Source organism: Rutidosis leptorrhynchoides, chromosome 3 (assembly GCF_046630445.1).
Source record: "Rutidosis leptorrhynchoides isolate AG116_Rl617_1_P2 chromosome 3, CSIRO_AGI_Rlap_v1, whole genome shotgun sequence".
Taxonomy (NCBI): Eukaryota; Viridiplantae; Streptophyta; class Magnoliopsida; order Asterales; family Asteraceae; genus Rutidosis; species Rutidosis leptorrhynchoides.
The window spans coordinates 272,550,794-272,694,972 of record NC_092335.1 but is presented as its reverse complement, the minus strand read 5'-3'; positions in this window follow the sequence as shown (position 1 = coordinate 272,694,972).

The window sequence follows — 144,179 nt, the reverse complement described above, 5'->3', positions numbered from 1 at the left end:
TCGTCGAGTAGATGAATTTTCATATAAAGCACGTCTCGTTTCGTTGAACGGTTGTCAAGTTATGGACAAAAGAAGTTTTGCAAATTTTGATGAAATGTCGAAACGGGAACTGAAATTCTCGCGGATCTGCGTTGTTTCATATATAAAAAAAAATACCACTGAATTCTTTGCTGTAAGGTCTAATAAACAACTCTAGCCGTTTGTCAATTCGAGTCTCGACGATTTTTCTAAAAATCATCAAAGTTGACAGTTTGGTCACATTTTAAAATTCTAAAAAGAGCTGAAACTTTTTTATTTAAAAATGTCAGTTTTGTATCAGTTGTCATGGTCGGCCTGATATGTGTTTACTCTTGCCAAAAATCATGTTATATATTTGTGGTAACGAGAATTTGCAGGCTTTGACCGTTTGTCAATACGAGTTTTGAGGAATTTTCTAAAAATCTCCAAAGCAGGCTACTCGGTCACTTTTGTAAATTTATTAAAGCTGAAAAATTAACTTTGAAACGCCGAAAACGCGTTGGCAACTACGAGTTGTCTAGGTTTAGTTTACTTCTGTAATATTTATGTTTAATTTTTTTGGTAATGTGTAACTTTTATCTTTGGCCGTTTATCAATCGGAGTTCCGATAATTTTTCTAAAAATAGCTGAAGTGGCCCGTTTAGTCATGTTTGACCGAAAATCATTTTTGTATAAGTTATTATATATTTGCATGCGACCTCATTTTTACTTTGACCTTTGACTTTTGACTTTAACCTTTGACTTTTGACTTTGAACTTTGACTTTTCCTCTTAACTTTTCAGTTAACTTTTTGTGTTGATTTTCTCTAAAAAAAAAAAAAAAAAAAAAAAAAAAACCTAAAATACTATTTTATGATTATGAAACCATTTGTGTTACGTTGTTTCACACGTCACCTTTTACTAGAATCTTAATTGAGCATGAGTAATATAACATGTTACTATACTGTAGAGTTAGACTCGAGCTATAGGATAGGATTACACTATGACCTGACCTAAATTGCTATACAAATATTGACCAACATATAAATATATATAATTAATATAGGTTCGTGAATCCGAGACCAACCTTGCACTTGTTCAATGACGTTATATGTATTTTTACTACGAAATACAGTATGGTGAGTTTCATTTGCCTTTTTACCCTTTATATTTTTGGGATGAGAATACATGCAGGTTTTATAAATGATTTACAAAATAGACACAAGTACGTGAAACTACATTCTATGGTTGAATTATCGAAATCGAATATGCCCCTTTTTATTAAGTCTGGTAATCTAAGAATTAGGGAACAGACACCCTAATTGACGCGAATCCTAAAGATAGATCTATCGGGCCTAACAAACCCCATCCAAAGTACCGGATGCTTTAGTACTTCGAAATTTATATCATGTCCGAAGGAGGATCCCGGAATGATAGGGGATATTCTTATATGCATATTGTTAATGTCGGTTACCAGGTGTTCACCATATGAATGATTATTTTTGTCTCTATGCATGGGACGTATATTTATGAGAAATGAAAATCTTGTGGTCTATTAAAATGATGGAAATAAATGATTATGATAAACTAATGAACTCACCAACCTTTTGGTTGACACTTTAAAGCATGTTTATTCTCAGGTGTTAAAGAAATCTTCCGCTGTGCATTTGCTCATTTTAAAGATATTACTTGGAGTCTTTCATAGCATATTTCGAAGAACGTTGCATTCGAGTCATTGAGTTCATCAAAGATTATTATTAAATCAATTTATAGTTGGATAGTGGATATTATGAAATGGTATGCATGCCTATCAATTTTCGATGTAAAGAAAGATTGTCTTTTAAAAACGAATGCAATGTTTGTAAAATGTATCATATAGAGGTCAAATACCGCAATGTAATCAACTATTGTGAATCGTTTATAATGTATATGAACGGGTCCTTTCACATAATATACAATACAAGTTGATTAAGTTATGGTTGGAATAGATTTGTTACCAATTTTCACGTAGCTAAAATGAAAAAAATTATCCAATCTTGTTTTACCCATAACTTCTTCATTTTAAATCCGTTTTGAGTGAATCAAATTGCTATGGTTTCATATTGAACTCTATTTTATGAATCTAAACAGAAAAGTATAGGTTTATAGTCGGAAAAATAAGTTACAAGTCATTTTTGTAAAGGTAGTCATTTCAGTCGAAAGAACGACGTCTAGATGACCATTTTAGAAAACATACTTCCACTTTGAGTTTAACCATAATTTTTGGATATAGTTTCATGTTCATAATAAAAATCATTTTCTCAGAATAATAACTTTTAAATCAAAGTTTATCATAGTTTTTAATTAACTAACCCAAAACAGCCCGCGGTGTTACTACGACGGCGTAAATCCGGTTTTACGGTGTTTTTCGTGTTTCCAGGTTTTAAATCATTAAGTTAGCATATCATATAGATATAGAACATGTGTTTAGTTGATTTTAAAAGTCAAGTTAGAAGGATTAACTTTTATTTGCGAACAAGTTTAGAATTAACTAAACTATGTTCTAGTGATTACAAGTTTAAACCTTCGAATAAGATAGCTTTATATGTATGAATCGAATGATGTTATGAACATCATTACTACCTCAAGTTTAGTAGGTAAACCTACTGGAAGTGACAAGAAATGATCTAGCTTCAAAGGATCTTGGATGGCTTGAAAGTTCTTGAAGTAGGATCATGACACAAAAACAAGTTCAAGTAAGATTTTTACTCGAATTAAGATAGTTTATAGTTATAGAAATTGAATCTAAGTTTGAATATGAATATTACCTTGAATAAGAAAGATAACCTACTGTATATAACAAAGGTTTCTTGATCTTAGATGATTACTTGGAATGGATTAGAAAGCTTGGAAGTAAATTAGTAAACTTGAAGGGATTTTTGAAGTGTTCTTGAAGTGTTCTTCCTATGATGATTATAGCTTGATTCTTGAAGTGATTTTTGATGAAGATGATGATTAACTACTGGAAAAATACGTTCATAATAGTGTGTGTGTGTTGAGAGAGAATTAGAAAGAGAATTGGAAGTGAAATGGAGTGAATGATGAGTGGTAATTGGTGAGTGGTGAGTGGGGTTAAAAGGAGTTCTAGTTAGTTGACTAGCTCATGGTAGAAGTTAAAATTGATTAGTCATACATGAAATAATCAAGAGTGGAATCCCATGCTAGTTCCTATTGGTATATACTCATAGTAAGTACGTTTTGAAGCTGTGTATAATACGGGTAAGAATACGACTAGAATTCTTGATGAAAGAAAAGAATAGAAAAGTAACTGTAACCATTTTCGTTAAGTATGAGTGTTTTGATATATGTCTTGAAGTCTTCCAAAAGTATTTTAATACATCTAAATACACTACATGTATATACATTTTAACTGAGTCGTTAAGTCATCGTTAGTAGTTACATGTAAGTGCTGTTTTGAAACCTTTAAGTTAACGATCTCAATTAATGTTGTTAACCCATTGTTTATTATATCTAATGAGATGTTAAATTATTATATTATCATGATATTATGATATATTAATATATCTTAATATGATATATATACATTTAAATGTCGTTACAACGATAATCGTTACATATATGTCTCGTTTCGAAATCCTTAAGTTAGTAGTTTTGTTTATATGTATATAACTCATTGTTAATATACTTATGGAGATACTTACTTATCATAATCTCATGTTAACCATATGTATATCCATATATATATTGTAGTGACCCGAACTTTTCCATGTTTATATATATTAATTGAGATTGATATTTACATGATTAAATGTTTCCAACATGTTAAGCAATCAAACTTGTTAAGACTTGATTAATTGAAATATGTTTCATATAGACAATTGACCACCCAAGTTGACCGGTGATTCACGAACGTTAAAACTTGTAAAAACTATATGATGACATATATAAGGATATATATATAGTTAACATGATACTATGATAAGTAAACATATCATTAAGTATATTAACAATGAACTACATATGTAAAAACAAGACTACTAACTTAATGATTTTTAAACGAGACATATATGTAACGATTATCGTTGTAAAGACGTTTAATGTATATATATCATATTAAGAGATATTCATACATGATAATATTATGATAATATAATAATTTAAAATCTCATTTGATATTATAAACATTGGGTTAACAACATTTAACAAGATCGTTAACCTAAAGGTTTCAAAACAACACTTACATGTAACGACTAACGATGACTTAACGAATCAGTTAAAATGTATATACATGTAGTGTTTTAATATGTATTTATACACTTTTGGAAGACTTCAATACACTTATCAAAATACTTCTACTTAACAAAAATGCTTACAATTACATCCTTGTTCAGTTTCATCAACAATTCTACTCGTATGCACCCGTATTCGTACTCGTACAATACACAGCTTTTAGATGTATGTACTATTGGTATATACACTCCAATGATCAGCTCTTAGCAGCCCATGTGAGTAACCTAACACATGTGGGAACCATCATTTGGCAACTAGCAAGAAATATCTCATAAAATTACAAAAATATGAGTAATCATTCATGACTTATTTACATGAAAACAAAATTACATATCCTTTATATCTAATCCATACACCAACGACCAAAAACACCTACAAACACTTTCATTCTTCAATTTTCTTCATCTAATTGATCTCTCTCAAGTTCTATCTTCAAGTTCTAAGTGTTCTTCATATATTCTACAAGTTCTAGTTACATAAAATCAAGAATACTTTCAAGTTTGCTAGCTCACTTACAAGGTAATAATCATATTCAAACTTTGGTTCAATTTCTATAACTATAACAATCTTATTTCAAGTGATGATCTTACTTGAACTTGTTTTCGTGTCATGATTCTGCTTCAAGAACTTCGAGCCATCCAAGGATTCATTGAAGCTAGATCAATTTTTCTCTTTTCCAGTAGGTTTATCCAAGGAACTTAAGGTAGTAATGATGTTCATAACATCATTCGATTCATACATATAAAGCTATCTTATTCGAAGGTTTAAACTTGTAATCACTAGAACATAGTTTAGTTAATTCTAAACTTGTTCGCAAACAAAAGTTAATCCTTCTAACTTGACTTTTAAAATCAACTAAACACATGTTCTATATCTATATGATATGCTAACTTAATGATTTAAAACCTGGAAACACGAAAAACACCGTAAAACCGGATTTACGCCGTCGTAGTAACACCGCGGGCTGTTTTGGGTTAGTTAATTAAAAACTATGATAAACTTTGATTTAAAAGTTGTTATTCTGAGAAAATGATTGTTATTATGAACATGAAACTATATCCAAAAATTATGGTTAAACTCAAAGTGGAAGTATGTTTTCTAAAATGGTCATCTAGACGTCGTTCTTTCGACTGAAATGACTACCTTTACAAAAACGACTTGTAACTTATTTTTCCGACTATAAACCTATACTTTTTCTGTTTTGATTCATAAAATAGAGTTCAATATGAAACCATAGCAATTTGATTCACTCAAAACGGATTTAAAATGAAGAAGTTATGGGTAAAACAAGATTGAATAATTTTTCTCATTTTAGCTACGTGAAAATTGGTAACAAATCTATTCCAACCATAACTTAATCAACTTGTATTGTATATTATGTAATCTTGAGATACCATAGACACGTATACAATATTTCGACCTATCATGTCGACACATCTATATATATTTCGGAACAACCATAGACACTCTATATGTGAATGTTGGAGTTAGCTATACAGGGTTGAGGTTGATTCCAAAATATATATAGTTTGAGTTGTGATCAATACTGAGATACGTATACACTGGGTCGTGGATTGATTCAAGATAATATTTATCGATTTATTTCTGTACATCTAACTGTGGACAACTAGTTGTAGGTTACTAACGAGGACAGCTGACTTAATAAACTTAAAACATCAAAATATATTAAAAGTGTTGTAAATATATTTTGAACATACTTTGATATATATGTATATATTGTTATAGGTTCGTGAATCAACCAGTGGCCAAGTCTTACTTCCCGACGAAGTAAAAATCTGTGAAAGTGAGTTATAGTCCCACTTTTAAAATCTAATATTTTTGGGATGAGAATACATGCAGGTTTTATAAATGATTTACAAAATAGACACAAGTACGTGAAACTACATTCTATGGTTGAATTATCGAAATCGAATATGCCCCTTTTTATTAAGTCTGGTAATCTAAGAATTAGGGAACAGACACCCTAATTGACGCGAATCCTAAAGATAGATCTATTGGGCCTAACAAACCCCATCCAAAGTACCGGATGCTTTAGTACTTCGAAATTTATATCATATCCGAAGGGTGTCCCGGAATGATGGGGATATTCTTATATATGCATCTTGTTATTGTCGGTTACCAGGTGTTCACCATATGAATGATTTTTATCTCTATGTATGGGATGTGTATTGAAATATGAAATCTTGTGGTCTATTGTTACGATTTGATATATATAGGTTAAACCTATAACTCACCAACATTTTTGTTGACGTTTTAAGCATGTTTATTCTCAGGTGATTATTAAGAGCTTCCGCTGTCGCATACTTAAATAAGGACAAGATTTGGAGTCCATGCTTGTATGATATTGTGTAAAAACTGCATTCAAGAAACTTATTTTGTTGTAACATATTTGTATTGTAAACCATTATGTAATGGTCGTGTGTAAACAGGATATTTTAGATTATCATTATTTAATAATCTACGTAAAGCTTTTTAAACCTTTATTGATGAAATAAAGGTTATGGTTTGTTTAAAAATGAATGCAGTCTTTGAAAAACGTCTCATATAGAGGTCAAAACCTCGCAACGAAATCAATTAATATGGAACGTTTTTAATCAATAAGAACGGGACATTTCAGTTGGTATCAGAGCGTTGGTCTTAGAGAACCAGAAAATTTGCATTAGTGTGTCTTATCGAGTTTGTTAGGATGCATTAGTGAGTCTGGACTTCGACCGTGTTTTCTTTGAAAATGATTGCTTAACATTTTTGTTGGAAACTATATATTTTTAACATATGAATATTATGTGATATATTAATCTCTTAACGTGTTTGATATTATGTGATAGATGTCTACCTCTAGAACAAGTCCCATTGACTCACCTAATAATAATGAAGAGTCAAATGTAAATTGGAATGATTTGTGGACTGATTCACAAGTTCCCGAAGAGGAACCGGAAGAAGAGTCGGAACCGGAAGAAGAATCGGAACCGGAAGAAGAATCGGAACCGGATGAAGAAATAGAACCGGTGGGGGAAATAATAAAACGGTTAAGTAAAAGAAAATCCTCAACCAACCGACCAAAGTTAATTATGGTCAATGGTGTTTCCGCCAAGGAAGCAAAATATTGGGAGGATTACCAATTCTCCGATGAATCGGATTCCGAAGAGAATTCCGATGATGTTATAGAAATTACCCCAACTGAATTTAAAAAGGCAAAAGAAAATAATAAGGGAAAGGGCATAAAAATAGAGAAATCTAATTCCAACCCCGATGAACTTTATATGTATCGTCAACCCCCGAAGTCCTTAAGTTGTAACAATGACCCGGGAACCTCTAAACCACCAGGTTTTTCTAAACCAATGTGGACAACGACGACTCGTATTAGGGGAACATCATATATCCCTAGAAACTTGGCAAAACGAACCAAAACCGAAGAAAAAGAAACGAGCGAGTCGGAATAAGATAGTTGTATTCGTGTGGTGTAATATATGGAATATAGTGTTCTTATGCTTTATGATATATGTAAAAATTGCTTGTATTAATAAGTATTTTTTTTATGAATCTAACTCTTGTCTATTTTACAGTTTAAAAACACAAAATGGATAGACAACCCAATATTTTAAGAGACCTACCCGGAGACATGATTGATGAAATCTTGTCTAGAGTGGGCCAGAATTCTTCGGCACAACTATTTAAGGCGAGATCAGTTTGTAAGAAATTCGAAGAACGTTCCAAGAATGTCTTGGTTTATAAGAGACTTTCGTTTGAAAGATGGGGGATATCACATTGGGAAACCCATAAGTTACGATGTGTTTACTTTGACACATATATTGCGGGGAACCCAAATGCTATTTTACGCAAAGGGTTAAGAAATTATTTTGACTCAATATATCCGAATATTGGACTTCGTGATTTAGAAAAAGCGGCTAACATGCAACATAAAGAAGCATGTTATGCTTACGGATTAGTAATGTTCGCTTCTCACCAAAGTGAGAACAAGAACATCGGGCTACAACTATTAAACAAAACGTTTCCACAAGTGACGGAGTCGGTAATTGGGGTAAGAAATGAGGTTTTTAGATTATTACGGGACTGTTGGACATTACGTAACCCTCGTCCCTTTGACGACGTTACAACACGCTGTCTTATCAACGGCCATAACGGTTATGTTGCACAAGACCAAGGATGAGAAGTAGTCCTAGTAAAACCAGAATGCATGACTTGTTTCTGGACGTATGAATTACGTGTCTTTATTGCCTTTGCTGAACGACTTGTGTACTAGCTAGAATTATCTTCACAACTATCTTGTATCAAAGTTATTGTGTGCTATATTTTATGCTTTATGTAAAATAAGCGGTATTGTAAGTTTGTAAAATATTGTATAAAAGTTTGAACGCGAAATATTATTATAATCAGTTTTTCATATAGAATTGTAGTAGTTGAATTGTATATTAGCTACTAAGTATGAACTTAACGGGTAGGTACTACCCGAATTTAAACTTATAAAACGCTAATATGAAGAAAAAGCTTTTATAAATGAGTTCATATTATGCTACGAAATACTATTAACTACTCTTAATATTCTGTATGATTAACTTGTTCCATTTAACTATTTTGAAGGAAATGGCACCGACTACTCGACACACCGTGAATATGAATGAAGAGGAATTCCGTACTTTTCTAGCTTCAAACATAGCCGCAGTACAGGCTGCGCTACATACCAAAAATAACCTTGGATCTAGCAGTACAGGAAATCGTGTAGGATGCACCTACAAAGAATTCACTGCCTGCAAACCTTTGGAATTTGATGGAACCGAAGGACCGATCGGATTGAAACGGTGGACCGAGAAGGTCGAATCGGTGTTTGCCATAAGTAAGTGTACTGAAGAGGACAAAGTAAAGTACGCTACGCATACCTTCACAGGTTCTGCGTTAACATGGTGGAATACCTATCTAGAGCAAGTGGGACAAGACGATGCGTACGCACTACCGTGGTCAGCATTCAAGCACTTGATGAACGAGAAGTACCGTCCCAGAACCGAGGTCAATAAGCTCAAGAAAGAACTTAGAGGGTTACGATCCCAAGGATTTGATATTACCACGTACGAAAGACGATTCACAAAATTGTGCCTATTGTGTCCGGGAGCATTCGAAGATGAGGAAGAGAAGATCGACGCGTTTGTGAAAGGATTACCGGAAAGAATCCAAGAAGATATAAGTTCACACGAGCCCGCCTCCATACAACAGGCATGTAGAATGGCTCACAAACTAGTGAACCAGATTGAAGAAAGAATTAAAGAACAGACTGCTGAAGAGGCCAATGTGAAGCAAGTCAAAAGAAAGTGGGAGGAAAACGGTGATAAGAATCACCAATACAACAACAACAGCAATTACAACAATAATCGCAACAATTATCCCAACAATCGCAACATCAATCGCAACTACAACAAACGGCCCAACAACAACAACAACAACAACAACAACAACAGCAACTACAACAATCATCCCAACAACAATAATAACCGCAACAACAACAACAATCAGAAGCAACTATGCCAAAGGTGTGAAAAGAATCACTCGGGGTTCTGCACCAAATTTTGCAACAAGTGTAAAAGAAATGGTCATAGCGCGGCGAAGTGTGAGGTCTACGGACCAGGGGTTAATAGAACGAAAGGAACAAATGGTGTCGGAACGAGTAATGGCGGAGCAAGTAGTGTCGGAGCAAGTTATGCCAATGTAGTTTGTTATAAATGTGGAAAACCAGGCCACATTATTAGAAATTGCCCGAACCAGGAGAACACGAATGGACAAGGCCGTGGAAGAGTTTTCAATATTAATGCGGTAGAGGCACAGGAAGACCCGGAGCTTGTTACGGGTACGTTTCTTATTGACAATAAATCTGCTTACGTTTTATTTGATTCGGGTGCGGATAGAAGCTATATGAGTAGAGATTTTTGTGCTAAATTAAGTTGTCCATTGACGCCTTTGGATAGTAAATTTTTACTCGAATTAGCAAATGGTAAATTAATTTCAGCAGATAATATATGTCGGAATCGAGAAATTAAACTGGTTAGCGAAACATTTAAGATTGATTTGATACCAGTAGAGTTAGGGAGTTTTGATGTGATAATCGGTATGGACTGGTTGAAAGAAGTGAAAGCGGAGATCGTTTGTTACAAAAATGCAATTCGCATTATACGAGAAAAAGGAAAACCCTTAATGGTGTACGGAGAAAAGGGCAACACGAAGCTACATCTTATTAGTAATTTGAAGGCACAAAAACTAATAAGAAAAGGTTGCTATGCTGTTCTAGCACACGTCGAGAAAGTACAAACTGAAGAAAAGAGCATCAATGATGTTCCCATTGCAAAAGAATTTCCCGATGTATTTCCGAAAGAATTACCGGGATTACCCCCACATCGATCCGTTGAATTTCAAATAGATCTTGTACCAGGAGCTGCACCAATAGCTCGTGCTCCTTACAGACTCGCACCCAGCGAGATGAAAGAACTGCAAAGCCAATTACAAGAACTTTTAGAGCGTGGTTTCATTCGACCAAGCACATCACCGTGGGGAGCTCCTGTTTTGTTTGTCAAGAAGAAAGATGGTACATTCAGGTTGTGTATCGACTACCGAGAGTTGAACAAACTTACCATCAAGAACCGCTACCCACTACCGAGAATCGACGACTTATTTGATCAACTACAAGGCTCGTCTGTTTATTCAAAGATTGACTTACGTTCCGGGTATCATCAAATGCGGGTGAAAGAAGATGATATTCCAAAGACTGCTTTCAGAACACGTTACAGTCATTACGAGTTTATGGTCATGCCGTTTGGTTTAACTAATGCACCAGCTGTGTTCATGGACCTTATGAACCGAGTGTGTGGACTATACCTTGACAAATTTGTCATTGTTTTAATTGATGACATACTTATTTACTCAAAGAATGACCAAGAACACGGTGAACATTTGAGAAAGGTGTTAGAAGTATTGAGGAAGGAAGAATTGTACGCTAAGTTTTCAAAGTGTGCATTTTGGTTGGAAGAAGTTCAATTCCTCGGTCACATAGTGAACAAAGAAGGTATTAAGGTGGATCGGGCAAAGATAGAAACTGTTGAAAAGTGGGAAACCCCGGAAACTCCGAAACACATACGCCAGTTTTTAGGACTAGCTGGTTACTATAGAAGGTTCATCCAAGACTTTTCCAGAATAGCAAAACCCTTGACTGCATTAACGCATAAAGGGAAGAAATTTGAATGGAATGATGAACAAGAGAAAGCGTTTCAGTTATTAAAGAAAAAGCTAACTACGGCACCTATATTGTCATTGCCTGAAGGGAATGATGATTTTGTGATTTATTGTGACGCATCAAAGCAAGGTCTCGATTGTGTATTAATGCAACGAATGAAGGTGATTGCTTATGCGTCTAGACAATTGAAGATTCACGAACAAAATTATATGACGCATGATTTGGAATTAGGCGCGGTTGTTTTTGCATTAAAGACTTGGAGGCACTACTTATATGGGGTCAAAAGTATTATATATACCGACCACAAAAGTCTTCAACACATATTTAATCAGAAACAACTGAATATGAGGCAGCGTAGGTGGATTGAATTGTTGAATGATTACGACTTTGAGATTCGTTACCACCCGGGGAAGGCAAATGTGGTAGCCGATGCCTTGAGCAGGAAGGATAGAGAACCCATTCGAGTAAAATCTATGAATATAATGATTCATAATAACATTACTACTCAAATAAAGGAGGCGCAACAAGGAGTTTTAAAAGAGGGAAATTTAAAGGATGAAATACCCAAAGGATCGGAGAAGCATCTTAATATTCGGGAAGACGGAACCCGGTATAGGGCTGAAAGGATTTGGGTACCAAAATTTGGAGATATGAGAGAAATGGTACTTAGAGAAGCTCATAAAACCAGATACTCAATACATCCTGGAACGGGGAAGATGTACAAGGATCTCAAGAAACATTTTTGGTGGCCGGGTATGAAAGCCGATGTTGCTAAATACGTAGGAGAATGTTTGACGTGTTCTAAGGTCAAAGCTGAGCATCAGAAACCATCAGGTCTACTTCAACAACCCGAAATCCCGGAATGGAAATGGGAAAACATTACCATGGATTTCATCACTAAATTGCCAAGGACTGCAAGTGGTTTTGATACTATTTGGGTAATAGTTGATCGTCTCACCAAATCAGCACACTTCCTACCAATAAGAGAAGATGACAAGATGGAGAAGTTAGCACGACTGTATTTGAAGGAAGTCGTCTCCAGACATGGAATACCAATCTCTATTATCTCTGATAGGGATGGCAGATTTATTTCAAGATTCTGGCAGACATTACAGCAAGCATTAGGAACTCGTCTAGACATGAGTACTGCCTATCATCCACAAACTGATGGGCAGAGCGAAAGGACGATACAAACGCTTGAAGACATGCTACGAGCATGTGTTATTGATTTCGGAAACAGTTGGGATCGACATCTACCGTTAGCAGAATTTTCCTACAACAATAGCTACCATTCAAGCATTGAGATGGCGCCGTTTGAAGCACTTTATGGTAGAAAGTGCAGGTCTCCAATTTGTTGGAGTGAGGTGGGGGATAGACAGATTACGGGTCCGGAGATTATACAAGAAACTACCGAGAAGATCATCCAAATTCAACAACGGTTGAAAACCGCCCAAAGTCGACAAAAGAGCTACGCTGACATTAAAAGAAAAGATATAGAATTTGAAATTGGAGAGATGGTCATGCTTAAAGTTTCACCTTGGAAAGGCGTTGTTCGATTTGGTAAACGAGGGAAATTAAATCCAAGGTATATTGGACCATTCAAGATTATTGATCGTGTCGGACCAGTAGCTTACCGACTTGAGTTACCTCAACAACTCGCGGCTGTACATAACACTTTCCACGTCTCGAATTTGAAGAAATGTTTTGCTAAAGAAGATCTCACTATTCCGTTAGATGAAATCCAAATCAACGAAAAACTCCAATTCATCGAAGAACCCGTCGAAATAATGGATCGTGAGGTTAAAAGACTTAAGCAAAACAAGATACCAATTGTTAAGGTTCGATGGAATGCTCGTAGAGGACCCGAGTTCACCTGGGAGCATGAAGATCAGATGAAGAAGAAATACCCGCATCTATTTCCAGAAGATTCGTCAACACCTTCAACAGCTTAAAATTTCGGGACGAAATTTATTTAACGGGTAGGTACTGTAGTGACCCGAACTTTTCCATGTTTATATATATTAATTGAGATTGATATTTACATGATTAAATGTTTCCAACATGTTAAGCAATCAAACTTGTTAAGACTTGATTAATTGAAATATGTTTCATATAGACAATTGACCACCCAAGTTGACCGGTGATTCACGAACGTTAAAACTTGTAAAAACTATATGATGACATATATAAGGATATATATATAGTTAACATGATACTATGATAAGTAAACATATCATTAAGTATATTAACAATGAACTACATATGTAAAAACAAGACTACTAACTTAATGATTTTTAAACGAGACATATATGTAACGATTATCGTTGTAAAGACGTTTAATGTATATATATCATATTAAGAGATATTCATACATGATAATATTATGATAATATAATAATTTAAAATCTCATTTGATATTATAAACATTGGGTTAACAACATTTAACAAGATCGTTAACCTAAAGGTTTCAAAACAACACTTACATGTAACGACTAACGATGACTTAACGAATCAGTTAAAATGTATATACATGTAGTGTTTTAATATGTATTTATACACTTTTGGAAGACTTCAATACACTTATCAAAATACTTCTACTTAACAAAAATGCTTAGAATTACATCCTCGTTCAGTTTCATCAACAATTCTACTCGTATGCACCCGTATTCGTACTCGTACAATACACAGCTTTTAGATGTATGTACTATTGGTATATACACTCCAATGATCAGCTCTTAGCAGCCCATGTGAGTCACCTAACACATGTGGGAACCATCATTTGGCAACTAGCAAGAAATATCTCATAAAATTACAAAAATATGAGTAATCATTCTTGACTTATTTACATGAAAACAAAATTACATATCCTTTATATCTAATCCATACACCAACGACCAAAAACACCTACAAACACTTTCATTCTTCAATTTTCTTCATCTAATTGATCTCTCTCAAGTTCTATCTTCAAGTTCTAAGTGTTCTTCATATATTCTACAAGTTCTAGTTACATAAAATCAAGAATACTTTCAAGTTTGCTAGCTCACTTCCAATCTTGTAAGGTGATCATCCAACCTCAAGAAATCTTTGTTTCTTACAGTAGGTTATCATTCTAATACAAGGTAATAATCATATTCAAACTTTGGTTCAATTTCTATAACTATAACAATCTTATTTCAAGTGATGATCTTACTTGAACTTGTTTTCGTGTCATGATTCTGCTTCAAGAACTTCGAGCCATCCAAGGATTCATTGAAGCTAGATCCATTTTTCTCTTTTCCAGTAGGTTTATCCAAGGAACTTAAGGTAGTAATGATGTTCATAACATCATTCGATTCATACATATAAAGCTATCTTATTCGAAGGTTTAAACTTGTAATCACTAGAACATAGTTTAGTTAATTCTAAACTTGTTCGCAAACAAAAGTTAATCCTTCTAACTTGACTTTTAAAATCAACTAAACACATGTTCTATATCTATATGATATGCTAACTTAATGATTTAAAACCTGGAAACACGAAAAACACCGTAAAACCGGATTTACGCCGTCGTAGTAACACCGCGGGCTGTTTTGGGTTAGTTAATTAAAAACTATGATAAACTTTGATTTAAAAGTTGTTATTCTGAGAAAATGATTGTTATTATGAACATGAAACTATATCCAAAAATTATGGTTAAACTCAAAGTGGAAGTATGTTTTCTAAAATGGTCATCTAGACGTCGTTCTTTCGACTGAAATGACTACCTTTACAAAAACGACTTGTAACTTATTTTTCCGACTATAAACCTATACTTTTTCTGTTTAGATTCATAAAATAGAGTTCAATATGAAACCATAGCAATTTGATTCACTCAAAACGGATTTAAAATGAAGAAGTTATGGGTAAAACAAGATTGGATAATTTTTCTCATTTTAGCTACGTGAAAATTGGTAACAAATCTATTCCAACCATAACTTAATCAACTTGTATTGTATATTATGTAATCTTGAGATACCATAGACACGTATACAATATTTCGACCTATCATGTCGACACATCTATATATATTTCGGAACAACCATAGACACTCTATATGTGAATGTTGGAGTTAGCTATACAGGGTTGAGGTTGATTCCAAAATATATATAGTTTGAGTTGTGATCAATACTGAGATACGTATACACTGGGTCGTGGATTGATTCAAGATAATATTTATCGATTTATTTCTGTACATCTAACTGTGGACAACTAGTTGTAGGTTACTAACGAGGACAGCTGACTTAATAAACTTAAAACATCAAAATATATTAAAAGTGTTGTAAATATATTTTGAACATACTTTGATATATATGTATATATTGTTATAGGTTCGTGAATCAACCAGTGGCCAAGTCTTACTTCCCGACGAAGTAAAAATCTGTGAAAGTGAGTTATAGTCCCACTTTTAAAATCTAATATTTTTGGGATGAGAATACATGCAGGTTTTATAAATGATTTACAAAATAGACACAAGTACGTGAAACTACATTCTATGGTTGAATTATCGAAATCGAATATGCCCCTTTTTATTAAGTCTGGTAATCTAAGAATTAGGGAACAGACACCCTAATTGACGCGAATCCTAAAGATAGATCTATTGGGCCTAACAAACCCCATCCAAAGTACCGGATGCTTTAGTACTTCGAAATTTATATCATATCCGAAGGGTGTCCCGGAATGATGGGGATATTCTTATATATGCATCTTGTTATTGTCGGTTACCAGGTGTTCACCATATGAATGATTTTTATCTCTATGTATGGGATGTGTATTGAAATATGAAATCTTGTGGTCTATTGTTACGATTTGATATATATAGGTTAAACCTATAACTCACCAACATTTTTGTTGACGTTTTAAGCATGTTTATTCTCAGGTGATTATTAAGAGCTTCCGCTGTCGCATACTTAAATAAGGACAAGATTTGGAGTCCATGCTTGTATGATATTGTGTAAAAACTGCATTCAAGAAACTTATTTTGTTGTAACATATTTGTATTGTAAACCATTATGTAATGGTCGTGTGTAAACAGGATATTTTAGATTATCATTATTTAATAATCTACGTAAAGCTTTTTAAACCTTTATTGATGAAATAAAGGTTATGGTTTGTTTAAAAATGAATGCAGTCTTTGAAAAACGTCTCATATAGAGGTCAAAACCTCGCAACGAAATCAATTAATATATAACGTTTTTAATCAATAAGAACGGGACATTTCATATATCGTCATGTCGTTTTTACAAGTTTTAACGTTCGTGAATCGCCGGTCAACTTGGGTGGTCAATTGTCTATATGAAACATATTTCAATTAATCAAGTCTTAACAAGTTTGATTGCTTAACATGTTGGAAACATTTAATCATGTAAATATCAATCTCAATTAATATATATAAACATGGAAAAGTTCGGGTCACTACATCTTCCTCACGGACCCGCATTTGGTGATAGCCGGACCGTAGGTCAATTTTAGAGAAGTACAAAGCGCCCTGAAGTTGGGCGAATAAATCGTCAATTCTAGGCAACGGATAACGATTTTTGATCGTCACTTTATTTAACTCCCGATATTCGATGCACATACGCATACTACCATCTTTCTTCTTCACGAACAAGACCGGAGCACCCCATGGCGAAGCACTCGGTCGAATAAAACCCTTCTCAAGTAACTCTTGAATTTGATTCAACAATTCTTGCATTTCCGTTGGTGCTAAATGATACGGAGTTTTAGCAATGGGAGTAGCTCCCGGAACCAACTCAATGCGAAATTCGACTTGTCTTTCCGCCGGAACACCCGGCAACTCATCCGGAAAAACATCTTTAAACTCACTTGCCACCGGAATTTCACGAATGGGTGGTGGCTCATCACGAGTATCAACAACATGGGCAAGAAAAGCCATGCCACCACTATCAAGGAAACGACGTGCCCGTGCAAAAGTGCATATCGGCACAAGTCTTCTACGCTTATCACCGTGAATAATTATCTCTCCCCCACTAGGGGTCTTCACACGAATAGATTTCTCATGGCACGTAATATCGGCTCTATTACGATCGAGCCAATCCATACCAACCACGATATCAAAATCACCCAACGTCATCGGAATGAGATCAATATTAAAGTTCTCGGAACCAAACACAACATTACAATTCTTACACACATCAACCACTAGTACCGTCTTGCCATCCGCTATTTTGACTTCTACCGGACGACTTAACTTAGCTAACGGTTTATTAAGTTTAGGCACAAATTTTGGAGACACAAACGATAAATTTGCACCGCTATCAAATAGAATCCTTGCCGGATTAGAGTTAAACATGAAAGTACCTGAAACGACTTCATTGGATTGCTTGGCTTCGTCATTAGTCATCAAATAATTACGTCCCCTAGCCGACCCCACCGCCTTCTCCATTCTTTTAACTTGATCATTTCGGAGTTCGGGACACTCCGACTTTTGGTGCCCTTCTTGTTGACAATTAAAACATGTGATCACATTAGTACGCAGTTTTGGGCAATCACGAGAGTAGTGACCTTTTTGCCCACAATTGCAACATGTGGTCACGTGAACACTAGAGGCACCTTTCTTTACACTACCAACACTTTCGGATGCTCCCCTACTCTTCTTGTTCGAAAAATTAGAAGCTTCAAACTTTCGTTTACTCGGCGCATAACTAACCGGACTCGGAGCTTGCGCTTCAAACCCTTTCGCCACCGCCAAAAGCTTAGCAAAAGTCTCAACTTGACCAATACTAATTTTGCCCTTCAAATTCTCTCTAAGGGTCGCATGAATGTCTTCCATTAACAATTGATCATTCCCCACATACTCGGGGCAAAAACGCGCGTTAGCGAGAAAGTTGGTTTTGAGAGTGTTTAGGTCCAAAGACCCTTGACGCATGTTCCTTAACTCGTTGCGCAATTTAGAAAGATCCGCTTGCGTACGATATTCAAGAAAAAACTCTTTCTTGAAATCCGCCCAAGATAACCCTACAAAAGCCGCATCACCCACCATATCAATTTTACCATCGAGCCAATCTTTAGCATGACCCCTCAACAAACTAGTAGCAAGTCTAGTCTTCTTCTCGGGTGGGCACTCGGTCGTGCGAAAACAACCTTCAACATCGGAAATCCATGCCGCACTCTTCATGGGGTCAGGATCCCCGTGAAAGTGAGGAGGCTTAGTCGCCAAGAAGTTCTTATAGCTAAACTCCAACTCTCCCACATTTTGAGGTCTAGGAAACCTCCTTTCAACTTCTTCTTTAACGGCATTAGTCATCCGTTCTTGAATCATATCAACAATTTGTTCCGAAACCGACTCTTCGAATATTTGTTTAACCCTTCGTGAGAAAACCGAAACATAGTTTTCTAAAGCGGTCTCGATCTTGGTAGTCATCTCATCTTCCTCTACATGAGAGGGACCACCATTGTCATTCGTATTCGTTCCCTTTCTCGTCTTCATTCTAAAGGTTAAAAATGGATTAGACATCGTCAACAATTTCATACACATATATATACCTTTGCATATGACCGCACGCACACCACATCTAGCTCGATACTTGTCGCACATCCTTGCTTGACTTGACTTGCAACCGTAATAGTGGTCGCGATTCACTATTACGCTCACATGCCATGCCATGCTCAAACGTATCACAACCATCTTGCTCGATGTTCAAAACAATATCACATGATTAGTAACATCATAATATAGCATAGTTAGTCCACCTATGCATCAAAGAACTAATCAAACCCCGCACTGACCCGTAGTCCTACAAGTCCCGCATAAAATTCTACAACACAAAAGTCTAAGTCTAGGCGCCTATCTCAAGTCACCTAAATCTCTCAGACCATGCTATGATACCACTTGTAACAACCCAACCCGCAATCCATACGATAAAATTTTTTTATACAACACAATTACACGCCAATTAAATATGTAACCCATTTCACGAGTTCTATTTAAAATGCACGGCAGTTAATTGTTTACAAAAGGCACGAGGGCCACGAATAAAGTGTAGTACAAGTTTGACCATCTACAATTGATAGTTTATAAACCAAACGACATTCCGAGCATGGTTTGGGACTAAACTACTCAAAACTAGGCCAACTTCCAAAAGCACCAACAAAGCATCATCACGGGACACCTAATGTCCGATAACCCCCTTGCCCTTAACTGCGCCTGCATCTAAAAAGGTAAACAACGAGAGGGTAAATGTGATGACCCGGGAATTTCCGACCAAATTTAAACATAATCTTATATGATTCGACTCGATAAGCAAAGTCTATTAAACCGAGTCTCATTATGTTTGAACTATTTCATGATAACATTTGACCTTTAACTATTTTCGACGATTCACGAACCTTTAATTGTAACTAAGAATGTAAATATAAATAATTATATATAAAACTAATTATATTAGTATTAATGAACTATTAAGTAATTTTGTTATTATAAAAGATAACATTTAATAACTAAAGATTTTCATTTTGAATATATATAGTATATTGTATATAAATGATTCAAACATATTTTACCAACGTTATCAAAATATTAAATGTACAATGTTATACTTTGTATTTAATTGTTTAATATACATAATTAATCATCTACTCAACATTTAAAACATGATTTTATATATATGGTAGTATACATATATACATAAATATAACTATATATATATATATATATATGATTTTATACATAATTATTATATTATGTATATGTAGAAATTTATAATATATCTATGATGAAATAATGTACTATTTTAATAAATATATATAATACTTACATATATAAAAAATTTATATTTTTCATAATTACATACATAAGTATAATATAATTAGTATGTAAATAAATATTATAATATATTTATATTAAAATGCATAAATATATAATATTCAGTATATGTTACAATACATATTACATAATTATTAAATATTACATAATAATAGATGATATTAATAAATTAAATTTAAATACAAATATAGTTGTTGTAGTAATGTTATTTGTATCGTCAAATATCAATATTTGTATTCATAATATCACTTTATATCATATAAAGATGAAATTGGATGTATAAATTAGATTATTATTACTAATATTATTATTATTGATAAAATATTAATATTATCATAATTAGTATGGTATTATTATTATTATTATTATTATTATTATCATTTTTACAATTATTATTATCATTAATATTATATTTATCATTATTATTAATTTTATTAATATTATTAGATATTAATAGTATTGTTATTATATATTATTATTATTAATTAAAAAAAACAGTAGGGATCTATATTATACGCGTGACCTCTGTATCCTTTATCTCTATTATTATTATTTTTTTTGTTTCTTTCCTGATCCCAACTCGTCAACCTGTGTTGACATTTTCTCCATTTTTTATCAACCGATCTCTATTATTACAACATGATTATGTATAATTGCAAATCAAATAAAAAGGAAATCCAATGGGATTAAAGAGCACAGCGATATTTTTTTTTTCTTCTTCTCTGCACGCTCCAATTTTTTTTTCTCTTAATTCAATTTCGAATAAAGTTTCAAAATCTAAAAATGCAGAAAGGTTAGAAATCTTTCTTTGAATCTATCTGCAAAATCTCAACTCTCAAATCTTTATATCGATCTTGAATTTTGAAGTCAAAGTTTAGTTTAAAAGAAGTCAACAATTGTTCTTGAGACAAATTCGCGTTCGTGTATATATTTCTGATCAAATTGACGATTCCAGTAGTTTTTATACATGTTTAGAAAACTATTTCGTGTTATAAACATTATATATAATGTTATCTATTACGAAATCAATTTTTTTTTGTTTTGTTCCAAGAACCGACGCTGCAGTAGGCCTTTAGTATTTTTTTTTTTTTTTTTTTAGAACCCAAATTATTTTTTTTTCTGTAATGTTTTGAAGCTTTAAAGGGAACCCCGATTTTTTTTTTTTTTTTTTGGTTATTGATGTTTTGTTGAATCCATGAGACTTGTGGAGAAGAAGAGGAATAGAAGAAAAACATTTTATATATAAAATTTAAATTCGATATTAGTACAAAGAATCAGAATTGGTGGGATGGTCGAGAGTGTTTGCGTGTGAGCATGTGGTCACGAGATCGAGTCCAGAGGACGGTAGTTTCTTTTTTTTTTTTGAAACTCTTTTCATGTGAGGTAGTTTTCTTTTCTAATTTTATTATTGTTATTATATATTAATTATTATTAGTATTATTATTATTATTGTGATTGTTTTGATTGTTATTGTTATTGTTATTATTAGTATCATACTTGTTATCATATTTGAAAGTATTATAGACATTACTATTATTATTATGATAGGTATTAATAATATTATTATTAGTAATAAACTTATCATTTTAGTATTTTATCATCATTAGGATTATGATTATGATTATCATTATTATTATTATGAAGGAAATAAAAATATATTATTATCATCAATATTAGAATTTGTACCGGTTTATAAATAATAGTATCATCAGTACATTTACAATTAATAATATCATATTTATCAGTATCATCATTAATATTTACTAGTATTATTATGATTATCATTTATCATTTTATAAATATTAGAACCCTTATTATTAACATAAGTATGGTATTAGTATTAATATTATTTTAGAGTTATTATTATTAGTATCATTAACAGTTATCATTTTCATTTTTTTTACTATTAGTATTATCATTATTAATAAAATTATTATTATTATTAGTAAATCATTATTATCTAAATTATTATTTTAACAAATAAATCTTTTGTACACTATATATATACTTATGGTATATACTAGGATTGTATTAATAATTCACATAACAAACTAATAAAATTTCATAAATACAATACTAACCACAAATATATGTATATAAATATATTAATGTCACTATTTATATAAACGTAAATCATTATAGATATATATACATAAAATAGATATATATATATATATATATATATAAAATATAACTTAAAATATAATATAAGTATACGTTTTAAAATAAAGGTTAGAATAAATTCTACAAAACTATAATATAAAAATAATACATATTAATAAATGAAATTTTGTAACTTACATTATACGTATTAATATATACACAATTGATATAGGTTCGTGAATCCGAGGCCAACCCTGCATTGTTCAATGACGTCATATGTATTTTTACTACAAAATACAGTATCGTGAGTTTCATTTGCCTTTTTACCCTTTATATTTTTGGGCTGAGAATACATGCGCAACTTTTATAACTGTTTTACGAAATTGACACAAGTACGTGAAACTACATTCTATGGTTGGGTCATCGAAGTCGAATATGCCCCTTTTTATTAAGTCTGGTAATCTAAGAATTAGGGAACAGACACCCTAATTGACGCGAATCCTAAAGATAGATCTATCAGGCCCAACAAGCCCCATCCAAAGTACCGGATGTTTTAGTACTTCGAAATTTATATCATGTCCGAAGGAGGATCCCGGAATGATGGGGATATTCTTATATATGCATATTGTTAATGTCGGTTACCAGGTGTTCAATCCATATGAATGATATTTTTGTCTCTATGCATGGGACGTATGTTTATGAGAAATGGAAATCTGAAATCTTGTGGTCTATTAAAATGATGGAAACGATTGTTTAAGTTAAACTAATGAACTCACCAACCTTTTGGTTGACACTTTAAAGCATGTTTATTCTCAGGTACGAAAGAAATCTTCCGCTGTGTATTTGCTCATTTTATAGATATTACTTGGAGTCATTCATGGCATATTTCAAAAGACGTTGCATTCGAGTCGTCGAGTTCATCAAGATTATTATCAAGTCAATTATAGTTGAATATATTATGAAATGGTATGCATGCCTGTCAACTTTCGATGTGATGAAAGTTTATCTTTTCAAAAACGAATGCAATGTTTGTAAAATGTATCATATAGAGGTCAAGTACCTCGCGATGTAATCAACTGTTGTGAATCGTTTATAATCGATATGGACTTCGTCCGGATGGATTAGGACGGGTCTTCACAGTTGGTATCAGAGCGGTGGTCTTAGCGAACCAGGTCTTGCATTAGTGAGTCTAACTGATAGTCGTTAGAATGCATTAATGAGTCTGGACTTCGACCGTGTTTGCATGTCAAAAGTTTTGCTTATCATTTAGTATCGAAAAATTATTTGCTTATCATCCTTAAAGTCTAAGACACGTCTTACTGCCTTTATTGCATAGACAGTGTATAGTTAAATTCATATCTTAGCGTATCTGTTATTGTTACCTTTGCCTGACAGCTTCTGTAGATTCCTCCGTAGCTTATGGGATTTTAGTATTATATATGCATATGTAAATTATGTATTGCAGGGTACTAATCTACATCCTATAATCTATTTCTTATTGAAAATCCTTCATCTGATCGTACGAGATGAATCCCTCAACCAGTTCGAGTCCATCAGATTTCGATAGCTATTTCGATAGTTATTCCGACAGCTATTTCGATATGGATTTCCACTCGAGCTCCGAAAGCAGAGTAACCGGAATGAATCGATCAATTAGCCATCATCTATTCTGAATGAATTGGAGATGGGTTCGTAGTCGACTTAATCAATGGAAACGCGAAGAAGGCGATCATTTCCACTAACCAAATTCACCTCTTGACAATGAACCTAAAACGTTTACCGGCGAACCTGTTCGAGACACCATTTTCTCTCTCATTTCCAAAGTATCTCATCACGATCATATACTATCTCAGGTTCTAAACCTCATTCATCCGCTCGTACGAACCGACAATCATCCCGGTGTAATAGAAGAAGTTAACGAACTTCGCGCATAAGTTGTAGTCTTGAAAAATATGGTGCAAAACGTACCAGCTTCATCCAAATCACCGGCACTAACAGTACCACCAACAACCCAAATTTCAATATCACATGCCTCAACATCTCAATCTATAACTCGAGTATAATCATCATTCTACATGACATTCTACATCAGTTATCTTCGTTCGACATGGTGATTATGTAATCTCTAATGTTTTAGAGATTATTTATTCTAGTTCCAACTGAAAACTAAATGAGTTTAATATCATGTTAACTCATTAAATTCATGATTACATTTGAAGAAAATATATATGTATATATGTTTTCATAAAGATTGTAATTAAAAATTCTTTTGTACAAACTGTTAATAATAAAAATATTTTAACGGGTAGGTAATACCCGAGGAATATTTAAATTTCACATTAATAAGTTACACTGTATATTCTTCGAATCTGATTCAACAGTTATTCACTATCCTATTTACAACCACCGGGATACTTATCCATTCACCAAAGAATAACTATTTTCATTCAAATTCAATTTCATATTTGAATTTTGACCTATCAGAATCCAACAAGTGGCATAATGAAGAAATAATGGACACAATAAAAATTGATTAGAAACAGACTAATTAACAATATTAAATTTTATTAAGAAACCACGCTAACAAAATCCTAGCTAACTGTTCCTAGCTAACTGTTAATTCCGTATTACATTTTATTTATCGCAATTTATATTCTCGCAATTTTATTTATTGTCATTTAATTTCTGTTATTTACTTTACGCACTTTATTTATCGTCATTTAATTTCTGTTATTTATTTTACGCACTTTAAATATCGGGACACGTATACAAGGTTTTGACATATCATATCGACACATCTATATATATTATTTGGAATCACCATAGACACTCTATATGCAGTAATGATCGAGTTCTCTATACAGGGTTGAGGTTGATTCTATAATAATATATATACTTTGAGTTGTGATCGAGTCTGAGACATGTACACGGGTCACGATACGTATTAATTAATTCAAATATTATATATTAAACTATATATGAATGATTGCACTGTCAACTGTGGACTATCGACTGTGGACTAATAACATTGGACAATTAAAATGAATTAAAATATTGAATATAACATATGAAACTAAACAATTCTTCAAGTTTGCCACTTGATTTCGTCTTAAACCTCATTTGTATCTTCACGATTACATTCTGCGTTCAAACCTTTCATGATTCTTAAAAACACCTCAATCGATAGGATGAATCAACCGCACTTCATCTACGGAAGGAAAGATTTATGCATATAGTTATGCACCTGAGAAACTCTCGGCAATTGAGTAAAAGTTCAACACGTAGCGGCGTCAGATCCTTTGGCATTTATTAACAAAAACAACTTTGCGATCCCTTTTCAAAATTAGCCAATTTTGTCACAGCTCCAACAAGTCAACTTCGACTTTTCGTACGAAACAACCTTATTATAACGTTTATATATACGCGTGCTCTTTTATTGTTACCAGGTAACCTTTCATATTCCATCATATTACCATCAGCGTTTAATCATCTAAAAACACAATTCTCCTGAAACCACCTCGGATTAATAACCGATGATTCAGATATCATAGCATTAAATGCAGAGGAAACAGAAAAATGGTAGATGGTCTAAACGGACAAAAGTTTGATGATAAAGAAAGGAGTGTTAGGAACGCTCGATAGAAAATTGGGTATTGAAAAACAGATTGAATTACCCATGAAGGAGACCAAGGACAAATACAAGGACCAAATCCTATATTCAAAGGATTCAGGTAATTCTGGATCCGTTGAAATCTTTAGAGAATATCTTGCTCCGAAGTCATGTTAAAATCTTGCGGAAAATCTTTCTCCATCAACCGTCGAACTTAGAAATTCCAAAATATCATCATCAATATCTTTGATATTTCTGAGGATATTTTCATAAATATTCTCGTCCGAAATTATATACCTCTTCGTGCTTCCTGTGTATCAATATATTGGAAACATTCAATAGAAAATATAGTACCGAAAAGCAGATTATGCGAAACTATGAAGAAAGCCGTGGATAAATCACAAAGAATAAGTTTGACTTCAAAGAATCCAAATAATTCAATGTCTGCTAAAGTCTATAGTGAATAACTTGCTCCTTACTCTAAACCCTTGCAGACAATAGTTTCTATCATCCTCTGATCTTAGATATTCTGAGATATTATCGTACCTTTCATTATAAATATCCTCCATATTTCTGGAGATATTTTTATAACTATTCTTATCTGAAATCATTAATCTTTTCGTGCTATCAGTATTACATCATATAGAAACTGTTAGTTTCTATATTCTGTAAATTTTCAAGCTTAAAATATGAATGTTATTGTAGTAATGATGGGAACTGATGCATGAGTTAGTATAATATAATGACACTTGATCAACGTGATTATATTACAGTAAGTCATGCTGAGTTTCTAAATGAAACGTGATGATTCACAGATCATAACGTCATCATGTGCCATGTTACATAACTCTTTCATCCTACTTAACTCCGTAACAAATCAAGAAAATGTATTCTTGATGGTTCTATCTTCCGTGATGTTGATAAATTTGAAAATCAAATCGTGCTATCACGTTCCTTCATGCTTAGAACATTATAATCATTCGAAACTCTATATCTATAAATTCTGGACCATTATTCGCTTGACTTGAAGTCGAGAAGAGAAAACAAAAGCATAGAGCTTTGAAATATAAGGGAGAATATAAAGTCCGATAACAACACATAAATTACAAACCGTGTATATCAATGTTTATCGCAACATAAAGACACGGGAGAACTAAAAACATTATAATCCCGAGGGCGAAGTAGAAGAAAGCAGATTCCTCTGGTGGAAGTTGGAAAAGGAGAATGATTGTTGCGATAGTAAGGATGAGGACAAGGATCAGAACTGGATTAATCATTTTCAGAATCTTTTGGATGTATGAACTAAGAAAGAAAGTATAAGAATGGTGAGAATAATGGAAAGGAAGAGCTTAATTTATACTGGAAATATCAGACGTAGTAATCGGGGCAGATCACCGTATTTAATTAAAGAGATCTTAATTTCCATAAATCTCGAAGAATCAGATTTTATAGATCTTCAAGATTTTCTTTAAATCCCTTAAATTCCGGAATTCAACCAAGGCAATGTCAAAAGTTAAGACGCGCCTTATTTTCTAAATTCAAACCTGGCTACGTCAAAAGTTAAAAACAAATCTTTGTTTCTCATTTCATCCTTTTGTGAATAGCTTCATTCGCACTCTTCGAATAATCGAATTATTTTTATCCATATTACTCAATGATGATAAAACTCAAGTTATCAACTCATATTCGTCAGGAAAACATATTTATTGTTAGCTATGACGACCTCACTCAAATTTCAGGATGAAATTTCTTTAACGGGTAGGTACTGTGATGACCCGGGAATTTCCGACCAAATTTAAACATAATCTTATATGATTCGACTCGATAAGCAAAGTCTATTAAACCGAGTCTCATTATGTTTGAACTATTTCATGATAACATTTGACCTTTAACTATTTCCGACGATTCACGAACCTTTAATTGTAACTAAGAATGTAAATATAAATAATTATATATAAAACTAATTATATTAGTATTAATGAACTATTAAGTAATTTTGTTATTATAAAAGATAACATTTAATAACTAAAGATTTTCATTTTGAATATATATAGTATATTGTATATAAATGATTCAAACATATTTTACCAACGTTATCAAAATATTAAATGTACAATGTTATACTTTGTAGTTAATTGTTTAATATACATAATTAATCATCTACTCAACATTTAAAACATGATTTTATATATATGGTAGTATACATATATACATAAATATAACTATATATATATATATATATATATATATGATTTTATACATAATTATTATATTATGTATATGTAGAAATTTATAATATATCTATGATGAAATAATGTACTATTTTAATAAATATATATAATACTTACATATATAAAAAATTTATATTTTTCATAATTACATACATAAGTATAATATAATTAGTATGTAAATAAATATTATAATATATTTATATTAAAATGCATAAATATATAATATTCAGAATATGTTACAATACATATTACATAATTATTAAATATTACATAATAATAGATGATATTAATAAATTAAATTTAAATACAAATATAGTTGTTGTAGTAATGTTATTTGTATCGTCAAATATCAATATTTGTATTCATAATATCACTTTATATCATATAAAGATGAAATTGGATGTATAAATTAGATTATTATTACTAATATTATTATTATCGATAAAATATTAATATTATCATAATTAGTATGGTATTATTATTATTATTATTATTATTATTATCATTTTTACAATTATTATTATCATTAATATTATATTTATCATTATTATTAATTTTATTAATATTATTAGATATTAATAGTATTGTTATTATATATTATTATTATTAATTAAAAAAAACAGTAGGGATCTATATTATACGCGTGACCTCTGTATCCTTTATCTCTATTATTATTATTTTTTTTGTTTCTTTCCTGATCCCAACTCGTGAACCTGTGTTGACATTTTCTCCATTTTTTATCAACCGATCTCTATTATTACAACATGATTATGTATAATTGCAAATCAAATAAAAAGGAAATCCAATGGGATTAAAGAGCACAGCGATATTTTTTTTTTTCTTCTTCTCTGCACGCTCCAATTTTTTTTTCTCTTAATTCAATTTCGAATAAAGTTTCAAAATCTAAAAATGCAGAAAGGTTAGAAATCTTTCTTTGAATCTATCTGCAAAATCTCAACTCTCAAATCTTTATATCGATCTTGAATTTTGAAGTCAAAGTTTAGTTTAAAAAAAGTCAACAATTGTTCTTGAGACAAATTCGCGTTCGTGTATATGTTTCTGATCAAATTGACGATTCCAGTAGTTTTTATACATGTTTAGAAAACTATTTCGTGTTATAAACATTATATATAATGTTATCTATTACGAAATCAATTTTTTTTTGTTTTGTTCCAAGAACCGACGCTGCAGTAGGCCTTTAGTATTTTTTTTTTTTTTTTAGAACCCAAATTATTTTTTTTTCTGTAATGTTTTGAAGCTTTAAAGGGAACCCCGATTTTTTTTTTTTTTTTTTTTTTTTTGGTTATTGATGTTTTGTTGAATCCATGAGACTTGTGGAGAAGAAGAGGAATAGAAGAAAAACAGTTTATATATAAAATTTAAATTCGATATTAGTACAAAGAATCAGAATTGGTGGGATGGTCGAGAGTGTTTGCGTGTGAGCATGTGGTCACGAGATCGAGTCCAGAGGACGGTAGTTTCTTTTTTTTTTTTTGAAACTCTTTTCATGTGAGGTAGTTTTCTTTTCTAATTTTATTATTGTTATTATATATTAATTATTATTAGTATTATTATTATTATTGTGATTGTTTTGATTGTTATTGTTATTGTTATTATTAGTATCATACTTGTTATCATATTTGAAAGTATTATAGACATTACTATTATTATTATGATAGGTATTAATAATATTATTATTAGTAATAAACTTATCATTTTAGTATTTTATCATCATTAGGATTATGATTATGATTATCATTATTATTATTATGAAGGAAATAAAAATATATTATTATCATCAATATTAGAATTTGTACCGGTTTATAAATAATAGTATCATCAGTACATTTACAATTAATAATATCATATTTATCAGTATCATCATTAATATTTACTAGTATTATTATGATTATCATTTATCATTTTATAAATATTAGAACCCTTATTATTAACATAAGTATGGTATTAGTATTAATATTATTTTAGAGTTATTATTATTAGTATCATTAACAGTTATCATTTTCATTTTTTTTACTATTAGTATTATCATTATTAATAAAATTATTATTATTATTAGTAAATCATTATTATCTAAATTATTATTTTAACAAATAAATCTTTTGTACACTATATATATACTTATGGTATATACTAGGATTGTATTAATAATTCACATAACAAACTAATAAAATTTCATAAATACAATACTAACCACAAATATATGTATATAAATATATTAATGTCACTATTTATATAAACGTAAATCATTATAGATATATATACATAAAATAGATATATATATATATATATATATATATAAAAAATATAACTTAAAATATAATATAAGTATACGTTTTAAAATAAAGGTTAGAATAAATTCTACAAAACTATAATATATAAATAATACATATTAATAAATGAAATTTTGTAACTTACATTATACGTATTAATATATACACAATTGATATAGGTTCGTGAATCCGAGGCCAACCCTGCATTGTTCAATGACGTCATATGTATTTTTACTACAAAATACAGTATCGTGAGTTTCATTTGCCTTTTTACCCTTTATATTTTTGGGCTGAGAATACATGCGCAACTTTTATAACTGTTTTACGAAATTGACACAAGTACGTGAAACTACATTCTATGGTTGGGTCATCGAAGTCGAATATGCCCCTTTTTATTAAGTCTGGTAATCTAAGAATTAGGGAACAGACACCCTAATTGACGCGAATCCTAAAGATAGATCTATCGGGCCCAACAAGCCCCATCCAAAGTACCGGATGTTTTAGTACTTCGAAATTTATATCATGTCCGAAGGAGGATCCCGGAATGATGGGGATATTCTTATATATGCATATTGTTAATGTCAGTTACCAGGTGTTCAATCCATATGAATGATATTTTTGTCTCTATGCATGGGACGTATGTTTATGAGAAATGGAAATTTGAAATCTTGTGGTCTATTAAAATGATGGAAACGATTGTTTAAGTTAAACTAATGAACTCACCAACCTTTTAGTTGACACTTTAAAGCATGTTTATTCTCAGGTACGAAAGAAATCTTCCGCTGTGTATTTGCTCATTTTATAGATATTACTTGGAGTCATTCATGGCATATTTCAAAAGACGTTGCATTCGAGTCGTCGAGTTCATCAAGATTATTATCAAGTCAATTATAGTTGGATATATTATGAAATGGTATGCATGCCTGTCAACTTTCGATGTGATGAAAGTTTGTCTTTTCAAAAACGAATGCAATGTTTGTAAAATGTATCATATAGAGGTCAAGTACCTCGCGATGTAATCAACTGTTGTGAATCGTTTATAATCGATATGGACTTCGTCCGGATGGATTAGGACGGGTCTTCACAGTTGGTATCAGAGCGGTGGTCTTAGCGAACCAGGTCTTGCATTAGTGAGTCTAACTGATAGTCGTTAGAATGCATTAATGAGTCTGGACTTCGACCGTGTTTGCATGTCAAAAGTTTTGCTTATCATTTAGTATCGAAAAATTATTTGCTTATCATCCTTAAAGTCTAAGACACGTCTTACTGCCTTTATTGCATAGACAGTGTATAGTTAAATTCATATCTTAGCGTATCTGTTATTGTTACCTTTGCCTGACAGCTTCCGTAGATTCCTCCGTAGCTTATGGGATTTTAGTATTATATATGCATATGTAAATTATGTATTGCAGGGTACTAATCTACATCCTATAATCTATTTCTTATTGAAAATCCTTCATCTGATCGTACGAGATGAATCCCTCAACCAGTTCGAGTCCATCAGATTTCGATAGCTATTTCGATAGTTATTCCGACAGCTATTTCGATATGGATTTCCACTCGAGCTCCGAAAGCAGAGTAACCGGAATGAATCGATCAATTAGCCATCATCTATTCTGAATGAATTGGAGATGGGTTCGTAGTCGACTTAATCAATGGAAACGCGAAGAAGGCGATCATTTCCACTAACCAAATTCACCTCTTGACAATGAACCTAAAACGTTTACCGGCGAACCTGTTCGAGACACCATTTTCTCTCTCATTTCCAAAGTATCTCATCACGATCATATACTATCTCAGATTCTAAACCTCATTCATCCGCTCGTCCGAACCGACAATCATCCCGGTGTAATAGAAGAAGTTAACGAACTTCGCGCATAAGTTGTAGTCTTGAAAAATATGGTGCAAAACGTACCAGCTTCATCCAAATCACCGGCACTAACAGTACCACCAACAACCCAAATTTCAATATCACATGCCTCAACATCTCAATCTATACCTCGAGTATAATCATCATTCTACATGACATTCTACATCAGTTATCTTCGTTCGACATGGTGATTATGTAATCTCTAATGTTTTAGAGATTATTTATTCTAGTTCCAACTGAAAACTAAATGAGTTTAATATCATGTTAACTCATTAAATTCATGATTACATTTGAAGAAAATATATATGTATATATGTTTTCATAAAGATTGTAATTAAAAATTCTTTTGTACAAACTGTTAATAATAAAAATATTTTAACGGGTAGGTAATACCCGAGGAATATTTAAATTTCACATTAATAAGTTACACTGTATATTCTTCGAATCTGATTCAACAGTTATTCACTATCCTATTTACAACCACCGGGATACTTATCCATTCACCAAAGAATAACTATTTTCATTCAAATTCAATTTCATATTTGAATTTTGACCTATCAGAATCCAACAAGTGGCATAATGAAGAAATAATGGACACAATAAAAATTGATTAGAAACAGACTAATTAACAATATTAAATTTTATTAAGAAACTACGCTAACAAAATCCTAGCTAACTGTTCCTACCTAACTGTTAATTCCGTATTACATTTTATTTATCGCAATTTATATTCTCGCAATTTTATTTATTGTCATTTAATTTCTGTTATTTACTTTACGCACTTTATTTATCGTCATTTAATTTCTGTTATTTATTTTACGCACTTTAAATATCGGGACACGTATACAAGGTTTTGACATATCATATCGACACATCTATATATATTATTTGGAATCACCATAGACACTCTATATGCAGTAATGATCGAGTTCTCTATACAGGGTTGAGGTTGATTCTATAATAATATATATACTTTGAGTTGTGATCGAGTCTGAGACATGTACACGGGTCACGATACGTATTAATTAATTCAAATATTATATATTAAACTATATATGAATGATTGCACTGTCAACTGTGGACTATCGACTGTGGACTAATAACATTGGACAATTAAAATGAATTAAAATATTGAATATAACATATGAAACTAAACAATTCTTCAAGTTTGCCACTTGATTTCGTCTTAAACCTCATTTGTATCTTCACGATTACATTCTGCGTTCAAACCTTTCATGATTCTTAAAAACACCTCAATCGATAGGATGAATCAACCGCACTTCATCTACGGAAGGAAAGATTTATGCATATAGTTATGCACCTGAGAAACTCTCGGCAATTGAGTAAAAGTTCAACACGTAGCGGCGTCAGATCCTTTGGCATTTATTAACAAAAACAACTTTGCGATCCCTTTTCAAAATTAGCCAATTTTGTCACAGCTCCAACAAGTCAACTTCGACTTTTCGTACGAAACAACCTTATTATAACGTTTATATATACGCGTGCTCTTTTATTGTTACCAGGTAACCTTTCATATTCCATCATATTACCATCAGCGTTTAATCATCTAAAAACACAATTCTCCTGAAACCACCTCGGATTAATAACCGATGATTCAGATATCATAGCATTAAATGCAGAGGAAACAGAAAAATGGTAGATGGTCTAAACGGACAAAAGTTTGATGATAAAGAAAGGAGTGTTAGGAACGCTCGATAGAAAATTGGGTATTGAAAAACAGATTGAGTTACCCATGAAGGAGACCAAGGACAAATACAAGGACCAAATCCTATATTCAAAGGATTCGGGTAATTCTGGATCCGTTGAAATCTTTAGAGAATATCTTGCTCCGAAGTCATGTTAAAATCTTGCGGAAAATCTTTCTCCATCAACCGTCGAACTTAGAAATTCCAAAATATCATCATCAATATCTTTGATATTTCTGAGGATATTTTCATAAATATTCTCGTCCGAAATTATATACCTCTTCGTGCTTCCTGTGTATCAATATATTGGAAACATTCAATAGAAAATATAGTACCGAAAAGCAGATTATGCGAAACTATGAAGAAAGCCGTGGATAAATCACAAAGAATAAGTTTGACTTCAAAGAATCCAAATAATTCAATGTCTGCTAAAGTCTATAGTGAATAACTTGCTCCTTACTCTAAACCCTTGCAGACAATAGTTTCTATCATCCTCTGATCTTAGATATTCTGAGATATTATCGTACCTTTCATTATAAATATCCTCCATATTTCTGGAGATATTTTTATAACTATTCTTATCTGAAATCATTAATCTTTTCGTGCTATCAGTATTACATCATATAGAAACTGTTAGTTTCTATATTCTGTAAATTTTCAAGCTTAAAATATGAATGTTATTGTAGTAATGATGGGAACTGATGCATGAGTTAGTATAATATAATGACACTTGATCAACGTGATTATATTACAGTAAGTCATGCTGAGTTTCTAAATGAAACGTGATGATTCACAGATCATAACGTCATCATGTGCCATGTTACATAACTCTTTCATCCTACTTAACTCCGTAACAAATCAAGAAAATGTATTCTTGATGGTTCTATCTTCCGTGATGTTGATAAATTTGAAAATCAAATCGTGCTATCACGTTCCTTCATGCTTAGAACATTATAATCATTCGAAACTCTATATCTATAAATTCTGGACCATTATTCGCTTGACTTGAAGTCGGGAAGAGAAAACAAAAGCATAGAGCTTTGAAATATAAGGGAGAATATAAAGTCCGATAACAACACATAAATTACAAACCGTGTATATCAATGTTTATCGCAACATAAAGACACGGGAGAATTAAAAACATTATAATCCCGAGGGTGAAGTAGAAGAAAGCAGATTCCTCTGGTGGAAGTTGGAAAAGGAGAATGATTGTTGCGATAGTAAGGATGAGGACAAGGATCAGAACTGGATTAATCATTTTCAGAATCTTTTGGATGTATGAACTAAGAAAGAAAGTATAAGAATGGTGAGAATAATGGAAAGGAAGAGCTTAATTTATACTGGAAATATCAGACGTAGTAATCGGGGCAGATCACCGTATTTAATTAAAGAGATCTTAATTTCCATAAATCCCGAAGAATCAGATTTTATAGATCTTCAAGATTTTCTTTAAATCCCTTAAATTCCGGAATTCAACCAAGGCAATGTCAAAAGTTAAGACGCGCCTTATTTTCTAAATTCAAACCTGGCTACGTCAAAAGTTAAAAACAAATCTTTGTTTCTCATTTCATCCTTTTGTGAATAGCTTCATTCGCACTCTTCGAATAATCGAATTATTTTTATCCATATTACTCAATGATGATAAAACTCAAGTTATCAACTCATATTCGTCAGGAAAACATATTTATTGTTAGCTATGACGACCTCACTCAAATTTCAGGACGAAATTTCTTTAACGGGTAGGTACTGTGATGACCCGGGAATTTCCGACCAAATTTAAACATAATCTTATATGATTCGACTCGATAAGCAAAGTCTATTAAACCGAGTCTCATTATGTTTGAACTATTTCATGATAACATTTGACCTTTAACTATTTCCGACGATTCACGAACCTTTAATTGTAACTAAGAATGTAAATATAAATAATTATATATAAAACTAATTATATTAGTATTAATGAACTATTAAGTAATTTTGTTATTATAAAAGATAACATTTAATAACTAAAGATTTTCATTTTGAATATATATAGTATATTGTATATAAATGATTCAAACATATTTTACCAACGTTATCAAAATATTAAATGTACAATGTTATACTTTGTAGTTAATTGTTTAATATACATAATTAATCATCTACTCAACATTTAAAACATGATTTTATATATATGGTAGTATACATATATGCATAAATATAACTATATATATATATGATTTTATACATAATTATTATATTATGTATATGTAGAAATTTATAATATATCTATGATGAAATAATGTACTATTTTAATAAATATATATAATACTTACATATATAAAAAATTTATATTTTTCATAATTACATACATAAGTATAATATGATTAGTATGTAAATAAATATTATAATATATTTATATTAAAATGCATAAATATATAATATTCAGTATATGTTACAATACATATTACATAATTATTAAATATTACATAATAATAGATGATATTAATAAATTAAATTTAAATACAAATATAGTTGTTGTAGTAATGTTATTTGTATCGTCAAATATCAATATTTGTATTCATAATATCACTTTATATCATATAAAGATGAAATTGGATGTATAAATTAGATTATTATTACTAATATTATTATTATCGATAAAATATTAATATTATCATAATTAGTATGGTATTATTATTATTATTATTATTATTATTATTATTATTATTATTATTATTATTATTATTATAATCATTTTTACAATTATTATTATCATTAATATTATATTTATCATTATTATTAATTTTATTAATATTATTAGATATTAATAGTATTGTTATTATATATTATTATTATTAATTAAAAAAAACAGTAGGGATCTATATTATACGCGTGACCTCTGTATCCTTTATCTCTATTATTATTATTTTTTTTGTTTCTTTCCTGCTCCCAACTCGTGAACCTGTGTTGACATTTTCTCCATTTTTTATCAACCGATCTCTATTATTATAACATGATTATGTATAATTGCAAATCAAATAAAAAGGAAATCCAATGGGATTAAAGAGCACAGGGATATTTTTTTTTTCTTCTTCTCTGCACGCTCCAATTTTTTTTTTCTCTTAATTCAATTTCGAATAAAGTTTCAAAATCTAAAAATGCAGAAAGGTTAGAAATCTTTCTTTGAATCTATCTACAAAATCTCAACTCTCAAATCTTTATATCGATCTTGAATTTTGAAGTCAAAGTTTAGTTTAAAAAAAGTCAACAATTGTTCTTGAGACAAATTCGCGTTCGTGTATATGTTTCTGATCAAATTGACGATTCCAGTAGTTTTTATACATGTTTAGAAAACTATTTCGTGTTATAAACATTATCTATAATGTTATCTATTACGAAATCAATTTTTTTTTGTTTTGTTCCAAGAACCGACGCTGCAGTAGGCCTTTAGTATTTTTTTTTTATTTTAGAACCCAAATTATTTTTTTTTCTGTAATGTTTTGAAGCTTTAAAGGGAACCCCGATTTTTTTTTTTTTGGTTATTGATGTTTTGTTGAATCCATGAGACTTGTGGAGAAGAAGAGGAATAGAAGAAAAACAGTTTATATATAAAATTTAAATTCGATATTAGTACAGAGAATCAGAATTGGTGGGATGGTCGAGAGTGTTTGCGTGTGAGCATGTTGTAACGACCCGGAAATTTCCGACCAAATTTAAACCCTAATCTCTATATGTTTCCGACACAATAAGCAAAATATGTAATTTTGAGTCTAGAAGGTTTGAAATCTATGTTCGGATAATCAGTTACCCTTTGACCTAGCCTGACGATTCACGAACATTCATGTGTAAATACGATATATACTTATTAATTAAACACGTTAACAAACTATTATATATAATACCTTACATGATGGTATTTTGTTTCAAAACAAGTTTATTATAGATATCGACGAGATTAATATGATTGTTACTATTACGCTCTTTACATAATATATATACATATATATACATGTGAAAATATAAATACAAATATATATATACAAATATATAAAGACAATTATATATAACATGATATATATAGATACATTAGATGATATAAATAATAATAAATTTATTAATTAAATTAGGATAATTAATATTACTGTGTTATATTACAAAAATCAAGAATCAGATAACATTGGATTCTATTATTTTCTATTTATTTATTTTTTGTTTAAATGTCCTATTCAAATATTTGTCTGATTGAGAATTTTATACCACTTCTATTATTTAATCGATTCAGTGCAATGTTAAAAGGACAGCTCTAATAATCTGTGAACTAAATCTACAATTGAACACCATATCTATCTATCTCTTTCCTCCTTCTTCTTTTGACCATAGCATGAACCACCACCTCGAAACCACCCTAACCATCACCAAAACCCGTTACTATATCATCACCCCAAGGGTTACCACCCATAACCACCTCAACACTAACCCGCAACCCTACACCACCTTCTCTTTTCGGTTTATTCTATGTTGTTTCCTTTCGTGACACACCCTACAACCACCACACATCACCCCAAGATGTCCCAAACCGCCACCTTCATCGACACTCTAGACACCGAACCCATTTCAATGTTATTTTCTAACCACAACAAACCACACCACCATTTGATACCTATTATTTCTTCTCATTTGTTTCGGCCACAACAACCAACCATCCACGAGGACATCTTCCTCCTCATTCTCATCGATATGTCATCGTCAATCACCTTAACTGTCGGGACTCACCACTTTTCCTCTTTTGCGTTTCAATCACATACAAGTACCACCCCACAACTTCACTCACATCGACCACCTTTCTTTTTCTCTTCCACTCTCTCACTCTCACTACTCTCTCTCTACAATCATCCTCCTTGAATCATGTAAACCGCCACTACCTTCAACCCCACCGAAGCACCTTACTTTCAACAACCATTTCAAGTTATCTGTTTGCCGTTTCAATTAAGCTACGAATATCTGTTGTTGCCGTGACGTTATGTTTCTGTTATGAGTCGAACAAACAACCATGTACTCATTCAATCATTTTCATCTAACCACTAGATTATCATTATTATATCCTAATTTGAGGATGATATTGGCCGACAACTTTGGGGAAATTATTGGAGTTACTTATTATTTAAATGCCACGACTACTAATACTTTAAGATACCTGCGTTTTATATTAAAATCCCACTCAAAAAATTATGATATGTTGTGGAGTACTTGATTGTACATTAGGCCATCGGAAATTTGTCTTTGCATTGGGCCATCGAGTATATTTTACATAGTGGGCCGAGACTTAGTTTTTGGATGTTGGGCTTATTACTAAGCTACCGTATTTTTTTTTTTTTTGCAAGTTGGGCTTGTGAGGGTCTGCTCATGATGAGTGGGCTGTATAAGTATTATGTGGTTAGAACGAGGAGTTAGATTATGATGAAGATGAAAATAAGGATGCCGATTAAATAGGATGATTATGATAATGAGATTATGATCATAATAAGGGTAACGATGGTGATGGTTATTGAAAATAATAGTTGATAATAGTAACGGGTTATGTTGATGATTGACATAGGGGACGATGATTATGAATCATGAATCACGATATAAACGATTATTTTAGGATGTTAACGTGATGATACGAACGGGATAATCATGGTGATACAGTGAATGACGGTATTTTGATGTTGAAACAGAAATATGAATAAGTTAATAAAGATGAGAGAAGAGGTGATGAATTTATAAGGGAAATGATAACAATTTTATATATGTTAAACAAGTAAAAACGCGAATAACAACACGAATTCACGAGTGCTTCAATGGTTTATAAGCATGCTTGTGAGACGAGAGGTCGCGGGTTCGAAACCCGTCTTGAGCAGTTTATTTTCAACCTATTTTGAGGTAGTTATTATCATTATTACTATTATAATTATTATTATTATTATTATTATTATTATTATTATTATTATTATTATTATTATTATTATTATTATTATTATTATTATTATCATTCATATTAATAAAAAGTATTAAAAATATCATTTTTAATGAGATTGTCTTTATTATTAAAACTATCATTATTATTATCATTCTTATCATTATAAGTATTACCATTTTTTTACATTATTATTATAACAAATAAATATTTGTTTATAATGGTATACTTATTACATATACTAAATTAATACTACATATATTTTTTTTAATATTACTACCTATGATTTTATATATGATTAATTTACGTATAGTATCAAAATATATTTTAACATAATCATATATATATATATATATATATATATATATATATATATATATATATATATATATATATATATATATATATATTCTAATTAAAAATACTTTAATAAGAATTGGATATATAAATACTAAATTTGATCATAATAAATGATTACTATTATTATATGTGTTAATGTTACTTGATAAATAAATGATATAGGTTCGTGAATCCGAGGCCAACCCTATACTTGTCCAATGATGTTATATGTATTTTTACTACAAAATACAGTACGGTGAGTATATAGTCCCTTTTAAACTCTAAATATTTTGGGCTGAGAATACATGCACTGTTTTTATAAATTATTTACGTTATGGACACAAGTGATCAAAAATAAATTCTACGTTGAGTTGTACCATGGCATATTTCTTTATACTTGGTAGCTAATATTTACGTGAGGAGCGTAAACGCGAATCCTGTTGATAGATCTATCGGGCCTGACAACCCCAACCGGGCTGGACGACCAGTTTTTAACGGTTGCACAGTACTTCGTTTCGTTACTACACTTGGTACGGTGTAGGGTTTATTTAAGAATATGCTGCTGTGATTTAAATGTTAAGTATGGTTACCAAGTGCTCAACGACTTTTCATACACGAGGAGTGTATTATGTATAAACATGAAATCTTGTGGTCCATAGTTATAACGCTGCTAGCATCAAACCTATATATCTCACCAACTTTATGTTGATGTTTTAAAGCATGTTTATTCTCAGGAACGAATTAAGTCTTCCGCTGTGCATTTGCTCATATTAAGGACCTTACTTGGAGTCGATCATCGCAATGGAACCAGATGTTGAAGACTTCGTCCGGATGGATAAGGACGGGTCCTCACAAGTGGTATCAGAGCGTTGGTCTTAGCGAACCAGGCCTTGCATTAGTGTGTCTAACTGGTAGTTGTTAGGATACATTAGTGAGTCTGGACTTTGACCGTGTCTGCCTGCCAAAAAGTTTTGCTTATCATAACTAGTCGGAAACCATCTGCTTATCACTCTTAGGGAATTGCCTGCTTAAGTCTAGACACGTCTTATTGCATTTAAGTGCATCAATAGTGTATAGACAAAATTCATATTCTAGCGTATCTGTTACTATAGACATTGCCTGACGTATTTCAAAGATTCTCCGTAATTCACGGGATTTTGGTATTATATATACATATGTAAATTATGTATTGAAGAGTACCAAACCCAACTCCTATAATCTATTCCATACCAAAAATTCATTTCTCCGACCATACAAGATGGATTCTTCATCCAGTTCAAATTCCTCCGACTTCGATAACTTCACCGATATGGATTTCCATTCGAGCTCTGAGAACAGCGTCACCGGAATGGATCAACCAATTTCCCATCATCTATTCTGGATGAATTGGGGATGGATTCGTAATATACTAAATTTCTGGAGGCAAGAAGAAGGTGATCCATTCCATCCACCAAATTGTCCTCTTAACGATGAACCTGAAGCACTTACCGGCGAACCTATTCGAAACACCATTTTCTCGCTCATTTCTAGAGTATCTCGTCACGATTATATAATATCCCATATCACGAATCTTGTTCATTCGCTCGTTCCAACCTCCAATCATCCTGGTGTACTAGCAGAAGTTAATGAACTACACGCTAGTGTGACGGCTTTGGAGAACATGGTGCGAAGGTTACAAACACCAGCAGCAGCACCAGCGGCATAATTCGTACTACCATCGTCAACGTCGACAGTACTTTTATCCCCCAATCACAACCGCGCCTTAAATCTCAACATCACAATCTATATCTTGAATATCAACATCACACGACTTAATATCTGTACTTCGAGTATGATTTTCGTTCTATATATCGTTTTACATCGATTATCTTCGCTTTACGTATCGTATGACGATTATGTAATTTCTAAAGTCTTAGAGATTATGTAATTTAGAATTAATGATAAATCAAATGAGTTTAATATTTTATTGACTCATTAAATCCATGATTACATTCGATGAAAATATATATGCAAGTATATTTTCATAAAGATTGTAATTAAAAATTCTTTTGTACAAACTGTTAATGATGAAAATATTTTAACGGGAGGGTAGTACCCGAGGAATATTTAGAATTCACATTAATAAGTTACACTGTACATTCTTCGAATTTGATTCAACGATCATTTACTATCCTACTTACAATCACCGATAAAGGTATCCGTTCACCTCAGATTAACTGTTTTCATTTAAATTTCATATTTGGATTTTTACCTATCCGAATCCAACAAGTGGCATAATGAAGAAAACATTGGATATAATAAAATTTGTTAGAAACAAACGGATTAACTACTTGAAATATTGTTAAGATTCCACGCTAACTGTTCCTAGCTAACTGTTCCCGGCTAACATTTAATTTATTGCAATTTACATTCTCGCAATTTTATTTCTGCACTTTACATACCGTCGGGACACATGTACAACAATACGTCGGATTAATTCTGAGACAACACGTTGTATAATGGGTCATGATATATATTTATTTATTTTACGCATTTTAAATAACGGGACACGTATGCAAGGTTTCGACTTATCATATTGACCCATCTATATATATATTTTGGAACAACCATAGACACTCTATATGTGAAGGTGGGAGTTGGCTATACAGGGTCGGAGTTGATTCCAAAATATATATATACTTTGAGTTGTGATCGACACTGAGACCGGTACACGGGTCACGATACGTATTAATTATGTATATTAAATTATATATGAATATATTGAACTGTTGAACTATTGGACCATTGGACAATCGGACTAATAGACTGCTAACTATGGACAAGTAAAATGAATTAAAATATTGATTATAACATATGGAACTAAACTAATCTTCAAGTTTGCCACTTGATTCTATTTTAAACCTCACTCGTATCTTGACGATTACAATTCGCATTCACAACTTTTCATGATTCTTGAAAACACCTCGATCGGAAAGATGAACCAACCGCACTTCATGTACGGAAGAAAAGATTTATGCACCTGAAAAACTTTCGAATCCAAATTCATAGTTTAACACATATCGTGTTGAATCCTTTGCCATTTATTAGCAAAAACAACCCTACAATTTCTTTTCAGGAAGCTAATTTTGTCACAGCTCCACTTCGATTTTTCAGTGAGACTACTCCTATTATAATCTCGATATTTATACCTTGTCCCTTCGCCGTTGTTACCAGAGAACCTTTTATATTCCACGATATCATCATCAGATGTACCAGCAGTTCATCATCTTTTCGGCAGAATCCGCAATCAGTATTTTGAAAATCTTGCAGAACTTCTTCCGTCATACCTACAACGTCTATCCCTAAGAGTTTCATACTCCGAATGTGAAGTTTCTGAAAAACACCCTGAACTATGAAGTAGTTCTTAAAATGCTGATGAAGCAGCAAAAACTGTAAACGACTTTAACAAGTCAAAGGTTGACGATAAAGTACAGTAGGTTGGTAAAGCTCAGAAAAAGAGAAGGTTTGGAACTGGAAAACGGATTGAGCAAAGTATGAAGGAGGCCGTGAACAAATCGTGAAAACAGAACCTGTCTTCAAAGGATCCAAATAATCCAGTGTCTGCTGAAACCGTTAGTAAGAACTCTACTCCTTATTCTAAACTTTTCAAGATGATATTCTTCATCATCATCTTATCTTAGATATTATAAGATATCTTCATATCTTTCGTTATACATATTCTCCATATTTCTGGAGATATTCTCACAACTATTCCTATCTGCGATCATTCAACTCTTCGTAACATCTGCGTTACAATATAAAAGAAACTGTGTTAGTTTCTAAATTCTGAAATCTCCAAGTTTAAAATATGAATGTTTTGAAGTAGTGTTGGGAACTGATGCATTAATTAGTATAATATAATGAAACTTGATCAACTTCATTATATTACAGTAAGTCATGTTAAGTTTCTAATGGAATGTGATGATTCACAGTACCGTCATCATGTGCCATGTTACACGGCTCTTACATTCTGTCCAATTCCCAAACGTATTAGGAACATATCGTCTTGATAGTTCTATCTTTTCCAGGGTATTCTGGTAATTTAACAAATCAAAATTTGTGCCAATACCCTTTCTTTCTTAGAGCATTAGCTATGTTCATTTCAAATCTCCTACTTACGAATTCCGGACCATTACAAGAGACGCTTAAACGCAAGCAGAGGAAACGAAAGAATGAAGCTTCGAAGTAGAAATTGGGGTATAGATCGCAGCAAATGGGAGAAAGCATTAACTGTGGATGACAATGATTATAGAAGACAGAAGTTGGAACATCGAGATATAAGGAAAAATATAAAACCCAACAACCATCCAGAAATTACAAACCGTGTATATCAATACGTATTGCAACGTAAAGACACGGGAGAATTAGAAACATTATAATTCCAAGGAAATCATAAAAGTGAATAGATTCTTCTGGCGACAGATGAAGAAGAAGAATGAAAGATATGAAAGTTAGAAGTATAACAAAAATCAAAACGGGATGAAGCATTTTAAAGAATACCTTAAGGTATGAATTAGAGGAGGAGAAGTAGGAGATGTGGGATATGGAAATAAGGAAACGAAGGGGGTAGTTTTATAGTAAAATATCCGACAAAGAAATCAAAATCGATTTGCTGCATTAACTCAAAGAAGATCTTGATCGCCGAAGAACCAAATCTTATTACATAAGATTTTCTTTAGATCCCTTAAATTTCGGAAATTAATCCTAACCACGTCATCGGTTAAAACAATTCCATATTCACTCATTTCATTCTTTTGTGATAGCTTCACTCGTGTGCTTCACATAATCGAATCATTTTATCCGTATCTTCCAATAATGATAAAACTCTATTATTACCTCATATTCGTCATGAAAACATTCCTATTGTTATTTATGATAACCTCTACCAAATTTCGGGGACGAAATTTCTTTAACGGGTGGGTACTGTAACGACCCGGAAATTTCCGACCAAATTTAAACCCTAATCTCTATATGTTTCCGACACGATAAGCAAAATATGTAATTTTGAGTCTAGAAGGTTTGAAATCTATGTTCGGATAATCAGTTACCCTTTGACCTAGCCTGACGATTCACGAACATTCATGTGTAAATACGATATATACTTATTAATTAAAGACGTTAACAAACTATTATATATAATACCTTACATGATGGTATTTTGTTTCAAAACAAGTTTATTATAGATATCGACGAGATTAATATGATTGTTACTATTACGCTCTTTACATAATATATATACATATATATACATGTGAAAATATAAATACAAATACATATATACAAATATATATATACAAATATATAAAGACAATTATATATAACATGATATATATAGATACATTAGATGATATAAATAATAATAAATTTATTAATTAAATTAGGATAATTAATATTACTGTGTTATATTACAAAAATCAAGAATCAGATAACATTGGATTCTATTATTTTCTATTTATTTATTTTTTGTTTAAATGTCCTATTCAAATATTTGTCTGATTGAGAATTTTATACCACTTCTATTATTTAATCGATTCAGTGCAATGTTAAAAGGACAGCTCTAATAATCTGTGAACTAAATCTACAATTGAACACCATATCTATCTATCTCTTTCCTCCTTCTTCTTTTGACCATAGCATGAACCACCACCTCGAAACCACCCTAACCATCACCAAAACCCGTTACTATATCATCACCCCAAGGGTTACCACCCATAACCACCTCAACACTAACCCGCAACCCTACACCACCTTCTCTTTTCGGTTTATTCTATGTTGTTTCCTTTCGTGACACACCCTACAACCACCACACATCACCCCAAGATGTCCCAAACCGCCACCTTCATCGACACTCTAGACACCGAACCCATTTCAATGTTATTTTCTAACCACAACAAACCACACCACCATTTGATACCTATTATTTCTTCTCATTTGTTTCGGCCACAACAACCAACCATCCACGAGGACATCTTCCTCCTCATTATCATCGATATGTCATCGTCAATCACCTTAACTGTCGGGACTCACCACTTTTCCTCTTTTGCGTTTCAATCACATACAAGTACCACCCCACAACTTCACTCACATCGACCACCTTTCTTTTTCTCTTCCACTCTCTCACTCTCACTACTCTCTCTCTACAATCATCCTCCTTGAATCATGTAAACCGCCACTACCTTCAACCCCACCGAAGCACCTTACTTTCAACAACCATTTCAAGTTATCTGTTTGCCGTTTCAATTAAGCTACGAATATCTGTTGTTGCCGTGACGTTATGTTTCTGTTATGAGTCGAACAAACAACCATGTACTCATTCAATCATTTTCATCTAACCACTAGATTATCATTATTATATCCTAATTTGAGGATGATATTGGCCGACAACTTTGGGGAAATTATTGGAGTTACTTATTATTTAAATGCCACGACTACTAATACTTTAAGATACCTGCGTTTTATATTAAAATCCCACTCAAAAAATTATGATATGTTGTGGAGTACTTGATTGTACATTAGGCCATCGGAAATTTGTCTTTGCATTGGGCCATCGAGTATATTTTACATAGTGGGCCGAGACTTAGTTTTTGGATGTTGGGCTTATTACTAAGCTACCGTATTTTTTTTTTTTTTGCAAGTTGGGCTTGTGAGGGTCTGCTCATGATGAGTGGGCTGTATAAGTATTATGTGGTTAGAACGAGGAGTTAGATTATGATGAAGATGAAAATAAGGATGCCGATTAAATAGGATGATTATGATAATGAGATTATGATCATAATAAGGGTAACGATGGTGATGGTTATTGAAAATAATAGTTGATAATAGTAACGGGTTATGTTGATGATTGACATAGGGGACGATGATTATGAATCATGAATCACGATATAAACGATTATTTTAGGATGTTAACGTGATGATACGAACGGGATAATCATGGTGATACAGTGAATGACGGTATTTTGATGTTGAAACAGAAATATGAATAAGTTAATAAAGATGAGAGAAGAGGTGATGAATTTATAAGGGAAATGATAACAATTTTATATATGTTAAACAAGTAAAAACGCGAATAACAACACGAATTCACGAGTGCTTCAATGGTTTATAAGCATGCTTGTGAGACGAGAGGTCGCGGGTTCGAAACCCGTCTTGAGCAGTTTATTTTCAACCTATTTTGAGGTAGTTATTATCATTATTACTATTATAATTATTATTATTATTATTATTATTATTATTATTATTATTATTATTATTATTATTATTATTATTATTATTATTATCATTCATATTAATAAAAAGTATTAAAAATATCATTTTTAATGAGATTGTCTTTATTATTAAAACTATCATTATTATTATCATTCTTATCATTATAAGTATTACCATTTTTTTACATTATTATTATAACAAATAAATATTTGTTTATAATGGTATACTTATTACATATACTAAATTAATACTACATATATTTTTTTTAATATTACTACCTATGATTTTATATATGATTAATTTACGTATAGTATCAAAATATATTTTAACATAATCATATATATATATATATATATATATATATATATATATATATATATATATATATATATATATATTCTAATTAAAAATACTTTAATAAGAATTGGATATATAAATACTAAATTTGATCATAATAAATGATTACTATTATTATATGTGTTAATGTTACTTGATAAATAAATGATATAGGTTCGTGAATCCGAGGCCAACCCTATACTTGTCCAATGATGTTATATGTATTTTTACTACAAAATACAGTACGGTGAGTATATAGTCCCTTTTAAACTCTAAATATTTTGGGCTGAGAATACATGCACTGTTTTTATAAATGATTTACGTTATGGACACAAGTGATCAAAAATAAATTCTACGTTGAGTTGTACCATGGCATATTTCTTTATACTTGGTAGCTAATATTTACGTGAGGAGCGTAAACGCGAATCCTGTTGATAGATCTATCGGGCCTGACAACCCCAACCGGGCTGGACGACCAGTTTTTAACGGTTGCACAGTACTTCGTTTCGTTACTACACTTGGTACGGTGTAGGGTTTATTTAAGAATATGCTGCTGTGATTTAAATGTTAAGTATGGTTACCAAGTGCTCAACGACTTTTCATACACGAGGAGTGTATTATGTATAAACATGAAATCTTGTGGTCCATAGTTATAACGCTGCTAGCATCAAACCTATATATCTCACCAACTTTATGTTGATGTTTTAAAGCATGTTTATTCTCAGGAACGAATTAAGTCTTCCGCTGTGCATTTGCTCATATTAAGGACCTTACTTGGAGTCGATCATCGCAATGGAACCAGATGTTGAAGACTTCGTCCGGATGGATAAGGACGGGTCCTCACACATGTGGTCACGAGATCGAGTCCAGAGGACGGTAGTTTCTTTTTTTTTTTTGAAACTCTTTTCATGTGAGGTAGTTTTCTTTTCTAATTTTATTATTGTTATTATATATTAATTATTATTAGTATTATTATTATTATTGTGATTGTTTTGATTGTTATTGTTATTGTTATTATTAGTATCATACTTGTTATCATATTTGAAAGTATTATAGACATTACTATTATTATTATGATAGGTATTAATAATATTATTATTAGTAATAAACTTATCATTTTAGTATTTTATCATCATTAGGATTATGATTATGATTATCATTATTATTATTATGAAGGAAATAAAAATATATTATTTTCATCAATATTAGAATTTGTACCGGTTTATAAATAATAGTATCATCAGTACATTTACAATTAATAATATCATATTTATCAGTATCATCATTAATATTTACTAGTATTATTATGATTATCATTTATCATTTTATAAATATTAGAACCCTTATTATTAACATAAGTATGGTATTAGTATTAATATTATTTTAGAGTTATTATTATTAGTATCATTAACAGTTATCATTTTCATTTTTTTTACTATTAGTATTATCATTATTAATAAAATTATTATTATTATTAGTAAATCATTATTATCTAAATTATTATTTTAACAAATAAATCTTTTGTACACTATATATATACTTATGGTATATACTAGAATTGTATTAATAATTCACATAACAAACTAATAAAATTTCATAAATACAATACTAACCACAAATATATGTATATAAATATATTAATGTCACTATTTATATAAACGTAAATCATTATAGATATATATACATAAAATAGATATATATATATATATATATATATATATATATATATATATATATATATATATATATATATATATATATATATATATATATATATATAAAATATAACTTAAAATATAATATAAGTATACGTTTTAAAATAAAGGTTAGAATAAATTCTACAAAACTATAATATATAAATAATACATATTAATAAATGAAATTTTGTAACTTACATTATACGTATTAATATATACACAATTGATATAGGTTCGTGAATCCGAGGCCAACCCTGCATTGTTCAATGACGTCATATGTATTTTTACTACAAAATACAGTATCGTGAGTTTCATTTGCCTTTTTACCCTTTATATTTTTGGGCTGAGAATACATGCGCAACTTTTATAACTGTTTTACGAAATTGACACAAGTACGTGAAACTACATTCTATGGTTGGATTATCGAAGTCGAATATGCCCCTTTTTATTAAGTCTGGTAATCTAAGAATTAGGGAACAGACAACCTAATTGACGCGAATCCTAAAGATAGATCTATCGGGCCCAACAAGCCTCATCCAAAGTACCGGATGTTTTAGTACTTCGAAATTTATATCATGTCCGAAGGAGGATCCCGGAATGATGGGGATATTCTTATATATGCATATTGTTAATGTCGGTTACCAGGTGTTCAATCCATATGAATGATATTTTTGTCTCTATGCATGGGACGTATGTTTATGAGAAATGGAAATCTGAAATCTTGTGGTCTATTAAAATGATGGAAATGATTGTTTAAGTTAAACTAATGAACTCACCAACCTTTTGGCTGACACTTTAAAGCATGTTTATTCTCAGGTACGAAAGAAATCTTCCGCTGTGTATTTGCTCATTTTATAGATATTACTTGGAGTCATTCATGGCATATTTCAAAAGACGTTGCATTCGAGTCGTCGAGTTCATCAAGATTATTATCAAGTCAATTATAGGTGGATATATTATGAAATGGTATGCATGCCTGTCAACTTTCGATGTGATGAAAGTTTGTCTTTTCAAAAACGAATGCAATGTTTGTAAAATGTATCATATAGAGGTCAAGTACCTCGCGATGTAATCAACTGTTGTGAATCGTTTATAATCGATATGGACTTCGTCCGGATGGATTAGAACGGGTCTTCACAGTAAGCTAACGCTTAGTGAATGCAATAATTATACATATACATATATAATACACCTACTTGCAAGCACTTACACAAATAACTCATACACACAAGCAATTTACATGGCATACCATCGCAAGTATAACACTAAACCCTTCAAGATCACAAGCTAGCATCACAATAGCATATATATAACCCGAATGATATAATATACTACGATACAACCCGTAATTAAGGTTAACCAACATACAAGGGAATGGTACTTCGAATTTCCCATCGGTTTTCATAACAACCGTTAGTGTACAACGAAATATATCACTAACCCCTAGGCGACACGGACAATGAAATATCCGTTCAAGCAATCGTTAGTGTACAACGAAATATATCACTAACTCTTGGGCGATTTGGACAACGAAATATCCATAGTTAGTGTACAATGAAATATATCACTAACTCTTGGTGGTATAAACAACATTTACCCCGGCCCCTTCCCCGCCCTACAAATAGATACATTATATACACACATATATAATCATTCCATTCACCTCAAGTCTCTTGTGAAAGCTAACAGAGCTTGCAAACCTTCAATGTAACGTACCTATTACATTATGCATTTATTAACATACAAACTAGTTGAATTAAATGCCAACCACAACCCTTGAGCATTTAATGACCCGTTTGCATTAAATGACTCAACTACACCAAAACGCCCCTTAATGGCCATGCCCCGTCATAAATCACTAAAAGCTAGTGATTAGGGTTTAACAACATCAACTAACACAAACTTTGTGTATTTCGTAACCATTTCACCCGATTAGGTCAACTAGTGCTCTTTTGACTCTTTGACTTACAAATCAAGTCAACTTACACAATAACAACACTTTCATCACTTTAAAAGTGCATTAATGACTAACATCATCATTTAGCACTTACAATCTCAAATCACAAGACCAAACCCTAGATAATAGCTTTTTAGGGTTTCCTTTCAACAATCCAACCCAAAACCCACCCATTTAACCCTCAAATGGGTCACACTAGTTCCATATGAACCAAACCCTAGCTTAAATTAGATAAAACTCAAAACATAGAGTTAAGACTTACCAAGACTATGAACGTGTAGCTAGAGATACGATGAACAACTTTAATTCTCGCTTCTAGGATCGATTCACAAAACTTCACCTTCAAATCTCAAGATTAATCTTAGTGGGTTTTATGTTTTGGGAGGAAAAAGTGAAAGAAATTGGAAAAGAAAATAAGAAATGAAGATAAGTGGTGGATATTAAAGCTCCAACTAGATCTACATGTAAAAAGACCAATTTACCCCTAAACCCTATTAAATTTGAGCTGAATTCGGAGTCTGAACTGCAGACTTGCCGCGGCGCGGCAGCTTTGTCGCGGCGCGACATAAAGAATGAAAAAAAAACCCCTCTTAACTCAAGTTCTGAACTGGATTTGCTTTGTTTGTCGCGGCGCGGACCCGTTTGTCGCGGCGCGGCGTTCGCCTGTTCCTGGTCACTTCGACAACAAATCATAATACAAGGTTTCAAAAACAAACACAACAACTTCCACCCTTCCTATGCACGTCTAAACCTCAACTTTAAGTCTCACACGACTTGACGCCAATCACGACACATTCATATACACGTATACGCACGCATTCAAATATACCTATATATATATATATATATATATATATATATATATATATATATATATATATACACATATACATATATGCACTCACACCTAACTAACACTTTAGTTCATTAATCACATAACGAGTAAGTTATAAGCGTACTATTGACTAAGTACGTACCTTTAGACGTGTACAAGAAAACAGGGTGTTACATATCACGTCCAACTATTTCAATAATAATCCACAGAACTACTGTCTGCATAATAATTCATTCGAGGAATGTTTTGCTTGTGTCTATCTCGTCAAACATTTATAAAAGCATTTCATGTATTCTCAGTTCAAAATATATTTCAAAAGCATTTAATAAAGCAATTATAAAATCAGCGCATGTATTCTCAGTCCCAAAAATGTAAAGAGTAAAAGGAAATCAAATGAACTCACAATACGATATTTTGTAGTAAAATATGCATACGACTGAACGGAACAATGCAGGGTTGGCCTCGGATTCACGAACCTCAAAGAACTAGCCCTTAAAAAATGCCCAAGTCCGTATTTAAACCCGCGACGTCCCGCTAACCCAATAACAACCTAAACCATTCCTCCATTTCCTCTTTTCTTTTTAATTCACGGATTATATGACCTATATATATCTATCTATTTCTTCTTTTTCTTATTATTCTAAAAAGAAGTGCCATAGTCTAGGCTCGAACCTGAGACCTCTAGTTCCCTCCTAAGGTTCTAAACCATTACACTGCCCATTCTTTTCTGTAATTATACCGAAACTAATAAATATATTCTGTCCTTAAATCTGTTTCTCATCTTTTCCTTCTTCTTTAACAAACTCAGTCGATCACCCCTAAAGCCTGGCCCAATCCTTCGGCCTAATAGTTAAGCAACTACTCGGCCCAAATTAAAACAAATCACGGCCCAACTCAGATACTTGGATCTTGCGGCCCAACAGCAAATCAAGGCCCAAGTCAAATTTGTTCTAGTTTTTAATATATGCCACGTATATAATAAAATAGCTGGAGGTTTAATTCATGTGGGGTTGTAGAGTTTCGACAAAAGGAGAAACCGAAACTTTATCACTTTTCATCATCGACCTTTAATCATCATCAATTATTATCGACCTAGTTACACTGGTCCATCTTAATAATCGTTATTAACATATTTATCATCTTACATCGCGTAATATTGATAACAGAAACATACGAGCAACATATATAAATCATCATCATCATTATGTTATCTTGTCCTCACCATCATTCTTAAAACCTCGATCCACCAAAGGAATAAGAATACCACTAAAATTATTTGTGGTCCATAACATGATTTTGGCCGATACCCACTTTAATTATCTTAATTTAGTGCAACTACTTTTTCATTATTGAATTATAAAAAAAAAACGAATCCTATGGCTCAAGATTTAAGTGCTGTAATCAATTTTTAATTACCTCATTCCTTAATATATTTAAGTGGATTTATTTGGCCTAACAGCAATCTTATTCGACATTATATCCACCTGGTCCCTACAATTTAGCATCTAAAAGATTTCCTCCGTGCCACTTGCAAGTCGACAGGACCCAAGGGGTTCCACTTCTTTCTTTCTTTTTATACGCCCATGATTCAAATAACAACACACTCCTTCTTTGTTTTAATGTGTTGATTAAAAAAAGAAAGGAAAACAGCAAAAGGTGGAAGCAGGTACACGATGGATAATGAGGTGATGAGTTCGTGATTTCAATAGAGAACATGAATAGCAGTTGTGGCTGTTCGAATCAGGCATAAATAGAAAAGAAAATAGATGTGAGGTGAGAGATAGATGATGCGAGAGAGATAGAGAGAATGAGGTGGTTGTGAGGGTGATCGGTAGTGGCGTTTAATGGTGATTCTTGGACAATCAAAACAGATAGACTAAACATGTAAATAAGTGATAGTTCTTATCTGTAAATTATAAAGACAACAACAAAGGTGGTGAAATGGTTCGAACACTAGAAGAAAATAGTAGCAGTTATAAGTTAAATAGTAGTTGTAGTGGTTTGAGAATGGTGAGGTTATGATGGTCATGTTTTCGGCAATAAAAAGAAGAAACAGAAAATGAAGAAACAAAAGGAGTGGAAGTGGGTTTCATCGACATAGAAGTAGAAAAGAAAGCGAGCTACAGAAGGGTGTTTAGTGGTGCTCGAATAGGACTGTGAGGTACAAGAAGGTGATCATGTGTTGTGGTTTAATGTTATGATGAAGATGATAATATAGATGACAGTTTGATGGTCTTTTATTGTTGTTATGAATTGGTGATCAGAACAACGAAAAGATGGTCTAGTGGTTTTGTTTGGTTCATCCCTGGACAGTAACGATACAAGCAGATGGTGATTATGGTTAAGTGGTTATGTTGGTATTCAAACGAGAGACAGTTTAAGAAATACAGACAAGGAAAATTGAAAATGAAGAGATAAGGTGGTGGATGAAATGGGTTGTTCATATGTCTCTTATATCTCAAAATGCATATGTATATATTATATGTTTGTTAGTGGAGTGCACACAGATTTCATTAATTCACGGAGTATAATAATAATATAATAATAAATATCTTTGTTAATTGAATCCTAACATACAATCATAGCACAGTAAAAATCTCGTGACAAATTTTTAGATGTATATTACCGACAGTTTTCACGGACTGAAGTATCGTACCCAGTTGTTAAATTAGTGGCGGATAAAAGTGTTCAGAAAAATTCCATATTTTTAAATTAAGTATATTTATTTATTTTGGTCATTATGGTATAAAATTCGAGCATTAACTATTAAATAAAAATTACATTAATTATTCACTCCCAACCCCAAGTAAAATATAAAAAAAAAATTAAAACTCAATAAATAGTTCCTAAATATATTTTTAATAAGCCTATATTTTATATAACTTATTTTTGAATCACCGTTTATTTTAAAATCACATAAGTTCCTTTTTAACTCATTTATTATCAATCGAATTACAATTTAGCGTTACCGTCGTTTACTAAATAACTTTGAATTCACAAAATATATATTCTATATATTTTTTATTTATATGTATGTGTTTTAAATAATAATTTTCATAATATCATATTTTTATTTTATTTTACATAATTAATTTTAATATCAACAACATATAATATTTTAAATTATATTTCCAATTATTATTTATATCTATATATGTATATACACACACATATCTATTTACAATTAATTGTTCGTGAATCGTCGAGAGCAGTCGAAGGTCAATTGAATATATGAAACAGTTCAAACTATTTGAGACTCAACCTTACAGACTTTGCTTATCATGTCAAAATCAATTAAAGATCAAGTTTAAATTTGGTCAAAAATTCCCAGGTCGTCACAGTTAGCCAGGACCCTTTAAATCGGAAGCCTACAAATCGCCACTAACAAATCCAACTATTACTACGAACTAGAAAATTTGGATGTTTATCAATTTAATCGCTTAAAATAATTTTTCGTCTAAATTTTAAGAAGATAAAGAAAATTCTATGTCCTAAAAACTAGACCTTAGAAATGAGAAAGAAAAAGAAGCGCGTCGAAAAACGTCGAAAAATAAAAATAAGAAAGAAAAATGTCGAAACTTAAAAGTCTAAAAACTAAAAATTAAAACTTGTTTCTAAAGGTATTAAAGCTTAAAAGGAATTCTATATCCAAAATGGCAATAACTTAAAAAGGTACTAAAATTTATTTAAAACTAAAGCGATAAGCGACGTCGTAAAATTCTAAAGCGCCTAAATCTTGATCTAAAGAAAAAGCACTTAAGGAATTTTACAGTAAAACCTAAAATCTAGAAGTATAAAAATAACTACGGCAAAACTAAACTTAAAACTAAAATTACGAACGATACGATTAAAAACAATGAACTAAATAATAAAAATACAAATTGTAACTAAAATGATAAAAATACAAATTTTATAAAAATATTATTTTTATATTATCATTTTATAAAAGTATTACATAACTCATTTTCGGATCACCGTTTATTTTAAAATCATATAAGTTCGAATTAAAATTCTCTAATAATAATCGAAACGTTCAACGAGTATTACAATCATTTAATATTTATTTTTAATATACTTTATTTATATATAGTTATGTTTTAAATAATAATTATTATTATAATATCGTATTTTATTTTATTTTACATAATAAATTCTAATAACTGACTAATATAATATTTTAATTTATATTTCAAATTATATATATATATATATATATATATATATATATATATATATATATATATATATATATATATATATATATATATTTATATATTTATATATTTAAATATATGTGTATCTATTTACAAATAGTTGTTCGTGAATCGTCGAAAATGGTCGAAGGTCAATTGAATATGAAAGAGTTCAAAATTTTATACTCAACATTACAGACTTTGCTTATCGTGTCAAAATCAAATAAGAATTAAGTTTAAATTTGGTCAGAAATTTCTGGGTCGTCAAAGTTGATCACCGCTTTTCCTTTGTCTTTTGGTTTACGAGTATGAGAAGACACTGTAGACCCAGCAGATGAAGCTACATCTGCTTTGTCTGGTGATATTGGTTAACCAGATTGGATTTTCATAGCAGGCTGAGTAATTAAAGAAAGAGAACTTGGGGGATTAACCAGTTTAGATTTTATTTGGTTGTTTTTAGCAATCTTACTCTTAATCTTTCGTTCCTTTAGAGACATGTAGAAGATGCTGCATGGGTCAGTAATCTCATTATTTGAGGTAGTGGCTTCTCTAGCTTTAACTTCATTCTCTAATATCTCTTTCATGGACGTTGGTGGGGTCTCTATAGATCTATCAAACTTATTTGTCAAGACTTTTTTACCCTTAACTATCTTCGCAAAGGTGTTTGGCAAGACAGCTTCAAGATTATTTTCAAGACCAGGGTCCATGAATCCAACTTCTGCATGAGCATCATCAGCAGTATAGTCACCAGCAAAGAAAGTTTCTACTTGGGTAGGCACCTGCTCATTTACACACTTAACAGTGCGTTGAGCAGATGTACACCAAGAAGCTAATACTTTTTTGAGGTCATTAAACTGGTTCTTGACTTCCACTATTTCTAAGTGAAGAGATTGTAAAGCATAATTTTAATTTTCAAGTTTGAAAATTTCACCAATTAAGGTCTTGATTTCATTAGATTTACTTTTAAGTTTTTCATTTAAAGATTTAATTTCATTTATGAAACCTTCTTCACATTGCTGCCTCTGCCGAGATCAATTCTTAGATAGTCAAACATTTTAGCTTTTTCATCATCAATATAAGTTTAAAAATTATCAAACCTGATTCAACATTTCAGATTTCCATTGAGGTGATGATGTGTGCAGCGGTGTATACGAAATAGATTATATTTTATTACGAAATACTATTAAATATGATACATTTTACACAAGTTATTTATTTATTTATAGAATGGATATACCTAAACCTTGCTACAACACTTATAGGCAGTGTACCTAATCGTAGAGTAGTGTAGTTTTTAGTAAGTCCGGTTCGTTCCACAGGGAGCTAGCTGAGTTTAACGCTATATTTTTAAAAACTATATTTATATAAAATATATATAATTATATATAGTAATATTATTATAAAAGGGGGTTTTACCGTTTAATGACCGGTTTGTCGATTTTATATTATAAGCGAAAAGATAAATGATGATAATATAAATGACAGAATATAAATTGCGATAATGTAAATTGCAGTGATTAAAATGACAGTAAATAAAGGTACAATGAAATATGAAATAAAAGTATTATGCTTATTTAAACTTCCGTAATCATGATGTTTGACGTTTTGATTTTAATTAATTTTTACCCGGGTTAATTGTCCTTTGTCCTGGTTTATTTGATACCTATCTATTTTTTGTCCATAATAGTCCATCGGTCATAATTATAAAATGCTCGTCAAATAAACCTTATTCCCGAAGTCAAATATTCCTACTAATTCGGGATTTAGACTGTAACAAGGTTTTAATATTTTGTTAATAATTACACCAGGTTATCGACTGCGTGTAATTCAAGGTTTTAATACTTTGTTAACAATTACACCAATTATCCTTGTATGTAGTCCACCCCTGTTTTAATTAGTCCATGATACATTAATTTATTCACTTAGCCATAATGAATAATCAATTACCCAATCCAATTTATTAATTAAATGATTGTAAACGATGTCGTATGAACGGCTCTAAAAGGACATTCGTAATCATTTTAATAATTATTAGATTAACTAATTTGAAGATAGGTTCGACAGGTTCCAATGAGTTGTCGCTCAATTAGACAATACCCCACATCTATTAATAGTCATAGTCCAATGTCCACAAGTGTCGGTATTTTGTCCAAACCCGAATTATGGTACAAATTCCAATAACCCCATTTTAATATTTAGTCTAACATCACGATTACTTCGGCTCAATTAAGCAAAATAATAACTTAGTTACGAGACATTAATTTAAAAAGGAAGAACATAGCTTACACTGATTATTTATCGCGTAGCGTTACACGGACAGAGTTTCGACTTTAAAACCCGTAAAACATTTCTTACAATAACCCAATTAAACCCTAATTTATTATTAATCTTAATTATAATTCAAATTATAATTATAAATATATATATTACATAGAGAAAGAAAGATTGAAAAAGGTGTAGATAACTCGGCTGAATTCGATGCAATTTATAGGACTTGGCCTGCTACAGGGTGCCATGCGATCGCAGGAGTTTAGGCACCCTGGCCATGCGATCGCATGGCCAGCTGGATCAGCTCAAAATTCAACAAAAATGTGGGCGGCTGCTGATTATTTAATATATAATATAATATATAATTATATATAATTATATATATATTATATTATATTCTTGTGCATAGTAGACTTGTAATTTTAGGTCCGTTGACTCGCGCGTTGATGCTCGGTTTATGTCTCGGTTTCAGATTTTCGAACATCCTTTCGTACGTGTAGATATCTTGTACTTTGCGTTCCGCGACTTGTACACTTGTCATTTTTAGACATTTCTTATCAATAAATTGAACCACTTGGATTGTATCTTGTACATTTGAGCTTTTTGGTCATTGCGTCTTCAAATCGTCATTTTCTTCTTTTGTCTTCGCAATTATTTATTTAAACGAATATTACATAAAAATAGAACAATTGCAACTAAAAGCTTTACATATTGGAAGGATATTGATACTAAATATATGTTCATTTGGAGCACTATCAAATATCCCCACACTTGAACGCTGCTTGTCCTCAAGCAATACAGAACTTGAAATTAAATCACACTTTACTCGAATCACTTTTTTATTCTCACACTTTATACATCAGTGATTTTGATACAGCGGTATAAACAATGATAGTAATACTGTGGTTTACAGTCCCACATGACTATAAAAATTTAGATCCTTTAAGGAAATTGCATCTCTATGAGAACATTTGATCTTTTAAAAATTCAATCTAGCTTTTACCCTAAATAAGTTTTTCGAAATAACCCTTCACCGGTGTTTGCAAAATGTTTTTGTGAGTTTTATGGGTTTCAGATTTTAAAATTTTAGCTTAAAACTTGTGGTTTTGTGTCACCCACTTGCTAACCTTTGTATTAGGAAAGCACACGTCCAGTATACTTGCTCCGTATATTACCTTTCTGTAAACTACCGTTCGGTTGTAAAGGAAAGCGTTGAACAAGCAACTGTTAAGGCAATGTCTAATGACATGCAGATGTTCATGGCCCACAACGTGTCGGATGCAATTACTATCCTTTGTAGGAGAAATAGCAAAGATCACCCTATAATTTTTTGGTTTGGCACAAGGTCCTGTCTTTGACCATGCTATGCAACCACCGTTCTTACGGCTGACACCTGATTTGGTTCAGGTGACCTAATGAATTCCTGGTGAATTCTTAGGATTTTACATTCAATGGTAATGAACGCATTGAAAATAGGTTTTCAGTAAACAAATCGGTTTTAATTTGACCAAAATATTTTCTCGTTCAAGCTCGAGTTTAGATATCATTGAATTCCATGAGTTTGTAATTCTCAATCTTTAAAGTCAATCTCAAGGATTGAGAAATATCAGACTTAAAAGCTAATTTTTGATCTTTTAAGGAGATTATCCTTTCTGGGGGTCTGATTCATTAGTCTTATCAAGCTAATTTGCATGGCGCCCTCCTCATTTAACGAGACAGATCCTCTCATGGTTAGGATAAGTCTGACCACTTGGCAATCCTGTTTGATGTTGATGTCCGTGGATTTCCTGCTGATTTTCGAGATGACTTTTCTAGATTTTTCGTCAACCTACAGCTGGTCTAGACGACAACTTCCTGACCTAAATCAAGAAGCGCGTATCTTTTTCGGAAGACTTTACTTCCTTTTAATGATGGAATTAATTCATCGTGTAAATCCATCTTTTCATTCATTTATATTCCAATTTTACGGGTAAAATAGTTAATTTAGTCCAAAATAAAAGCACCTGCAATAACTTTACAGAAACATGTGATAGATAGTTTTTAATTAAATAACTTGGTACATTCTCCCCACACTTGGCTTTTATTTATTTCTTTCTTTGCCTTTTTATTCTCCTCTTTTCCATTTTAAATGAATTCTAGTGTTTTGGGTTGTTTCTCCATTTATGTTCTCTCCGAGGTAAAAATAATTTCGGCATTAACAACTAGTTTTACCGTTCATAAATATGTATAAACATGATTTTGAATTCATTTAATTAAAAAATTTTCAAATTTTCACAAAATTTGGCAATTAAACCTAGTGTAAACCCGAGAGAATTTATAACCCTTCCCCACACTTGAGATCTTGCGATGCCCTCATTTGCAAGAAATCAGTAAAAATTTAAATTCATGAGGGTGATTAGTGTAGAAAAGTGATTAAAAATACCAGTTTGTAATTACTAAGCTCGTCGAATGATAGATTCGTTCATTCCTTTTGTTGTAATTTCACATATGTTTTGCGTCTTATCGTCAAAATTAGTAGCTTTTGCTGAACTTAATGTCAGTCTTTGAAAGTGCGCTATTTTACCCTGTTTTGTACATAAGATAAACTACAAACATACATAATATTTTTATTATATTTTATTATTTTTTTATAAAACCTTTATTTATTAAAACAATTTAAATGAATAATTTTTTTAAAATTTTGTTTCCTTTTACTTTAGGTAGTTTCGGTATGTTTACCTAGTCCGTCCTTCGACAAAATTTAAAATTTGTCGTTTTTAAAGCGATTGTTTTAAAAGCAAAGATTTTTGGGTTTTTTAATTTTTTTCTTGGTATACTTTAGATCAATAAAATTAAAAATAATGATAACAAAATTTTTCGCCCCGCCCTCGGGTAAAGCAATTTAGGTTCCATGACATAGTCTTCAACTTACGATGAATTTTAGAAATCATTTTTTAAACTTAATGAAATAAAGTTAATTTTGTTTTTAAATTCACACAAAACTTAAATTTAAAAATGCATATTAATTTTATTCAAAACCTACAAAACAAAAATTCCGAATGGGGGGAAGAAAACTAGTTGTTTAGTGTCTGCTAGCAGAAAAGACCAATCGGATTCCATACTCGGAACTACACAAGAACATAACATCTAACTCTAGACATCATTTTTTTAGAACATTTGAATCTCCCCACACTTAGGTAGCTGTGGTGTCGAATTTGTGATTAACTTTATTGTCAATTTCTCTTGGACCATAATCACCTTGCATATCTGTGACTCTTGCTTTAAGCCATTGGTCGGATTCCTGTGTAATATCTACAAATTCAACTAGTTTCGCCTTTTCTTTAGGCGATAGATTGGATACTAACCGGTTACACAACTTAAAGTTCCCCTTGGTTCTAGCATCGAGAATTCATTTGATAAGTTTCTTCATTGAACTGTTAATAACGGAGTCATTTAATTTTGTATCAACAACTGGGTTCTTTGTTATTATGTCATCATTAGGTGTTACTTCATCTTCCCCACACTTAGGCATTTTATTATTGTTAAATACTACCGTTGGAGTTGGTAAAACAACATGGTTCTTACCAATCGTTTTTGTTGGTTCAACGGTTTTGATTGGTGGAGATTTAGCCTTTCGACTCACAAAGGTGATTGATTTTTCATCATTACTAAGTGTCATTCTACCCTCTCTTACATCAAATAACGCCTCGGTGGGTGCTAAGAATGGTCGATCTAAAATTAGAGGAATGTTTGGGTCCTCTTCTATGTCAATGATAATAAATCCGAATATAAAGGTTAAATTACCTACTTGAACATGTAGGTAGTCAGCATTTCTAACTGGGTGCCTAATGGTTTGATCAAAGAGTCGAACACTCATTTTCGTTGGATTTAACTCACCTACTCCTAATCTCTTATATAATGAAAGAGGCATAACACTCACACTCGCACCTAAATCTACTAGTGCATCATACATGACACAATCACTAAATAGACAAGGAACAATAAATTCACCCGGATCACCCAACCTGGGTGGAATTTTCGGTGGAACTGTCTTCACCGGATTTATTTTTACGGTTTTTGTTTCTTGTACTTTCTTATTCTTCTTCTTCTTTCCAGGGGTATCACAAACTTTATTACCTATCACTTGCTCATACTCAACTCCTTATCAATAAATTGAACCACTTGGATTGTATCTTGTACATTTGAGCTTTTTGGTCATTTGCGTCTTCAAATCGTCGTTTTCTTCTTTTGTCTTCGCACTTATTTATTTAAACGAATATTACATAAAAATAGAACAATTGTAACTAAAAGCTTTACATATTGGAAGGATATTGATACTAAATATATGTTCATTTGGAGCACTATCAGGTAAATACCTTTTCTGGTCAGCTTCCCTCATATCAGTTAAAAATGTACTGCCACTTTCTTCATCATCAACTTCCTCAATTTCTCTAGCCATCAAATACAGCCTTTTACTAGATGCATAATTAGTGCACTTCTCATCACTCTCACTGTCTGAAGATGAAGATGATGAACTATTTCATCCCAATCATGATGTTCAACAACTAACACTTTCTCTGGTTTCTTATCCTTCTTTTTCAACATTTGAGTTTTCCTTCATCTGGGCCTACATAGCTTTGTAGTTGTTCTTGTACTTGTTAGCTTTTGAAAAAGAGTTAGCATGTGTGGAAGGTTTTCTGGACATGCACTCAGATGCATAGTGCCCTAACTTTCCACAGTTATAACACTCAAATTTGGGGCCCGATACTGACTTGCTTGAATACCTAGCACTAGGTTTTTTGCTGACTTTGTATCATTTACTGGTCCTATAATGGTTGAATTTCTTTGAACACCTAGCTAGTGAAGCCATTCCCTCAACAAACCCTTCCACATCATCACATCATTGCTATCCTCTAACTCAGTCACACTATCCTCATCATCTACTGCTGCCTCTTCTTCTTCTAACAACTTTTAAACCAGTAAGGGTTTTTGTTCCTTTTTTTACCAGCAGCAACAAGAGCAATATCATCTGACTTAGTAGATTTTGAAGTGGTGGAGGAAGACTTGAAATTTTCTTTAAGGTTCAATTCAAGTTTTGCTTCTACCTTCTCATGGTTTCCAAGTGTACTATACAAAGATGACATGTCAAAATTGTTTAAAGTCTGGGTTGTCCTTAGAGGGTCAGTGACAGGTTTTTACTTTGCAGGTAATGAGTCAATGAATTTTTTGACCTGTTCAAAGTTAGTGTAATTGACTTTCAAGTTATCTAGGTCAGCAACAAGAGAATTAAATCTAATGAAGGTATGTTTCAAAGTCTCATTCTTATAGCAAAAAAGAGCTCATATTCCCTTTTCAAAGTAATGATTTTGTATTGCCTGACCTCATCTTTTCCATCAGGTGATGTCAAGATAATCTAAAATAGATTTAGCAGATGTTTTCCTCTAATCAATTTAAACACTTCATTAGGTAAAGTTATAGCTATCATAGTTTTGATATTAGGGTCAAGTCCAACACGACGTCTATCTTCATCCTCCTATCTAAATGGAGGAAGAACAACCTCTCTGGCTTCAATAGCTGGAGAGTCCTCAGTTGCAGGTCTAGCTTCAATAGCGGACATATGGATATATGGGCCATTATTTGCAATTCCATACATGAGTGGGTCAATTGACTCAAGGTGAAACATGAACCTATCTCTCTAAGTTTCATATTAATCTTCATCAAACTTAGGTGGTCTATTGGTTGAACAATTTTCGAGATAAGTTGTGTTACTATATGCGGCCATTAGAGAATTCATATCCAGGATATGGAATTATCAAGATTGAAGCTCTGATACCAGTTGTTCGTCACGAATTAACAACAGAAAGTTTTTAGAGGGGAGGGGTTGAATACAATTATTTTTGTTAATTAAGATTGATGATCAGTTTAAGTATAATTAACAAGAAATTAAATCAGAGTCACAAGTAATTTTCAACGTTATTCTTTTATTGATATAATCAAAAAGAATCACGGTTATCCTTGTAGGAATAGATAACCAGTTGATATAGTTTACAACTCTTTCAACAAATTAAGCTCTACAGGTTGAACTTTATTGGTTTAACACCCACACCACTATTTTATACAATTATGGTTTCATCTATTTATAGGAGCCCTAAAAACCGTGTAAACAATCTATTGTCCACAAGTACAAAGGATGTCTGTACCTAGCCGGCAACTGTGTTAGCAAGCACGTGGCCTCCCTTTCCTTCTTTGATAGCTAATTGAAGGAACGCCCCTTTGGATATTCATTTGGATAAACAAATGGAATGTTGGGTTCCCTAGGCGTTGACAAAGCATTAACTATGAACTGCACATGGGTTAATCTTCTGCATTCCCGATATCGGCTAAAAAGTCAAATTTTTACCTCGATATTAAGGCCCCAAATTAATAAAGTTCTAAACTTTATCACCAAAATAATCATTTTGTCAGTTAATTTGGTAGATTTAGTAATTACAAAGGCGATGCAGAAAGAATCAAGTAAAACGATGAAAGACAAGTTGCGATTCCGGAAACCAAGTTACGATTTTGGTAATGATCAAAACCTTCCAAGCCAAACGGCTTTCCATATGGCCTGCCATACTGCCTGCGAGAGTGCCATACGAACTGCCAACATCAAAAACGACCTGCCAACAAAGGGTCCAAGAAAACGGATTGCCTTGGCAAACGGCCTGGCCATACGGCTTGCCATACAGCCTGACAATCGTATGCCAGCAAAAAAATAAGTCTATTTAAAGGGCATTTGTCATCCATTTTTACACACACCTTATTCACTTCTCTCTAAATTATATCTCTATTGTCGCTATCTAGTGATCAGTAGGAGATTAGTTCTCTCTACTATCTCTCTCTAGATTCTAGGGAAAGAAAACTACAGAGATTAGGAAAATAATTATCTCTCTATTGTCGCTCTCTAGTGATCAATAGGAGATTAGTATGTAGTTAGTAGTAGAAGCTATCAAACATTGTAACGCTATGGATATTATGAAGAAATACAAGTGTTATGATGCTGACATTATTCGTGTAAGACCATGAGTTTTGATATCAGCTAAAAAGTCACGTTTTCACCCCGGTATTAAGGCCCAAAAACAAAAAATATTCGAACTTTGTCGGAAAAATACCCACTTCGTCGGTTAGAATTGAAGAACAAGTAATTACAAAGACGGTGCAAAAAGAATCAAGAGAATCGGAGCTAAAACGAAGATTCTAGAGCAAAAACGGTGAAAGATAAGAAATCAAGTTACGATCCAGCAAACCAGCAAGCCAAACGGCTTGCCAAACGGGCTGCCAAATGGCTTGCCAGTATGGCAATCGGCCTGCCATACGCCCAGATCAAACGGGCACGTTAAACAGCTTGCCCTGGCAAATGGGCCCTGCAAACAGCTTGCTAAACGGCCTTCTAAACGGCCTGCCAGCCGTTTGCAGGCAAAAATCATGCTTATTTAAAGGGTCTTTGTCATTCATTCCAACACACACTTCAATTCACTTGTCTCTCTCTCTCTCTCTTGTACAATATTAGTCATACTCTCAAGGCCTTCGACTCCGTGTGGGAAACCTAGTACCCGGAGAAGAATGCCGAAGATTGTATTAGAAGCGGTCTAGAGTCTTGAAGTTGTCACTTTTGTATTCAGAACTCATTAGTCTACTGGTACTTCTATCCCTTATCTTTATCTAATGTCTTCTATCATTATGTTATGTGATATTGTTGCCATGATTAGCGAGTAGTTATCTTTAGTGTATGCTATGATGTAAGCTGTTATAATGCCGAAATAATGTTATGGTTTGTGTATGTCATTGAAATGATTTCCGATTATGCTTTAAACTCAATCTCTTTTCCAACTAATAGAACGTAGTTATTGGCCCTGTTATTGGGAAGTCGCGAACCCCGATTCAGAGTACACTATCTGTGTCACCCCTTGGTAAGAGAAGTCTATCGGATACAACGTAAGATGACTGAGGCACACCGGTTGTAGTAAGTCTATCAAGCTTTGGATTCCGACTGAGGACTCTTTCGTAGTGAAACATCTGACTAGACCCTTAGTACATTGTTGGTCCAGATCATGCTAGTGTAGTCACCGAGCATATAAACTTCGTACGTGCACGCTGAAGCACAACGGTTGTTGTAAGCTGTACCTTTGCTAAGTAAGGCCATGGAACCCAGTCAGTGTTGATTAGTACACTGCACCATAACGCGGTCTCAAGCATTGCACCACGCTTGAGGGATTCTTAGTTAATTAAGGAACTGTTCATGGAAGTCAGCTTAATTGGACCGTTAGGATAATCGAATGTGTTCATGGAAGTCAGTTTGACTTGGCCATGTTGTTCTTTATGGTTGAACTCTTTTTAAGGGCCTAACTATCTTTTAAAACCAATCATTAACGAAAGCATTGAAACACCTCACGTTTCTCGGATACGATAAACCATCTATTCTATTATGCTTAAGAAAGTTTAGACCTTTGTGGAATGTTAATACGTCACCCAACCGAGTCGCTCAATTGGATGAGCCGTCTAAACGTATATGCCTGTAGTCAGACTGCACGGGCGTCGAGGCTAAGGGACGTTGCTGTCTATTCAGAATCTTCAAGCCTAACGCAGTACCTAATGACATGTCTTATGACAGGGGCGTTTAGGGCCAGTGTAATGAATACAAGGCCTCTGCCTATTCATGAGCTAGCATTCCATAATCTCGGCAAAATAACTGATGAAATCATAGTATGCACTTACTTTAACCTTATCTGAATTACGAATTTTATCGCATTTACTTTATCTATCTTATAAATTAGAAAATCCCAAATTAAGTAACCACTACTCCTTCATAACTATCTTAGGCTTAAATATAGGTTCGATTCTACTAATATGTCAAAAATACGACTCTAGGTCATACTTCCTTTACTCATACTAAGGAGTAGTATGATTTTAGGCCCCGCTAAATATAAATTTAAAACAATACCCCCCTCTTGGTGGTTGATTATGATGTGTTGCCACCTAACGACACCGTATAAATAAAAACGTCTGTTTCGGCCATATCAAGAGGGAAGCTAGTTTTTGGCGCCGCTGCCAGGGAATTGGTATCAGACAATACTACTCTCTATCAAACTTATTCACAAGCATTTAGTGGTGTCTAAGAAAGACAATTATACATGGACTTGGTTGTTGGATTTTCCGAAAAGTCTCCAATTATATTGGAACTAAAAGGATCCTGCCTCTCCATAGTCGGCCTGGCCACTTGGTTTGTTGAATAGTTCGTGCGGAGCTCTGTTATCAAAATACCAAGGAATCAGTAGCCAGAACCAAAAACATATCCAACCTTAGGATAGTTAGTTAAAATTAGATTACATTAGATTAGATTACCTTAGATTAGACTACCTTAGATTAGTTTAGATTACCTTAGATTACTTTAGAAATTTAGTTTATTTGCTAAAAATTAAAAACAAAAAGGCATACCCAGTGTATGACCCAAACCAGATCTAGACCAGGGCCGTTGTTATTCGTACCTGATCCAGACGCAATAATCTCTAAAACACGCAAGGAAGCACGAATCAGAAATCGAATTTCGTTAGCGTTACTTTAGCAGAGAATACCAAACCCTCGATTGAAGGTCGAGGAGGTCCGATATTATTTCCAGAGATTCAAGGATACTCGTTCGAGTTAAAACATCGCATCATCCAGCTCATCCAGAATAGCTGTCAGTTTCATGGATTACCGAATGACGATCCTAATTCTTACCTTGATAAATTCATATCTCTTTCGAACTCCTACAAACAGCCAGGGATAGGACAAGATATAGTCTGGCTATACTTGTTCCCCTATTCTCTCACTCATCATGCTCAAACCTGGTTCGAAGGACTAGAAAAAGATTCCATCACGTCATGGACGGAGATGGCTACTAAATTCCTAACCAAATATTTCCCTCTTTCTAAACAAACCAAACTAAAGAATGACATCATTAACTTCAAACAAAGTTATGATGAATCTCTTTACACTGCATGGGAGCGATTCAAAACCCTGCTGAAGAAATGCCCTAATCACTAGCTAGAATGGTCAACCCAAATCTGTACCTTCTACAATGGTCTTACAGTAAATCATAGGACGACAATCGATACATCAGCTCAAGGGAATCTGATGAACCAAATCGCAGATGAAGCGTGGGAATTCCTCGAGAACATGACAATGCATCATCATGATTGGAACAGTGGTGAAACAAATTCATCATCTGCCCCACTCTCTGCACTTACCAAATCAAACGGAGGCCATCAAATCCCTCACAGATAAGATGAAATCTATTGCTAAACAACTCAGAGAATTGAAGATGCAGCCGCAGTAGGTCAACTAAGCTCAGGCTTGTGTTAATTGTACTAACCCGCAACCCATGAAGAATATCAACTTGAGTACGAATGTGACGACCCGAAAATTTCCGATCAAATTTAAACTTAATCTTATTATGATTCGACACGATAAGCAAAGTCTATAAAGGTGAGTCTCAAAATTTTTGAAATACTTATATATTAAATTACCCTGTGTCTATTTCCGACGATTCACGAACAATGGTGTGTAATTAAATATGTAAATATATATATATAAATATAAATATAAGTCTATATATATAAATTTTGAATTAATAAAATACACTTTAAGCTATTGGAATTAAATATGTAAATAAATAAGTTATAATTAAAATGCATATCTATATGATATCAATGTATAATTATTATTATATTATATGAATAATAAATATTCGATATATGATATTATATATTACATAATTAATAATAGGTAATATTAATATGATCAGTTTGATTACAGGTTAAAAATATAATTGTTATAGTTACTTTAATTATTACTATGACTATTAATATTAATATCAATGATAGTATTATTAATATTATTACTATAAATATACAGCATATAAATGTGAAAGTTGTGATGTATAAATGGTTATTACTTCCATTATAATTATTAAAATGAATATTGATATCAATATTAATATCAGTATTATGAATCATACTATTGATACATGTAATTTGTTACATTATTATTATTATTATTAATATTATTATGAATATCATTATTAGTAATATTATTATAATTAGTAGTAAAACTATAATTGTAGTTATTATTAGGATTATTAGTATTATTATTACTAATATTATTATTATCATTAGTATTATTGAAATTGGTATTATTATTGTTATATCAGTATTATTAAAAGTATTAATTGTATTTTTATTTGAATTACATAATTTAGTATATTTAGTATTATTAGTAGATACTATTATTAAGAAATTATTATTATTATTATTGATATCATTATCATTATTATGTATAATATTATTATTATTAGTATTATTAATAACATTAATATACTTATATTTGCTAAAAATCAAAATGGAATAATTATATATATATATATATATATATATATATATATATATATATATATATACATACATACATATACATATATATAAAAGCAAGATATAAATATAACTATATATAAATACATAATAATATATACAGATATAAATATACGTATATATATACGGATACTGTATATAAATATGAACAAATATAAATATAGTATATATAAATATAAATACAGTTTATACATAAATAAATAAAGGTAGATTACGTATTCTGTTTTCAATCAACTTCAAACTGTTTTAAATTTGTTTTAAATCTGTAATCCAGTACAAATCATTCACAATTAGTCATATAATCAAACAAAAATCCTATTTAAATCGTACATTTTTTTCTCTGTGATTGAAACTTTGTCGAGCCACTTCAGCACTACAAAACAATACAGATTGATCTTAAGTATTACCATTCCTTAAGTTATTCAGACACAACTCACTTCAAATAGAAATTCAATTTTTAAAACAGAAAAAAAAATGAAGAACCTTCGCAAGTACCCTGTACGTGAACCTCAAATTCAAAAACTACAATTTCGAATTTAATTTCAAAAATTGTAAATGTAGTCGTGTTTGTAATATCTAGTTCAAACTATCTGGAAAGTTTTAAACCTTAATTTTTCATAACGAATTTCAATTTCGGAGTCAAAGTTATTTTTTCAAAAAGTCAAATGTTATGTTCTTGGTTAAATTCGAATTTGTTGTTATGTTTTAGGATCAATTGTGAAATGTCCCGTTCATATTGATTATAAACGTTCCATATTAATTGATTTCGTTGCGAGGTTTTGACCTCTATATGAGACGTTTTTCAAAGACTGCATTCATTTTTAAAACAACCATAACCTTTATTTTATCAATAAAGGTTTTAAAAGCATTACATAGATTATCAAATAATGATAATCTAAAATATGCTGTTTACACATGACCATTACATAATGGTTTACAATAGAAATATATTACATAGACATATGTTTCTTGAATGCAGTTTTTACACAATATCATACAAACATGGACTCCAAATCTTGTCCTTATTTTAGTATGCAACAGCGGAAGCTCTTAGTATTCACTTGAGAATAAACATGCTTTAAACGTCAACAAAAATGTTGGTGAGTTATAGGTTTAACCTATATATATCAAATCATAACAATAGACCACAATATTTCATATTTCAATACACATCCCATACATAGAGATAAAAATCATTCATATGGTGAACACCTGGTAACCGACATTAACAAGATGCATATATAAGAATATCCGCATCATTTCGGGACACCTTTCGGATATGATATAAATTTCGAAGTACTAAAGCATCTGGTGCTTTGGATGGGGTTTGTTAGGCCCAATAGATCTATCTTTAGGATTCTTGTCAATTAGGGTGTCTGTTCCCTAATTCTTAGATTACCAGACTTAATAAAAAGGGGCATATTCGATTTCGATAATTCAACCATAGAATGTAGTTTCACGTACTTGTGTCTATTTTATAAATCATTTGTAAAACCTGCATGTATTCTCATCCCAAAAATATTAGATTTTAAAAGTGGGACTATAACTCACTTTCACAGATATTTCCTTCCTCGAAAATAAGACTTGGCCACGGATCAATTCACGAACCTATACAAATATGTACATATATATCAAAGTATGATCAAAATAAAATTACAACCATTTTTATTATGTTTTAAAGATTTGAGTATATTAAGTCAGATGTCCTCGTTAATAACCTACAACTAGTTATCCACAGTTAGATGTACATAAATAAATCGATATATATTATCTTGAATCAATCCACGACCCAGTGTATACACATCTCAGGCTAGATCACAACTCAAAGTATATATATTTTTTGGAATCAACCTCAACCCTGTATAGCTAACTCCAACATTACTGCATATAGAGTGTCTATGGTTGTTCCAAATAATATATATACATGGGTCGATATGATATGTCAAAATATTTGCATACGTGTCTATGGTATCCCAAGATTACATAATATATTAGAATACATGTATAATACAATATAAGTTAGCTAGGATATGATTTGTATAGATTTGTTAAAATTTACCGTAGCTAAAAAGATCAAAAATATCCAATCTTGTTTTACCCATAACTTCTTCATTTTAAATCCGTTTTGAGTGAATCAAATTGCTATGGTTTCATATTGAACTCTAATTTAAGAATCCAAAAAGAAAAAGTATAGGTTTATAGTCGGAAATTTATGTTTCATGTCAATTACTAAAGAGGTAGCCGTCGAAAGAACGACATCTTGATGACCATTTTGAAAAACAAACTTTCACTTTGACTTTAACCAAGATTTTTGGATATAGTGTGAAAAATCATTTTCCCAGGAGAATAACTTTTAAATCAAAGTTTATCATAGTTTTTAATTATCCAAACCAAAACAGCCCCCGATTTCACTACGACGGCGTATATCCGATTTTATGGTGTTCATCGTGTTTCCAGGTTTTAAATCACTAAGTTAGCATATCATATAGATATAGAACATGTGTTTAGTTGATTTTAAAAGTCAAGTTAGAAGGATTAACTTTTGTTTGCGAACAAGTTTAGAATTAACTAAACTATGTTCTAGTGATTACAAGTTTAAACCTTCGAATAAGATAGCTTTATATGTATGAATCGAATGATGTTATGAACATCATTACCACCTCAAGTTTTCTGGATAAAACTACTAAAAATGAGAAAAATGGATCTAGCTTCAAAGGATCCTTGGATGGCTTGAAAGTTCTTGAAGCAGAATCATGACACGAAAACAGTTCAAGTAAGATTTTCACTCGAAATAAGATTGTTATAGTTGTAGAAATTGAATCAAAGTTTGAATATGAATATTACCTTGAATTAGAAATATAACCTACTGTAAATAACAAAGGTTCCTTGATCTTAGATGATTACTTGGATTGGATTAGAAAGCTTGGAAGTGGACTTGCAAACTTGGAAGTATTCTTAATTTTTATGAAACTATACTTATGGAATTTATGAAGAACACTTAGAACTTGAAGATGGTACTTGAGAACGATCAATTAGATGAAGAAAATTGAAGAATGAAAGTGTTTGTAGGTGTTTTTGGTCGTTGGTATATGGATTAGATATAAAGGATATGTAATTTTGTTTTCATGTAAATAAGTCATGAATGATTACTAATATTTTTGTAATTTTATGAGATATTTCATGCTAGTTGCCAAATGATGGTTCCCACATGTGTTAGGTGACTCACATTGGCTACTAAGAGCTGATCATTGAAGTGTATATACCAATAGTACTTACATCTAAAAGTTGTGTATTGTACGAGTACGAATACGGGTGCATACGAGTAGAATTGTTGATGAAACTGAACGAGGATGTAATTGTAAGCATTTTTGTTAAGTAGAAGTACTTTGATATGTGTCTTTAAGTCTTTCAAAAGTGTAAGAATATATATCAAAACACAACATGTATATACATTCTAATGGAGTCGTTAAGTCTTCGTTAGTCGTTACATGTAAGTGTTGTTTTGAAACCTTTAAGTTAACGATCTCAATTAATGTTGTTAACCCAATGTTTATTATATCAAATGAGATGTTAAATTATTATATTATCATGATATTATGATGTATGAAGATCTCTTAATATGGTATATACATTAAAATATCCTTACAACGATAATCGTTACATATAAGTCTCGTTTCGTAATTCTTGAGTTAGTAGTCTTGTTTTTGCATATGTAGTTCATTGTTAACACACTTAATGATATATTTAAATATCATTTTATCATGTTAAATATAGTGTATCAATATCTTAATATGATACATATGTATTTAGTAGACGTTATCATAACGATAATCGTTATATATATCATTTCGAGTTTCTTAACTTAGTAATCTCATTTCTTATGTATATCACACATTGTTAATATACTTAGTGAGATACTTACTCATCATAATCTCATGTCAACCATATATATATGTCTATATATACCACAACATGTAGTTTTTACAATTTTGCAACGTTCGTGAATCGCCGGTCAACTTGGGTGATCAATTGTCTATATGAAACTTATTTCATTTAATCAAGTCTTAACAAGTTTGATTGCTTAACACGTTGAAAACATTTAGCCATGTAAATATCAATCTTAATTAATATATATAAACATGGAAAAGTTCGGGTCACTACAGTACCTACCCGTTAAATAAATTTCGTCCCGAAATTTTAAGCTGTTGAAGGTGTTGACGAATCTTCTGGAAATAGATGCGGGTATTTCTTCTTCAACTGATCTTCACGCTCCCAGGTGAACTCGGGTCCTCTACGAGCATTCCATCGAACCTTAACAATCGGTATCTTGTTTTGCTTAAGTCTCTTAACCTCACGATCCATTATTTCGACGGGTTCTTCAATGAATTGAAGTTTTTCATTGATTTGGATTTCGTCCAACGAAATAGTGAGATCTTCTTTAGCAAAACATTTCTTCAAATTCGAGACGTGGAAAGTGTTATATACAGCCGCGAGTTGTTGAGTTAGCTCCAGTTGGTAAGCTACTGGTCCGACACGATCTATAATCTTGAATGATCCAATGTACCTTGGATTTAGTTTCCCCCGTTTACCAAATCGAACAATGCCTTTCCAAGGTGAAACCTTAAGAATGACCATTTCTCCAATTTCAAACTCTATATCTTTTCTTTTACTGTCCGCGTAGCTCTTTTGTCGACTCTGGGCGGTTTTCATTCGTTGTTGAATTTGGATGATTTTCTCGGTAGTTTCTTGTATTATCTCCGGACCCGTAATCTGTCTATCCCCCACTTCATTCCAATAAATGGGAGACCTACACTTTCTACCATAAAGTGCCTCAAATGAAGCCATCTCAATACTAGAATGATAACTGTTGTTGTAGGAAAATTCTGCTAACGGTAGGTGTCGATCCCAACTGTTTCCGAAATCAATAACACATGCTCGTAGCATGTCTTCAAGTGTTGTATTGTCCTTTTGCTCTGCCCATCAGTTTATGGATGATAGGCAGTACTCATGTCTAGACGAGTCCCCAATGCTTGTTGCAACGTCTGCCAGAACCTTGAAACAAATCTACCATCCCTATCAGAGATAATAGAGACTGGTATTCCATGTCTGGAGACAACCTCCTTCAAATACAATCACGCCAACTTCTCCATTTTGTCATCTTCTCTCATTGGCAGGAATTGTGCTGACTTGGTGAGACGATCAACTATTACCCAAATAGTATCATAACCACTTGCTGTCCTTGGCAATTTAGTAATGAAATCCATGGTAATGTTTTCCCATTTCCATTTCGGTATTTTAGGTTGTTGTAGTAGACCTGATGGTTTCCGATGTTCAGCTTTGACATTAGAACACGTCAAACATTCTCCTACATATTTAGCAATATCGACTTTCATACCCAGCCACCAAAAGTGTTTCTTGAGATCTTTATACATCTTCCCCGCTCCGGGATGTATTGAATATCTGGTTTTATGTGCTTTCTTAAGTACCATTTCTCTCACATCTCCAAACCTTGGTACCCAAATCCTATCAGCCCTATATCGGGTTCCGTCTTCCCGAATATTAAGATGTTTCTCTGATCCTTTGGGTATCTCATTCTTCAACTTTCCTTCTTTTACAACCCCCTGTTGCACCTCCTTTATTTGAGTAGTAAGGTTAGTACGAATAATTGTATTCATAGCTTTTACCCGTATAGGTTCTCTGTCCTTTCTACTCAAAGCGTCAGCTACCACATTCGCCTTCCCCAGGTGGTATCGAATCTCAAAATCATAATCATTCAACAGTTCAATCCACCTGCGTTGTCTCATATTTAGTTGCTTCTGATTAAATATATGTTGGAGACTTTTGTGGTCGGTATATATAATACTTTTGACCCCATATAAATAATGCCTCCAAGTCTTTAATGCAAAAACAACAGCACCCAATTCCAGATTGTGAGTCGTATAATTTTGCTCTTGAATCTTCAATTGTCTAGACGCATAAGCAATCACCTTCGTTCGTTGCATTAATACACAACCGAGACCTTGCTTTGATGCATCACAATAAATCACAAAATCACCATTCCCTTCAGGCAATGACAATATAGGTGTCGTAGTTAGCTTTTTCTTCAATAACTGAAATGCCTTCTCTTGTTCATCCTTCCATTCAAATTTATTCCCTTTATGCGTTAATGCAGTCAAGGGTTTTGCTATTTTGGAGAAATCTTGGATGAATCTTCTGTAGTAACCAGCCAATCCTAAAAATTGACGTATATGCTTCGGAGTTTTTGGGGTTTCCCACTTTTCAACGGTTTCGATCTTTGTCGGATCCACCTGGATACCTTCTTTGTTCACTATGTGACCGAGGAATTGAACTTCTTTCAACCAAAATGCACACTTTGAAAACTTAGCGTACAGTTTTTCTTTCCTTAATACTTCTAGCACTTTTCTCAAATGTTCTTCATGCTCTTGATCATTCTTTGAGTAAATAAGTATGTCATCGATGAAAACAATGACAAACTTGTCAAGATATAGCCCACACACTTGGTTCATAAGGTCCATGAACACAGCTGGTGCGTTAGTCAATCCAAACGGCATAACCATAAACTCGTAATGACCATAACGCGTCCTAAAAGCAGTTTTTGGAATATCATCCTCCTTTACTCGCATTTGATGATATCCAGAACGTAAATTGATTTTTGAATAAACCGACGAGCCTTGTAGTTGATCAAATAAGTCGTCAATTCTCGGCAGTGGATAACGGTTTTTGATGGTAAGTTTATTCAACTCTCTGTAGTCAATACATAACCTAAATGTACCATCCTTCTTCTTGACAAACAAAACAGGAGCTCCCCATGGTGATGTGCTTGGTCGAATGAAACCACGTTCTAATAGTTCTTGTAGTTGGCTTTGTAGTTCTTTCATCTCGCTGGGTGCGAGTCTGTAAGGAGCACGAGCTATTGGTGCAGCTCCTGGTACAAGATCTATTTGAAATTCAACAGATCGATGTGGAGGTAGTCCCGGTAATTCTTTCGGAAATACATCAGAAAATTCTTTTGCGACGGGAACATCATTGATGCTCTTTTCTTCAGTTTGTACTTTCTCGACGTGTGCTAGAACAGCATAGCAACCTTTTCTTATTAGTTTTTGTGCCTTCAAATTACTAATAAGATGTAGCTTCATGTTGTCCTTTTCTCCGTACACCATTAAGGGTTCTCCTTCTTCTCGTACAATGCGAATTTCATTTTTGTAACATACGATCTCTGCTTTCATCTCCTTCAGCCAGTCCATGCCAACTATTACATCAAAACTCCCTAACTCCACTGGCATCAAATCAATATTAAATATTTCGCTACCTAGTTTAATTTCTCGATTCCGGCATATATAATCTGCTGAAATTAATTTACCGTTTGCTAATTCGAGTAAAAATTTGCTATCCAACGGCGTCAATGGACAACTTAATTTAGCACAAAAATCTCTACTCATATAGCTTCTATCCGCACCCGAATCAAATAAAACGTAAGGAGATTTATTGTCAATAAGAAACGTACCCGTAACAAGTTCCGGATCTTCTTGTACCTCTGCTGCATTAATATTGAAAACTCTTCCGCGGCCTTGTCCATTCGTGTTCTCCTGGTTCGGGCAATTTCAAATAATGTGGCCCGGTTTTCCACATTTATAACAAACTAGATTGGCATAACTTGCTCCGATACTACTTGCTCTTTCATTACTCGTTCCGACACCATTTGTTCCTTTCGTTCTGTTAACCCCTGGTCCGTAGACCTCACACTTTGCCACGCTATGACCATTTCTTTTACACTTTTTGCAAAATTTGATGCAGAACCCCGAGTGATACTTTTCACACCTTTGGCATAGCTACTTCTGATTGTTGTTGTTGTTGCGGTTGTTATTGTTGTTGGGATGATTGTTGTAGTTGTTGTTATTGTTGTTGTTGTGCCGTTTGTTGTAGTTGCAATTGATGTTGCGATTGTTGGGATAGTTGTTGTTGTATTGGTGACTCTTATCACCGTTTTCCTCCCACTTTATTTTGACTAGCTTCACGTTGGCCTCTTCAGCAGCCTGTTTTTTAATTCTTCCCTCAATCTGGTTCACTAGTTTGTGAGCCATTCTACATGCCTTTCGTATGGAGGCAGGCTCATGTGAACTTATATCTTCTTGGATTCTCTCCGGTAACCCTTTCACAAACGCGTCGATCTTCTCTTCCTCATCTTCGAACGCTCTCGTACACAATAGGCACAATTCTGTGAATCGTCTTTCGTACGAAGTAATATCGAATCCCTGTGTTCGTAACCCTCTAAGTTCTGACTTGAGCTTATTGACCTCGGTTCTGGGACGGTACTTCTCGTTCATCAAGTGCTTGAATGCTGACCACGGTAGCGCGTAAGCAGCATCTTGTCCCACTTGCTCTAGATAGGTATTCCACCATGTTAACGCAATACCTGTGAAGGTATGCGTAGCGTACTTCACTTTGTCTCCTTCAGCACACTTACTTATGGCAAACACCGATTCAACTTTCTCGGTCCACCATTTCAATTTGATTGGTCCTTCGGTCCCATCAAATTCTGAAGGTTTGCAGGCAGTGAATTCCTTGTAGGAACATCCTACACGATTTCTTGCACCGTTAGCTGTATTGCTAGATTCAGAGTTATTCTTGGTATGTAGTGCGGCCTGTACTGCGGCTATGTTTGAAGCAAGAAAGGCACGAAATTCCTCTTCGCTCATATTCAAGGTGTGTCGAGTAATCAGTGCCATTTCCTTCAAAATAGTCAAATGAAACAAGTTAATCATACAGAATATTAAGAGTAGTCAATAGTATCTCGTAGCATAATATGAACTCATTTATAAAAGCTTTTTCTTCATATTAGCGTTTTATAAGTTTAAATTCGGGTACTACCTACCCGTTAAGTTCATACTTAGTAGCTAATATACAATTCAACTACTACAATTCCATATGAAAAACTGATTATAATAATATATCACATACAAATATTCTTCAAACTTACAACTTCGCTATATTACATATAACATGAAATATAGTACACTATGATACAGGACAGTTTTGAAGATAAATCTAGTTAATACGCAAGTTGTTCATCAAAGGAAATAAAGACACGTAATTCATAAGTCCAGAAACAAGTCATGCATTCTGGTTTTACTAAGACGACTTCCCATCCTTGGTCTTGTGGAAAATAATCGTTATGACCATTGGCTAGGCAGCATGTTGTAATGTCGTCAAAAGGACGAGGGTTTCGTAATGTCCAACAGCCCCGTAATAATCTAAAAACCTTGTTTCTCACCCCAACTACTGAATCTGTCACTTGTGGGAAAGTTTTATTTAAAAGCTGCAATTCGATGTTCTTTTTCTCACTTTGGTAAGAAGCGAACGTCATTAACCCGTAAGCATAACATGCTTCTTTATGTTTCATGTTAGAAGCTCTTTCTAATTCACGAAATCCTATGTTAGGATATGCTGAGTCAAAATAGGTCCTTAACTCGTAGCGTAAAATTGCATTTGGGTTCCCCGTATTTAACGCTTTAAAGAAAACATGTCGTAACTTAAAGTCTCCCCAATGTGATGTACCACACCTATCAAAGGAAAGCCTTTTATAAACTAAGGCATTTCTGGAAAGTCTTTCAAATGTTTGACAAGTTAATTTCGCCATAACTAAATGTGTTGATGAATTCTGATCGACTCTAGACAAGATTTCCTCAATCATATCCCCTGGTAGGTCTTCTAAAATATTCGGTTATCTACCCTTAACGTCCATTTTGTTTTTATACTGTAAAATAGACAAGGATTAGATTCGTAATAAAAAACAATACAAGCAATTTTTACATAGAACATAAAAGTACAAGCACACTACAATACATTTATTACACAACATGGTCACACCCCTCTAATCTGAATCACTGGTTTCTTCTTCTTCGGACTTGGTTCTTTTTCCTAATTTTCTAGGGATATATGATGTTCCTATAATACGAGCTGTCGTTTTCTACATTGGTTTAGAAAAACCTGGCGGTTTAGAGGTTCCCGGGTTATTGTCACGATATTGAAAATATGGGTGTTGACGGTACATATAAAGTTCATCGGGGTCGAAATCAGATTTCTCTATTTTGATGCCTTTTCCCTTATTATTTTCTTTTGCCTCATTAAATTGGGTCGGGGTAATTTCTATAACATCATCGGAATCCTCATCAGGATCCGATTCATCAGAAAATTGGTAATTTTCTCAATATTTTGCTTCCTTAGCGGAAACACCATTGACCATTATTAACTTTGGTCCATTGGTTGAGGATTTTCTTTTATTTGACCGGTTTTCTGTGGTTCCTACTATTCCCCCCTCTGGAACCTCTTCTTCTTCCAGTTCCTCTTCTTCTGGTTCCTCTTCTTCCGGTTCCTCTTCTTCCGATTCTTCGAGAACTTGTGAATCTTGCCAATATATATTCGACTCTTCGTTATTATTAGGTGAGTCAATGGGATTTGTGCTAAAGGTAGACATCTATCACACAATATCAAACATGTTAAGAGATTAATATATCACATAATATTTACATGTTAAAAATATATAGTTTCCAACAAAAATGTTAAGCAATCATTTTTAAAGAAAACAAGGTCGAAGTCCAGACTCACTAATGCATCCTAACAAACACGATAAGACACACTAATGCAAATTTTCTGGTTCTCTAAGACCAACGCTCGGATACCAACTGAAATGTCCCGTTCATATTGATTATAAACGTTCCATATTAATTGATTTCGTTGCGAGGTTTTGACCTCTATATGAGACGTTTTTCAAAGACTGCATTCATTTTTAAAACAACCATAACCTTTATTTTATCAATAAAGGTTTTAAAAGCATTACGTAGATTATCAAATAATGATAATCTAAAATATACTGTTTACACATGACCATTACATAATGGTTTACAATAGAAATATATTACATCGACATATGTTTCTTGAATGCAGTTTTTACACAATATCATACAAACATGGACTCCAAATCTTGTCCTTATTTTAGTATGCAACAACAGAAGCTCTTAGTATTCACCTGAGAATAAACATGCTTTAAACGTCAACAAAAATGTTGGTGAGTTATAGGTTTAACCTATATATATCAAATCGTAACAATAGACCACAAGATTTCATATTTCAATACACATCCCATACATAGAGATAAAAATCATTCATATGGTGAACACCTGGTAACCGACATTAACAAGATGCATATATAAGAATATCCCCATCATTCCGGGACACCCTTCGGATATGATATAAATTTCAAACTACTAAAGCATCCGGTACTTTGGATGGGGTTTGTTAGGCCCAATAGATCTATCTTTAGGATTCGAGTCAATTAGGGTGTATGTTCCCTAATTCTTAGATTACCAGACTTAATAAAAAGGGGCATATTCGATTTCGATAATTCAACCATAGAATGTAGTTTCACGTACTTGTGTCTATTTTGTAAATCATTTATAAAACCTACATGTATTCTCATCCCAAAAATATTAGATTTTAAAAGTAGGACTATAACTCACTTTCACAGATATTTCCTTCCTCGGAAATAAGACTTGGCCACGGATCGATTCACGAACCTATACAAATATGTACATATATATCAAAGTATGATCAAAATATAATTACAACCATTTTTATTATGTTTTAAAGATTTGAGTATATTAAGTCAGATGTCCTCGTTAATAACCTACAACTAGTTGTCCACAGTTAGATGTACAGAAATAAATCGATATATATTATCTTGAATCAATCCGCGACCCAGTGTATACACGTCTCAGGCTAGATCACAACTCAAAGTATATATATTTTTTGGAATCAACCTCAATCCTGTATAGCTAACTCTGACATTACTGCATATAGAGTGTCTATGGTTGTTCCAAATAATATATATACATGGGTCGATATGATATGTCAAAACATTTGCATACATGACTATGGTATCCCAAGATTACATAATATATTAGAATACATGTATAATACAATATAAGTTAGCTAGGATATGATTTGTATAGATTTGTTAAACATTTCCCGTAGCTAAAAAGATCAAAAATATCCAATCTTGTTTTACCCATAACTTCTTCATTTTAAATCCGTTTTGAGTGAATCAAATTGCTATGGTTTCATATTGAACTCTAATTTAAGAATCCATACAGAAAAAGTATAGGTTTATAGTTAGAAATTTAAGTTACATGTCAATTACTAAAGAGGTAGTCATTTCCATCGAAAGAACGACATCTTGATGACCATTTTGAAAAACATACTTTTACTTTTAGTTTAACCAAGATTTTTGGATATAGTTTCATGTTCATATGAAAAATAATTTTCCCAGAAGAACAACTTTTAAATCAAAGTTTATCATAGTTTTTAATTATCCAAACCAAAACAGCCCCCGGTTTCACTACGACGGCGTATATTCGATTTTATGGTGTTCATCATATTTTCAGGTTTTAAATCATTAAGTTAGCAAATCATATAGATATAGAACATGTGTTTAGTTGATTTTAAAAGTCAAGTTAGAAGGATTAACTTTTGTTTGCGAAAAAGTTTAGAATTAACTAAACTATGTTCTAGTGATTAAAAGTTTAAACCTTCGAATAAGATAGCTTTATATGTATGAATCGAATGATGTTATGAACATCATTACTACCTCAAGTTTTCTGGATAAAACTACTGGAAATGAGAAAAATAGATCTAGCTTCAAAGGATCCTTGGATGGCTTGAAAGTTCTTGAAGCAGAATCATGACACGAAAACAATTCAAGTAAGATTTTTACTCGAAATAAGATTGTTATAGTTGTAGAAATTGAATCAAAGTTTGAATATGAATATTACCTTGAATTATAAATATAACCTATTGTAAATAACAAAGTTTCCTTGATCTTAGATGATTACTTGGAATGTATTAGAAAGCTTGGAAGTAGACTTGCAAACTTGGAAGTATTCTTGATTTTTATGAAACTATACTTATGAAATTTATGAAGAACACTTAGAACATGAAGATGGAACTTGAGAGAGATCAATTAGATGAACAAAATTGAAGAATGAAAGTGTTTATAGGTGTTTTTGGTCGTTGGTATATGGATTAGATATAAAGGATATGTAATTTTGTTTTCATGTAAATAAGTCATGAATGATTACTAATATTTTTGTAATTTTATGAGAGATTTAATGCTAGTTGCCAAATGATGGTTCCCACATGTGTTAGGTGACTTACATTGTCTGCTAAGAGCTGATCATTGGAGTGTATATACCAATAGTACATACATCTAAAAGCTGTGTATTGTACAAGTACGAATACGGGTGCATACGAGTAGAATTATTGATGAAACTGAACGAGGATGTAATTGTAAGCATTTTTGTTAAGTAGAAGTACTTTGATATGTGTCTTGAATTCTTTCAAAAGTGTAAGAATACATATCAAAACACAACATGTATATACATTCTAATGGAGTCGTTAAGTCTTCGTTAGTCATTACATGTAAGTGTTGTTTTGAAACCTTTAAGTTAATGATCTCAATTAATGTTGTTAACCCAATGTTTATTATATCAAATTAGATGTTAAATTATTATATTATCATGATATTATGATGTATGAATATCTCTTAATATGATATATACATTAAAATATCGTTACAACGATAATCGTTACATATAAGTCTCGTTTCGTAATTCTTGAGTTAGTAGTCTTGTTTTTACATATGTAGTTCATTGTTAACAAACTTAATGATATATTTAAATATCATTTTATCATGTTAAATATAGTGTATCAATATCTTAATATGATACATATGTATTTAGTAGACGTTATCATAACGATAATCGTTATATATATCATTTCGAGTTTCTTAACTTAGTAATCTCATTTCTTATGTATATCACATATTGTTAATATGTGACGACCCGGGAATTTTCGACTAAATTTAAACTTAATCCTGATATGAATTCGACACGATAAGCAAATTCTGTAATGTTGAAATCTTAAAAACTTGGAACTGTGTTTAATATAATCATTTGACCTTTGAGTATTCCCGACGATTCACGAACAACTGTTGTAAATAAGTATGAATATATAGATATGTATATAGAAATAAATATAAGTATATATGATATCTTGAATTAATAAATTACAATATAATCCTTTGAATTGAAAATGTAAAGTAAAATACAAAATGATTAAACTATTATTAAAATGAATCTAGATATATTCATATATGACTTCTATACGTAATTAATATTATATATATGTTAAATATTCAAATATGATATTACAGAAAATAAGTATTAATACCAGTACTAATAATATTATAATATAAATACTAATATGAAACTTGATATATATAAATTGATATATTTTTATTATTACTAATAATATTATTATCATTAATAATATAAATAGTTATTATAATATTATGAATGTTATCATTAATCATCAATTATTATCACTTTTAAATATCATTATTATTAGTATTATTTTTAGTATTATAACTTATTATTATCATAAATTTGATTATTATTAATATTTTCATGTATTATTATTAATAATATTAATATTAATTATTAAAATCAATTAATTAAATATGTAATCTATATAAATCTGGATATCTGAATAAATTAAATTTAGTGGCACCACACAATCGTACTTTTGATCCTGTCTCTAATTCTATTTCAAATAAAATCGAATCTTATCACAGTGAATTACAAAATCTGTTAGAGATCCCTTTCAACTTTATTTATTTTTTTCTTCCTTCTGTACGATCGATTCCATTCATGCTATAAAACAACCATGATAATTTCTGGCTTGTCTCTTCAACTATTCGAGTATTACAAGCAATAATCAACCACTTGTATTCTATATAAACTTGCAACATTCGATTGTGTACGGTCACTTGTTTCTTCTTGTTCAAAACACATAAACTCAAGGATCCAAACACCACAACACAAACCCATTTGATTTGTTGTTTTTAACATTACCATCGATCAAAAACAAGAGCCGAACCCAAACCTGGTACGTACTTACTCGAATGACTTATTGTTGTTGCTTATAGTTTATGTTGTCAAACACCAAACAATCACCACAAAACCCATTAACATCACCACCTTGAAACCATTACTACTGCTTCTCAAAACTACTGTTATCCACTTCTGTTGCTGCGTACTATTGCCGCTGTGATTCTGTGAATAAAGGTGTTTAAGTGAAAATGATATGATGAGTACACATTTCCTTTTACTTCCCTTGTTGGCCAAAATCTACCTATTATATTAACCCCACCGGCCACTTGTTAAATTTTTAATGAAACTATTATTATTAATTATGTTTCTATTCATTTATAACGTAACAAAAACCGAACCATTTTTTTTTTATAACCCACGTTCAACCCAAAGATAGTGGGTATCGACATGATTCCTTTTCTTTAAGTCTAAGTGGGGTTGAGAATGAATATGTTTGAGTAGCATTCGACTAGTGGGATACAAGAAAAAGAAGATTCAAGTAAAAATAATTCACATGTTGTGGCCAACCACCAATCAACAAATATCCCCACTTGTAAAAACTTCAAATATATTTTTCTGTTTCAAATCCCGTTTCTAATTTTGAACATGTATTTAGGTGTTACGTTGGGCCGTGTAGTTGGCCGAAATCTTATATTGTTCTATGGGCGCCACTTACTAATTGGGCCAACAACCAAAAAAAAAAAAAATTAAAATCCACTAAACCCATCATCTAAGTTACAGCTGCTACTACACTACTATAGTTTCTGTTTTCCTGCCATTCGAATATCAAACCCCCACAATCTTAGAACAATTCAGCGAAATAAAAAGGGTAGAACATGTTTACAGTTTAAAGCTTGTCAACTTGGATGTAGCTTATTATATATAATACTTTATTGATTAAACAAGTGGAACAAAGTATCACTTCATGGCAGACAATTGCTAAAGCATTGGAATTATTTGTTAAGATACCTAGTGAACTGAATATAATAGATAAAGGGATCATGCTCCTTTATTCTAAAATACTAGTGACAATTACTAACCTACTTCTTCACTTGCGGGGTAATAAAAGTATAATATAAAGTTAATGGTAAGATGTTATGATCATGGTAGGGTTACGGTTTTGGTGGTGTTATTAAAAAGTAATTATAATAATGATGGGGATGATTTAGATAATAATAATAATAATATAGGATAGTGATGATGTTGGATGATAACTCGAGAATGATGACATGAGCTGAAGATAATTACGCAATATTAGGTAAGGTGAACTAGTCGAAATCTTCCACCTGATTCGTAAATTTTTTTGAACCGTAAACCTTGTGGTACAATACAAATTGGATCGATTATTGTGGGTTACTTGAGGATTTGGACATGAAGAATGGGCTTGTGATGGGCTTGAGGTCGGTTTCTATTTAGGGCTAAGAATTATTTTATGTGGAGGCCGAATCTAATGTAATAAATAAATAATGGATCCGAATAATAGTAGAAAAACAGAAATGGTTCAGTGGTTTGGTATGGTGTTGGGTTAGCGGGAGGTCGCGGGTTCAAATCCGGATTTGGGCATTATTTTTAAGGGCTACTCCTTTGAGGTAGTATTATTATTATTATTATTATTATTATTATTATTATTTTATTATTATTATTATCCTTAAAATAAGTATTGGTATTATTATTAACACTATTATCATAATTATTATAATCTTTACAAACTAAAATACATTTATATATTTTTACATCTATATTAATATTAGGTACAATTTTGTTCTAATAAAATGTTATTATAATTATGTTACAAATAATATATAAATATATTTTTAAGTTAAATCATATATATAAATATTAATGCTAATACATTTTATGCATTTATATATAATAACATATATTATATCCTAATTAAAATACTTTAATAAGAATCTGTTATATATAAATATTAATTATTAATTTATTCACCAAAATAACATATAAATTATGAATATAATAAGTATACTAATAATATTAATATAAACTTGTTAATTCTTATTATGTATTTTAATATATATATATAACTGGTATAGGTTCGTGAATCCGAGGCCAACCCTGCATTGTTTAGTATCGTCGTATGTATATTTTTACTACAAAATATCGTATGGTGAGTTCATTTGATTCCCTTTTACTCTTTACATTTTTGGGCTGAGAATACATGCAAATGCTTTATTAACTGTTTTACAATATTTATATGCGTGAGTTTCATTTGCTCCCTTTTTAAATGCTTTTGCAATATATATTTTTGGGACTGAGAATACATGCGCTGCTTTTATAACTGTTTTACGAAATAGACACAAGTAATCGAAACTACATTCTATGGTTGAATTATTAAACCGAATATGCCCCTTTTTAGTCTGGTAATCTAAGAATTAGGGAACAGACACCCTAATTGACGCGAATCCTAAAGATAGATCTATCGGGCCCAACAAGCTCCATCCAAAGTACCGGATGCTTTAGTACTTCGAAATTTATATCATGTCCGAAGGAGGATCCCGGAATGATGGGGATATTCTTATATGTATATTGTGAATGTCGGTTACCAGGTGTTCAATCCATATGAATGATTTTTGTCTCTATGCATGGAACGTATATTTATGAGAAATGGAAATATGAAATTTTGTGGTCTATTAAAATGATGGAAATGATTATTTATGTTAAACTAATAAACTCACCAACCTTTTGGTTGACACTTTAAGCATGTTTATTCTCAGGTATGAAAGAAATCTTCCACTGTGCAATTTCTCATTTTAAAGATATTACTTGGAGTCATTCATGACATATTTCAAAAGACGTTGCATTCGAGTCGTTGAGTTCATCAAGATTATTATTAAGTCAATTATAGTTAGATATTATAAAATGGTATGTATGCCGTCAACTTTCGATGTAATGAAATATTGTCTTTTCAAAAACGAATGTAATATTTGTAAAATGTATCATATAGAGGTCAAGTACCTCGCGATGTAATCAACTGTTGTGAATCGTTCATAATCGATATGGACTTCGTCTGGATGGATTAGGACGGGTTATCACATAATATACTTAGTGAGATACTTACTCATCATAATTTCATGTCAACCATATATATATGTCTATATATAACACAACATGTAGTTTTTACAATTTTGTAACGTTCGTGAATCGCCGGTCAACTTGGGTGATCAATTGTCTATATGAAACTTATTTTATTTAGTCAAGTCTTAACAAGTTTGATTGCTTAACACGTTGGAAATATTTAGTCATGTAAATATCAATCTCAATTAATATATATAAACATGGAAAAGTTCGGGTCACTACAAATTGATGATTCAAAAAGATTACATAAATGATTCAAAACCTTTTTCATGTTATAATTACAGTCTAAAACGACCTTAAATTTCAAATTTGATTTTGTGTTCATCACGTTCTTGTCGATGTTCTGCTAACACTAATTTCCAATTTTTTTATTTTACCTGTTCTTTCAATAAAGGTCACTCACAACCGGTTATCTTATTTTAATTCCAAGTCTTAAATCAAAATTTTATTTAGCTGTGTTGATTTAAGGAGATTCCAGTCGAATGAAGTTGTGAGGAAGAAGAAAAAGGGAAACAAGGTTTATGGGTTAAATAAATATTGATACGAATAAAATCAAAAAAACAAAACAGATTAGATGGTGTAGGGTGAGTTTATATTATCGAGGGGTCTTGGGTTCGATTCCGGTCTGGGACAATTTCTTTTTAGAAAAGCTTTTACAAGGGTATTCATCTCTATTTTAATTTCTATTACTATTATTATCATTATTATTAGTTATTATGATTATTATTATGGTTATTATTATTGTTATTATAATTATCATTGATATTGTTGTTATTATTATTATTATTATTACTAAATTAAAATTTGATGAATATCATTTTGGATATAATTATAATTGTAAGGATATAAAAATTATGATTCAATTATTTAATACAATTATGAGATGTTTATGATTAAGAAGATATAAAATTTGGTTATGAATATAATTATAATAAAAGTCATGATTAAAGGAATTATTATTATCATTCTAGTTATTATTATGTAACATCATAAAGTATTAATAGTATTATTATTATTATCATTGATATAAGAGTGATTATTATGAATATGATTATTATAATTATTGCTAAAAATTTTAAGTATCATTATCAATAGAATCATTGTTCAACACTGATATTAATAGTATTATTATTATGACTATTAAAAACTCTATCAAAGTTATTATTATTATTATAAATAGTATTTTTATAAAAACTATCATTTTATTTTATCGTTATTATCATTTTTATTAAAACAACTAATATTATTATTATTATTATTATTATTATTATTATTATTATTATTATTATTATTATTATTATTATTATTATAACAAAAGTATTATTATTATCACTAACATAAGTATTATTATTAGTAGTATCATTATTTTTAATATTACAAAGTATCATTAATCGACTTATTAGTTAAACATTAATATTAAGAATACTATATGATTACTGAAATTTCTATTAAAACTATTTAAAATTACCATTGTTATTAAAAGTATTATTTTTACTAAAACTATCATTATTATCATTACTGGTATTATCTATATCATTATTATTAAGATAATTACGATTATGAAAATAAAAGTATTAATGACATTATTAAAGTTAAAACCATAAAAATAAAGATTATATATATAAAAATATATATTTAATACACATACCTTAACTATATTAATATATCTATATATATAAAAATGAAAATATATATAATGAAACTTATTAATCTACTATATAAATGAATTACATCACTAATAATAATATATTTGCTCGATTATAAATTATGTATATTAATAAATACACAAATGATATAGGTTCGTGAATCCGAGGCCAACCCTGCATTGTTCAATTGTTCAATATCGTCATATGTATTTTTACTACAAAATACAGTATGGTGAGTTTCATTTACCTTTTTACCCTTTATATTTTTGGGCTGAGAATACATGCGAAATTTTTATAAATGTTTTACGAAATAGACACAAGTAATCGAAACTACATTATATGGTTGAATGATCGAAGCCGAATATGCCCCTTTTTGCTTGGTAACCTAAGAATTAGTAAACCAATCTACTAATTGACGCGAATCCTAAAGATAGATCTATTGGGCCTAACGAACCTCATCCAAAGTACCGGATGCTTTAGTACTTCGATGTTGTTTTTATCATGTCCGAAGGATTTCCTGGAATGATAGGGGATATTCTTATATGCATCTTGTGAATGTCGATTACCAGGTGTTCAATCCATATGAATGATATTTTTGTCTCTATGCATGGGACGCATATTTATGAGAACTGAAAATGAAAATCTTGTGGTCTATTAAAATGATGAAAATGAATGATTATGATAAACTAATGAACTCACCAACCTTTTGGTTGACACTTTAAAGCATGTTTATTCTCAGGTATGAAAGAAATCTTCCGCTGTGCATTTGCTTATTTTAAGGATATTACTTGGAGTCATTCATGACATATTTCAAAAGACGTTGCATTCGAGTCGTTGTGTTCATCAGGATTATTATTAAGTCAATTATAGTTGGATGTATTAGGAAATGGTACGCATGCCGTCAACTTTCGATGTAAAGAAAGTTTGTCTTTTAAAAACGAATGCAATGTTTGTAAAATGTATCATATAAAGGTCAAGTACCTCGCGATGTAACCAACTATTGTGAATCATTTGTAATCGATATGGACTTCGTCCGGATGGATTAGGACGGGTCGCTTCAGTTGGTATCAGATCGGTGGTCTTAGCGAACCAAGTCTTGCATTAGTGTGTCTAACTGATAGTTGTTTAGATGCATTAGTGAGTCTGGACTTCGACCGTGTCTATATGTCAAAAGTTTTGCTTATCATTTCGTGTCGAAAATTACCTGCTTATCAATCTTAGGGAATCACTTGCTTATCATTCTTAGTTTAGACACATCATACTGCAATGATTGCATGAATAGTGTATAGACAAAATTCGTATCTTAGCGTATCTGCTAATTCATATCTTAGCGTATCTGTTACTGTTACCTTTGTCTGTCAGATTCCGTAGATTCCTCCGTAACTTATGGAATTTTAGTATTATATATGCATATGTAAATTATGTATTGCAGGGTACTAATCTACATCCTATAATCTATTTTTTTTATCGAAAATACTTCATCTGATCGTACGAGATGAATCCCTTAACCAGTTCAAGTCCCTAAGATTTCGATAGCTATTCTGATAGTTATTCCGACAGCTATTCCGATATGGAGTTTCACCTAAGCTCCGAAAACAGTGTCACCAGAATGAATCAACCAATCATCCATCCCCAATTCATCTAATGGGTTCGTAGTTGACTTAATCGATGGAGACGAGAAGAAGGCGATTCTTTCCACCCACCAAATTGCACTCTTGGCGAAGAACCTGAAGCACTTAACGGCGAACTCATTCGAAACCCCATTTTCACACTCATTTCCTGAATATCTCGCCACGATTATATACTATCTCAAATTTAAAACCTTATTCATCCTCTCGTTCCGACTGACAATCATCCCAGAATAATAGAAGAAGTCAACGAACTTCGCGCTCGAGAAATAAATTTAGAGAATATGGTGCAAAATTTACCAGTTTCAGTAACATCACCGTCACCAATAGTACCATCAGTAACAGCACCAGTACCATCAACAATCCATGCCTCAACATCCCATTCAGTACCTCGAGTACAATCATCGTTCTACGAATCGTTTTACATCAATTATCTTCGTTCGACATAGCGATTATGTAATCTCTAATGTTTTAGAGATTATATATATTCTTGTTCTAATGGTAAAGCAAATGAGATTAATATTATATTAACTCTTTAAATCCATGATTACATCTGAAGAGAATATATATGTAAGTATATTTTCATAAAGATTGTAATTAAAAATTCTTTTTTACAAACGATTAATGGTGAAAATATTTTAACGGGTAGGTAATACCCTAGAAATATTTAGATTTCACATTAATAAGTTACATTGTGCATTTTTCGAATCTGATTCAACAGTCATTTACTATCTTACTTACATCCACAGAGATACGTATCCGTTCACCACAGAATAACCATTCAATTTCATATTTGGATTTTGACCTATCAGAATCCAACAAGTGGCATAATGAAGAAAACATTTGACAAAATAAAATTTGTTAGAAACAAACGAATTAACTATATGAAATTCTGTTAAGAATCCACGCTAACAAAATCCTAGCTAACTGTTCCTAGCTAACTGTTAATTCCGTATTACATTTTATTTATCGTAATTTAATTATCGCAATTTATTTATCGCAATTTAAATTCTCGTAATTTTATTTATTGTCTTTAATTTCTGTTATTTACTTTACGCACTTTATTTATCGTCATTTAATTTCTGTTATTTATTTTACGCACTTTAAATATCGGGACACGTATACAAGGTTTTGACATATCATATCGATGCATCTATATATATTATTTAGAATAACCATAGACACTCTATATGCAGTAATGCTGGAGTTAGCTATACAGGGTTGAGGTTGATTCTACAATAATATATATAGTTTGAGTTGTGATCGAGTCTGAGACATGTACACGGGTCACGATACGTATTAATTAATTCGAATATTATATATTAAATTATATATGAATTATTAGACTGTTAACTGTGGACTATCGACTGTGGACTAATGACATTGGACAATTAAAATAAATTAAAATATTGATTATAACATATGAAACTAAACATTTCTTCAAGTTTGCCACTTGATTTCATCTTAAATCTCATTTGTATCTCGATGATTACAATCTGCGTTCAAACCTTTCATGATTCTTGAAAACACCTTAATCAAGAGGATGAATCAACCACACTTCATCTACAGAAAGAAAAGATTAATGCGTATAGTGATGCACCTGAAAACTCCCGAAAACTGAATAAACATTTAACGCGTAGCTGTGCTAATTCCTTTAGCGTTATTATTACCGAAAATAACTTTGCAGTCTCTTTCCAAATTAGCCAATTTTGTCACAAGCTCCAACAAGTCAACTTCGATTTTTCGTTCGAAATAACTTTATTATAACCTTGATATATATGTGTGCTCTTTTATTGTTACCGGGGAACTTTTTATATTCCATCATATTACCAACAGACGTACCAGCAACCTCGTTGCTCCTTGGTTTAAATCTCTCTGACAAATCACTATATTTATCTATTGAAGTCTCATCATGTACTCATGATCATTGAAATGTCCCATTCATATTGATTATAAACATTCCATATTAATTGATTTCGTCGCGAGGTTTTGACCTCTTTATGAGACATTTTTCAAAGACTGCATTCATTTTTAAGACACCCATAACCTTTATTTTATCAATAAAGGTTTAAAAAGCATTACGTAGATTATCAAATAATGATAATCTAAAATATACCGTTTACACACGACCATTACATAATTGTTTACAATAAGAATATATTACATCAAAAATAAGTTTCTTGAATGCAGTTTTTACATAATATCATACAAGCATGGACTCCAAATCTTGTCCTTATTTTAGTATGCAACAGGGGAAGCTCTTAATAATCACCTGAGAATAAACATGCTTAAAACATCAACAAAAAGTTGGTGAGTTATAGGTTTAACCTATATATTATCAAATCATAATAATAGACCACAAGATTTCATATTTCAATATACATCACATACATAGAGATAAAATTCATTCATATGGTGAACACCTGATAACCGACATTAACAAGATGCATATAAGAATATCCCCTATCATTCCGGGAAATCCTTCGGACATGATAAAAACGAATTCGAAGTATTAAAGCATCTGGTACTTTGGATGGGGTTTGTTAGGCCCAATAGATCTATCTTTAGGATTCGCGTTAATTAGTAGATTGGTTTACTAATTCTTAGGTTACCAAGCAAAAGGGGCTTATTCGGCTTCGATCATTCACCCATATAATGTAGTTTCATTTACTTGTGTCTATTTCGTAAAACATTTATAAAACTGCATGTATTCTCATCCCAAAATATTAGATTTTAAAAGTGGGACTATAACTCACTTTCACAGATTTTTACTTCGTCGGGAAGTAAGACTTGTTCACTGGTCGATTCACGAACCTATAAAAAATATGTACATATATATCAAAGTATTTTCTAAATATATTTACAACACTTTTAATACATTTTGATGTTTTAAGTTTATTAAGTCAGCTGTCCTCGTTAGTAACCTACAACTAGTTGTCCAAAGTTAGATGTACAGAAAAAAATTGATATATATTATCTTGAATCAATCCACTAACCAGTGTATACACGTCTCAGGCTAGATCACAACTCAAAGTATATATATTTTTGGAATCAACCTCAACCCTGTATAGCTAACTCCAACATTTCTGCATATAGAGTGTCTATGGTTGTTCCAAATAATATATATACATGGGTCGATATGATATGTCAAAACTTTTGCATACGTGTCTATGGTATCCCAAGATTACATAATATATTAGAATACATGTATAATACAATATAAGTTAGCTAGTATATGATTAATATAGATTTGTTACCAATTTTCACGTAGCTACAACAAGAAAAATTATCCAATCTTGTTTTACCCATAACTTCTTCGTTTTAAATCCGTTTAGAGTGAATAAAATTGATATGGTTTCATATTGAACTCTATTTTATGAATATAAACAGAAAAAGTATAGGTTTATAGTCGGAAATATAAGTTACAAGTCATTTTTGTAAGAGGTAGTCAGTTCAGTCGAAAGAACGACGTCTTGATGACCGTTTTGAAAAACATACTTCCACTTTGAGTTTAACCATGATTTTTGGATATAGTTTCATGTTCATAATAAAAATCATTTTCCCAGAAGAACAACTTTTAAATCAAAGTTTATCATAGTTTTTAATTAACTAACCCAAAACAGCCCGCAGTGTTACTACGACGACGTAATTCCGGTTTTACGGTGTTTTTCGTGTTTCCAGGTTTTAAATAATTAAGTTAGCATATCATATAGATATAGAACATGTGTTTAGTTGATTTTAAAAGTCAAGTTAGAAGGATTAACTTTTGTTTGCGAACAAGTTTAGAATTAACTAAACTATGTTCTAGTGATTACAAGTTTAAACCTTCGAATAAGGTGGCTTTATATATATGAATCGAATGATGTTATGAACATCATTACTACCTTAAGTTCCTTGGATAAACCTACTGGAAAAGAGAAAAATGGATCTAGCTTCAAAGGATCCTTGGATGGCTTGAAAGTTCTTGAAGCAGAATCATGACACGAAAACAAGTTCAAGTAAGATTTCCACTTGAAATAAGATTGTTATAGTTATAGAAATTGAATCAAAGTTTGAATAAGAATATTACCTTGTATTAGAAAGATATCTTACTATAAATAAGAATGATTTCTTGAGGTTGGATGATCACTTTACAAGATTGGAAGTAATCTAGAAAATTTGGAAGTATTCTTGATTTTATGAAACTAGAACTTATAGAATTTATGAAGAACACTTAGAACTTGAAGATAGAACTTGAGAGAGATCAATTAGATGAAGAAAATTGAAGAATGAAAGTGTTTGTATGTCACGACCCTACTTTTTCCGTTATCTTTTATCGTTAATTATTTAACGACCGTTAACTGGTATTCGTGCTATGTCATTTCTATGGCCTATATTATTATATTAATAATAATATATTAATTATTAAGTGTTATGTGAATATTTGTATTCGTATTTTAAATTATACGTTTCTACGTATCGCGGATTTCTGTCCGGCGAATCTTTTCGGTTTTCAAACCAACGGTCGCGTTTTTGGGATATTTAAATCCTAATTATTTTAAATATGATATTTTAAGATCATATTATTATATAGGGTATTTATATTTATTTTTCGTCGCGCGTTTTTTATCTTTCCAGATTTTTAATCGCGTAAGTGCGTTTTTGCGTTTCGGGATTCGTTCGGGCTTTCGGGCCACAAGCAATTACACTTTTAGCAAGATTGGGCCATGGGGCCCACTCCATGACCCCCCATTTGGCCGACCATAAGGGGAGGGATTATACACCCCATTTTTTTTCCCATCTCATTTACACATTACACAATTTTAATCTAAACCTAATTACCACTTTTGCTCTCCTTCCTCCCTTCCTTCTCTTTTTGGGTGATGACCAACACCACCAAACATCATCATCTTCATCAATTTTTCAAGCTTGGGTCTAGATATCGTTCATACAATCAGATTCCTCGTTCCGTTCTCTACGCGATTATACTAATTGTTTCTTGATTAGGGTATAAACCCTAACCCTAGAAATTTTAATTTTTCTGTATTTGATGTCTATTTTAATAGTATGATGATTAATTGTTATTGTAATGGTGTTTGTATGCATAGAATTACTCGTAAACATATGTTTTCGGTTTGATATAATTGGGACAGAAGCTTTTTCGTGTGTTTCTGACTTGGTGACTGTTATAAAAGTTAAAATAAATTATCAAGATGAGTTCCTCTCATCAAGACATTAATTTTAGACTCCGGATTCATGTCGTTTCGATTTCCGGAGCCCTAGATATGATCAAAGTGGTATTTTATTAAGATTGAAATGTGATTTTAGTATGAACCAGGTTTGGTTCGACTTTGTGACCATATTTGGTGACTTTAGGGTGTGTTAGTGTGTTAGGACTGATGGTGGGATGAACTTTCATGTTCGGGTCATCTCAATCCGAGCCACGAATCACCCGTTACGTCTAAAACACGTTTTTGATTGAATTGAAGTTCCAAGTAGCGTATTGGCTGTATATCACGACTTGTGGGCTGTTCATGGTGTGTTCTTGAGTATACCAAAGTGTCGGGTGGTTTGATTAGGCGGAGATATATGTAAGGCTCGGCGAAAACCGACACCCGGGGCTCAGGATACGACCCGATGAACTTTTGATTTAAAACTTATGATTAATTATTAAACTTATGATATAATTAATGGATTTCAATATCATTTAATTACTTATGATAAAAAAGTAATTATTATTATTTACAACTTATGATATATATTTATTATATCATTTAATTAATATTTATGATTTAATTAACATTTTAATTAAACATATGATTAATAATACTTCATTATTAATGGAAAAATATTTATGATAAGTATTAAACTTATATTATGATATTATTATAATAAGACTTATAATAAGGATTAATTAATTATTTAATTATTATAAGGCTTAATTATTATTTAATTATAATTTAATTATTAAATACTTATGATTTAATAGTTATAATTAGAAACTTATGATATGATTAATAATTCATTATTAATTAATAATACTTATGATATGATTTAAAATTTATTATTAATTAATAATATTTATATTATAACTAATATTTAATTAATTAATTAAATACTTATGTTATATTAATTATATTATTTAAACGTATATTAACTTTATTAATTCATTTTAATTTAATTAAACTTATGTTATGACATAATTAGACATATTTAACTTTAATAAACGTTATAACTTATATAATTATTATAACTTACACTTTTAAAATTTATGTTGACCATGTTTGACCAAGGTTGACTTTTGAGTTGACTTTCGGTTGACTTTGACTTTCAGTTGACTTTTGTTGATTTTCTAATTAAGGAAACTTTCCTAACTTATAAACTTTCCTAAAATAGCAACTTTCTAAATTTGGAAACTTTCTAAAAATAGAAACTTTCCAAAAATAGAAACTTTTTAAAAATGGAAACCTGCTAAAAATAGAAACTTTCAAAAAATGGAAACCTGCTAAAAATAGAAACTTTCTAAAAATAGAAAGTGTGTGTCCGTAAGCCATTCCAATCAAACCAATGCATATTGAGTACTGTTCTATGTCTACTTGCAACATATACAATAGCTATCATACTAAGACTTGACCTAAGTTAGTTATTTATATCGACCTGCTTTATTTATAGGTCGGCATTGTGATCATTCCTGATCACTGTACTGCATTTGTTGTTTGCTTAATTGTGTTGGTTACTTCATTACTATTAAGGTGAGTTATAGTCCCGTTTTTACATACTTTTCAAAGTATATTTTTGGGATGTGATTACATGCATTTTATTTCACGTTTAGACACAAGTGACAATTAAATTTAAATTATTCATTATGAGTTAGACAAAAATATTCCCTAGTCTAGTAACTGTAATCATTGGTTTCTACCGGTGAACGCGAATCCTACGGATAGATCTATCGGGTTTGACAACCCCATTTTGAGCTAGTTGCGCAAGCAATTTATAATCGGAATGTTTAGTACTTCGTATTTTGTTGTAGATACACTGTCCAGTGTATATTTTGTTGTGATTGACAAGGATAAATAAAGGGTTAAGTGGTTACCAGGTGGCTCATTGATAATGGAATAATGTTTAATGTTTTCTAACATTTTTAAATCTTGTGGTCTAAAGTTTATTCGATTATTTAAACCTATAATTCACTCAACCTTTGTGTTGACAGTTTACTTGCATGTTTTCACAGGTACTTGAGTTTATGTGATGCTTCCGCTGTGTTTAGAAGAGTCTGCATGCATTTGGGCAGATTTTTATGAAACAATTTATGAAACTTTGGCTTGCATTCGGTTTTTGAATAATTATTACTTGTGGGTTGTTGATAATGTTTTGTGTCAACTTTGGATTAGTAATATGTTGGGTTACTTTTAAACTACATATTTTGGTATGCTTCCCTTTTTGGGAAACTTTTGAAATAAAAGAATGCAATGTCGTTTGTTAAATTCATTTAAGTTCGATCAAGCTGTGGGACCAAGTGACGGAGCCGTTAAGTGTTTTGACGTGGCCATCATATTGTAGGTATTTTTGATCGTTGGTATATGGATTAGATATAAAGGATGTGTAATTTTGTTTACATGTAAATAAGGAATGAATGATTACTAATATTTTTTGTAATTTTATGAGATATTTCATGCTAGTTGCCAAATGATGGTTCCCACATGTGTTAGGTGACTTACATGGGCTGCTAAGAGCTGTTCACTACTACTTTTCCACCCTTACTCATATGAACAGAGCTTACAATGAAGTGACGCGTATTAATGCTTTTAGTGATTGTATGCGCACAAACGAGATGATGGACCAGATTCGAGCTAGTATGGATTCGTTTGTTAGCTTTAAGAGCAATATTGGGTTCGAGACTCATAAGCATAACCGTGAAGTTGACGCTAGGTTCGAGGCTCTAGAGAGCATAGTTCGTGGTTTGAAGGAAGAGTTGGAAGAAGTGAAAGGAAAGTTACGGAAGTATGAGCCTTCTGCTGAGACTCATGCTGGCCCAGCTTATCACTCCCACTCTAAGCAGATGTGATATGATGATTCATGATTGATTACTTATTTCATAAAACTTAAGGTCCTTTCATACATACATTTTTGGATTATGTACGGCGTTTTGCTGAGGATTTTATTAAGGTTTTGTTATGGGATGTTTTTCATTATGTATGGATGGTTATTTTTATGACATCTATTATCATTATCACATTTTATTTCTGATGTTGTGACTCTTGGTATGTTATATTATGCGTAATGTAGATCATGTATGTTAGGTGCTATGTATGTTGTATGATGTTATCATAAAATATGTATGCATGTGGTGGTTATTTCTATAACAATCATAACTGTCATGTTATTACACATAGTGGTTACTGACTATTATTTTAATGGTTAATCTTTTCGTGTTTGATCTATTCTTTTATAACACAACCGTTAGTACTAAACGCGTTGCTTGTGGTTTCAGGATGCATTGTGGTATTCTGTTTTGAAGATCATGCCTCCTAGAGAGTCCAACGAAGCTCGTATCCAACGTCTTGTTACCGAAGGGATAGCTGCTGCTATGGCAGCGAATGCTAATGTAAATGCTAATGTGAACAACAATAAGGTGGGATGCTCCCACAAAACGTTTATGGCAAGTCTCCCACAGGAATTCAGTGGTACAGAAGGACCCATAGGACTTACCCGCTGGTTCGAGAAAATCGAGTCTATTTTCAGGGTTAGTCGAGTCCGAGAGGAAGACAAGGTTAGTTGTGAAATGTCCCGTTCTTATTGATTAAAAACGTTCCATATTAATTGATTTCGTTGCGAGGTTTTGACCTCTATATGAGACGTTTTTCAAAGACTGCATTCATTTTTAAAACAAACCATAACCTTTATTTCATAGATAAAGGTTTTAAAAAGCTTTACGTGGATTATCAAATAATGATAATCTAAAATATCCTGTTTACAACGACCATTACATAATGGTTTACAATACAAATATGTTACAACAAAATAAGTTTCTTGAATGCAGTTTTTACACAATATCATACAAGCATGGACTCCAAATCTTGTCCTTATTTAAGTATGCGACAGCGGAAGCTCTTAATAATCACCTGAGAATAAACATGCTTAAAACATCAACAAAAATGTTGGTGAGTTATAGGTTTAACCTATATATATAAAATCGTAACAATAGACCACAAGATTTCATATTTCAATACACATCCCATACATAGAGATAAAAATCATTCATATGGTGAACACTTGGTAACCGACATTAACAAGATGCATATATAAGAATATCCCCATCATTCCGGGACACCCTTCGGATATGATATAAATTTCGAAGTACTAAAGCACCCGGTACTTTGGATGGGGTTTGTTAGGCCCAATAGATCTATCTTTAGGATTCGCGTCAATTAGGGTGTCTGTTCCCTAATTCTTAGATTACCAGACTTAATAAAAAGGGGCATATTCGATTTCGATAATTCAACCATAGAATGTAGTTTCACGTACTTGTGTCTATTTTGTAAATCATTTATAAAACCTGCATGTATTCTCATCCCAAAAATATTAGATTTTAAAAGTGGGACTATAACTCACTTTCACAGATTTTTACTTCGTCGGGAAGTAAGACTTGGCCACTGGTTGATTCACGAACCTATAACAATATATACATGTATATCAAAGTATGTTCAAAATATATTTACAACACTTTTAATATATTTTGATGTTTTAAGTTTATTAAGTCAGTTGTCCTCGTTAGTAACCTACAACTAGTTGTCCACAGTTAGATGTACAGAAATAAATCGATAAATATTATCTTGAATCAATCCACGACCCAGTGTATACGTATCTCAGTATTGATCACAACTCAAACTATATATATTTTGGAATCAACCTCAACCCTGTATAGCTAACTCCAACATTCACATATAGAGTGTCTATGGTTGTTCCGAAATATATATAGATGTGTCGACATGATAGGTCGAAACATTGTATACGTGTCTATGGTATCTCAAGATTACATAATATACAATACAAGTTGATTAAGTTATGGTTGGAATAGATTTGTTACCAATTTTCACGTAGCTAAAATGAGAAAAATTATCCAATCTTGTTTTACCCATAACTTCTTCATTTTAAATCCGTTTTGAGTGAATCAAATTGCTATGGTTTCATATTGAACTCTATTTTATGAATCTAAACAGAAAAGTATAGGTTTATAGTCGGAAAAATAAGTTACAAGTCGTTTTTGTAAAGGTATTCATTTCAGTCGAAAGAACGACGTCTAGATGACCATTTTAGAAAACATACATCCATTTTGAGTTTAATCATAATTTTTGGATATAGTTTCAAGTTCATAATAAAAATCATTTTCTCAGAATAACAACTTTAAAATCCAAGTTTATCATAGTTTTTAATTAACTAACCCAAAACAGCCCGCGGTGTTACTACGACGGCGTAAATCCGGTTTTACGGTGTTTTTCGTGTTTCCAGGTTTTAAATCATTAAGTTAGCATATCATATAGATATAGAACATGTGTTTAGTTGATTTTAAAAGTCAAGTTAGAAGGATTAACTTTTGTTTGCGAACAAGTTTAGAATTAACTAAACTATGTTCTAGTGATTACAAGTTTAAACCTTCGAATAAGATAGCTTTATATGTATGAATCGAATGATGTTATGAACATCATTACTACCTTAAGTTCCTTGGATAAACCTACTGGAAAATAGAAAAATGGATCTAGCTTCAATGGATCCTTGGATGGCTCGAAGTTCTTGAAGCAGAATCATGACACGAAAACAAGTTCAAGTAAGATCATCACTTGAAATAAGATTGTTATAGTTATAGAAATTGAACCAAAGTTTGAATATGATTATTACCTTGTATTAGAATGATAACCTACTGTAAGAAACAAAGATTTCTTGAGGTTGGATGATCACCTTACAAGATTGGAAGTGAGCTAGCAAACTTGAAAGTATTCTTGATTTTATGTAACTAGAACTTGTAAAATATATGAAGAACACTTAGAACTTGAAGATAGAACTTGAGAGAGATCAATTAGATGAAGAAAATTGAAGAATGAAAGTGTTTGTAGGTGTTTTTGGTCGTTGGTGTATGGATTAGATATAAAGGATATGTAATTTTGTTTTCATGTAAATAAGTCATGAATGATTACTCATATTTTTGTAATTTTATGAGATATTTCATGCTAGTTGCCAAATGATGGTTCCCACATGTGTTAGGTGACTCACATGGGCTGCTAAGAGCTGATCATTGAAGTGTATATACCAATAGTACATACATCTAAAAGCTGTGTATTGTACGAGTACGAATACAGGTGCATACGAGTAGAATTGTTGATGAAACTGAATGAGGATGTAATTGTAAGCATTTTTTTTAAGTAGAAGTATTTTGATAAGTGTATTGAAGTCTTTCAAAAGTGTATAAATACATATTAAAACACTACATGTATATACATTTTAACTGAGTCGTTAAGTCATCGTTAGTCGTTACATGTAAGTGTTGTTTTGAAACCTTTAGGTTAACGATCTTGTTAAATGTTGTTAACCCAATGTTTATAATATCAAATGAGATTTTAAATTATTATATTATCATGATATTATCATGTATGAATATCTCTTAATATGATATATATACATTAAATGTCTTTACAACGATAATCGTTACATATATGTCTCGTTTAAAAATCATTAAGTTAGTAGTCTTGTTTTTAAATATGTAGTTCATTGTTAATATACTTAATGATATGTTTACTTATCATAGTATCATGTTAACTATATATATATCCATATATATGTCATCATATAGTTTTTACAAGTTTTAACGTTCGTGAATCACCGGTCAACTTGGGTGGTCAATTGTCTATATGAAACATATTTCAATTAATCAAGTGTTAACAAGTTTGATTACTTAACATGTTGGAAACATTTAATCATGTAAATATCAATCTCAATTAATATATATAAACATGGAAAAGTTCGGGTCACTACAGTACCTACCCGTTAAATAAATTTCGTCCCGAAATTTTAAGCTGTTGAAGGTGTTGACGAATCTTCTGGAAATAGATGCGGGTATTTCTTCTTCATCTGATCTTCACGCTCCCAGGTGAACTCGGGTCCTCTACGAGCATTCCATCGAACCTTAACAATTGGTATCTTGTTTTGCTTAAGTCTTTTAACCTCACGATCCATTATTTCGATGGGTTCTTCGATGAATTGAAGTTTTTCGTTGATTTGGATTTCATCTAACGGAATAGTGAGATCTTCTTTAGCAAAACATTTCTTCAAATTCGAGACGTGGAAAGTGTTATGTACAGCCACGAGTTGTTGAGGTAACTCTAGTCGGTAAGCTACTGGTCCGACACGATCAATAATCTTGAATGGTCCAATATACCTTGGATTTAATTTCCCTCGTTTACCAAATCGAACAACGCCTTTCCAAGGTGCAACTTTAAGCATGACCATCTCTCCAATTTCAAATTCTATATCTTTTCTTTTAATGTCAGCGTAGCTCTTTTGTCGACTTTGGGCGGTTTTCAACCGTTGTTGAATTTGGATGATCTTCTCGGTAGTTTCTTGTATAATCTCCGGACCCGTAATCTGTCTATCCCCCACTTCACTCCAACAAATCGGAGACCTGCACTTTCTACCATAAAGTGCTTCAAACGGCGCCATCTCAATGCTTGAATGGTAGCTGTTGTTGTAGGAAAATTCTGCTAACGGTAGATGTCGATCCCAACTGTTTCCGAAATCAATAACACATGCTCGTAGCATGTCTTCAAGCGTTTGTATCGTCCTTTCGCTCTGCCCATCAGTTTGTGGATGATAGGCAGTACTCATGTCTAGACGAGTTCCTAATGCTTGCTGTAATGTCTGCCAGAATCTTGAAATAAATCTGCCATCCCTATCAGAGATAATAGAGATTGGTATTCCATGTCTGGAGACGACTTCCTTCAAATACAGTCGTGCTAACTTCTCCATCTTGTCATCTTCTCTTATTGGCAGGAAGTGTGCTGATTTGGTGAGACGATCAACTATTACCCAAATAGTATCAAAACCACTTGCAGTCCTTGGCAATTTAGTGATGAAATCCATGGTAATGTTTTTCCATTTCCATTCCGGAATTTCGGGTTGTTGAAGTAGACCTGATGGTTTCTGATGCTCAGCTTTGACCTTAGAACACGTCAAACATTCTCCTACGTATTTAGCAACATCGGCTTTCATACCCGGCCACCAAAAATGTTTCTTGAGATCCTTGTACATCTTCCCCGTTCCAGGATGTATTGAGTATCTGGTTTTATGAGCTTCTCTAAGTACCATTTCTCTCATATCTCCAAATTTTGGTACCCAAATCCTTTCAGCCCTATACCGGGTTCCATCTTCCCGAATATTAAGATGCTTCTCCGATCCTTTGGGTATTTCATCATTTAAATTTCCCTCTTTTAAAACTCCTTGTTGCGCCTCCTTTATTTGAGTAGTAAGGTTATTATGAATCATTATATTCATAGATTTTACTCGAATGGGTTCTCTGTCCTTCCTGCTCAAGGCATCGGCTACCACATTTGCCTTCCCCGGGTGGTAACGAATCTCAAAGTCGTAATCATTCAACAATTCAATCCACCTACGCTGCCTCATATTCAGTTGTTTCTGATTAAATATATGCTGAAGACTTTTGTGGTCGGTATATATAATACTTTTGACCCCATATAAGTAGTGCCTCCAAGTCTTTAATGCAAAAACAACTGCTCCTAATTCCAAATTATAACAACCCTCACTTTTTGACTTATGAAATTACTGAAATGACCCTAGGGTTTATTGTCTGACTATACGTATTAATTATTTAAGGGTTGTTATATACACAATCAATTTAACGTTGACCAAATAATAAACTTTTATTCGACACTCACTGCTAATTAAAATTTATGCATTTCAATAATATTATTTATAACTATTAATCTATAAGTAATAAATAAAAAGTGACATTTATATAAATAATAAAACAATTGGGAACTAAATAAAAATAAATACAAGTCATGAATTAGTAAAAAGAAAATAATACTTATCATGTAGTAAATGTAAAAATAATAATAAACATAATAATAATAATAATAATAATAATAATAATAATAATAATAATAGTAATAATAATAATGAGACTAAAGAATCTTAAACAATTACATCCTTATGTTGACTAAAAATAAAGTATAAACTAGTACATCCTTATGTTGACTAATTATAAACTAGTACCACCTTTTGTTGACTAAAAATTATAAAACAAAATAAAATCATTAATTAGAACATCCTTATGTTGACTAACACTCTAATACTTGCACTATATAAACACTCCTAGACTCCTAGTTTCTCATTCACAAATCACACCAAAATCCTCTCTCAAAAACAATCTCTCCCTCTCCCTCTCTTGTGGTATTCAGATCTTCAAGCTTGTTCTTCGTGTTCTTCAAGAATCTTCAAGGAGTTCTTCAAGATTTTTAAGGCTTTGATCTTCCATCTTCATCGTGTTCATCTTTTCTTTGTTAATTATCTTGAATCTTCAAAGGTATAACATAAACCCTAAACTATTTACATAAACTTTAATCTTTGTTAATTCATATTCATATTATAAACTTGTTATTCATAAGTATATACATAAACACTCCTAGATTTATATATACATATATACATGTAAAAAAAAATATTTTTATGTATATATATGAATTATATATACATATACATATTAAAACCTTAAACCCTAATACTACTTATACTAGTACTTAACATGTATACACTATTACTATTACTAGCACCTATAACCTACTACTTATATTGTAGCACAAAAACATTTTGGGATATGTATTAGAGATGTATAGATCTTCGAACTTTCTTGACGAATGGTTTCTACGAGATTCTAGGCAGAGGGTTTGGATTTCCGATTTAAAGGGTCCTATGGCTCAAGCCCCTAGATCTAAATTAGCCATTCGAAGGGAAAGGGGTGATTGGAAGCTTATCTAATACGGCAAGTATCCTAAAATGAAAAACACTCATAAAAGTAGAAACTCTCTAGTCATAGAAACTTAGTAAAATAAGAAACTTTCTAAAAATGGAAACTTTATAAAAATAGTAACTTACTAGGAATAGAAACTTAGTAAAACAAACTATACTTAAACACATACTTAAACTTAAACATGGACAAAACACTTAACTACTCTTAAATGTCAATAGGATGACTTTCCTGCTCATTCGTTCAACTCTTTATTCCGAGGAATAACTCTCTCTCTACTTACTAAGGTGACTTTCATAGCCCCACTCTTATTGTTATAGCACTTTTTATACTTACTGGGGTGAGACACATGCTGCTTTTATACTTTAAACAACTTAGACACAAGTACGAACCTAAACTGTACTATGACTAGCTTATGCTACTAAGACCCCACAGTGATATTTTTTAATTGCTTTCAGGATAAGGCATTCTTAATTATTGGGGGTAGGCCTATCGGGAGTAACGTCCCCGATACATTTGACCGCGATGTCTTTGTATTACTTAATAATGATTTAAACATGGTGATAAGGTACTGCCAACTTATCATCGGGGCAACAAAACAAACGTTTAGTCTAAAATATCACGAATCAGTACTACTTTGGATCTGCGAGATCTACTTTTTGATCCTGCGGGAGATCAACTTTACAACTAAATCTTGTGGTCTAAAAACAATGATAACTACTTTTGTTAAACCTATGAACTTCACTCAACCTTTTTGGTTGACACTTTAGCATGTTTTGTCTCAGGTGCTGTTTGATTCAAGCTTTCTTATCTACTACTTATGTGATGCTACTTGGATTTAGGATCAAGAGATATCGCATTTATTACTTCTGCATATGAACAATTACTTTATCGTTATTTCCATTATTGTAACGACATTTCATTTTCTGCTGCGTACTCAATAAAGTTAAATTTTCTCATTTAGTATTGTTCTCGTATTATAATATGTTTGTTTATTTGATATTAGTAACATTTCTTCCAGACCCTATTGGAAGGACGTTACAGATTGGTATCAGAGCATAACCAGGCTGTTATAGAGAACCAGGATTGCATTTTTATGTGTGCCTTACTTGCTAGCTAGGGTGCCTTAGCAATCTAAGAAACTATAACCTTTCCTGCCTTAGACTTAAAGCATTTAGAATTGCCTTATAATCTTAACAATCATGCTTTACCAAACTTGACTTAAAGATTCTAATCAAAGTCTCTTTCCTAATGTAGGACTACAACTTTCCTTGACCATAGTGCCTTTAATTGTTGCCTTTAACTGTTAAATGCTACACTATACTTTAGAAACTTTACTTATCTTAGAATGCCGAGCTAATCTAAGAACTCTGCTCACTTTCCTGAGTACTATCCAATTACACCACCACATCTAAATGCGACACAATGATTTCAGAAATTCTTGACATTCATAAGTCATCTATCATGGTTATGTGTATTACATATGTATTACATGAAATATTATCCATGATTTTGAAATTCTTATAATTGTTACTACTCACACTCAAACGTATATAACTCTCTATTATATCACGTACCTATATGCTTTATGCCTTTATGCATCGGTTTGCGAATTGAAAAATGTCATTGGGTTATCACAGTATACGAATTGAAAGTCTTTAATCAAAAGATTATTAGATTACATACTTATCACTTTATGATCTCGACACGTCATACTGCCATTATTAAAGTAAAGACACATCATATCTTATTATATCTTATCGTATCTATCCTAATAGATTTTGTCTAACACTTTTCCTAAATTCCCTCCATAAATTACGGAAATCTTTTTGCTATATACACGTATTCGAGGAGACGAATATATCATCCAGTATTCAAAACTAATCTCATATCAAAAACCCTAATTCCAAACACATAATATGGATTCCTCGAACTCTTCGAGCTTCAAAGGCAGCGTAACCGGAATGAACCAACCAATTAGCCATCATCTATTTTGGATGAATTGGGGATGGGTTCGTAGTAAACTTAATCAATGGAGACAAGAAGAAGGTGATCCCTTCCACCAACCGAATTCACCTCTTGGTGAAGAACCTGAAGCACTTACTGGCGAACCCGTTCGGAACACTATTTTCACCCTCATTTCCAGGATATCCAGTCACGAATATATAATATCTAAAATTTTAGATCTTATTCATCCACTTGTCCGAACCGCCAATCATCCTGGAATAATAGAAGAAGTCAACGAGCTTCGCGCTCGAGTAGTGGCTTTGGAGAATATGGTGCGAAACCTACGAACACCAGCAGCAGCACCAGCAGCATAACCAGTACCACCAGTACCATCGGCATCACCACCAACATCACCAGCTTCACCAACGAAAACATCCGCATTCCACGCCTCAACATCACGCTCAGTACCTCAAACATCAACATCATACGCCCCATAGATACCAAGGAATATTAGTAATAATGAGTTAAGATGTATTGACTCATTCTTCCTGAAGAATTACATATGTATACTTTATATATATGGATTGGAACAATAATAAATCTTTTCATACTAAGCTATTACGTGTGAATCTTAACTAGTATGTACTACTTGATTAATTCATATCATTAATATGCTATGATGTACATCCTTCGTTAAATGACTTAACAATCGTTAATCACTGCTTCAACACAATAAACTCCATTTCATAATAAACCAAGTGTATTACTCAAATACATGATTGATTGTATACTTTCATTTTCGATGTACTCGAAACTTTCTAGAAAACATCATTCGTGCCTTATGAATTTCACAAGAATTCCACGAGCACCAACATCATATACTCAGGTATATCAATAACAATGAACGATGAAGTATTGATTCATAACTTCATTAGCGAAATATTTCGCGACAATTATGAAATCTCTAAGGTTTTGGAGATTATTTATTCTCGTTTCAACCGCAAATCAAACGAGTTTAATATTATATTAACTCATTAAATCTATATTATATCTGAAGAATACATATATGAACGTATATCTTCTCTTTTGTACAAACTGTTAATTATGAAAATATTTTAATGGGTAGGTAATACCCGAGAAATATTTATATCTCACATTAATATGTTACATTGTACATTCTTCAAATTCTGATTCAATAATCAGTAACTATACTACTTACATCCACATATGTATCCGCGCACCAAAGAACAACCATTTTCATTCAAATCAAATTACATATTCTGAATTTGACATATCAGAATTCAAGTAAAGCTATAGCAGATGTTATCTTCCTAAAGATCACTACATTCATGAATTATATTCATTCGTATTCTATGATGAATTATCACATCAAACCACCAAAATTATCATTCATTACTTATGAAATCAACAACGCCTATTCGTCAACCATTAGATCCATTGACGATTACAATCAGCGTTTAATCATCTAAAAATAAAATTTCTTGAAACCATCTCGGGTTGTCAATCAATGATTCAGATTCGTTAACCTTGAGAATGCTGACGAAGCATCAAATGCTATAGATGTTCTTAAGGGCTAACAGTTTGATAATAAAGAATGGTACGTTGGAAAAGCCCAAAAGAAAATTTGGAACTGAAAAACGAATTGAGCTAACCATGGAGGAGACCAAGGACAAACACAAGGGCCAAACCCTATATTCAAAGAATCCAGGAAATTCTGAATCCGGTGAAATCTTTAGAGAATATCTTGCTCCAAAGTCATGTTAAAAGCTTGCGGAAAATTTTTCTTCATCAACTTTCGAACTTAGAAATTCCAAAATATCATCATAAATATCCTCTATATTTCGGAAGATATCTTCATAACGATTCATGTCCTCAATTAAGTATCTCTTTGCGATATCTTTATAAAGGAAACTGTTTTAGTTTCTATATTCTGTAAAATTCGAGTTTAAATTATAAATGCTTTGAAGAAGTGATTGGGAATTGAAGCATGAGTTAATATAATATAATGACGTCAGGCCAACGTGATTATATTACAGTAAGTCATGCTCAGTTTTTAATGGAAGATGATGATTCATAGATTTTATAATCATCATTTGCCATGTTACACGACTCTTACTTTCTATTTAACCTCTAAACATATCAAGAAAATATTTTTCTTGATGATTCGGTCTTTTTCGAATATTCTGGTAATATGACAAATCAAATCGTGCTATTACCTTTCCTTTCTACTTTATATATTATGATCATTCAAAACTTCATACCTATGAATTCTGGACCATTACTCGCTTGACTTGAAGTCGGGAAGAAGAAACAAAAACATAAAGCTCCGACATATAAGGGAAAATATAAAGCCCGATAACGACTCCAAAATTACAAACCGTGTATATCAATGCGTATAGCAATATATAGACACGGGATAATTAAAAACACTATAACCCCAAGAGCATAGAAGAAGTAAACAGATTCCTCTGGCGGTAAAAGAAAAAGAAGAATGACTGCATATATGGTCAATATAATAACCAGGATCAGAACTGGATTTAGCATTTTCTTAATCTTTTGGAAGTTTGAATTGAGAAAGAAAGTATAGAAGTGGTGAAGATAATGAAATGGAAGAAGCTAATTTATAGCAAAATTCCAAACACATCAATCGAGGCAAATCACCGCATTTAATCAAACAAATCTCAAAATTTCGTAAATACCGGAGAATCAAATCTTATAGATTACGAAGATTTCCTTTAATTCCTTGAATTCCGGAAATCAATCGTGACTACGTCAAAAGTTAAGGCGAACATTTAATTTTCTCATTTCACTCTTTTATGATAGCTTCGTTTATACTCTTCCTATAAACGAATCGTTTTATCCATATTATTCAATAGTGATAAAACTTTATTTTTCAACTTATATTCATCATTAAAATATTCTTGTTGTAAACAATGAAGATCTCTATCAAATTTCATGACTGTGATTTTCACGAACTCCTCTCTGTTTGTCTGCCCTAATATTGTGGCATAAAATGCTCAAGGTTTTAAATGAGCTCAATACCATTCATAACACATTTCATGTATCCAATTTACTAAAATGACTTGTATAACATCATCATTTTGAATGATCTTCGCATTAATGATAAAATGCACTTCGTTGAAGAACCTATAGAAATCATGGAAGGAGAGGTCAAACAAACGCGTAAAAGCAACATACCTATCATTAAAGTCTGTTGGAATTCGCGTAGAGGCCCCGAATATACCTGGGAACGCAAAGACCATATGAAACGGAAATATCCCCATCTCTTCTCAACTGCTGATGCATCCGAGAAGTCTACCTAAAACTTCGGGACGAAGTTTTTATTAACGGGGAGGTACTATAACAACCCTCACTTTTTGACTTCTGAAATTACTGAAATGACCCTAGGGTTTATTGTCTGACTATACGTATTAATTATTTAAGGGTTGTTATATACACAATCAATTTAACGTTGACCAAATAATAAACTTTTATTCGACACTCACTGCTAATTAAAATTTATGCATTTCAATAATATTATTTATAACTATTAATCTATAAGTAATAAATAAAAAGTGACATTTATATAAATAATAAAACAATTGGGAACTAAATAAAAATAAATACAAGTCATGAATTAGTAAAAAGAAAATAATACTTATCATGTAGTAAATGTAAAAATAATAATAAACATAATAATAATAATAATAATAATAATAATAATAATAATAATAATAATAATAATAATAATAATAGTAATAATAATAATGAGACTAAAGAATCTTAAACAATTACATCCTTATGTTGACTAAAAATAAAGTATAAACTAGTACATTCTTATGTTGACTAATTATAAACTAGTACCACCTTTTGTTGACTAAAAATTATAAAACAAAATAAAATCATTAATTAGAACATCCTTATGTTGACTAACACTCTAATACTTGCACTATATAAACACTCCTAGACTCCTAGTTTCTCATTCACAAATCACACCAAAATCCTCTCTCAAAAACAATCTCTCCCTCTCCCTCTCTTGTGGTATTCAGATCTTCAAGCTTGTTCTTCGTGTTCTTCAAGAATCTTCAAGGAGTTCTTCAAGATTTTTAAGGCTTTGATCTTCCATCTTCATCGTGTTCATCTTTTCTTTGTTAATTATCTTGAATCTTCAAAGGTATAACATAAACCCTAAACTATTTACATAAACTTTAATCTTTGTTAATTCATATTCATATTATAAACTTGTTATTCATAAGTATATACATAAACACTCCTAGATTTATATATACATATATACATGTAAAAAAAAATATTTTTATGTATATATATGAATTATATATACATATACATATTAAAACCTTAAACCCTAATACTACTTATACTAGTACTTAACATGTATACACTATTACTATTACTAGCACCTATAACCTACTACTTATATTGTAGCACAAAAACATTTTGGGATATGTATTAGAGATGTATAGATCTTCGAACTTTCTTGACGAATGGTTTCTACGAGATTCTAGGCAGAGGGTTTGGATTTCCGATTTAAAGGGTCCTATGGCTCAAGCCCCTAGATCTAAATTAGCCATTCGAAGGGAAAGGGGTGATTGGAAGCTTATCTAATACGGCAAGTATCCTAAAATGAAAAACACTCATAAAAGTAGAAACTCTCTAGTCATAGAAACTTAGTAAAATAAGAAACTTTCTAAAAATGGAAACTTTATAAAAATAGTAACTTACTAGGAATAGAAACTTAGTAAAACAAACTATACTTAAACACATACTTAAACTTAAACATGGACAAAACACTTAACTACTCTTAAATGTCAATAGGATGACTTTCCTGCTCATTCGTTCAACTCTTTATTCCGAGGAATAACTCTCTCTCTACTTACTAAGGTGACTTTCATAGCCCCACTCTTATTGTTATAGCACTTTTTATACTTACTGGGGTGAGACACATGCTGCTTTTATACTTTAAACAACTTAGACACAAGTACGAACCTAAACTGTACTATGACTAGCTTATGCTACTAAGACCCCACAGTGATATTTTTTAATTGCTTTCAGGATAAGGCATTCTTAATTATTGGGGGTAGGCCTATCGGGAGTAACGTCCCCGATACATTTGACCGCGATGTCTTTGTATTACTTAATAATGATTTAAACATGGTGATAAGGTACTGCCAACTTATCATCGGGGCAACAAAACAAACGTTTAGTCTAAAATATCACGAATCAGTACTACTTTGGATCTGCGAGATCTACTTTTTGATCCTGCGGGAGATCAACTTTACAACTAAATCTTGTGGTCTAAAAACAACGATAACTACTTTTGTTAAACCTATGAACTTCACTCAACCTTTTTGGTTGACACTTTAGCATGTTTTGTCTCAGGTGCTGTTTGATTCAAGCTTTCTTATCTACTACTTATGTGATGCTACTTGGATTTAGGATCAAGAGATATCGCATTTATTACTTCTGCATATGAACAATTACTTTATCGTTATTTCCATTATTGTAACGACATTTCATTTTCTGCTGCGTACTCAATAAAGTTAAATTTTCTCATTTAGAATTGTTCTCGTATTATAATATGTTTGTTTATTTGATATTAGTAACGTTTCTTCCAGACCCTATTGGGAGGACGTTACACAAATCATGCGTCGTATAATTTTGTTCGTGAATCTTCAATTGTCTAGATGCATAAGCAATCACCTTCGTTCGTTGCATTAATACACAACCGAGACCTTGCTTTGATGCGTCACAATAAATCACAAAATCATCATTCCCTTCAGGCAATGACAATATAGGTGCCGTAGTTAGCTTTTTCTTCAATAACTGAAACGCTTTCTCTTGTTCATCATTCCATTCAAATTTCTTCCCTTTATGCGTTAATGCAGTCAAGGGTTTTGCTATTCTGGAAAAGTCTTGGATGAACCTTCTGTAGTAACCAGCTAGTCCTAAAAACTGGCGTATGTGTTTTGGAGTTTTTGGGGTTTCCCACTTTTCAACAGTTTCTATCTTTGCCGGATCCACCTTAATACCTTCTTTGTTCACTATGTGACCGAGGAATTGAACTTCTTCCAACCAAAATGCACACTTTGAAAACTTAGCGTACAATTCTTCCTTCCTCAATACTTCTAACACCTTTCTCAAATGTTCACCGTGTTCTTGGTCATTCTTTGAGTAAATAAGTATGTCATCAATGAAAACAATGACAAACTTGTCAAGGTATGGTCCACACACTCGGTTCATAAGGTCCATGAACACAGCTGGTGCATTAGTTAAACCAAACGGCATGACCATAAACTCGTAATGACCGTAACGTGTTCTGAAAGCAGTCTTTGGAATATCATCTTCTTTCACCCGCATTTGATGATACCCGGAACGTAAGTCAATCTTTGAATAAACAGACGAGCCTTGTAGTTGATCAAATAAGTCATCGATTCTCGGTAGTGGGTAGCGGTTCTTGATGGTAAGTTTGTTCAACTCTCGGTAGTCGATACACAACCTGAATGTACCATCTTTCTTCTTGACAAACAAAACAGGAGCTCCCCACGGTGATGTGCTTGGTCGAATGAAACCACGCTCTAAAAGTTCTTGTAATTGGCTTTGTAGTTCTTTCATCTCGCTGGGTGCGAGTCTGTAAGGAGCACGAGCTATTGGTGCAGCTCCTGGTACAAGATCTATTTGAAATTCAACGGATCGATGTGGGGGTAATCCCGGTAATTCTTTTGGAAATACATCAGGAAATTCTTTTGCGACGGGAACATCATTGATGCTCTTTTCTTCAGTTTGTACTTTCTCGACGTGTGCTAGAACAGCATAGCAACCTTTTCTTATTAGTTTTTGTGCCTTCAAATTACTAATAAGATGTAGCTTCGTGTTGCCCTTTTCTCCGTACACCATTAAGGGTTTTCCTTTTTCTCGTATAATGCGAATTGCATTTTTGTAACAAACGATCTCCGCTTTCACTTCTTTCAACCAGTCCATACCGATTATCACATCAAAACTCCCTAACTCTACTGGTATCAAATCAATCTTAAATGTTTCGCTAACCAGTTTAATTTCTCGATTTCGACATATATTATCTGCTGAAATTAATTTACCATTTGCTAATTCGAGTAAAAATTTACTATCCAAAGGCGTCAATGGACAACTTAATTTAGTACAAAAATCTCTACTCATATAGCTTCTATCCGCACCCGAATCAAATAAAACGTAAGCAGATTTATTGTCAATAAGAAACGTACCCGTAACAAGCTCCGGGTCTTCCTGTGCCTCTGCCGCATTAATATTGAAAACTCTTCCACGGCCTTGTCCATTCGTGTTCTCCTGGTTCGGGAAATTTCTAATAATGTGGCCCCGTTTTCCACATTTATAACAAACTACATTGGCATAACTTGCTCCGATACTACTTGCTCTGCCATTACTCGTTCCGACACCATTTGTTCCTTTCGTTCTATTAACCCCTGGTCCGTAGACCTCACACTTCGCCGTGCTATGACCATTTCTTTTACACTTGTTGCAAAATTTGGTGCAGAACCCCGAGTGATTCTTTTCACACCTTTGGCATAGCTGCTTCTGATTGTTGTTGTTGTTGCGGTTATTATTGTTGTTGGGATGATTGTTGTAGTTGCTGTTGTTGTTGTTGTTGTTGTTGTTGGGCCGTTTGTTGTAGTTGCGATTGATGTTGCGATTGTTGGGATAATTGTTGCGATTATTGTTGTAATTGCTGTTGTTGTTGTATTGGTGATTCTTATCACCGTTTTCCTCCCACTTTCTTTTGACTTGCTTCACATTGGCCTCTTCAGCAGTCTGTTCTTTAATTCTTTCTTCAATTTGGTTCACGAGTTTGTGAGCCATTCTACATGCCTGTTGTATGGAGGCGGGCTCGTGTGAACTTATATCTTCTTGGATTCTTTCCGGTAATCCTTTCACAAACGCGTCGATCTTCTCTTCCTCATCTTCGAATGCTCCCGGACACAATAGGCACAATTCTGTGAATCGTCTTTCGTATGTGGTAATATCAAATCCTTGGGTTCGTAACCCTCTAAGTTCTGTCTTGAGCTTATTGACCTCGGTTCTGGGACGGTACTTCTCGCTCATCAAGTGCTTGAATGCTGACCACGGTAGTGCGTACGCATCGTCTTGTCCCACTTGCTCTAGATAGGTATTCCACCATGTTAACGCAGAACCTGTGAAGGTATGCGTAGCGTACTTTACTTGTCCTCTTCAGTACACTTACTTATGGCAAACACCGATTCGACCTTCTCGGTCCACCGTTTCAATCCGATCGGTCCTTCGGTTCCATCAAATTCCAAAGGTTTGCAGGCAGTGAATTCTTTGTAGGTGCATCCTACACGATTTCCTGTACTGCTAGGTCCAAGGTTATTGTTGGTATGTAGCGCAGCCTGTACTGCGGCTATGTTTGAAGCTAGAAAAGTACGGAATTCCTCTTCATTCATATTCACGGTGTGTCGAGTAGTCGGTGCCATTTCCTTCAAAATAGTTAAATGGAACAAGTTAATCATACAGAATATTAAGAGTAGTTAATAGTATTTCGTAGCATAATAGGAACTCATTTATAAAAGCTTTTTCTTCATATTAGCGTTTTATAAGTTTAAATTCGGGTAGTACCTACCCGTTAAGTTCATACTTAGTAGCTAATATACAATTCAACTACTACAATTCTATATGAAAAACTGATTATAATAATATTTCGCGTTCAAACTTTTACACAATATTTTACAAACTTACAATACCGCTTATTTTACATATAGCATGAAATATAGCACACAATAAATTTGATACAAGATGGTTGTGAAGATAATTCTAGCTAGTACACAAGTCATTCAGCAAAGGCAATAAAGACACGTAATTCATACGTCCAGAAACAAGTCATGCATTCTGGTTTTACTAGGATTACTTCCCATCCTTGGTCTTGTGGAACATAACCGTTATGGCCGTTGATAAGACAGCGTGTTGTAACGTCGTCAAAGGGACGAGGGTTACGTAATGTCCAACAGTCCCGTAACAATCTAAAAACCTCATTTCTTACCCCAATTACCGACTCCGTCACTTGTGGGAACGTTTTGTTTAATAGTTGTAGCCCGATGTTCTTGTTCTCACTTTGGTGAGAAGCGAACATTACTAATCCGTAAGCATAACATGCTTCTTTATGTTGCATGTTAGCCGCTTTTTCTAAATCACGAAGTCCAATATTCGGATATATTGAGTCAAAATAATTTCTTAACCCATTGCGTAAAATAGCATTTGGGTTCCCCGCAATATATGCGTCAAAGTAAACACATCGTAACTTATGGATTTCCCAATGTGATATCCCCCATCTTTCGAACGAAAGCCTTTTATAAACCAAGGCATTCTTGGAACGTTCTTCGAATGTCTTACAAACTGATCTCGCCTTAAGTAGTTATGCCGAAGAATTCTGACCGACTCTAGACAAGATTTCATCAATCATGTCTCCGGGTAGGTCTCTTAAAATATTGGGTTGTCTATCCATTTTGTGTTTTTATACTGTAAAATAGACAAGAGTTAGATTCATAAAAAAAAATACTTATTAATACAAGCAATTTTTACATATATCATAAAGCATAAGCACACTATATTACATATATTACACCACACGAATACAACTATCTTATTCCGACTCGCTTGTTTCTTCTTCTTCGGTTTTGGTTCGTTTTTCCAAGTTTCTAGGGATATATGATGTTCCCCTAATACGAGCAGTAATTTTCCACATTGGTTTAGAAAAACCTGGTGGTTTAGAGGTTCCCGGGTCATTGTTACAACTTAAGGACTTCGGGGGTTGACGATACATATAAAGTTCATCGGGGTTGGAATTAGATTTCTCTATTTTTATGCCCTTTCCCTTATTATTTTCTTTTGCCTTTTTAAATTCAGTTGGGGTAATTTCTATAACATCATCGGAATTCTCGTCGGAATCCGATTCATCGGAGAATTGGTAATCCTCCCAATATTTTGCTTCCTTGGCGGAAACACCATTGACCATAATTAACCTTGGTCGGTTGGTTGAGGATTTTCTTTTACTTAACCGTTTTAATATTTCCCCCACCGGTTCTATTTCTTCATCCGGTTCCGATTCTTCTTCCGGTTCCGATTCTTCTTCCGGTTCCGACTCTTCTTCCGGTTCCTCTTCGGGAACTTGTGAATCAGTCCACGAATCATTCCAATTTACATTTGACTCTTCATTATTATTAGGTGAGTCAATGGGACTTGTTCTAGAGGTAGACATCTATCACATAATATCAAACGCGTTAAGAGATTAATATATCAAATAATATTCACATGTTAAAAATATATAGTTTCCAACAAAATTTGTTAAGCAATCATTTTTCAAGTAAACACGGTCGAAGTCCAGACTCACTAATGCATCCTAACAAACTCGATAAGACACACTAATGCAAAATTCTGGTTCTCTAAGACCAACGCTCGGATACCAACTGAAATGTCCCGTTCTTATTGATTAAAAACGTTCCATATTAATTGATTTCGTTGCGAGGTTTTGACCTCTATATGAGACGTTTTTCAAAGACTGCATTCATTTTTAAAACAAACCATAACCTTTATTTCATAGATAAAGGTTTTAAAAAGCTTTACGTAGATTATCAAATAATGATAATCTAAAATATCCTGTTTACAACGACCATTACATAATGGTTTACAATACAAATATGTTACAACAAAATAAGTTTCTTGAATGCAGTTTTTACACAATATCATACAAGCATGGACTCCAAATCTTGTCCTTATTTAAGTATGCGACAGCGGAAGCTCTTAATAATCACCTGAGAATAAACATGCTTAAAACATCAACAAAAATGTTGGTGAGTTATAGGTTTAACCTATATATATAAAATCGTAACAATAAACCACAAGATTTCATATTTCAATACACATCCCATACATAGAGATAAAAATCATTCATATGGTGAACACCTGGTAACCGACATTAACAAGATGCATATATAAGAATATCCCCATCATTCCGGGACACCCTTCGGATATGATATAAATTTCGAAGTACTAAAGCATCCGGTACTTTGGATGGGGTTTGTTAGGCCCAATAGATCTATCTTTAGGATTCGCGTCAATTAGGGTGTCTGTTCCCTAATTCTTAGATTACCAGACTTAATAAAAAGGGGCATATTCGATTTCGATAATTCAACCATAGAATGTAGTTTCACGTACTTGTGTCTATTTTGTAAATCATTTATAAAACCTGCATGTATTCTCATCCCAAAAATATTAGATTTTAAAAGTGGGACTATAACTCACTTTCACAGATTTTTACTTCGTCGGGAAGTAAGACTTGGCCACTGGTTGATTCACGAACCTATAACAATATATACATGTATATCAAAGTATGTTCAAAATATATTTACAACACTTTTAATATATTTTGATGTTTTAAGTTTATTAAGTCAGCTGTCCTCGTTAGTAACCTACAACTAGTTGTCCACAGTTAGATGTACAGAAATAAATCGATAAATATTATCTTGAATCAATCCACGACCCAGTGTATACGTATCTCAGTATTGATAACAACTCAAACTATATATATTTTGGAATCAACCTCAACCCTGTATAGCTAACTCCAACATTCACATATAGAGTGTCTATGGTTGTTCCGAAATATATATAGATGTGTCGACATGATAGGTCGAAACATTGTATACGTGTCTATGGTATCTCAAGATTACATAATATACAATACAAGTTGATTAAGTTATGGTTGGAATAGATTTGTTACCAATTTTCACGTAGCTAAAATGAGAAAAATTATCCAATCTTGTTTTACCCATAACTTCTTCATTTTAAATCCGTTTTGAGTGAATCAAATTGCTATGGTTTCATATTGAACTCTATTTTATGAATATAAACAGAAAAGTATAGGTTTATAGTCGGAAAAATAAGTTACAAGTCGTTTTTGTAAAGGTAGTCATTTCAGTCGAAAGAACGACGTCTAGATGACCATTTTAGAAAACATACATCCATTTTGAGTTTAATCATAATTTTTGGATATAGTTTCATGTTCATAATAAAAATCATTTTCTCAGAATAACAACTTTAAAATCAAAGTTTATCATAGTTTTTAATTAACTAACCCAAAACAGCCCGCGGTGTTACTACGACGGCGTAAATCCGGTTTTACGGTGTTTTTCGTGTTTTCAGGTTTTAAATCATTAAGTTAGCATATCATATAGATATAGAACATGTGTTTAGTTGATTTTAAAAGTCAAGTTAGAAGGATTAACTTTTGTTTGCGAACAAGTTTAGAATTAACTAAACTATGTTCTAGTGATTACAAGTTTAAACCTTCGAATAAGATAGCTTTATATGTATGAATCGAATGATGTTATGAACATCATTACTACCTTAAGTTCCTTGGATAAACCTACTGGAAAAGAGAAAAATGGATCTAGCTTCAATGGATCCTTGGATGGCTCGAAGTTCTTGAAGCAGAATCATGACACGAAAACAAGTTCAAGTAAGATCATCACTTGAAATAAGATTGTTATAGTTATAGAAATTGAACCAAAGTTTGAATATGATTATTACCTTGTATTAGAATGATAACCTACTGTAAGAAGCAAAGATTTCTTGAGGTTGGATGATCACCTTACAAAATTGGAAGTGAGCTAGCAAACTTGAAAGTATTCTTGATTTTATGTAACTAGAACTTGTAAAATATATGAAGAACACTTAGAACTTGAAGATAGAACTTGAGAGAGATCAATTAGATGAAGAAAATTGAAGAATGAAAGTGTTTGTAGGTGTTTTTGGTCGTTGGTGTATGGATTAGATATAAAGGATATGTAATTTTGTTTTCATGTAAATAAGTCATGAATGATTACTCATATTTTTGTAATTTTATGAGATATTTCATGCTAGTTGCCAAATGATGGTTCCCACATGTGTTAGGTGACTCACATGGGCTGCTAAGAGCTGATCATTGGAGTGTATATACCAATAGTACATACATCTAAAAGCTGTGTATTGTACGAGTACGAATACAGGTGCATACGAGTAGAATTGTTGATGAAACTGAATGAGGATGTAATTGTAAGCATTTTTGTTAAGTAGAAGTATTTTGATAAGTGTATTGAAGTCTTTCAAAAGTGTATAAATACATATTAAAACACTACATGTATATACATTTTAACTGAGTCGTTAAGTCATCGTTAGTCGTTACATGTAAGTGTTGTTTTGAAACCTTTAGGTTAACGATCTTGTTAAATGTTGTTAACCCAATGTTTATAATATCAAATGAGATTTTAAATTATTATATTATCATGATATTATCATGTATGAATATCTCTTAATATGATATATATACATTAAATGTCTTTACAACGATAATCGTTACATATATGTCTCGTTTAAAAATCATTAAGTTAGTAGTCTTGTTTTTACATATGTAGTTCATTGTTAATATACTTAATGATATGTTTACTTATCATAGTATCATGTTAACTATATATATATCCATATATATGTCATCATATAGTTTTTACAAGTTTTAACGTTCGTGAATCACCGGTCAACTTGGATGGTCAATTGTCTATATGAAACATATTTCAATTAATCAAGTGTTAACAAGTTTGATTGCTTAACATGTTGGAAACATTTAATCATGTAAATATCAATCTCAATTAATATATATAAACATGGAAAAGTTCGGGTCACTACAAGTTGTGCTAGCTGTACTTTGAAGGATAGTGCATTGACCTGGTGGAACAACTTGGTTAACAGTTTGGGAAATGATGTGGCTTATGGTTTAACTTGGAATAATTTCAAGGAAAGAATGATCACCCGCTACCGTCCTAGGGGTGAGCTTAAGAAGTTAGAGGTTGAACTTAAAAACTTGAAAATGAAGGGCACCGAATTAGATGCCTACGAGCATAGATTCTTTGAGTTGACTTTATTGTGCCCTAATGTTTATGCCGATGAGAATCTTAAGATCGAAGCTTACATTGATGGGCTATCCAAGAAAATTGAACATGGGGTTGAATCTAGTGAGCCCCAGACTATTGAGGTCGCGATGTCTATGGCTCATAAGTTGAATGATAAGATCTTGAGAAGAAGCAAGGCTGCTGTAACCGAACCCAGTGAAGAGGCTGTTAAGAAAGCTGATAATGGGAGAGAAAGTGGGATAATAACCGCAATCAAAACCAGAGTCAGCAGAAAAAGCAGGATACTTCTGGTTCAAATAACCGTAGTCAGCGTGTGTGTCCACGTTGTTACAAGGCTCATGATGGTTTCTGTACCGTGACTTGCAAGAGGTGTTCTAAACAGGGACACATTGCTAAGGATTGTACGGTACTTCTGCCGAGTTCTGCTACTCCTGCCGCAGGTGGTAATAATGGTAATAATTGAAATGTCCCGTTCTTATTGATTAAAAACGTTCCATATTAATTGATTTCGTTGCGAGGTTTTGACCTCAATATGAGACGTTTTTCAAAGACTGCATTCATTTTAAAACAAACCATAACCTTTATTTCATCAATAAAGGTTTAAAAAGCTTTACGTAGATTATCAAATAATGATAATCTAAAATATCCTGTTTACACACGACCATTAAATAATGGTTTACAATACAAATATGTTACAACAAAATAAGTTTCTTGAATGCAGTTTTTACACAATATCATACAAGCATGGACTCCAAATCTCGTCCTTATTTAAGTATGCGACAGCGGAAGCTCTTAATAATCACCTGAGAATAAACATACTTAAAACGTCAACAAAAATGTTGGTGAGTTATAGGCTTAACCTATATATATCAAATCATAATAATAGACCACAAGATTTCATATTTCAATACACATCCCATACATAGAGATAAAAATCATTCATATGGTGAACACCTGGTAAGCGACATTAACAAGATGCATATATAAGAATATCCCCATCATTCCGGGACACCCTTCGGATATGATATAAATTTCGAAGTACTAAAGCATCCGGTACTTTGGATGGGGTTTGTTAGGCCCAATAGATCTATCTTTAGGATTCGCGTCAATTAGGGTGTCTGTTCCCTAATTCTTAGATTACCAGACTTAATAAAAAGGGGCATATTCGATTTCGATAATTCAACCATAGAATGTAGTTTCACGTACTTGTGTCAATTTTGTAAATCATTTATAAAACCTGCATGTATTCTCATCCCAAAAATATTAGATTTTAAAAGTGGGACTATAACTCACTTTCACAGATTTTTACTTCGTCGGGAAGTAAGACTTGGCCACTGGTTGATTCACGAACCTATAACAATATATACATATATATCAAAGTATGTTTAAAATATATTTACAACACTTTTAATATATTTTGATGTTTTAAGTTTATTAAGTCAGCTGTCCTCGTTAGTAACCTACAACTAGTTGTCCACAGTTAGATGTACAGAAATAAATCGATAAATATTATCTTGAATCAATCCACGACCCAGTGTATACGTATCTCAGTATTGATCACAACTCAAACTATATATATTTTGGAATCAACCTCAACCCTGTATAGCTAACTCCAACATTCACATATAGAGTGTCTATGGTTGTTCCGAAATATATATAGATGTGTCGACATGATAGGTCGAAACATTGTATACGTGTCTATGGTATCTCAAGATTACATAATATACAATACAAGTTGATTAAGTTTATGGTTGGAATAGATTTGTTACCAATTTTCACGTAGCTAAAATGAGAAAAATTATCCAATCTTGTTTTACCCATAACTTCTTCATTTTAAATCCGTTTTGAGTCAATCAAATTGCTATGGTTTCATATTGAACTCTATTTTATGAATCTAAACAGAAAAAGTATAGGTTTATAGTCGGAAAAATAAGTTACAAGTCTTTTTTGTAAAGGTAGTCATTTCAGTCGAAAGAACGACGTCTAGATGACCATTTTAGAAAACATAATTCCACTTTGAGTTTAACCATAATTTTTGGATATAGTTTCATGTTCATAATAACAATAATTTTCTCAGAATAACAACTTTTAAATCAAAGTTTATCATAGTTTTTAATTAACTAACCCAAAACAGCCCGCGGTGTTACTACGACGGCGTAAATCCGGTTTTACGGTGTTTTTCGTGTTTCCAGGTTTTAAATCATTAAGTTAGCATATCATATAGATATAGAACATGTGTTTAGTTGATTTTAAAATTTAAGTTAGAAGGATTAACTTTTGTTTGCGAACAAGTTTAGAATTAACTAAACTATGTTCTAGTGATTACAAGTTTGAACCTTCGAATAAGATAGCTTTATATGTATGAATCGAATGATGTTATGAACATCATTACTACCTTAAGTTCCTTGGATAAACCTACTGGAAAATAGAAAAATGGATCTAGCTTCAATGGATCCTTGGATGGCTCGAAGTTCTTGAAGCAGAATCATGACACGAAAACAAGTTCAAGTAAGATCATCACTTGAAATAAGATTGTTATAGTTATAGAAATTGAACCAAAGTTTGAATATGATTATTACCATGTATTAGAATGATAACCTACTGTAAGAAACAAAGATTTCTTGAGGTTGGATGATCACCTTACAAGATTGGAAGTGAGCTAGCAAACTTGGAAGTATTCTTGATTTTATGTAACTAGAACTTGTAGAATATATGAAGAACACTTAGAACTTGAAGATAGAACTTGAGAGAGATCAATTAGATGAAGAAAATTGAAGAATGAAAGTGTTTGTAGGTGTTTTTGGTCGTTGGTGTATGGATTAGATATAAAGGATATGTAATTTTGTTTTCATGTAAATAAGTCATGAATGATTACTCATATTTTTGTAATTTTATGAGATATTTCATGCTAGTTGCCAAATGATGGTTCCCAAATGTGTTAGGTGACTCACATGGGCTGCTAAGAGCTGATCATTGGAGTGTATATACCAATAGTACATACATCTAAAAGCTGTGTATTGTACGAGTACGAATACGGGTGCATACGAGTAGAATTGTTGATGAAACTGAATGAGGATGTAATTGTAAGCATTTTTGTTAAGTAGAAGTATTTTGATAAGTGTATTGAAGTCTTACAAAAGTGTATAAATACATATTAAAACACTACATGTATATACATTTTAACTGATTCGTTAAGTCATCGTTAGTCGTTACATGTAAGTGTTGTTTTGAAACCTTTAGGTTAACGATCTTGTTAAATGTTGTTAACCCAATGTTTATAATATCAAATGAGATTTTAAATTATTATATTATCATGATATTATCATGTATGAATATCTCTTAATATGATATATATACATTAAACGTCTTTACAACGATAATCGTTACATATATGTCTCGTTTAAAAATCATTAAGTTAGTAGTCTTGTTTTTACATATGTAGTTCATTGTTAATATACTTAATGATATGTTTACTTATCATAGTATCATGTTAACTATATATATATCCATATATATGTCATCATATAGTTTTTACAAGTTTTAACGTTCGTGAATCACCGGTCAACTTGAGTGGTCAATTGTCTATATGAAACATATTTCAATTAATCAAGTCTTAACAAGTTTGATTGTTTAACATGTTGGAAACATTTAATCATGTAAATATCAATCTCAATTAATATATATAAACATGGAAAAGTTCGGGTCACTACAGTACCTACCCGTTAAATAAATTTCGTCCCGAAATTTTAAGTTGTTGAAGGTGTTGACGAATCTTCTGGAAATAGATGCGGGTATTTCTTCTTCATCTGATCTTCACGCTCCCAGGTGAACTCGGGTCCTCTACGAGCATTCCATCGAACCTTAACAATTGGTATCTTGTTTTGCTTAAGTCTTTTAACCTCACGATCCATTATTTCGACGGGTTCTTCGATGAATTGAAGTTTTTCGTTGATTTGGATTTCATCTAACGGAATAGTGAGATCTTCTTTAGCAAAACATTTCTTCAAATTCGAGACGTGGAAAGTGTTATGTACAGCCGCGAGTTGTTGAGGTAACTCAAGTCGGTAAGCTACTGGTCCGACACGATCAATAATCTTGAATGGTCCAATATACCTTGGATTTAATTTCCCTCGTTTACCAAATCGAACAACGCCTTTCCAAGGTGCAACTTTAAGCATGACCATCTCTCCAATTTCAAATTCTATATCTTTTCTTTTAATGTCAGCGTAGCTCTTTTGTCGACTTTGGGCGGTTTTCAACCGTTGTTGAATTTGGATGATCTTCTCGGTAGTTTCTTGTATAATCTCCGGACCCGTAATCTGTCTATCCCCCACTTCACTCCAACAAATCGGAGACCTGCACTTTCTACCATAAAGTGCTTCAAACGGCGCCATCTCAATGCTTGAATGGTAGCTGTTGTTGTAGGAAAATTCTGCTAACGGTAGATGTCGATCCCAACTGTTTCTGAAATCAATAACACATGCTCGTAGCATGTCTTCAAGTGTTTGTATCGTCCTTTCGCTCTGTCCATCAGTTTGTGGATGATAGGCAGTACTCATGTCTAGACGAGTTCCTAATGCTTGCTGTAATGTCTGCCAGAATCTTGAAATAAATCTGCCATCCCTATCAGAGATAATAGAGATTGTATTCCATGTCTGGAGACGACTTCCTTCAAATACAGTCGTGCTAACTTCTCCATCTTGTCATCTTCTCTTATTGGCAGGAAGTGTGCTGATTTGGTGAGACGATCAACTATTACCCAAATAGTATCAAAACCACTTGCAGTCCTTGGCAATTTAGTGATGAAATCCATGGTAATGTTTTCCCATTTCCATTCCGGGATTTCGGGTTGTTGAAGTAGACCTGATGCTCAGCTTTGACCTTAGAACACGTCAAACATTCTCCTACGTATTTAGCAACATCGGCTTCATACCCGGCCACCAAAAATGTTTCTTGAGATCCTTGTACATCTTCCCCGTTCCAGGATGTATTGAGTATCTGGTTTTATGAGCTTCTCTAAGTACCATTTCTCTCATATCTCCAAATTTTGGTACCCAAATCCTTTCAGCCCTATACCGGGTTTCGTCTTCCCGAATATTAAGATGCTTCTCCGATCCTTTGGGTATTTCATCCTTTAAATTTCCCTCTTTTAAAACTCCTTGTTGCGCCTCCTTTATTTGAGTAGTAAGGTTATTATGAATCATTATATTCATAGATTTTACTCGAATGGGTTCTCTGTCCTTCCTGCTCAAGGCATCGGCTACCACATTTGCCTTCCCCGGGTGGTAACGAATCTCAAAGTCGTAATCATTCAATAATTCAATCCACCTACGCTGCCTCATATTCAGTTGTTTCTGATTAAATATGTGTTGAAGACTTTTGTGGTCGGTATATATAATACTTTTGACCCCATATAAGTAGTGCCTCCAAGTCTTTAATGCAAAAACAACCGCGCCTAATTCCAAATCATGCGTCGTATAATTTTGTTCGTGAATCTTCAATTGTCTAGACGCATAAGCAATCACCTTCGTTCGTTGCATTAATACACAACCGAGACCTTGCTTTGATGCGTCACAATAAATCACAAAATCATCATTCCCTTCAGGCAATGACAATATAGGTGCCGTAGTTAGCTTTTTCTTCAATAACTGAAACGCTTTCTCTTGTTCATCATTCCATTCAAATTTCTTCCCTTTATGCGTTAATGCAGTTAAGGGTTTTGGTATTCTGGAAAAGTCTTGGATGAACCTTCTATAGTAACCAGCTAGTCCTAAAAACTGACCTATGTGTTTCGGAGTTTTCGGGGTTTCCCACTTTTCAACAGTTTCTATCTTTGCCGGATCCACCTTAATACCTTCTTTGTTCACTATGTGACCGAGGAATTGAACTTCTTCCAACCAAAATGCACACTTTGAAAACTTAGCGTACAATTCTTCCTTCCTCAATACTTCTAACACCTTTCTCAAATGTTCACCGTGTTCTTGGTCATTCTTTGAGTAAATAAGTATGTCATCAATGAAAACAATGATAAACTTATCAAGGTATGGTCCACACACTCGGTTCATAAGGTCCATGAACACAGCTGGTGCATTAGTTAAACCAAACGGCATGACCATAAACTCGTAATGACCGTAACGTGTTCTGAAAGCAGTCTTTGGAATATCATCTTCTTTCACCCGCATTTAATGATACCCGAAACGTAAGTCAATCTTTGAATAAACAGACGAGCCTTGTAGTTGATCAAATAAGTCGTCGATTCTCGGTAGTGGGTAGCGGTTCTTGATGGTAAGTTTGTTCAACTCTCGGTAGTCGATACACAACCTGAATGTACCATCTTTCTTCTTGACAAACAAAACAGGAGCTCCCCACGGTGACGTTCTTGGTCGAATGAAACCACGCTCTAAAAGTTCTTGTAATTGGCTTTGCATTTCTTTCATCTCACTGGGTGCGAGTCTGTAAGGAGCACGAGTTATTGGTGCAGCTCCTGGTACAAGATCTATTTGAAATTCAACGGATCGATGTGGGGGTAATCCCGGTAATTCTTTCGGAAATACATTGGGAAATTCTTTTGCAATGGGAACATCATTGGTGCTCTTTTCTTCAGTTTGTACTTTCTCGACGTGTGCTAGAACAGCATAGCAACCTTTTCTTATTAGTTTTTGTGCCTTCAAATTACTAATAAGATGTAGCTTCGTGTTGCCCTTTTCTCCGTACACCATTAAGGGTTTTCCTTTTTCTCGTATAATGCGAATTGCATTTTTGTAACAAATGATCTCTGCTTTCACTTCTTTCAACCAGTCCATACCGATTATCACATCAAAACTCCCTAACTCTACTGGTATCAAATCAATCTTAAATGTTTCGCTAACCAGTTTAATTTCTCGATTCCGACATATATTATCTGCTGAAATTAATTTACCATTTGCTAATTCGAGTAAAAATTTACTATCCAAAGGCGTCAATGGACAACTTAATTTAGCACAAAAATCTCTACTCATATAGCTTCTATCCGCACCCGAATCAAATAAAACGTAAGCAGATTTATTGTCAATAAGAAACGTACCCGTAACAAGCTCCGGGTCTTCCTGTGCCTCTGCCGCATTAATATTGAAAATTCTTCCGCGGCCTTGTCCATTCGTGTTCTCCTGGTTCGGGCAATTTCTAATAATGTGGCCCGGTTTTCCACATTTATAACAAACTACATTGGCATAACTTGCTCCGACACCACTTGCTCCACCATTACTCGTTCTGACACCATTTGTTCCTTTCGTTCTATTAGCCCCTGGTCCGTAGACCTCACACTTCGCCGCGCTATGACCATTTATTTTACACTTGTTGCAAAATTTGGTGCAGAATCCCGAGTGATACTTTTCACACCTTTGGCATAGCTGCTTCTGATTGTTGTTGTTGTTGTGGTTATTATTGTTGTTGGGATGATTGTTGTAGTTGCTGTTGTTGTTGTTGTTGTTGGGCCGTTTGTTGTAGTTGCGATTGATGTTGCGATTGTTGGGATAATTGTTGCGATTATTATTGTAATTGCTGTTGTTGTTGTATTGGTGATTCTTATCACAGTTTTCCTCCCACTTTCTTTTGACTTGCTTCACATTGGCCTCTTCAGCAGTCTGTTCTTTAATTCTTTCTTCAATCTGGTTCACTAGTTTGTGAGCCATTCTACAAGCCTGTTGTATGGAGGCGGGCTCGTGTGAAATTATATCTTCTTGGATTCTTTCCGGTAATCCTTTCACAAACGCGTCGATCTTCTCTTCCTCATCTTCGAATGCTCCCGGACACAATAGGCACAATTCTGTGAATCGTCTTTCGTACGTGGTAATATCAAATCCTTGGGTTCGTAACCCTCTAAGTTCTGTCTTGAGCTTATTGACCTCGGTTCTGGGACGGTACTTCTCGTTCATCAAGTGCTTGAACGCTGACCACGGTAGTGCGTACGCATCATCTTGTCCCACTTGCTCTAGATAGGTATTCCACCATGTTAACGCAGAACCTGTGAAGGTATGCGTAGCGTACTTCACTTTGTCCTCTTCAGTACACTTACTTATAGCAAACACCGATTCGACCTTCTCGGTCCACCGTTTCAATCCGATCAGTCCTTCGGTTCCATCAAATTCCAAAGGTTTGCAGGCAGTGAATTCTTTGTAGGTGCATCCTACACGATTTCCTTTACTGCCAGATCCAAGGTTATTGTTGGTATGTAGCGCAGCCTGTACTGCGGCTATGTTTGAAGCTAGAAAAGTACGGAATTCCTCTTCATTCATATTCACGGTGTGTCGAGTAGTCGGTGCCATTTCCTTCAAAATAGTCAAATGGAACAAGTTAATCATACAGAATATTAAGAGTAGTTAATAGTATTTCGTAGCATAATATGAACTCATTTATAAAAGCTTTTTCTTCATATTAGCGTTTTATAAGTTTAAATTCGGGTAGTACCTACCCGTTAAGTTCATACTTAGTAGCTAATATACAATTCAACTACTACAATTCTATATGAAAAACTGATTGTAATAATATTTCACGTTCAAACTTTTATACAATATTTTACAAACTTACAATACCTCTTGTTTTACATAAAGCATGAAATATAGCACACAATAACTTAGATACAAGATAGTTGTGAAGATAATTCTAGCTAGTACACAAGTCGTTCAGCAAAGGCAATAAAGACACGTAATTCATACGTCCAGAAACAAGTCATGCATTCTGGTTTTACTAGGACTACTTCCCATCCTTGGTCTTGTGGAACATAAACGTTATGGCCGTTGATAAGACAGCGTGTTGTAACGTCATCAAAGGGACGAAGGTTACGTAATGACCAACAGTCTCGTAATAACCTAAAAACCTCATTTCTTACCCCAATTACCGACTCCGTCACTTGTGGGAACATTTTGTTTAATAGTTGTAGCCCGATGTTCTTGTTCTCACTTTGGTGAGAAGCGAACATTACTAACCCGTAAGCATAACATGCTTCTTTATGTTGCATGTTAGCCGCTTTTTCTAAATCACGAAGTCCTATATTCGGATATACTGAGTCAAAATAATTTCTTAACCCGTTGCGTAAAATAGCATTTGGGTTCCCCGCAATATATGCGTCAAAGTAAACACATCGTAACTTATGGATTTCCCAATGTGATATTCCCCATCTTCCGAACGAAAGCCTTTTATAAACCAAGGCATTCTTGGAACGTTCTTCGAATGTCTTACAAACTGATCTCGCCTTAAATAGTTGTGCCGAGGAATTCTGACCGACTCTAGACACCCAAAGTACCGGATGCTTTAGTACTTCGAAATTTATATCATGTCCGAAGGAGGATCCCGGAATGATGGGGATATTATATATGCATATTGTTAATGTCGGTTACCAGGTGTCCAATCCATATGAATGATATTTTTGTCTCTATGCATGGGACGTTTATTTATGAGAATTGGAAATATGAAATCTTGTGCTCTATTAAAATTATGAAATGTTTGTTTATGATAAACTAATGAACTCACCAACCTTTTGGTTGACACTTTAAAGCATGTTTATTCTCAGGTATGAAAGAAATATTCCGCTGTGCTTTTGCTCATCTTAGAGATATTAATTGGAGTCATTCATGACATATTTCAAAAGACGTTGCATTCGAGTCGTTGAGTTTATCAAGATTATTATTAAGTCAATTATAGTAAGATATATTATGAAATGGTATGCATGTCGTCAACCGTAGATGTAATGAAAGATTGTCTTTTCAAAAATGAATGCAATGTTTGTAAAATGTATTATATAGAGGTCAAGTACCTCGCGATGTAATCAACTGTTGTGAATCGTTCATAATCGATGTGGACTTTGTCCGGATGGATTAGGACGGGTCCTTTCAGTTGGTATCAGAGCGGTGGTCTTAGCGAACCAGGTCTTGCATTAGTGTGTCTAACTGATAGTTGTTTAGATGCATTAGGAGTCTGGACTTTGACCGTGTCTGCATGTCAAAAGTTTTGCTTATCATTTCGTGTCGAAAATTATCTGCGGGGAATCACTTGCTTATCATTCTTAATCTAGACATATCTTACTGCATTGATTGCATGAATAGTGTATAGACAAAAATTCATATCTTAGCGTATCTGCTAATTCACATCTTAACGTATCTGTTACTGTAGACTTTATCTGACACGTTTCCTTATTTCCCTTCGTAATCTACGGAATCTTCTATACTATACATAGGTATTCTATGTAATTAGAATATCATCCGATATCCGAAAATCATTTCATATCAAAAATCTTTTATCTAACCGTGTAAGATGAATTCTGCAACAAGTTCAAGTTCCTCGGATTTCGATATGGGTTTCCACTCGAGCTTCGAAAGTGGTGTAATCGGAATGAATCAACTAATCAGCCATCATCAATTCTGGATGAATTGAGAATGGGTTCGTAGTCGACTTAATCAATGGAGGTGAGAAGAAGTGATCCCTCTCACCAACCATATTGCCCTATTGGCAAAGAACCTGAAGTACTTACCGGTGAACCTATTCGAAACACCATATTTACCCTCATTACCAGGATATTTCACAACAAATTATATGATATCCCAAACTCTGAACCTTATTCATCTGCTTGTTAAAACCGCCAATCATCCCAGAGTAATAGAAGAAGTCAACAAGCTTCGCGCTCTAGTAGTGGCTTTGGAAATTATGGTGCCAAAATTACCAGCTTCAGCAACATCACCTACATCAACAACACCACCAGCATCAGTACCAACAGCACCAATACCACCAACAACACAAGCCTCAACATCCGCATCACAAGCCCCAACCTCACAATCTGTACCTCAAGCATAATCTTGTTCTACATGACGTTCTACACCATTTATCTTCGTTCTACATATTCGTTCTACATCGAATATATTCGTTCTACGTATCGTTGTACATCAAAGATTCTTGTGTACAAACTGTTAATGGTTAAAATATTTTAACGGGTAGGTAATACCCGAGGAATATTTAGATTTCACATTAACATGTTATACTGTACATTCTTTAAATACGATTCAACAGTCATTTACTATCCTACTTACAACCACAGATATACGTATCCGTTCATCAAAGAATAACTATTTTCATTCCAATTCAATTTCATATACGAATTTCTGTCGATCAAAATCCAAGTCAAGATTTGACAAGTGGCATAATGGAGAAAATAATAAATAAAATAAAAATTGATTAGTAACCAATTAATTAACTACGTAAAATTTTCTTCATCATCTTCAAATCTTAAATATTTTAAATTCTAAGATTTTATATTGGACTATTAGACTACTAACCTTGGACAACTAAAAAGCATTAAAAGAATAGGAGATGTCAATTATAACACATTCTGATTTAAAATATCGTTAATAAGCTACATCTTCTACAATTAAATAATTTTCTCAAGGTTGCCACTTGATTTCATCTTAAAACAATCTTTTGTATCTTAGCGATTACAATTTTCATTCAAACCCTTCAAACTCTTGAAAATACCTCGGATTGATAACCAATGATTCATATATGAGAGTGCTGATGAAGCAGCAAAAGCTATAGATGGTCCTAATGACCAGAAGCTTAATAATAAAGAATGGAGTGTTGGAAACGCTCAATAGAAAATTTGGTACTGAAAAACGGATTGAGCAAACCATGAAGGAGACAGAGGACAAATACAAGGACCAAACCCTATATTAAAAAAAAAAAAAAAAATCCAGATAATTCTATATCCGATGAAATTTTTAGAGAATATCTTGCTCTGTACTCATGTTAAATCTTGTGGAAAATCTTTCTTCATCAACCTTCGATCTTAGAAATTCTGAAAATATCATCATAAATATCTTCGATATTTCTGAGGATATATTCATAACTCTTCTTGTCCAAAAATTATCTATCTCCTCGTGCTATCTATGTTACATCATAAAGGAAACTATTTTAGTTTCTAAAGTTCATTGAAATTTGAGTTTAAATTATGAATGAATTCTGGAGAAGTGTTGGAAATTGAAGCATGAGTTAGTATAATATAATGACGTCAGGCCAACATGATTATATTACAGTAAGTCATGCTGAGTTTCTAATGGAACATGATGATGGTTCACAGTAGATCACACCCTCATCATGTACCATGTTACATAACTCTTTCATTCTACTTAACCTCCGAACATATCAAGAAAATATATTCTTGATAGCTCTATCCTCAGTAATTCTGGTAATATAACAAATCAAATCGTGCTATTACGATCCTTCCTACTTAGAACATTATGATCAATCAAAACTTTATACCTACGAATTCTGGACCAGTATTCGCTTGACTTAAAGTCGGGAAGAGAAAACAAGAGCATGGAGCTCCGAAATATAAAAGGAAATATAAAGCTGATCACAAACACAGAAATTAAAAACCGTGTATAACAATGCGTATAGCAAAATAAAGACATGGGAGAAGGGAAATAAAATAATTTCTAGAGCATAGTTGAAGTAAACATATTCCTCTGGTGGTAGTTGAAAAAGAAGAGTGATTGATACGATAATCAAGAAAATATCAAGGATTAGAATTGGATTAAGCATTTTCAAAATCTTTTGAAAATATGAACTAAGAAAGAAGGTATTGGAATGATGAAAATAATGAAATGGGAGAGATAAATTTATAGTGAAAATATCTGACAGAGCAATCGAGGAAGATTACCGTGTTTAATTACAGAGATCCTAATTTCCTTAAATCACGAAGAACCATATCTTATAGATTTCAAAGATTTTCTTTAAATCCCTTGAATTCCGGAATTCAACCATGACTAGTCAAAAGTTATGATGAAACTTGTCTTTCTCATTTCACTATTTTGTGATAGCTTCATTCGTGCTCTTCGAAAAATCGAATTGTTTTACCCATATTACTCAAAGATGATAAAACTCTATTTATCAACTCATATTCGTCATGAAAACTTTTTTATTGTTAGCCATGACCACCTCACTCAAATTTCGGGACGAAATTTCTTTAACGGGTAGGTACTGTGACGACCCGGAAATTTCTGACCAAATTTAAACTTAATTCTTATTTGATTTCGACACGATAAGCAAAGTCTGTAAAGTTGAATCTCAAAAATTTTGAACTATTTTTATGAATCCATTTGACCTTTGACTTTTCCCGACGACGCACAATACGATTACTTGTAAATAGATATGTATATAATTATATATATATATATATATATATATATATATATATATATATATATATATATATATGTAAATAATAAAATGAAATATTATATATTGTAATTGTTAGAATTAATTACGTAAATAATAATAATATATAATAAATATTATTTATAAAGTATATATACATATAAATAAAGTGTATAGAATATATATTTAGTGATTTCGAAGTTATTTAGTAAACAACGGTAACGCTCAATTGTCATTCAATTGATAGTAAACGAGTTAAAAAGGAACTTATGTGATTTTAAAATAAACGATGATCCGAAAATGAGTTTTATAAATTATAGGCTTATTAAAAATATAATAAATAATGAAACACACCAACTAGGTATGACGTCAAGAATTTTAAAAGGTTTAAAACAATATAGATATATATATATAATTTTTATAAATATAAAATTAACCAATCATTGAATCATATTAAACTAAAATACATTGGGTTTTAGATAACAGATAAAAATTAAATACCAACCCGTGACTACACATTTAATACCCGAGTTTATTTAATTATTACACCGTGTTATATCTATACCCGTGATTAACCAGTAAAACACCCGTGACCTTATCTAATCTATCTATATTCCAGATTTATTTTATCAAACACCCAATTTTTCTCTCAAGAACACCCACTACTATTCATCATCATCATCAATCTTTTATCACTCAAGAACACCTTAAAAACTTGATGGATCATAAAATCGTTTATATATTCGGATTTCTCTCGAAGAGCTCTACACATCCATACCAACAATTTCATGATTTGTGTAAGTTTTAAAAACTCAAATTTTTGGGTTTTCATGTTTTTGTTACATATTAGGGTAGATATAGTATCTATTGCTCAAGTCTATATGATTATACATGATTGTATGTGTTATATTGCTCGTTTGATATGTTTATGTTTAATCCCGAATTTGTTTTGTGTGGTTACAGAAACTTGGTTTTCTTGAATTTTAAATATTATGATATAATTAAAATCCTCTCGAAAAATTAATAATTTTAGGCTTTAGATTCGCGTATTTTCATTACCGTATGCTTAAGATATGATTGATTGAAGTTTTTGTGATGAATATGTGATTATGTCAAATTCTGGAAAAATGGACATAGAATTGAATTCTAAACTAATCATAATTGTGTAGAGGATTTAAAAACACTCAAGTTAGACTAGGATATCATGCTATTTGGATTTGTAATACTCCCGTTATGCTTAATTGATCGTATATGAAAAACTGATTTGCTCAGTATTATAAAACTGACTTTTAAATTTATTTGAAGTATGATAGTGATTTAGGACTTTGCATATCTGAAAATTTCATATGTTGTAGTTAACGTTTCATCTAGGCCTTGCATCATTTGGATTTGTGAAGCTTGAGTAATGTGCGTGTCGAAATGGTAACCTGCATTCTGTCCAAATCTGTAACGTATGTACCTATAGTTTTATAGTAAGAGTTGTACACCTTTTGAGACCTTGGCCTTCTGGATTATCGAACTTTGTATGTTATGTGATAAATGTCTAGTTTATTGAAACCTCTAAAACCCGATACATTGTGCACACTAAGGCCGTAGATTTGGTAACTTCTGAATTGAGCTGAAACAAAATGTCCAATTTGATTGAATAAACTGTACCAATTGGCTAAACAAAAGTTTCTCATTTAAGGATATGTGGTAATTTGACTTGTCCTTGAACTAGGACCACTGACCTAGCTTGATTTGCATGTCCCTAGCTCCGGTTATAGCCATTACGAGATTGGTGCGCAGTCAGAAACTGATTTAGCGAACCATAAATGTACCTCTTCTGAAACCCGACTTGTAGACATCGTATGAGGCCCTGGCTGGATTTTTTGGAATTGATTTTGAGTCTACTTTTGATCTGGAGTTTTCCATGTTACCATGTTTTATGTGTTATGAATTATGTCCGATGTTTGTATGACGCGCGTGAAAATTTGTGACAATACGTGTTAACTCTAAACTAAACAGGCCAATATGTTTAATTAACTTAATTCCGGAAAATGTAGATTTTATATTTGAAAAGTTCATGATTAGTAGTTAAGTTTTCATATAGGTATTGTATCTTAAAAGTTTCTAGATTTTGAGATAATTGCATGCGAAAATGGACACCCGAACTTGGACCGTCCATTTGGACACTTGACCCGTTTGAGTCTAAAAATGTCAAAATGGATAACGGTCAGCGTAAACAAATTCTATATGTTGATTTAAGTATGCCTGCAAGTTTTGGTGCTTTAAAAATGAGTTTTGGGTCTATTTTGGTTTAAAGAGAGATTTATGACCTATTCGGGTCAAACGTGAATAAATTGACCCATATGCATAATTTTGGAAAACAGAAGCCACCAACACATCTAAAATGTCATTTTTGAGCTGTGATACAAATTTGGTTAACTCAGGTCAGCCGGATTCAAATTTGGATCGTTGACCGAAAGTTTTAGCATTTTTAACAAAAGTGTCAAAAATGACTCTGGAGCCTACTTTGCGGACTCATAAGTTGAAATTGGTTAAGTTTGGATAAAAACCATTAATTGATATTGAAAGTATTTACGACAAGCTTTAAAATGATATATTATATGTATGATTTTGTCGAGACTAAACTTGTCTAAAACGAGTACGAAAATGGAACATCAGGGCTGATCCAATGCTGTTAACAACAGCAAAACTCAGCATTTAGTGTTTTGAAGGACTGTTTTCGCGAGGTCATAACTTTCAAACTGTAACTCCGTCTTTGTCAAATAAACTGTCTATAGAAAGGTGGGATGACATACTTTCCAACGGTCACGACCCAAAGTATTATATCGGATTTGGTGGGACCCGAAATCAGCTGTAAATTTACTACATATACATATATGTAAATAATATTGTTTTTACTAACTAAAAATGTATAACTTAAGTTTGACCTATGTTTGACTATTTGACCAACTTGAGTAATATTATGAGATTGTTGACTGGTGTTGACTATGTTGACTGTGTTTGACTTGCGTTTGACTTACATTTGACTTAATTTGACTTTTGTTGACTTTTGCTAAATTTTGCTAAATTTATGAGTAGGACTTGAGCAATAAGACTATACGAACCCTATAGACCGACCTAGCTTATTAGACACTTATTGACCAACATATGTTCTCTAGGTTGGGGTCTACGGTTACTTGCATTCCGATTTTCGGTCACATCTCTGTGATTTATTTCTGAAGTTGTCAGGTGAGTTTCATTTGCCTTTTTACCCTTTATATTTTTGGGCTGAGAATACATGCGCAATTTTTATAAATGATTTACAAAATAGACACAAGTACGTGAAACTACATTCTATGGTTGAATTATCGAAATCGAATATGCCCCTTTTTATTTAGTCTGGTAATCTAAGAATTAGGGAACAGACATCCTAATTGACGCGAATCCTAAAGATAGATCTATCGGGCCCAACAAGCCCCATCCAAAGTACCGGATGCTTTAGTACTTCGAAATTTATATCATGTCCGAAGGAGGATCCCGGAATGATGGGGATATTCTATATGCATATTGTTAATGTCGGTTACCAGGTGTTCAATCCATATGAATGATATTTTTGTCTCTATGCATGGGACGTTTATTTATGAGAATTGGAAATATGAAATCTTGTGCTCTATTAAAATTATGAAATGTTTGTTTATGATAAACTAATGAACTCACCAACCTTTTGGTTGACACTTTAAAGCATGTTTATTCTCAGGTATGAAAGAAATCTTCCGCTGTGCTTTTGCTCATCTTAGAGATATTAATTGGAGTCATTCATGACATATTTCAAAAGACGTTGCATTCGAGTCGTTGAGTTTATCAAGATTATTATTATGTCAATTATAGTAAGATATATTATGAAATGGTATGCATGTCGTCAACCGTAGATGTAATGAAAGATTGTCTTTTCAAAAATGAATGCAATGTTTGTAAAATGTATTATATAGAGGTCAAGTACCTCGCGATGTAATCAACTGTTGTGAATCGTTCATAATCGATGTGGACTTTGTCCGGATGGATTAGGACGGGTCCTTTCATTGTGGTTGCATGTGTGTATGATGTGGTTGTTTTATTCATTCTTATGGTTTGTAATATTAATTCATTCATTTGGTTTGTAATAATTTGTAATATTTATTCATTTGTAATTTATTTTATATTTGGTATGTAAAATAGATTAGGTTGTAATTTCATTTTCTAGAAAAAATGTATTAGGATATATTTTTTGTAAAGAGAATGAAGAATGAAGATGATGAAGATGAAAACGAGTTGGAAGCATTTGGATGCAAGATTAAGTGGGAGATTATAAATCTCCTACTTTGTCATAACCCTTAGAAGGTGACATTTGTTTTGGCTAAACAAATGTCTACCAAATTTGGTTGATTGTGAACTTGGTTGTTTTGCATGTTTATTGTGTTTGTATGTTTGGTTGCTACAATTTATCACATATTTACAACTTGCAAAATGACATTATAATTGGTTATAATTAAAACAACAAAGGACACTTATAAATGGTTATTAAGGACATGATGTTAATGTATATAAAATGGTTTGTATCATGTAATTGGCTTTACTAATATGACATGAAAATTGGTTTTTCATAATGTACTATACACCAAATGCATGTTGGTGTATGGCAAATGTTTTCTTAAACTAGAATTTATGAAAACTTAAAATCCCTTAACTAAAACAAGGTAAACAAGTTAAACGCCATCCTTTTGTGGGAACACTTGAACATAGTAGGGAACTCATAATGGGATAAAGGTCACCTAACCATTATGAACTAACTAATATGGTTAAGGTAAAATTCGCATGCTTGTGAGATAAAGGTCACCTAACCACTTGTATGTTGATTTTACATGTTTACACAAGTAGGACGACTTGATTTGGAAATCATAAACTTAGGGTCACCGAAGCATGAGGAACAAATAGGCGTTGATGGGATAAATATGCCATGCAAAAGGATTGCATGATCCCATAATTTAGAAGTTGCAAAAGGATTGCAATTGTCATATAAATGACTACCTAGCTAAATCAAATAACGGGATAAAGGTCATCTAACCAAAATTTGATTTACCATTGGATTCTAATATTTAATAAATCAATTAATTATAAAAGGGTATTATTTATTAAATTTAAAATCAATACTTAAATGAACTTTGTTAATTTTGTAGATGGTCGCCAATAACAACAACATGCAAAATGCACCACTTAACCTAAACAACCTATCATTAAGGTCTCTCCTCGAGAAAGACAAACTCAACCATACGAACTTTATGGATTGGTTCCGTAATCTTAGGATTGTCCTCTAACTTGAGGATAAAGCGTATGTGTTGGAGGACCCTATTCCCGACCAACAGGATGAGGAAGATCTAGAGGGCATGGCTTATTATGACAAGTATTGCACCGATTCGGTGCAAGTCGCTTGCCTAATGCTTGAGACTATGATACCCGAACTCCAAAAGGATTTCGAACATCATAGTGCATATGACATGATTACGCAATTGAAGGAGATGTTCCTTCAACAAGCACGTGTCGAGCGCTTCGAAACGGTTCGAGCGTTACATGCTTGTCGTATGGATGACACCCAATCCGTATCCTCTTATGTCCTCAAAATGAAAAACCTCATTGATCTCGCAAACCGTCTTAACCTCAACATATCTAATGAGCTAGCCACCGATCTTATCCTAAACTCCTTGTCAAAGAGGTTTGACCAATTTGTAATTAATTACAATATGAATGGGATGGATAAGACCATTGGTGAACTTCATGGCATGTTAAGGACGGCCGAAACTAGCATGGGTAAAAGGGCTTCACCCGTGCTAATGATCAATGATGGTGGGTCTAAAGGTAACAACACCTCTAAGCCTAAGGCGGCTAAGAGGAAAGGACCCGCTCATCAAGGCAAGGGAAAGGGGAAGATGGTTACCCCAACCAAAAACAAGAACAAGAAGCAAAAGGTTGCCGGACAAGCAAACCCCAAGGAAGACCCATGTTTCGGTTGCGGTGAAATGGGTCACTGGAAATGAAACTGCCCGGTCTACCTTAAGGAGTTGAAGGAAAAGAGGGATGCGGGGAAATCCTCAGGTAATATATATATGGTATATATAGAGCTTAGTATTACTTCTTCTAATACATGGGTATTAGACACTGGATGTGGAACTCACATTTGCAATTCATTGCAGGGGTTCAAAAAAAGTAGCAAGCAAGCGGGAACATCAAGTCTCTTTATGGGTAATGGAGCCAAAGTGCAAGTGAAGGCTCAAGGAGACTTTGTGTTGAAGCTTCCAAGTGGTTTGGAACTTATTTTGAAAGATGTTTTGTATGCACCCGATTTATGTCGAAACATTATTTCCGTTTCCCGTTTGAAACAATGTGGTTTTAATCTTAATTTTGTTAATGATGATATCCACGTTTATTTAGATAATGTATTCTATTTCAAGGCTTTGCCTTCAAATGGAATTTATGAATTGGTTCATGATGACACATCATCTAGTAGCTCAATATACCATACTAGCACCAAGAAACTCAAAAGGGATTTGAGTGATTCCTACTTATGGCATTGTCGCCTTGGTCACATAAACAAGAACCGAATGCATACACTTCAAAAGAATGGACTTTTGAAATCAAATGAAATGGATTCGTTTGATGTATGTGAATCTTGTTTACAAGGCAAGATGACTAAAGCACCTTTCAAAGGGACCTATGAAAGGGCTAAAGACTTATTGGGATTAATACATTCGGATGTGTGTGGACCCTTTAAGCCCATGACAAGGAATGGTGAAAGATACTTTGTTACTTTCATTGATGACTTTAGTCGTTTCAGATATGTCTACTTATTAAGACACAAGGACGAAACGTTTGAATCATTCAAAGAACATCAAAACGAAGTACAAAATCAACTCAATAAGACAATTAAGGTACTTCGTACCGATAGAGGAGGTGAATACCTAAGCGATGCTTTCCAAGATCATCTTAGGAGTTGTGGGATCATCTCACAACTTACTCTACCCGGAACACCCCAACTTAATGGAGTTTCCGAAAGGAGGAACCGAACTCTAATGGATATGGTTCGATCTATAATGGCAAGAAGCTCGTTACCTCTATCATTTTGGGGTTATTGCCTAAGCTCCGCGGCCCGTATTTTAAATATGGCCCCAACCAAGAAAGTGGAACGAACTCCTCATGAGATGCGGTTTGGAAAACCTCCTTCTCTATCGTACTTGAAAGTATGGGGATGTGAAGCTTATCCTAAGCGCCATGTTGCTAATAAGTTGCATGCTCGATCCACAAAGTGTATCTTCATAGGATATCCCAAGGATGATATGGGTACTATTTCTATGATCCGTCCGAGCAAAATGTATTTGTTGCTCGAAAGGCGGAATTCCTTGAAACCAAATTCCTTATGGAAGGTGATGGTGAAAAGAAAATAGATCTTGTAGAGGTTCAAGATCAAGTCAATGATACACAAATGGTTCACACTAGCACTCAACATGAGGATGTTGAAAATGATCATGTGGATGATCAAAGTATACAGAGCGTTCGTAGATCTAGTAGGATTAGTGATCCTCCTGAGAGATATGGTTTTCTCGTGGATGGTTGCTGAAATGTCCCGTTCTTATTGATTAAAAACGTTCCATATTAATTGATTTCGTTGCGAGGTTTTGACCTCTATATGAGACGTTTTTCAAAGACTGTATTAATTTTAAAACAAACCATAACCTTTATTTCATCAATAAAGGTTTAAAAAGCTTTACGTAGATTATCAAATAATGATAATCTAAAATATCCTGTTTACACACGACCATTACATAATGGTTTACAATACAAATATGTTACAACAAAATAAGTTTCTTGAATGCAGTTTTTACACAATATCATACAAGCATGGACTCCAAATCTCGTCCTTATTTAAGTATGCGACAGCGGAAGCTCTTAATAATCACCTGAGAATAAACATGCTTAAAACGTCAACAAAAATGTTGGTGAGTTATAGGTTTAACCTATATATATCAAATCATAATAATAGACCACAAGATTTCATATTTCAATACACATCTCATACATAGAGATAAAAATCATTCATATGGTGAACACCTGGTAACCGACATTAACAAGATGTATATATAAGAATATCCCCATCATTTCGGGACACCCTTCGGATATGATATAAATTTTGAAGTACTAAAGCATCCGGTACTTTGGATGGGGTTTGTTAGGCCCAATAGATCTATCTTTAGGATTCGCGTCAATTAGGGTGTCTGTTCCCTAAT